Source organism: Neomonachus schauinslandi, chromosome 3, assembly GCF_002201575.2.
Source record: "Neomonachus schauinslandi chromosome 3, ASM220157v2, whole genome shotgun sequence".
In the NCBI taxonomy this organism is placed as follows: domain Eukaryota; kingdom Metazoa; phylum Chordata; class Mammalia; order Carnivora; family Phocidae; genus Neomonachus; species Neomonachus schauinslandi.
Window position 1 is genome coordinate 73,278,897 of NC_058405.1, and position 144,179 is coordinate 73,423,075.

A 144,179-nucleotide genomic window follows, 5' to 3' on the forward strand; every position below is an offset into this window, starting at 1 on the left:
ACACTGGGGTATCCTAATAGTGCGTACATTCCCGGCGAGAGAGACATTCATCAAGTAATAAAACCCACTATAGTAACAAAGTGCTCTGGAGAAATAGTATAGGGCTATGTTGTCCAATACTGTAGTCACACGTGGCTGTTGAAATGAGGCTAGTCTTCTTGTTGGTTGGTTTTCTTTAAGATTTTACTGATTGATTGATTTCAGAGAGAGGGAGTGTATACCGCGAGGGAAGGGAGGGGCAGAAGGAGGAGAGGGAGAGGGAAAGCATCTCAAGCAGCCACCTTGCTGAGCATGGAGCCCTACTCGGGGCTGGACTCAGGCTCGACTTGGGGCTCAATCCCATGACTCTGAGACCATGACCTGAGCTGAAACCAGGAGTCGGACACTTAATTGACTGAGCCCCCCAGGTGCCCGCAAATGAGGCTAGTCTGAATTGAGATGTGCTATAAGTGTGAAGTACACACCAGATTCTGAAGATTTAGCATCAGCATAAGGTAAAATATCTCAATTTTTATATTTACATGTTGAAATAAGATGATAAATTCTGGGTATATTGGGTTAAATAGAATATTAACTCATTCACTTGTTTCTTGTTTTGTTTCATGTGGCTACAGGAACATTTAAAATGACCTGTGTGGAGCATACCCTATTTCTGTGAGGTAGCACTGGTGAGGGGAACTAGTCTCTGGGGAGCTCCGTGTCCCTGAAACCTTCCCTGAGGAAGTTGTCTTTGAACAGATACCTGGCTGAGTAGGTGTTACACAGGTAAACTCTCCTCAAAAGAAGAAGTGGGGGGGGTGCGCCTGGGTGGCTCAGTCCATTAAGCATCTGCCTTTGGCTCAGGTCATGATCCCAGGGTCCTGGGATCGAGCCCCACATCGGGCTCCCTGCTCCTCGGGGAGCCTGCTTCTCCTTCTCCCCCTGCCTGCCGCTCCCCCTGCTTGTGTGCTCTCTCTCTGTCAAATAAATAAATAAACTCTTAAAAAAAAGGAAAAGAAAAGAAAAGCAGTCAGGTAGATGGCCTTTTGAAGGAGGGTGAGAAGATGAATGAGGGAGCTGGGAGAGAGAGGCCTGGGATCAGGCCAGGGAGGAAGGCAGGGCCAGATCATATAGGCCTTATTGGCCCTAAATAAGGAACGTGTTCTTCATCACTCATGGGTTATTCCAGACCTTCATTACTGACAAACCCTTTTGTCCAAGCCCCACTTCTATAGTCTGTAAGTAATCTGGTCACTTAATGATGATCTGATTTGATTTCTCAGGTTTCTGTCCCTGCCCTTCCCCGCTTATGTATGTACGTTTCAGATCTGTGGAAGGCTAGCTTTTCCACACAGTGCTCTTGATCCCATCCTTCAGAGTCTCTCTCAGGAGAGGCTTTTGTTAGTTAACTCCCATCTGTGTTTATAATCTCTTTCCCCCTGCTGGCTTTTCTGTACCAGCCTAAATATGCTCCAGTCTTTTTAAACCTTTAAAACAAAGCTCCACTGACCCTACATTCCCCTCTAGTTATTCTTCTTACAGAATAACACAATAGTTTTTTAGTTTAACATTATATTTCATTTAAAGCAATATACTAAAAATGTGTTAACATGTAGTCAACCTAAAAGTAAGGTATTTGACATTTTTTTCTTATTAAGTATTTGGAATCTGGTTATATTTTACACTTAAAGCATATCTCAGTGCAGACACTAAATGTTCAGTGGTTAAAGTAAAGTAAAAAGAATCTTATCAAAATAATAATTTAGGGGCTCCTGGGTGGCTCAGTCGTTAAGCATCTGCCTTGGCTCAGGTCGTGATCCCAGGGTCCTGGGATCAAGCCCCGCATCGGGTTCCCAGCTCCACGGGAAGCCTGCTTCTCCCTCTCCCACTACCCCTGCTTGTGTTCCCTCTCTTGCTTTGTCTCTCTCTGTCAAAATAAATAAATAAAAAATCCTTATAAAAAAATGATAATTTAACAAAAGTATTTTACACTGCTTCAGTTTTTATTATGGTAAAAAATATATAACAAAATTTATCATCCTAACCATTTTTAAGTGTACAGTAGTGTTAAGTGTATTCATATTGTTGTACAGCAGATGTCCAGAACTTTTTCATCTTACAAAACTAAGACTATACCCACTAAATAAAGCTCCCTGTTTCCTCTTTCCCTTAGGGCCTGGTTTCTATGTATTTGATTACTTCAGATACCTCATGTAAGTAGAATCATACAGTGTTTGTCTTTTTCTAACTGGTTTATTTCACTAGTATAATGACCTGAAGGTTCATCCATGTTATTATAGTATGTGGCAGGGTTTCTTCCTTTTTAAGGCTTAATAATATTCCATTGTATGTATATACCACATTTTGCTTATTCGTCCATCTGTTGATGGGCATTTGGGTTGCCTCTACCTCTTGGCTATTACAAATAGTGCTGCAATGAACATGGATGTGCAAATATCTTTTTGACACCTGCTTTCAACTCTTTTGGATTCTAGTTCTTTAAATACCAAAAGTGGGATTGCTGGATCATATGGCCATTCTGTTTTTAATTTATTTAGAACCCTTATACTCTTTTCCATAGAGGCTGCACCATTTTACAATCTCACCAGTGGTATACAAGGATTCCAATTTCTCCACATCCTCACCAACACTTGTTATTCTGTTTTTTGATTGTAGCTTTTGATTATAGCCATCTTAATGGGTATGAAGTGATAACTCATTGTGCTTTTGATTTGCATTTCTCTGATGATTAGTAATATTGAGCATCTTCTCATGTTTGTTGGCCATTTGTAGATCATCTTTGGAGAAATGTCTATTCAAGTCCTGGCCCATTTTTTAATTGGACTATTTGATTTTTGTTGTTGATTAGTAGAAGTTCTTTATGTAGTCTAGTTATTAACCATTTATTGGATACATTATTTGCAGATATTTCGCCTGTTCATTAAGTTGCTTTTTCACTTTGTTAATTGTGTCCTTTGATGTGATATAGGTGATTGTGTGTCCTGTCGTCTATTTTTGTTGCTCATAATTGGGGTGTTGTAGTCAAGAAATCCTTGCCAAAAAAAAAATCCTTGCCAAATCCAGTGTCGTGAAGCTTACCCCCTGTTTTCTTCTAGGAGTTTTATAGTTTCAGTTCTTTAGTCTACCTAAGTCAGTGTTTGAATATGGTGTAAGATAAGGGTCCAAACAAAATTTCTTAGACTTTGCTTATGGAAACAAGAGGAAAAGGGCTGAAATATATGGAATAATTTAATTTGGAGGGACCGTTGACAGTAATTAGGCTAGGACACAGTTCTCAAATGATACTTAGTAATATATTCTAGTGTGAGTTTCTCTGTCCTTTTTGTTTCTTACGGTTGTGAGATACCAATATGGAAACAATCAGTAGTCTAGGGTTAGCTGAAACTAAAACATAAAATGATTGGGAAGAAGCCAAGTTATCAGAGTGCAGGTGATTGCATTTTGTGCCCCTTCATTACAAATATGTAATGCATGTGGTCAGTTGCTGAGCATAACTTTTAAGGCCATTCTGTTAGGGCCATTTAAAAAGATTTCAAAAGTATCCATAGCAATTAGATCTCATATGAAATATTTGTTAGCCTCATTAATTTCTCTAATTTTAGGCTTTGTGCTTTCATTATAGATGAGATACATTAATTGAGACTTCAATAGACTAATTTCAGAGTTTATTAAAAAATTAAAAATAATTTTTCTGGATTTCTGACCTTTTCTTTTTCCTGGTATATTGAGTACATTTGTCAACACATTTGAATGATTTTTCTACCTTTGAAAGGCATATAATAACATTAAGAAAGCTTTCAGGATTTATTCTGTGAGTCTGGATTTTTTTAAATAGATGGCAGCTATTTACAGAAAGGACTAAAAATTTCATTGAATCCATTTTGCAGGATATAGAAGGATGATAAAATCTATTAAACATCAAAATTAACTTTGAACTAATGTATATTGTGTTAATTTTTTTTTATTGTAAAGGGTTTACGTGTTATGAAGCTGTTCAGTATGATTTTTTAGTCTTTCTAAATATGACAGTGTGACTAAATTTTCTTTACTGTAGTTTGGGTTCACCAGAGGCAATAAATCAAAGTTGGTGCTGGAGAAAGCAAAGTAGATTATTAAGTAGTTCTTAAAATGTTTATTCATAGTACAGCATTCCTTATGTCTCCATAACAAATTACTCTTTTGGTTATTTGAAAGGAAAATAGTTCTGTTAATAAAAAACAAAGAGGGGCGCCTGGGTGGCTCAGTCATTGGGCATCTGCCTTCGGCTCAAGTCATGATTCCAGGTCCTGGGATCAGGCTGCATCAGGCTCCCTGCTTGGCGGGAAGCCTGCTTCTCCCTCTCCCACTCCCCCTGCTTGTATTCCCTCTCTCGCTGTGTCTCTCTCTGTCAAATAAATAAATAAAATCTTAAAAAAAAATAAAATAAAAAAGATAAAAAACAAAGAAATTACTCTTGAAGTATACTAGGGTTTATGAAAGGATATCTTTCTGGAAGATAAAGCTTAATGTTCTTAAAAATATTTCGAATTCATTTTTAATATCGCAGTATTTCTTTTTTAAAGAATATTTTTCTATCTGATAACTCTTAGGAAGCAAACAGTAAATCTGTTGGATTTGCCTTGTTGCATACATTATCAAGAACATTGGGGTGTAAGGGTACAGTCGTTTCCTTTTTTCTTCTAACACTGTATTTTTTTTAATTACAGGAATGCTAGGTGTAGAAAATTTAGGAAATCCTAAACTATGCAAAGAAAATAGAAAATGGCTAATAATGCCACCAGTTAAAATTCTTTTTTTTTTTTTTTTTTTTTACAGATTTTATTTATTTATTTGACAGAGACAGAGATAGCGAGAGCAGGAACACAAGCAGGGGGAGTGGGAGAGGGAGAAGCAGGCTTCCTGCCGAGCGGGGAGCCCGATGTGGGGCTCGATCCCAGGACCCTGGGATCATGACCTGAGCCGAAGGCAGACGCTTAACGACTGAGCCACCCAGGCGCCCCAGTTAAAATTCTTTTAAAATCATTTGTTCACATATTTGAATATCTGCTCTGTACTTGTGTACCATTCTACATATTTGGGATATGAAAGTGAATTATAAAAGTTCTTGTTCTCAGAAATTGAGACTAGTCAGGTAATAGTTTTATCACAATTATTATATTTTGATACAGATATGATATTTATTTTATTTTTTCCAAATGTAAAGATTTGTTTTATTTTCTACTGGGGGAAGAAAGAGGATAATAGAACTGTTTTCCAATTTGCTCTCCACTGTATACACACATACCCACACACATACATAAACATACACACACCAAAAATACCCCAACAAAAAAACAAAACAGAAAACTGAGAATCAAATACCAAAACACCCTCAAACTGCACCGATAGGTCATATTTTGACCAAAAGAATAGATCCTGGGAGGAAGTGCAAAATGCAGAATCAAATGACCGAAAAATGCTGAACAAACAGCATTATTAATATACAAAATATTTATATTACTGAACTAGTAACAGTTGATGTTCTCCATGTCTGTAAAAGTTTGGAACCACATAGCTGATTTGTTAAATCTAGTCCATGCCAGCTTCCAAACTCCAGAAAAAATTTTAGTTAGCTTCATTCTTTGATGCCCCATCAAAATTTTCTACGAGATCTGGAACATCATCATCCTCTTCATCAGTGTCTTCTGGTTTTGGTGCTTTGCTATGCAACACTTACCGAGGGAACTGTACAGCTAACTTCCTAAAACTTGTTAAGCTGTCAGCGCCAAGCTGACTTAATATTCCAGGAAGCATTTCTGTGATTGGTTTGGCTTCTGCATAACCAGTAAGTGCAAAGGTGTTAGCAGAAAGGGAAGCTTGGACTTTGTTGAAATGTTGTTGAAATGAATAACTGTCCCATCATCTTTAATCATGTTCACCTCTTCAATACAGCTATATTATTCACAGCCAGTTTTTTAGAGAACTCTGAAGTTTTTTGTCATCAGCTGTAGCTGTTCTATGTACCACCTTCTTCTTTCTGCGAGCTGTACCCTTGTCCCCTATCCGGACCTGAGCCTGAAGTTTGGCTAACTTTTCTTGATTCATGCTGTGGGTAAATCTGAAGCAGGGAAGGTCCTCCAACAACAGCACATGGCAAGAGCAAGATCCAAATATGATATTTAAATAGTAAAACTTAGGCATAGAATCTTGTGGCAAGGCAGTAGTGGAATTATTATTATACATTATAGGTAAAGAGTAGTCTCCAGTGAAAAATAATTTCAGTGTATTTGTGATTGTGCAGGGCCTGAGATAGTTAAGTAATGATTATGTATCCCCCCGACCCCAACGCTGGCTATTTATTGAATGCCTGTTCTGTGCCAGGGTGTTCTAGATGGCAACAATATAGCAGTGAACAAGACAAGTGGGATCCCTGTTCTTAAGGAGTTTACATGTTGTGGGGGCGGGGAGGAGAGAGAAACAATAAACAGGTGAGCAGATTAATGAAAAGGATAATGACATGCCAGGAAGAAAATAAGATGATGCGGTCAGATCTTAATAGTCTGTTATACTGGTGACTAAAGTCTACAGCTGGTCCTCACATTTCCTTTCAGCCATTAGTCTGTCTTCTTCACCAGGAGAACTTTTAATTAATACTGCCAAAGAGAAACAAATAGTGGCATCTCTGGTTCCTGCCCTTTGCCTTATCCTTCCCTGGAGGTTTCTTACTCAGTGAAATTGCTAAACAGCAAAAGTAGGAAGGAATTTAGAGGAGAAGCAAGGCATCTGGCAAGTCATTTCTCAGATAATTTGTCTTTTCATGAAGCTGAGAGTTTGTTGAGTTTGTACCTGTCAGTATCTCAGCAGTACTTACTATTCGTATGTTCTGAGTTAACAAAAACAAACCCTACCAATTATTAGGAGGGAACAAGGGCAAATGATTTTATCAATCCTTACGGAATTCGCAGTTTTATTGTCAAGTTTCTCATATTTCTTCAAAAAACTATGATCTCTGTCATCTTATAAAGAACTCTTGATTTGTAACTTAGCTGATTAAACATCTCTACAATTGATGTGTAAGACTTCTGTGCCCTGCTTTCTTTGGTACATAAGAATTTGGAGTGTGACTCATGACTCATCAGTTGACATTGTGGTACATTTTTAGAAACAAAGAATGCAACGGCAGATTTCCCTTAAGCAGCAGTAGTGGAAGTGAATACAAGAAAACACAAATGTGCCTATCTTTGTGGGTGTTATTACAGTTGTATGTTAACTTGATTCTTGGAAGTGTGTTACAACACGGGACATTTCAATGAGTTTGAATAGAATAGGTATAAACTGTGTACGTGTCTTGCAACAAAATTCTTACTATTTTTATTATGTGGTAACTGCATTTCTCCCATTTTTATGGTATGCACTCACTTTGCAGATAAATACAATTCTTAATATTTAGGCTTGTGTTTTACTTATTTGTGAAACACAGAGATGAGACAATGAAGAAAAAGCACACCACTTGGGCACAACACTTCATTTTTAGTGCTCCATAGTATTGTGCTTTTCGATGACCATGTCTTGTTGGCTTACTTTGCTTTTTAATTTTAGTCATGTATAATCATAGCCAAGCTTGGCTATGTTCTACTTTATTTCCTTTAGTACATGCTCCTGCCATGGTATACTTCCATACGCATATAAGTCAATCTGCACAGGGGCACCTGGCTGGCTCAGTTGGAAGAGCATGCGACTCTTGATCTCGGGTCATGAGTTTGAGCTCTACACTGGGTGTAAAGATCACTTAAAAATAAATAAATGAACTTTAAGAAAAAGTCAATCTGCACAAATAGATATTTTATGAAAAACAAGCCTCACTCCCACTCCTGTGTCCCAGCCACTCAGTTCCTTCAGGGTGGACTACTGTTAGTAGTAGTAGTTAGTAGTAGTATATTCCTCTAGACATATTTTGTGCATAAAAGTTCATGTGTGGATCTATAATGGACAGATGTTTTTAAACACATACTGTTTTGGGGGTGCCTGGGTGACTTAGTTAAGTGTCTGACTCTTGATTTCAGCTCAGGTCTCAATCTCAGGGTCCTGAGTTCAAGCCCCTCGGATTAAAAATAATAATAAATACATACATACTATTCTGTATCTTGATTTAAATTAGCTCAAAATTTGTTTTAATTTATTCTTCTTTTTGAAATTCAGTTTTTGATTTGTTTGCTGATCTCACCTGAATTGTATTACCTTAAAAAAGTGTTTATCTCTTGAAGAACACGTATTACCATGCAGGGGTTTTCTCAGCTGGTTACAATTATAGAAAAAAGGATTATCTGACCTTTTTTTAAAATTATAAATCATGACCCTGTTGTTTATGCTTTTTTAAAGGGGTAGCTAAACAATAAAAATTTAGTCATCTTGATGATAACTTTTTTACTAGGTTCCTTTGATCTAGCAAATACAGTACAACCATGGAAGACTATCTATTTAGTTCATTTTAAATTTTGCTAAAAAGCTTGGTTATTAGGGAATATTGTAGTACAAATTACGCTGAATTAATAATTGTTTTTTTTTTTTTGAATTAATAATTGTTTAACAAATCTTCTTGCTAATCAGAAATGTCTTGGTGCATTTTACAGTGTTGATCAATTCTGCAGGTTGTACCTTTACTGTATTAATGTTTGTAGTGGGCACTCTTAGGATAGCTTTCATTTTGAGAAGTGTTGAGTGCATCCATTTTATTCTAAAAAGGGGAAGGGGAAAGGTGGTCTTTTCCTTGAGTCCAATTAGAATATGATATTGATCTGGAGGGACAAAAAAGTAAATTGTTTTGGGGCACCTGGGTGGCTCAGTCATTAAGTGTCTGCCTTCAGCTCAGGTCATGATCCCAAGGTCCTGGGATCAAGCCCCGCATCGGGCTCCCTGCTCAGCGGGAAGCCTGCTTCTCCCTCTCCCACTCCCCCTGCTTGTGTTCCCTCTCTTGCTGTATCTCTCTCTGTCAAAGAAATAAATAAAATCTTAAAAAAAAAAAAAAAAGTAAATTGTTTTCAGTAGTTTAAGTGTATCACCCTAGAGGCTTTAATTTTTTCACTGTTGAACTGCCTTCCCTTTGGCTGTGAAACATAATGGGCAGAATAGTAGAACTGCCAATATTAATCATTATAATAACTACCATCTGAGTGACTACTCTAGCTGTCACTCTGCTAGGAGCTTTAAATTTTCATTCAGCTGTTAATTGTGACAGTAATCCCATGAGGTCACCACTTTGCATTGAAGGAACTGGAGTTCAGAAAGTTTCAGAGCTAATATATGATTTAGACAAGGTTAAGGGGTTACCTATGATTGGAAATCATACTTATTTGATCTAAAAGCCATTACTCTTTACTAAGTTGTTTCTCTGAAAAGATAAAGTTCTGATAGAGCCCTAATTGTTTTTTCCTTTTTGGTGAAGAGTATTTCATAGATCATTTTTGTTTCAACCATATAGTTGACCAAAGAAGAGGTAGGTTTCAAGTGTAAAAAGGTCATAGGACTATTCTAGGACTCATAATGAGATGATTTTTCAAAAGAAACTAAGTGGGGGACGCCTGGGTGGCTCAGTCGGTTAACCGTCTGCCTTCGGCTCAGGTCATGATCCCAGGGTCCTGGGATCGAGTCCCGCATTGGGCTCCCTGCTCCGCGGGGAGCCTGCTTCTCCCTCTCCCTCTGTCTCTGTCTCTCATGAATAAATAAATAAAATCTTTAAAAAAAAAAATGTTAAAAAAAAGAAACTAAGTGGGATTGTTTTGCTATAATGCAGTTGAATGATTTTACAGAAATTGTGGTTTTAATTCTAAAACCTGAAAGAGAAAAGTTGATTTCTGACTTATAAGTGAGATCATAAAGTATTTGTTTTTGATTTATTTCACTTAGCATAATACTCTCAGGGTCCATCCATGTTGTTGCAAATGGCAAGATTTCATTCTTTTTTTATGGCTGAATAGTATTCCTGTGTGTGTGTGTGTGTGTGTGTGTGTGTGTGTGCGCGCGCGCGCGTGCACGTGCCCACACATTTTCTTTATCCCTTCATCTTTTTTTTTTAAAGATTTTATTTATTTATTTGAGAGAGAGAGAATGAGACGGAGAGAGCACATGAGAGGGGGGAGGGTCAGAGGGAGAAGCAGACTCCCTGCCGAGCAGGGAGCCCGATGCGGGACTCGATCCCGGGACTCCAGGATCATGACCTGAGCCGAAGGCAGTCGCTTAACCAACTGAGCCACCCAGGCGCCCTATCCCTTCATCTTTAAGTGGATACTTAGATTATTTCCATACCTTGGCTATCATAAATAATACTGCAGTGAACATGGGGTGCGTATATAGTTTCAAATTAGTGTTTTTGTTTTCTCCAGATAAATACCCAGAAGTAGGGACCCCTGGGTGGCTCAGTCGTTAAGCGTCTGCCTTCGGCTCAGGTCATGATCCCAGAGTCCTGGGATCGAGCCCCGCATCGGGCTCCCTGCTCAGTGGGAAGCCTGCTTCTCCCTCTCCCACTCCCTCTGCTTGTGTTCCCTCTCTCACTGTCAAATAAATAAATAAAATCTAAAAAAAAAAAAAAAAAAATACCCAGAGGTAGAATTGCTGTATCATATGGTATTTCTATTTTTAATTTTTTGAGGAACCTCCATATTGTTCCACGGTGGCTGCACCAGTATACATTGCCACCAACCGTGCACAAGGGTTCCCTTTTCTCCACATTCTTGCCAGTACTTGCTATTTTTTATCTTTTTGATATTAGCCATTCCAACAGGTGTAAAGTAATATCTCATTGTGTTTTTTATTTGCATTTCCCTGATGATTAGTGATGTTGAGCATCTTTTCATGTGTCTATGGCCATCTATATGTCATCTTTGGAAAAATTTCTATTCAGATATTCTGCCCATTTTTAAATTGGATTGTTTGGTTTTTTTGCTATTGAGTTGTTAGGAGTTCTTTATATAATTTTAGTTATTAACTGCTTATCAGATACATGATTTACAAAGATTTTTTCCCATTCCATAGGTTATGTTTTCATTCTGTTGGTGGTTTCCTTTGCTGTGCAGAAGCTTTTTAGTTTGATATAGTCCCACTTGTTTATTTTTGCTTTTGTTACCATTACTTTTGGTGTCAGATCCAAAAAATCATCACCAAGACAAATGTCAGGGAGCTTACCACCTATGTTTTCTTCTAAGAGTTGTAGAATTTCAGATCTAATGTTCCAGTCTTTAATTCATTTTGAGTTAATTTTTGTGTATGCTGTAAGACAGTGGTTCATCTGCATTCTTTCGCATTTGGCTGTCTTATTAGCCGACAGCACTTACTGAAGAGACTGTCCTTTCCCTGTTGTATATACTTGGCTCATTTGTCGTAAAGTAATTGGCCATATATGCGTGGGTTTATTTCTGGGCCCCCTATTTTGTTCCATTCATCTCATGTCTGTTTTTAAGCTAGTACCATACTGTTTTGATTACTGTAGCCTTGTAATATAGTTTAAAATCAGGAAGTGCGATTCCTCCAGCTTTTTCCTTTCTCAAGATTGCTGTGGCTATTCAGGATTTTTTGTGGTTACAAATTTTAGGATTGTTTGTTCTATTTCTATGAAAAAATGGCATTGGAATTTCAATAGGGATTACATTGAATCTGTATGTCACTTTCGGTGGTATGGCCATTTTAACAATATTCTTCTAATCTATAAGCATTGAATATTTTTTCATTTATTTGTGTGTTTGTTTCATCAGTTTCTTACAGTTTTAGTTGTATCTGGGCTTTCATCTCCTTAGTTTAATTTATTCCTAGGTATTTTATTTTTTCTGATACAATTATAAATGGGATTGTTTTCTTAATGTCTCCTTGATAGTTCATTATTAGTATATAGAAACAAAACAGGTTTTTGTCATTGATTTTATATCCTGTCACTTTATTGATTTTGCTTATTCTAACAGTTTCCTGGTGAAGTCTTTAAGGTTTTATATAAAAAAATATCATGTCATCTGCATTTAGTGACAGTTTCTACTTCTTCACTTCAATTTGGGGGCTTTTTTTTTTTTTTTCCTTGCCTAACTGCTTTTGCCAGGATTTCAATACTGTGTTGGATAAAAGTGGCAAGAATGGGCATCTTTGTTTTGTTTCTGATTTTAGAGGAAAAAGCTTACAGCTTTTCATTGTTGAGTGTGATGTTAGCTGTGGACTTGTCATGTATGGCCTTTATTATGTGAGGTGCATTCTTTCTATATTCCCTTTGTTGAAGGTTTTTATCATAAATGGATACTGAATTTTGTCACGTGCGTTTTCTGAATCTGTTGAGATGATCAGGTGATTTTTACCCTTCATTTTATTTAAATGATCTATCACATTGATTGATTTGTAGAGTTGAGCCATCCTAACATACCTGGAATAAATCCCATTTGAACATGATGTATAATTTTTTTAATGTGTTGTTTAATTTGGTTTGCTGATGTTTTGCTGAGGATTTTTGCATCTATGTTTATTGGGGATATTGTCCTCTAATTTTCTTTTCTTGTGGTGTCCTTGTCTGGTTTTGCTATCAGGGTAATACTGGCCTCATAAAATGAGTTTGGAAGTGTTCCATCCTCTTCTGTTTTTTGGAAGAGTTGAGATTGGTATTAATTTTTCTTCGAATGTTCAGAAGAATGTACCAGTGATACCATCTGGTCCTGGACTTTTGTTTTTTTGGGAGATAGTAATTGCTTCTTTTCCGAGATTGGCACCTAAAAAGTGTATTTACCTTGACTTTTGTAATGAGCTATCAGTAAAAGGACTCTGATTTTATTTTGTTTTATCAAATCTTTTTCATAACGATACTTAGTGAGATGTTTACCTGCATGGTTTGTGTATTTATTCTGTATGGTGTTTTTGGACAAGGAATTGTCCCCCCCCCCCAACCTCCGCATTAAAATTTGATTTAAAAAATGGCAGTTTAGGTGCAAGCATAAGAAATAGGTTACTACAAAAAAGAGTCACATTTTCATAACTTAATGTTCTTCATAGTGACCCTTGGAGTGTTAGGCTTTCTTTTTTTAAAAAGTTTTATTTGTGGAATAATAGAGTTTTTTTTACTTTAATATTATTAAAATACTTAAATGGTAGAACACTAGATAATAGATATTCATAGAAAATCTGGAAAATAGACAAGCAAGAGTAAGAAAAATATGATGTGTAATTCCTTCTACCAGGTATATACCTGTTTGTTCTTGTCCCCATTTATAATTGTTGGATAGTTTTCCTAATCTGCAGTGAAACTTATGGTGAGATTGATGATAATTTTTCACAGTCTCCAAAGACGTCCCCTAATTCGTCCTTACTCACTTGTTTCTTATTCTTTACCCACTGTTTCCTTGAAAGTGCCTCAGCCTATATAGTAAAGGTTTCATTTAAAGTTAGGGAGAGGGGTGCCTGGGTGGCTCAGTTGGTTAAGCGACTGCCTTCGGCTCAGGTCATGATCCTGGAGTCTTGGGATCGAGTCCCGCATCGGGCTCCCTGCTCGGCAGGGAGTCTGCTTCTCCCTCTGACCCTCCTCCCTCTCATGCTCTCAGTCTCTCATTCTCTCTCTCTCAAATAAATAAATAAAATCTTTAAAAAAAATAAATAAATAAAGTTAGGGAGATATTTATCCTTCATTTTCAGCACTATTATATGCATACCTTTGGTAGTCATACGGATGATGACTGTTGAAATAAAAAGCACCAAGAGAGACCAAAGTTGAGAAAACAATTCATTTTGTAGAATGCATTCAGTTTTGGGTGGCCGTATAGAGTAGTCATTAGCTGAAGAGCATTTGCACTGTGTGTGCAGTTGACTTTGCCCCGTGTACGGCTCCCCTGGCCGGGCTTGCTCTCCTTGCCTGTCCGGTAGCATAGCATGCCAAAAGTGGTTAACTCTCTGCTTTTTCTTTTTATATTATGTATTTTTTTAGTAAGGAAAACATTTCAGGAAACGTAAGAGAAACAAATCTGTGCTTTGCAGAGTGGTACTAATAAGATATGTGTGTATTAAAATTGCAATTGGACATCTAGTTTCTGGTGGAAGGATATTTGAGTTGTCATTTTCTTTCACTGAACAAAAGCTTATTTGCCACTGTATGGTGTAGTGACATTAGGCTAGTCAGGAAGCATTTCTTAAAACTTTGTGCCCCATTGCTGGCATTTGTGTAGAAGGAAAATAAAAAAAAAAGCTGTGTAGGCTCTGGCTGCTGCGTGGTATATACGTGCAGGAACAAGTGCATAAAAAGAGAGATCTGGCCATTTCTGAAGCTGGTCACCTGTTCAAGCATGGCTGGTGGATTCCACAAGCCGCTGTTGTTAGTATTTCTTTGTCATCGGCAGATGGATGGCATTTTACTAACTGGGATAATCACATGCTGAGTTCTATAATGGCGCCACTTACATAGGCATATCCTGTGGGAAATGGTCAAAATATATCCAAGTAATGATTTGCTCTTGCTTCTGGGATAGTCATGCTCTTTTTACAAGGTAATTCAGAATATGCAATTGTACCAAGGTGTGTATTTGTTTTTATTTTAAAGGGTTGGCATCAGATGCTATTCTTGTCCCCCTAGAACTTAATTGAAAGACATTACAATTCCAAAATGGAATTATGTTGGGAAAGGTGAAGACATTCTTTTAGTAATAGAAAACAGGAGTTATGTTTTAAAGGAAGACTTGGGCAATATTCTGTTTAACAAACGTGTTTCAATTCATATTATTAATCCTGAATTATGGCTTGTTAGGTGAGCCATGAATTGTTGAAGTTATTAAGTAGTAGGAGATGAACAGAAAGAAAAGTTAGTATTTTGACTCCAGTTTCCTAAGTAAAAGTGCTAATATATGACAGCATAATTGTTTCCTAAGACAACTAAATGGAAGTGTATTTTCTAGTGAGTATTTACCCAAAGAATTCAAAAACACTAATTTGAAAAGATCTATAGACCCCCATGTTTATTGCAGCATTATTTACAATGGCCAAATTAATGGAAGCAGCCCAAGCGTCCATCAATAGGTAAATGGATAAAGAAGATTTTGTGTGTGTGTGTGTGTGTGTGTGTGTGTGATGGAATATTACTCATCCATGAAAAAGAACAAAATCTTGTAATTTGCAACAACATGGATGGATCTAGAGGGTATAATGCTAAGTGAAATATGTCAATCAGAGGAAGACAAATATATAATTTCATTCATGCGGAATTTAAGAAACAAAACAAAAAAAAGAGAAAGTAAAAAATTAACTCTTAAATATAGAGAACAAACTCATGGTTACTAAAGGTAGAGAAATGGGTGAAATAGGTGAAGGGAATTAAGAGTACAGTATCACAATGAGCATTGAGTAATGTATAGAATTGAATCATTATGTTGTACACCTAAAGCTAATATAACACTGTATGTTAACTACTAGAATTAGAATAAAAAATACATTAAAATTAAAATTTATAGAAGAAAGTATACTTTCAATCATGTGACCTCTAGAAAGTAGAAAAACGTTTATATAAAAGTTCTATATAAAATTTATAATATTGTAATTTTTCTTAATATTGTCCTATATTTTATGTACCTCTCAGTTATTCTTGTGCTATAATAGTCTCAAATCATTGCAACTCAAAAGTAAAGTGTTAACTAATCACATACGACACAATGGCTAACACTAAAATGGCTGACAGTATCAAATGTTGGCAAGGATATGGAGCAACCACTCGTATATTCTTGGTGGGAGCCTAAAATGGTATGACTTTGGGAAAGATCTGGCAGTTTGTGTGTGTGTGTGTTTATTTTATTTTTTCTTAATATTTAATTTATTTATTTGAGAGAGTGAGTGGGAGAGAAGGAGAGAGAATCTGAAGCAGACTCCATGCTGAGCACAGAGCCTGACACCGGGGTCCATCCCATTACCAGGAGATCATGCCCTGAGCCAAAATCAAGAGTTGGACGCTCAACCAACTGAGCCACCCAGGCACCCCACTGTGTGTTTAAATAAAACCAAGCATATACCTGTCTTGGGTCCCAAGCCTTCCACTCTCAGGTATTTACCCAAACATATGCTCATAGATTTGTACAAGAATATTCATAGAAGCTTTTATTTATAATCACCGAAAGCTGGAAACAGCCCAGTTGTCCACCAATAAGCAGCATGATAAAGTGGGATACTGCTGAGAGATGAGAAGAAACAGACTGCTAAATATATACCACAACTTGGGTGCTGTGTAAAAGAAGTCTTACACAATAGAGTACATACTCTGTGTTTCCATTTATATGATATTCTAGAAAAAGCAAAACTAATCTATTGTAAAAAAATCAGGGCAGTGGTTGGGAAGGGATATGAAGGAACTTTCTGGGGTGATGATTATGTCCCATATCTTAATAGAGGTTTGTGTTATGTAGATGTATGCAGTTGTCAGAAACTCAGTGAATATATACTTCAAACAATGCACAAATATTAATTTTACCTCAAAAATATCAACAAATATCAAACTTCAGTTAATGATAATCTATGCTGTAATATTTTAGAGAGAAGTGTACTGACTTCTGCATTATACTTTGAAGTACCTGAAAATAAGATGGAGGGAAGGATGGGTAGATATGAGATAAAGCAAATGTATAAAATGTTAATGGTAGACTTGCAAGATATAGGCATTCACTGTAAAAAATGTTAAACTTAGAAAACTTTCATAGTAAATTGTTGGAAAAATATTAATTGATAGTGGAACTATTTATGGCCTGTTTTTTCATGCATGATTTGTTATATAAACTTTATTTCTCTTTGCTTCGGTGATATTTATTCTATATTTTTAATTATACTAAATCATAGCCTTATTTGAGGAGTCAGAGTACAGAGAAGTAATTTTAGCTCATTAATACAATTGTTTTTCTTTGGGCTTGTCGGAGTTTTCCTTTTTTTTTTTTTTTTTTAAAGAGTCGGGGGCGCCTGGGTGGTTCAGTTGGTTAAGATTCCAACTCTTGGTTTTGGGTTGGTCATGATCTCAGGGTTGTAGGATTGAGATCTGCGTCATGGAGCCTCCTCTGGATTCTCTTTCTCCCTTTGCCCCTCCCCACCTCACAAAAAGAAAGAAAAGAAAAAAGTGGGACTGAGTGGCAATGTCTTTAGATAGATTATTATAAGTTGTGTGGTTTCTCTGGGAGTTTATTGCATGTTGTTTATATAATGCCTTTTTGTTTTTTCTTTAACTGATGGGGAAGAGGAAAGGAGTGGTAAAAAGTTTCCCAACTTCAGGTTCATACAGCCTGTGTGTCCAGAGGAAGCGAGTGAGAGAGAGTCCTAAGTCCAGTCACCTGACTTGTTTTTTTGTTTGTTTGTTTTTGTTTTTTTATTTATGCCAGTTTCAGTCAGATTTTCTATCACGTGCAACTGGAAGAATCCTACAGAGACGCTCATTTAGTTTGTATCTATAAGTAGTGTTGCTTAGGGGCTTCTTTACTTAGTGTATGATCTTCCATTTAGGCCTCTATGTCTCTATGTATGTGTATTTTGCTTGTATAATGGTTGTCTGCTGGTTAGATTGGAAGTTCTTTGAGGGAAAAGACTATCTTACTCCTGTTAAATACACTTTCCATTCTCATATAGATATGTAAACCTAGCCTAAATTCTTTCTCTCCTTTATATATCCTGGGTAATTTATCAGTAATTTTTAATTAATGATAGATTTAAAAAATATCTTCTCCTGTGTGCTAGGTGGTGTGTTTGGTACTAAGGCTGTATTGCTGAACAGAGCACGAGCCCAGCACTCACAGAGCTTCCATTCTGGTGGGGGAGACATATTAAATAATCATACAGATAAATAATTGCTGTGATAAGTACTAAGAGGGAAACACAAGGGTGTTTAAGACCAGGTAATAGGGGATCTGTCCTAGTCTTGAGTGCCATATGGAACATTTTTTTTTTTTTAGACATCACATTTTAAAAAACAAGGAGTTATCTAGGAGATGATAGTGAGAAGGAGTATTACAGTATTACATATTACAGGCGGATGGAACATTTACAAAGGCCTTGAGTCAAAACAGGGCATGACGCTTTAAAGGAACAAATAGAGAGTCTGTGGAATAGAGAAGTGAAATCAATGAGGACTGTGGAAGAAGTAAAAGTTGGAGAGTGAAGTCAGAGCAGAATTATGCAGAGTATAATTGGTAGGACTTTATACAGGGTTAGGTGTGGGAGGTAAGGGAGAGGGTAGTATCAAAGGTTACTTCTGAGTTTCTGGCTTATGTGCCTATATGGTGAGTGCTAGTGAGCCCATTCTCCAGTGGAGGACCAAATTTTGGTGGAAATGATCTTGGGTTTGATTTTGAGTCTGTTATGGTGTCTTTGAAACAACCAGGCATGTGTTTTGTTTTATCATTCTATGAAGGATGCCACCTCCTCCCAGATAGTTTTCCTTTTGTGGCTCCTTATCTGGTAGGTATAATATAATGTGGGAGTCTCTTCAGTCCTTATCTGCCTCCTGATAATCATCCTCTCTCTATATCGCTAGCGTCTTAATTCAAGTTCTCTTTTTTCTCTCAGACTACTCTCATGGTTTTTTAACTGGACTCCCTCCATTCTTTCAAACTTCCCCTTAATTCTTGTTTCACGATATATGCAGAATAAGTTTTTGAAATTACAGATCTCATCTCGTCATTGTCCTTAGAACCCTTCAATATTTCCTCTTTGTTTATAGAACAAACATATAAATCCTTAACATTGTCCCTAGCGCCTTGTGAACTGCTCGCACCCCTGCAGTCTTCCCAGCTTTTCCTCATGCTCTCTGAGGACTTTTCAGTTGACCTTCCTCAAATATCAGCTAAAATGTCTCATTCTCAGGGAAGCTTTACTTTGAACTTCCTTGTTAGGCTCTTCTGAAGATATATCATGTATTTTTATTGTTTTATGTATATTTGTGTCGCTGGCTAATTGAGACCTTTGTACTAGATTAAGATCTGTGAGGGCAAGGACTGTCTGTTTATCTCTCCACAGTAACCCTCTCCCCTAGCACAGTGCCTGGCACGCAGCATATAACTAGCAAATGTTTGTTGAATGAATCCTGAACTTTCTAGTGCTTAATTTATGTACCTGTTATATGCCATGTTAGTTAACTGAAGGGAAAAACAAAGTGTTTTGTTTTTTAAAATACATTATGTTTTACTGTTAGGTTTTCTTAATTTGGACTGTTTCCATGGAAACGACAACCAAGCTTGTTGGGGTTACTATAATACTCTGTAGGTGATATTTGCTGCTGCCATTGTTAACCAAGACACAGAAATTTAAATTTTCAGATAGAGGTTTCTTGAGTTTGAGAACCAAAGTATAAAAATTTAATTTGAGGGAGAGTTGTTCAATATTCACTTTTTTCCAGTATTCTTTTGAAGGTCTTCCTTTCCATTAAAATAGTTTGCTGCTGACCTCTAGGTGTTGGTAAGCATGAATGCTGTTCTGTTTTTGCTCGGTAACTTTGTTGTTTGTTTTCATTCTACTGTCTATCACTTACTGATTTTCTTTCCTAATGAATGCTTTGTTAATAAGTGTTCCTAATAAACCTTTACATAGAACATAATTATATTGTCTGTAATATAAGTGAACCTCTCTTATTAGGAATCATAAGTTAGGATCGTTGGGGTGCCTGGGTTGCTCAATCAGTTAAACGTCTGCCTTCGACTCAGGGCCTGATCCCAAGACCCTGGGATCATGACCTGAGCCTGGCTCCCTGCTCAGCAGGGAGTCTGTTTCTCCCTCTCCCTCTGCCCCTCTGCCCACTTGTGTGCGTGCTCTCTGTCTCTCTCAAATAAATAAAATCTTTGGGAAAAAACAAAAAGTTCATGTTGCATTGAGGATGCTAGTAGAGATAGAGGCATTTATATCCAAAACTACTTCTATAACTCAGAGCCACTGACAAGAAAAAACAGGTGGGATTCCAGATCTTGAGACATTGATTTATGAGGTAATAGTAGATGGCCTTGGGTGACAGCATTGTTGCAGTGAAGAAGCATAAAGTTTCCTTTTATACCTTAAAGGCCCAGGAAGAAAGCTGTAAGCAAGGTTAAAACATTTCTTATATACCCTTTTATATATGAAGGTTACATTCAGAACTTTGTAAAAACTTTATGTCCCGTGGCAAATACAAGTGAATGTTTTCCAAGAAGCTTTTAGAGATTGATGGACAGCTCAAAAATTGAGATGCTATACAGTTTTATGTTCATTCAAATTGATTTTGATATTGAATGCAGAAGCAAAAAGTTATTTGGATTTTGTGAATTAAAGAGGGATGTTGATTTTGAAGGCCCCATTTTATCACAGTAAAAATAAAAATGAAAATGCAAAATTGCTAGAAATTCCCTTGAGACTAAAAATATGAGGTCTCTCTAGTATTTTGGCCCTTTTATACAAATAGCAATATCTATTTTCTTCTGGAAGTGAGCCTCTACAATGCTAACTAACAACAGAGGGTAAATAATTTCCCTGCGGGTCTATCATCCATTTATTTATATGAACATATATGAGTTTGTGCATATTTTGGCTTGTGCAACCTCTACATATTTATTTTGTAAGTGTATGTACTTACAAAATTATGGCTCTGGAATCAGACTGCCTGATTTGAATCATGTTCACTCAGTTACTAGCTTTGGCATCTTGGGCAAGTTACTTAATGTTTCTTACTTTCAGCTTCCTCATCTGAAAAATGAGGTTGCTGCTGCTAACGATGTATCAAATTCATGAGGATTAAATCTGTTCATTCCCCATCTCAGTTAATACCATGCCTGACATATAGTGAGCACTTAGTACATATCAGCGATTATAATTATCTCCTCAGTCATTCCTTTTATATTTTAAAATTGCTCTCATGAGTTAATCCCTGTTTAATTTACACCCTTTGTCTCTCCATGGTATCAGTCCTATGGCCGTTGTCTAACAACAAACATCCTAATATTTTGTCCTCTCCCATGGTCTTGTTCTTTTCACTTGTTCTCAGTTGCCTGCGTCTCATTTTTTTTCTGGCTACACTGTGTTTTTCCTTAGCTTACTGGGCATCGATGTTTCAGACAGGGTGGGCCATAGGTGTTGACCATAGCTGTTTTGTGTTTTACTTTTGAACAGTAGCGAGACTTCCTTCCTCTAAGCTCCTCCGACTCCCTGCCCAGTGCTATGCTGGAATGTTTGAGCTGGAAGAAGCTTTGCTGATTGTCTAGCCCAGTGCCTTTGTTCTTCAAAGCAGAAGGTTAGAGCCTGAGACTACAACTCCTGCAGACGATGGGCATTTTTTGTAAATCTTGCAAGGCATTTTATTTCTCCACAGAGGATAAATCACAGTACGATAGTAAATGGGTTATTAAATTTGGGCTTTAGGAAATATCAGGAAATTCTTATATTTATGATTGAGAAACTAATCTTGAATTATAGGGAAAGTAGTTGTATTTTGATGGGAAATATGAGGAAAGTTCACTTATAGCTCTTTTTTCTTTGATATATCTGTGCTGGTTTTGATATGCTGACCCCTTGCCCTCTTGTTTCTCTCTTTATTATTTGAACATCCTACAGTGTTGCTCAAATCCACCCCTCATTTGATTATTCCTACTCATTACATTAGTTCAAGTTCTCACTACCATTCATCTTGACCATTGCAGGAACTTCCTGTTTTGCCTTCTTGCATTATTGCCATACCTCCTAACCTGTACCAAACCTGCTGCCATAGTCCTCTCCCCAACATGCAGACCTATTCACATCATTTCCCTCCAGCAATAATCTATCTAATGATAGAGAGTTTTACTATTGATAATGGAAAAAACAGGAAGGCTGACAGGAAGCCTGATCATTTTTGAGGGGAAAATGCATATTTAGTTAGGGGAGGAAGGTCTGAATCCCTCTGTTAGAGATTCTCATGCCAGCAGGTTAAACTTTACAAAGAGGCATCTATCCATGTCTTATGATAATGGGAGTATGGGAATATCTCCTTGTTAAGTCAGCTCCACTCAGATATCTTTCTTTGGCAGTATCTTAAATTAATTAAATATTTGTTCCTTTAATATTTCATTTTGTCTTCTGTATATAACAAATGTCCTTAAACAAGGTAGTATATAAATTTTCATAAATCGTATACAAACCAGTTTATTGAGATTTATTACCGTAGGTTTTGTTTAAAAAAGAAAAGTCAGGTAAGGGTAGAGAATGTAATATTGAAATAGAGAAAGGGAAGGACATAGATGAGAGAAAAGATTAAGAAAATAAAATTTATGACATAGCATTGATCTGAGGGCTGGCCCCACCTCTAAGTTTAATGTCCCTCCAGCGGGTCCTTTCCATTTTACCATATTTTCTGTTAGAATTTGTTTTTAGAAGTAAAGTTCATCTAGCTAACTAATGAATCTGTAAACTCTGTGAATTGGATACTTCAGTACTCATGTAGATTAAAAGTCGCCCTCACAATTTATAAGTACAAATAATTATATAAGTCATATTTAGTTGAAAATATTTATTTTTGTGTAATGGATTTCTGACCTGCTTTCAGATCATTCTCTAAGCCAAGGATTTCCTTTTATGGGCATTTACCGTGCCTCTATCTGCTTTTCAAATTCCAGTGAAATGAATTAAAATGAAGAGAATGTACATTGAAAACATTTTATCTGCCAAGAGCCACAAATTAAAATGAATTTTTCTTTTGTTATTATTTCCAATTTTGATCAAATTTGTTCTCTTAAAAACTGTTGTTAAATATACAGGTTGAAAATGGAGACGTAAATGTGTTCAATTAATAGAATTGTGTATTAGGTACTCAATTTTATTTGCCTAGTTCCCAGCCTAGCACATCCTGAACATTCAGTAAGTATTCATGGGGTGCAATTTAATATATTAAAGATGAATGTAATTAATGTAATTAAAAATTACATTAAAGGCTACAGTATAATATCTATGGCCGTGAAATTCTAAATCCATTCAGAAGCAATATCCTGAGATAATATTTTGAAAAGATGAATAAATTTCTCAAAAGCCATAAATTTCCTTGTTTTCTGTATGTTGGTAGAATTATTTAACTCAGTAAAATAGGCAGCCACCATTTTAACACCTCTACGTTTGAAAAATTGGCTCTCATGCTTAACTGAAGCTCTCAGTAATTTTATATATGTGTATATTTTATTATTAAGAGTAGTTACACAGGCAAAATTACAGGTATCCCTGCTTTTCAAAAGTTTGTGTTCTGCCACTTTGCTTTTTTAAAGGACCTACAGTAGTACCTGTTTTCACTAATTGAAAGAAATCCAAAGAGGATTTTTGCTTTTACAAAAAACCCAAAAAAACCCAAAAGCAAAAACAGCCTTCAGTGTTTGTTTTGCAGTGAACAGAGGCAGCGCACATCCGGTTGGCCAGAGTGGCCAGAGCGGCCCCACAGCCCTTCCTGGAGAGCTGCGCTCAGCGTCTTGCCATCAAGCCACCACAGCTTTGAACTGTGTCTGTGAGCATCTGTGCTTTGTCTCCGTTTATTTTGTGCATCTGTTGGCAGGATGTGTCCTAAGGTACCAGAAAAGCTTAAGAGAGGTTATTTTTGGGGTCTGGGAATGCTCAAAATTTTTTCCATATAAATTAATGGTGATTGCTTCTTTGTTTTATGTCATTTCAACTTAGCAATAGATTTCATTGGAATGCTCTGCTCTCAGATAGTGGGGGAAACCTGTATTTGAAGAGGATTTGTGGGGAGGGAGCAAATTATGGGTCATTGGATCTCTGGGATGGGCACTAAATGAATGGTCCAAGAATAGTAATAGTAGGGGGTTGCAGTTATACCTGAGATGTAAAGAGGCTGAAAAGTTAGTTGGTCGAGTATAGAGGACTATAGGGGCAGGGAATAACTGGGCTTACTGGTTTTGAGTTGATCAAACACTGTTAGATTATTAAGCTCTTCATTGGGATGGAGAGGGTCAAAATAGGACCCTTTGGTCCTTGGGACTTCTTCACAGGTAGAATTCTACAGGCTAATAAGCCCTTTTCATGCAAAAAGACTAGATACAACTGAATGAACTCTTTCTGTACTTATTTATGTGTGTTAACCTTATAAATAAAAGTCACTTTAACAGCAAAAATGAATTTATTTGGGAATAGCAGTGAATTTTAATTTAGGACATGCAAGCTTTGGCTAAACAATAGGCAAGCCCCACAAAGGAGAGGAATGTTATTTTATGGAGAAGAAGGAGGAAATTGGGAGGGGTTGTTTTGAACAAAAGTCCCTTGGAGAAAAGCAAGAGTTCAGGGTGATGATGGTTTCTCATTGGTTGAGTTGCCAGGGTCAGCTGATTCCTTGTAGGAGATGCAATGTCCATCTTTTCCTGTTGGGGCCTGTAATTGGTGAGTCTTTCCTGTTAAGGATTCTTCTGTTGTAGTCTGTAATTGACGGTTCTTCCTGTAATTGATCGTTGAGTGGTATGGCTCCTACTTCTAGCCTCCCCACTCTGTTTAGTGAACTTTCCCTTCACTAATTTCCACAGGGGTTTGGCCGAATTCTGGGCCTCCACAGTTATTTATCCTGGGAGGCATGGAAGGATAGGTCCTGTTCAGATTCACATGCCTGGCTTCATGGGGGTGGTAGTCCCTGAGTGAGTGCATTTACAGAGATGGGAAGCTTCCTGTAACAGAAGTTGCTGTTTTATTTGATCCCCTTCCTCTGGAATCCTCTTGGTCTAACCAGTCCCATTTAACACCTCCTTGGGATATGTTACCGAAATCTTCCATTTTTAAGAAGGTTTAATCTAGACATTTATATTTAGCATATGAAAAGAAATAATAATGCCAAAGAGATCCTGAAGATCTTTACACTCCACCCATGTCATGCTCCCACCATTGAATTGTAGGAAACCTTCGAACTTGCTAAGAACCTAGGGACCTGTTCTCACATGCCCCATCCCTATGTAGGTCCTCTTTTTCTTTCTTTCCCTTCATTTATCAATTTCACACACTATTTTGTTAATTTGGAGAGTATGTATTGCTTCTTAAACAAACAAATGAACTTGATTTTTATTATACAAGTTGTACATGGCCATTTTAGAAAATTTTGAAAATATAGGTAAGCATAAGAAGAAAGTAATCACCTGTGATCCCCATCCCAGTTAGTACTGCTTTTAATGTTCTGTATGTTATGTTTTAAGTTAAAGGACAAATATATTAAGTCTAATGTAGCCATTTTTTTATTTGACCAGTTTGCCAATGATTTATAATTCACTGATGTAAATTAGAATAATATATGGCTTTAAAATTTTTAAGTCAATATTTTTAAATGATAAACATATTTATTCCCCCCCCCCCAGCCCCTGCCAAAAAAATAAAGGCAATTGCGTGGGCGATGATAGAAGATGATAGTGCTTAAGGGAAAATATTTTTAAAATCAATAATTAACTTACATTAACTCCTTTTCTATCAGAAGTTAATATACTTCTGATAGAACTAAATCTCCTAACTAAATCAGGTGTAAGGGAGCAAATTTTCACTTGTTTGGTGAGCCTCTCCCTCTGAATTTTATATATATGCACATATATCTTATCTGGATTAGTTAAAGGACATTTACATAAATTGAACTAATAACTTCAATTATTAAACACCATCAAAGGGGTATACATATGTATGTGTTACACCTGATTTAGTTTAGGAGCAGAAGTTAATTGCTCCTTTAACTTCGAAATTTGGTATTAGAAGTCTGGGGCATTTGTAAATTATATGGTATAAAGACTGACTCATCTAACTGCCCTTTTCAATTATTAAGCGCACTACAGCTAATATTTGCTGTTTACATTTGAGTAGTTAATAGCATTTCATCTACTTTAAAAATAGTATGCATATCCTTAATGTAATTTTACTAAGCCTGACTATAAGTTGTTTTATGGTGAAATAATATTTTACATATTGTACATTTTACTCCCCCACATACATAATACATACGTCGCAACACAATGCTTTTCATATGTATTACTGTGTATCTACAACCACTGCAGAAATATAGCTAGAAGGACATAGTCATCATTCAGAAGATTAATAAGCATATGGTGCTGAGCTGTTTATACCATATGTTAAGATGTACTTAATAACAAGAAATGTTGTAAATATAAGGTAATTGGTAACTTATAATTGCTTAATTGTTTATGTGAATTCATTTAAATTTAAAGGAAAGTATAATTTTTAAATTTCTGTATTTAAGTAAAAAAACATGGGAATTAAGGATATTTTTCATATTCCCTAAACTAGGTTTCCTACTGGTCAAAACACTTTAGGCATTCTTAAAAGTGAAGAAGCATTTCTAAGGTGTTATGATGAACTCTGAATATATTTAGTACATCGAGAGAAATAATATAAGGCTCCATAATTGTAGAAAAACTGTTGTTCTTCTTAATTATTTTGTATTAGCTTATGCTGAACATCTATCCTAATTTATGGTTTTCTTTTCTGAAAGTGTTAAGATTTATGTATGTGTATGTGGAATAGTTCATAGATTAATTCAGATTCAATCAGATGGCTTCTAGAAACAGGGTAAGTTCTCATATTGGACTACTAAGCAACAGATAGATATTTTAAAGTAAAAAATTTTAAGTCCACTCTCTTAATAAATAAATTTGAAGAAAGAAGCAACAGTAGAAGATGTTGGAGTAGAAAATGACTATGTCAAATAGTAGCATATATGTGTATGTGTGTATATATATTAATTATTTTAAATTTTAAGGTTTTTTTTTCAACAAGACCATTAGATTTTTGTGGAGGTGTTACTTAGGACTAGGATATAGGAACCAATAAGAATTGTGAAATCTCTTGTTTCTTAAATTATCTCTGTCTAGGGACGCCTGGGTGGCTCAGTCGGTTAAGCGGCTGCCTTCGGCCCAGGTCATGATCCCAGGGTCCTGGGATCGAGTCCCACATCGGGCTCCTTGCTCAGCAGGGAACCTGCTTCTCCCTCTCTCTCCCTCTCCTTGTGCTCTGTCAAATAAATAAAATCTTTAAAAATAAAAAAAAAATAAAAAAAATAAAAAAAAATTATCTCTGTCTATAGGTCTCTTAATATTAATGATAGAACCATTGAAATATCTAATGGTAATTATTACCACTTTTCAAAAGCTTCTCATAATATTTATCTTAAATTAGAAGCCCCAACAGGACAAAACAATCGCAAAATTTAAGAACACGTTCAAGAACTGTTAGTCTTTGAGAAATTGAACAAGAATCTACATCCCATATTTAAGAATAGATACTCTACAAAAAATGTTCCAGAAGTAACCCTATTCTACAGTATGATTTGATTTTTTTCATTTCCCCATAATTCCTCTCCCTATATTTTATCTGAAAATGGTAAATCTCATAGTAAATTTTTTTTTAAAGATTTATTTGAGAGAGAGAGTGCATGCGAGTGGGGGGAAGGGAGAGGGAGGGAGAGTCTCAAGCAGACTCCCTGCTAAGCACGGAGCCCCACTCAGAGCTCAGTCTCAGGACCCTGAGATCACAACCTGAGCCAAACCTAAGATTCTAATGCTTAAACCAACTGTGCCACACAGGCGCCCCTCATAGGAAAAATTTATAAGTAAAACCTATAAATTGGTAAAGTGTAAAATGTTACAAAGGTAAGCTGAGGAGATGCATTGTGATGCCATCTTGGTAAACACCATCAAAGGGGTATGCATATGTATGTATTCCAGATAAGATATATGTCCATATATATAAAATTCAGAGGGAGAGGCTCACCAAACAAGTGAAAATTTGCTCCCTTACACCTGATCTGTTTGGCAGTTACATTTCACGTGATACTTTAAGATGACATTTTGGTTTATGAATGACCTACTTACACATTTGGATAAGGTGATTTAGTTCACTGGAACCAACCATTCTTCTGCTTGTTTTTTTTTTCTTTAAAGATTTTATTTATTGATTAGAGAGAACATGAGCAGGAGGGGTAGAGAGAGAACCAACCATTCTTGAGTAAACAAATCCAGTTGAGTTTTTACGTTGGCAAGGCTATAACGCAGCTCTGGTAACTCAACTGTGCTGGGTCACTCTTGAGATCGGCTAGAGTCCTGACCAATCTTAGTACTTTTTACTCCATCGGGTACTCTCATTTAGAGTTCATTTTTAAGGAAGCCACCTTGAATGGTGAAATACCAGACATGAAAAAGACTGGCGAGCACCATAACCATTTGTGTCCAATTTGCTTCATGGAAGCCACACACCTTGTGATTTTTTTTCCAAGCCTCACTAAGCCCAGCTCCTGGCTCCAAGTTCCTAACAAGTTTGGATATGGGAATGCCCAGCCTAGAGCAGATTAGCAGCAACAAACTACGTGTGTGTGTGTGTGTGTGTGTGTGTGTGTGTGTGTATTGTATCTGTGACAGAGAGAGAGAGAGAGAAACATTCTCTGGTTCTAGTTACAGGGTGCTGGGAGTCTAGAAGTGCCATTAGGTGGCAAACATTAAGGGAGGTGACAGAAAAACTAACAAATTGACTCAACTGTAATGCTTTGTGGAAGAATCATGGGTATATATATATATAATAATTAATCTTTAGATAAAAACTTATGGTTAGTATTTTCTATTTAAGATAAGTATGTAACAGGGAAGAAGCCTAGGAAATTGGTGTGAAGAGTAATGGGAGTATAATATTGGGGGTGCAGAGGGACAGTGTAGGGAGAAAAAGAAAGGAGAGACTCTGGAAGATATTATCAGATTAGAAGTCAGACTGCAGATTAGCAGTCCCTGGAAACAGAGTGGTATGAGGTCTATGTTCAGGGAGTGGTTTGAAGCAGCCTCTGTCCAGAACACAGGGTTTGGAGCCTTAGAGGTGGGAATAAGAGTCAGACATATCCTTTTAAGATACTTGGCCTTTCTTCTATTAACAGATTTTTCCCCCCTGGGGGGAAATGATAAAATCATAGTTGTTTGTCATGAGATCACCTTTTGTGATGGGGAGGTGAAACGAGAGACAAGAGGTAATCAAGAAGTAACAGGAACCTGATTTAGAACAGAGGCAGTGGGAATAAAAATTCTAGAGCTAGAATCCAGATTTGGTGAGGCAAGTGAAAGCGGAGGACTCATTTGTTCAATTTCTCTTTCATTCTTGAGATTGTTATTAACCACGTGTTGTGTCAGGCATGCTACAAGATGCTGGGCCTATGAATAATGTAAGACATGCTGCCTGGCTTTTAAGGGATGCCCAGTAGGGAAGACACATCTGAGCAAGTGATTGCGCACTACAGCAGTGAAGGGCGTAATGAAATAATAATAAAATGGTGGCTCAAGGGACAGAATGAGTGATTTTGTTTGGGTGGATGAGAAATAGCTTTGTAGCCAGAGGGTTCACTTGAGCTGGCCATTAAATGGACAGGGGATCTGCAGACCAACAAGGTAGGAGAGGACATTCCAAGCAGAGGGACTAGCATGCTGTGGTCAGGAAGTTGTAAGTAGTTTGGCATAGCCAAAGGGTGGAATGTGTAGAATTGTGTCAGGAAATGAAACTGGAGGAGCCAGATCTGGAAGGTTTAAGTGCCAGGTTGAAGAATTTGGCTTTCCTTTTGTAGAAGCAATTGGGGGCTGCAGAAGAATGTGAAGAAAATAATATCACTGTTTTGGGGATGCTAGTGTTGTAAAGGGTAGCTAGGAGAGGAGGAGCATGCCTGGAAACCCTTTTGAGTGATGGCTAAAAGAACAGGTGCAACAAATAACTGCAGTCTAATTTGGGAGTAGTAGTGGGATGGATGGAGGGTAGAAGACACACAAGTAACATGTTCTGGAGGGGGAGTCGGTGGGAACTTGTTGACTGGGTGTGGAAAATGAGGAAGAGTGAGAAAGAAACAGGATTCTCTGGTTCTAGTTATAGGGTGCTGTGAGTCTAGAAGTGCCATTAGGAAGTGCTGTACTAGGATCATTTAGAAGGAAATAATGACATGGTTTTTGAACATAAGTGTGAGTCAGATATATGGGAACTGGGACAATTATGTAATACCTATTGGGAGAAAAATAAAGGTAGATCTGTTCTCATATACTGACCAGAACAATGTGATAATCACTTTATTAAAAACTATACAAATAAAGAAAATAGAGGCACATCTTTATCATCTTGTTATGGAAGAGCGGAGTAGTGGAAGAATTTTTCAAGGAACGAATGTATTCAATTACATGAAAATGGACTTTTCTATGTCAGTGGACACACAGACACACAGGATGCCTGGGGAAAAATTAAATTCTGATAAAGAGCTTTGATCCTCAATATATCAAGTTCATGTCAAGAAAAACACTACAATAGAAAAAAAATGGGCCAAGGATATAGCGGTGCTCACAAGAGAAATAAGTATAATAATCATATAGAGTCAAAGAGATGCAAACTAAAGGAAAAATTAGATATTACACTTGTATTTTCAATGGTCAGATTTATAAATATTAAAAAGAATAAAATTAACCAGGATTAGAACAGTTTGGGAGATGTTAGCATGCTTACACATTGCTGGTAGGAGTCAGAATTTTGGAAGTAAAGCAGAAGCTGGAGCTGAGAAGTGACCGTGAGATTTGGCAGTTAGTTCTGGCCACAACAAAACCAGTCTTAGGCTGATGGAGATGGAAGCCCTTTGGGTAAAGAATTGGAGACTGCACTGATGGTCTTACATGTCAGAAATATTGAAACGAAGGTGGGGGAAAGGGTAATAATTGTAGACAAATCTTTTGTTTTCATTTTTAAAGCTGTTAAGACATGAACTTCATGTGGAGGGGAGAGAGATTGAAGAAAGATAGGAAACATGACAGAGGTTGCCAAAAGGTATGGGACACTGAGCCCAGGTCGGGGGTGGGGAATTCGCCTTCAGACAGGGAATGGGGAGATCTCTTGCAAGAAGAAAGGAATTAAGGATGTATATAAATACAATAATAAACTTGAACATGTGGAGGGGAAAAATGTTGTTTTGTTAAAGTGGGGGGGGTTTGCTTTGACCTCTGATAGTCTCAATTCCTCCCAGAATTCAAGATTTCCCCCTTTTCCATATGGCATAATTTCTCCAAAGAATTGTCTGTGCTCAAATTCCTTTCTTTCAGTTCTCTCTTGAACTCTTTCCAGGAAGCTTTTCCTCTCATTCCACCAAAACTCTATATCAAGGTCACTGGTGAATTCCATGTTGCTAAATCCAAAGCTTATTTCTCCGTCTTAATCTTATTTTACTTGCCTGTAGGATTTAACACAGTCAGTTCTTCTCTCCTCCTTGAAGCACTTTTTTTGGTTTCTGCATACAGTACTCTCCTAATTTTCTTCCTACTACAGTGTCCACTCCGCCTCAGCTTGGTCCCGTCTTATCTCATAGACTTTATAATGTTGGACTGTCTCAAGGCTCAGTCCCCTGACCTCTCTTCTGCTTATACTCATCCTCTCTCCTTTGGTGATCTTTTCCTATCTATACACTTTTCCTTTCCACACTGATGCTTCCTAAATTTATATGACCAGCTCAGTCCTCTCCCTTGAACTGGGCTTGTATATTTACCTGCCTGCTCAGGGTCTCTACTTGGAGATCTGATAGTCATTTCAATCTTAAGATGTCCAAACTTGAGCAGAGCCATTTAACCTACTCTCTGATATACTTTTGCATCTCGGTTATGTTAATTCTGTTTTTCTAGTTTAGACCAAAAACCTTGGGATCATCTATGACTTCCCCCCCTCCACCATCAGCCCATGCACACATTTTATTCATCAGCAGATCATATTGGTCTGTCTTCAAAATACATCGAGAATTGAGTCTCCTCTCATGATCTCAGCCATGCCCACCTGGTTCTTTCAACCGTCCTCTCTTGCTTGGACTATTGAAATAGTAGGCTCCTAATTGCTTCTGCTTTTGCCCCCTTCACCGTGTTCTCAGCACAACAGACACGGTGATCCTGTTAAGGTACTTAATCAAAGTAAAAGCCAAAGTTCTATAAGCCCTGCAAGATTTAGTTAGCCCCTGTTACCGCTCTGACTTGTTTTCTTCCCTCTGCTTTGTGCATTTCTTCCACACTGGCCACTTTACTGTTCAGTGAACACACCAGGCACATTCTCTCCTCCGGGCCTTTATACTTACTATTGCACCTGTCTGGAACGAACATTTTTATACCAGGTACCTGTGTGGCTTTCTAGTTACTCCTTTTGGTTTTAAGTGAAGTGTCCCTTGACAGTGAGCTTTTTCTTGATCACCCCACTTAAAAAACTGCCCTTCTCCCAGTACTATCTTCCCTGTTGTACTTTCTTTTTCTTTCCAACTATGTGACGTTTTTAGCTTCACATTAATCCTGTGTGTAAGCAAGAAACCATTGTTATTTTACACATAAGGAAATTGAGATTTATGGACATTTAAGTGCTGTGCACATCACGATGTCACATTGCTAGTGAGTGAGGGAGGGGCAGGGCCAAATTTTGAACCCAGGTCTCAAATTCTACAAACTAACTCCAGGGGCTTCTTCGATGCTTTTCACTCCCTTGGATAATTGAGTTAATGGAGGAATTGTGATCTACAATCATTGAAACTAGAGATTTTTTAAAAGACCTTAAAATTAAGAAATTATCACTTGGAAACAAATGTTTTCTATATGTACTGTGCAAGAAGTTAAAGTTTTCATCCTTTAGAAGAAAACAGATGATTTAATTTATTAAGATGAGAACCCTTGCCTTTGAATGTAATAGAAGCATTTAAATGATAGCCAGCAGGTAAACCTCTGCAATAAAACTGAACCAGTGAAAACTGTAGTTCTCTCTCACCACCAGCCCTGTATCTTTTAGGTATATGCGACACTTAGGAATTTGTGACACTCTCTAAGACATTAGTAATTGCCCCAACTCAGCTGGCTGGTGAGGAGTGCTGTTGGGAAGAAACCACGTGCTGCGGGAGCCTATCTTTCCTGGAATAAAGTTCTTTCCTCAGAGGTCTTTAATTATTGGCAGAGGTTTGTCTGGATACTTAGCTGTCTAGACATGTTTAGCATTCCATATGGTATGTTTCTTTTTCGAAATAGTTTTATATCAATTCTATTGTTAAATTACTCTAAGGTAACATAATATAGTATGATTTTTTAAAAATACAGCTTTAGTATCACTGTCTGAACCTCTGAGACATGGGAAGGTAATGCAATTTGATTTTGGCCTTTATCCTTTTGCATTTAAAAAAGTTTTTCATCATAGCTTAGTGGTTCAAAATTAGAAGATTAAAGGTAGAAGGACATTTCAGTTGGTTATTTCTCTGCTCACCACAATTTAACCTCCATTTTGTAGAATATTTAAATCTTGAAGTTACCAAAAACAACAACAAATGTTGGGACTGACAGGTAAATATGACACATCACTGAGCATTTCATTAAATTTAAAAAGACAGAATCGTAAATTTTAGAACTACATTTAGCTCCGTGTGTGTGTGTGTGTGTGTGTGTGTGTGTGTGTGAGAGAGAGAGAGAGATCAATTAGTATTTAGGCAAAGCTGATAGTTTATACACAGGAAGCCAAGGCACCAGAATATATATGATATACTAGCACGTAGCAGACATTGGATAAACATTTGGTGAATGAAAGAGTTAATTGCATAGTGACCTAGTTACCCAGCTGGCGTAGAGCTTAGAGCCTAAGTTTCATAGCTTCTAGCATTTTTTGCTTAGCTTACTAATTGTCTAGATTATTAAGTAGGGTACATGTTACTACAAGTAGCATCTTAAGAATTTTAAAATGGTTTTTCAAACACCATGAGAAGGGATAGACAAGTAGTTAAGTGTGCTGAATTACAGTTTTATGTAGAAAAATGAGAGAATTATATATGTGGAATTGTTGGAAACTGCTCTTTGGTAGTTTTCTTAGTGACATGCAATAGGAAATAAGTTTTGATTAAAAATAGAAGTTATTTGGGGCGCCTGGGTGGCTCAGCTGGTTAAGCGACTGCCTTCGGCTCAGGTCATGATCCCAGGGTTCTGGGATCGAGCCCCGAGTCGGCCTCCCTGCTTCTCCCTCTCCCGCTTCCCCTGCTTGTGCGCGCTCTCTCTCTGTTAAATAAATAAGTAAAATCTTAAAAAAAAAAAAAAAAAGGAATAGAATTTATTTAAGACTGTCATCTAGCACGCTAAGTATTTCTATACAGCTAAATACCTAGACGTGCTTCTTCCAGTAGGGGAAAGAACTTTATTCCAGGAAAGACAGACTTCTTCAGTACAGGCTCATCTCAACATTTTACCTTTTTCAGTTTTTGTCTTTTTTAAAAGTAGTGTTAGTTATTACTGGTGCTTCTTGTGAAAAAAGGGTATCAGAACCCTTTAGTGCTCTGTACCAGTTTTTCTCAAAGTGTGACTCAGGGTCCCTTATTCTCTTCTCTTGGGTCCACAAGGTCAAAACTGTTTTCCCATTAATGCTAAGACATTATCTGCCTTTCTCACTGTCGTTCTCTCATGAGTGCCCAATGGAGTTTCCAGAAGATACATGTGATCTCACAGCAGATTGAAAACAAGCAGATTTGAGACTCCAGGTTTACAAAGATGTAAAACAATGGCCTCTCTTCTCACTGTATCTTTATTTTGGAAAAAGAAATGTTATTTTTCATAAAAATCCTGGCATGTAATGGGTTTATTGTTTCATTAACAAATGAATATTTAAACAATTAATTCCATTGTCATTTCAGGAATGTTCTCTAAATGGAATAGTGTAGTATGCAGCCTTTTAGGATTGGCTTTTTTCACTCAGCATAATTCTCTGGAGATTCATCCAGGTTGTGTGTAGCAATAATCATTCATTCTTTTTTATTGCTGAGTACTATTCTACAGTACAGATGTACCATGATTTGTTTACCCACTCACCCATTGAAGGTCGTCTGGGTTGTTTCTAGTTTGGGGCCATTGCAAATAAAGCTGTAGGTTTATGCGTGACTTTCACTTCTTTGGAATAAATATCCAGGAGTGCAGTAGCTGAATTGTATGGTAGTTGCATGCCAGTTTTTTAAGGAACTGCCAAACTTGTCCAGAGTGGATAAAGGGATCGTTAGGTGTAAAAGTTTGACATCCATTGCTTTATACAAAGGTACTATCAAAGCTGATGTGTAACATATACAGTAAGAGGGTTTTCTTGTATTGATATCAAGTAAAAAAATAACTTTAAAATTCTCAGACTTCTGAAGACTAAAGGAAGTTACGTCTCATTCTTTGTTATCATAGAGCAAGGTCCAGTATATCGCCTGCTTTGCAGTGCCATAAATTGCAAGGTTTTCTCCTGTATGTTTATATAGTGATATTATACATTTCAGGACTCTGAAACATTTCAGGCTCAAGTATGAGCCTGAGAACAAAAAAAATTTTTAGTGCATAATATGTGCCAAGAATGGGGAATACAAAAGATAAAGAAGATGTTATCTTTACCTTCAAAGAGCTGCGAAGACAGATAAGCAAGTAGGCAAATGTAGTAATTGCTGAAATGAAGGTATGTGTAAAGAGCAGCAAGAGCATAAGGGAAGGGAGATGTACCCAAGAGTAGGAGGGAGGCTGATGGGTTCTACAGAGCAAGTAGAGTTTGAGTAGGAATTTGCCAGGAGGACACTTGAGAGAGTAGCCTGAGACTCTTGATGTTGATGAGTCAAAGGAACCCTAGGGGTTTCCCATCTAACCATACTTTGGTGGGAATCTTTAGCTCATGGCCTTTTTTCTGGGCTGGATCTCCAGGGTTAGGGACCGTGAGGACACCTTCAATCTGAATTAAAAATAACCTGAAGAGGGGCGCCTGGGTGGCACAGTTGGTTAAGCGACTGACTTGATTTTGGCTCAGGTCATGATCTCACGGTGGTGAGATTGAGCCCCTAGTCGGGCTCCACACTCAGCAGGGAGTCTGTATAAGATTCTCTTTCTCCCTCTCCCCCTGCTCTCTTGTGCACTCTCTCTCAAATAAATAAATAAATCTTAAAAAAAAAAAAAAAAACAACCCAAGAGAAATGATCTGAATAATATATAGTTTTGGAATTTGCAAACTAACTCTGAAAAACCATAGCTCTTCCTGAGAGTCTCTATGATGCACCAGGGTATTCTTATCTCATAAACCAGGAAGAGCAAGCCTGTTACTCATAACTAGAGTTAGGTAGAAAACAGTGTTTTCTTACTCCCTTTCTATTGTACTGGCTATTTTTCAAGATATTATTTAAAACGTGTTGAACGGGGCACCTGGGTGGCTCAGATGGTTAAGCATCTGCCTTCGGCTCAGGTCGTATCTCTGGGTCCTGGGATCCAGCCCTGTGGTGGGCTCCCTGCTTAGCGGGGAGTCTGCTTCTCCCTCTGCCTCTGCCTCTCCCCCGATTGTGCATGCTTGCATGCTTGCTTGCTAGCTTGCTCTCTCTTTCTCTCTCTCTCAAGTGAATAAATAAAATCTTTAAAAAAATAATAAAATGTGTTGTAATATTCTCAGCCAATTTAATAACTTCCATATCTACTATTAGTGGAATATTATCTAAACAGACAATGTAGTTTGTAAAGATACACATTATACTCCATTTTACCTTTATATTATGAAAAATATTTAAGACTTGCTTATTTAACTTGTATTTTAATATTTCAGATTTTGCTCATAGAATATCTGAAATCAAAATTATATATAAACATGGGCATATCCTCCTATAAACATAGGTGTACTTCTGGCCGCCTAAATGTAGTAAGAGTGCACAAGTAAATTGTCACCTATGTGGTCATTCAGCATTTACTGAGCTGCTCTTCTGTGAGAGGGTCCAGCTCTTAAGGAGCTCACAGTTTAGTATGAGAAGTAGTATTAGGTGTTGATTTAGACTTGCACACTCAGAAGGAATGAAATCATCTGCCTGGGTTGGGAGTAGAGGGATGGGTTTAGGGGTTAGAAAGACAGGATCAGGCTGCCTTTGGTCCTTACAAAATTCATACAACCAAGGCTTTCATGAAATACCTCTCCTCTTTCTTACAATTACTTAATTGACTATTGAGTAATTTTGAAGCAAGAAAGAACTAGATTTCCTTATCTCTTATCAAGTAATTATAAGTTGTTTGGCTTTGTACAAATCGTAACATCTGTCTGAACTTTTGTTTCTTTATCTTTAATAATGGTAATAATAGCTAATACTTATATAGCACCTATTATGTGCCAGGCACTATTTTATACACTCATTTATTATTTTATACGTTCATTTATTCTTTATATCAAACCTTTGAAATAGGCACTATGATTACCCCCATTTTACATATGAGAAGGAAACAGACGTTTAGTAAGGTTACAAAGCTAGTAAGTGACAGAGCGAAGATTTGAACCCTCACAGACTGGCTCCAGAGTATGTGCTCTTAAGTACTTATGCTATACAGCCTTGCAGTTCTTTAATCGTACTTACATGCACATGCTAGTGATCTACACATGAGAATTTGTCCCTTTAGTTTGTTTCATGGTAACAGAGGTATTTCGGGGGTGGAAGATAATGCAGTTCTTATTTGGTATTTTAAATGGGAAAATGTTATTTTTCCTCATGGAAAGATTTTGTGATAAAATGAAAATAAACTAAAAGTTATTTAGAGATTTAAAAAAGAACTAAAACATAATAGTCTTAAGAGAAATGCTTTCTTAGTCATTATGTGGGAGGCTAGAATTGCAGTATTTTTTTTTTTGACGAAAAGAAAAATTAGAATAAACACTATCACAAAGAAAGAAGAGCAAAGGATATGTGAATTTTCTTGCTAATTGGGTGGGGAATAAGAGTCTGAAGGCATTCTGTATTAAAATACCTAGTCTGTCTGTGTGGGATAAATGCTGTTTCTCTTCTTAATCTCACATACCTTGCACTGATGTTTGAAAAGTTAGGATGCCCAGAGGGTAAAGAACAAGCCTTGTAAGTTACAAAATACAAGAAGCATTTGCTCTCTTAATGTTGGTACTGATAGGAGTTTAGATCACAGGCTGCTGCTGTTGTTATTTTATTAAGTAGTTTTTAAAAACAGTTTATCGAATGTCAGCCATCCCATCTGAATCCTGTCCCACCTGCTCGTAATTCATGGCACTTCTTGTTGACTTTGTTAAAATGTTAATATTGTTTTTCTAATAAAAATTCCAAATAAATAAAATAATACGTATGTGTGATGGAAGGAGAATTTTCTCATTGAAACAGATGTTGGGAGCATTGACATGGTATCCTACCCTCTCTGTTCTTGTGGCAGGGAGACCCAGGTTTGATGATATTGGTACCCTGAGTACGTTGTGCCTCGGATATTTTGACCTGCTGCATACTCCCTGAGTGTGCCAGGTGCTCTGAAGCCCCTGAGATTCCGCACAGGGGCCCTTGTCTGCTTCCGTTTGACCGACACACCCTGTCACAACTCAGCAGTGCATGTTTTTCCCCTTTTGAAAGTATTTCCAGCTATAAAGCCAAACTTGAGTTAGATGCCAGTTCTCCTCATCTTTCTCTGTATTCACATAATAGCCTCCTGCACATGGCTTTCTTGGAGTACATTGAATTTTAATGATAGGTTTTCTTAAGTATCCTCTCCCTACCTCTCCTGTCTCCTTGTTCAATGTTTAGCACATACTAGAGACTATAAATATTTACAGAAGAGCAGATATAGACAGCTGCTGCCTCTGGAGTTGATTTTTAACCCCTGGTGCTTCTGGGGAACTGGAGGGGAGCATTCCTTGCTAGCCTTGCACTAAACTGGAGAGGCTGTTCTGAGAGTCTTATAGTTGGAGAGGAGACAGACATACACGCACACACAAATTGCTGTTTTGAGCAAGCAAGAACAGATCAAAGTGTGGAATAATATGAGGTGGAATTGTTATTTATAACACATCTTACTGATTTAATTGAATTACAGTGGGCTTTTTCCTTTAATGCCTTAAAATAGTATTGCACTTTATGGAGCTTGCACAGATGTTATTTGTATATGCTGTGTAGTTTATCTTTCTATAATCTGTGCTAGATAGAGAATATTTAAATCATACATATTTTGAAATTCACTTTTTCCAAATATAGTACAGGGCGAAGGTCATTTTTTAAATAGACACTGAATTATCCTTGAGACAACATTTCAAAGACACAGTCTTTGGTATAGCAATGTAAATGCATAAAATCAGAAGCAAAGAACCATGACTGGGATGACAGATGCAAATGTATTGCATAATATACCTCAATTTGCATTATTAGCATGCTATGTAGATTAATTGGCTTTAAAAACTACCATTGAGCAGTGAAGTATTGGAGGATTTCAGTCAGTAAAACAGATTGATTCTTTATGTCACACCATATGCAGCATCTTTTGCTTTTAATCACAAGTTCTTTTTTCACCAAGAACTTGGCAATGCAGCCAAGTAGCTTAGCCAGCTAGCAAATTAGTTAGGTTTTTATGACTAATTTATCACCTGGTCTAAATTTTATTTTATCTTTTACCTAAAAAAGAGGTTAACTAGTGATACTATATTGATAACTTTTGGCCCCCCTCAATTGATATTAATTACATTTTTTATTTGTTTTGTTTATCTAGAACAAACCTTGATTTTAGTCAAATACATCAGTGCCCGTTAAAGGAAACCATACCTGAAGTGGAAGTCTAACGTATGAGGATACAGAACCTGCTTTGGTTGATTCAGAATGGGAACCACAAGTGATGAGATGGTGTCTGTGGAGCAGACCTCCTCTTCCTCCTTCAATCCTCTGTGTTTTGAATGTGGCCAGCAGCACTGGACAAGAGAGAACCACTTATACAATTACCAGAATGAAGTAGATGACGACCTGGTCTGCCATATTTGCCTTCAGCCTCTGTTGCAGCCACTAGACACCCCCTGTGGACACACGTTCTGCTGCAAGTGCCTCAGAAACTTCTTACAGGAGAAGGACTTTTGTCCATTGGACCGGAAAAGACTCCACTTTAAGTTGTGTAAGAAGTCTAGTATTCTAGTTCATAAGCTTCTGGACAAATTATTAGTGTTATGTCCATTTTCTTCAGTGTGCCAAGATGTCATGCAACGCTGTGATCTGGAGGCACATCTTAAAAACAGGTAAGCAAAAAATATGAAGGAAAGAGAAATTCTAGGTTTTATAAAAAGGTTGGTCAGACAAAAACTTATAGTACCAAGGCATCAGTAAGTAAATGGACAAATCAAATACAAGAGAGACAATAAATAAGTTGTGTGGAACAGTATTTTACATGATAATTTCTCAAAAACGTAGATACAAAAACTTCAGTGAAGAAGTACCTATTAATTTTTGCTGGTATAATATGAAGCTGTTACATTCATATGGGCAGCAGGGTATAGTGATAGACTTTTTTCCAAGGCAGTTTGGCAGTTTGTTTCAAAAATTGTGAATGTGAATATCCTTTTATGTAGCTTATTATCCTAAGGAAATAATCCAAAAGAAGGAAAAATTATGTATAAAGGTGTGTTCACTGCAGCATTGTGCATAGTTCAATAAATCAGAGTCGATCTAATTAACAGTAGGGAAGGGTTAAAACTACCATAGTACATCAACTCCATGGGATATTATGCAGACAGTACAAATGGTAATTTTGTTGCAATATGGAAATGAGGGTACATGATTTTATTTGCTAGGATCTTATAAAGAATATGTGTTCAAGGACTAGACTGACTAAGAAGTAGGAGTTAGAAACCTTAAAGCATTCAATGGAGAGTTTTGTTCTAACAAAGCTTTTTAAAAGGTCAAGTAATTTATTGAGCTGATTAGTGAGTTTTATAATTTGACTTTGGTGAAAGACTTGAGTTTTAGAATTATTTATACCCTTAGGAAGGGTTAAAATACATCTCTTATGTTTTATGTATGAAGAATCATATAATATGACAGAAATAAATGTGTTGATTTCTAGATTTCAGAGTTCAGCCACTTGTGCAGTAGAAAGCTGGGATTGCTGTGAAAAAATTCACAGTACAATATATGGGGTATCATAGAATTGACGGGGATTATCTAATCTTATCCCCTCACTTTATAAATCAGGAAACTGAATCACAAAGATTTAGAGCTAGTTAATGGTATAGTTAGGCCTAAACTTCTAATATTCTTACTTACCATTCTAGTATACCGCGCTGACTTGACCACAGGTCAAATCGTGTTCCCTACTACTGTGTGGTAGTAAGTTTCCTATAGACATGAGTATATGTGGTCCTTCTGTTCCTAAATATCAGTGTTAGAAAACAAGGATACTCATTAGAAATCGTTAAGGTATATGAGAAAGAACAAGATGTTATTACATCGTCAGAAACAGGAAGATTTATAGAAAAGGTTTAAATCTAAGCTGTGTTGTCTAGTAGGAGGTAAGAAAACGTGTAGGGTAGGTACAGAGACTTGTGAAAGTGCATGTGGCCTTAGGTTTCCATGTGTCCTCAGTCACCAGCAGGTGTAGGATCTAAGCACGACAGCAGAGACCTGGTGCAAATCGACGCCGGACTTGTGAATGTGGTCTTCTGGGTGGGGCCTACTTACTGAGGTTGAGGAATATCTTAGGCTTGCCTTATTTCTCTCAGTTGGACTATTCTTTTTAGGGGATAGTTTTCTTCTGTGACTCTTACGAACATCCTAGCTGAGGCACCAGCTCAGCTAGGAGAGCCTACAGGTGGCCTTTCCAGCATGGCAGCCTCAGGGTATTTAAAGTTTTTACGTGGCATTCAGTGTTCCAGGGAATAAGGCAGAAGCTGCATGGCTTTGTATGAACTAGCCTTGAAGTCACATAGCATCCCTTATGTCACTGTGTTTGAAGCAATCCACTCAGATTCAATGGGAGAGGGAACCTGGGCTTCACTTTGTGATGGGAGGGGGTCAAACATTTGCAGCCATGTTTTAAAACCAACACAGGCTACTGAGTGGTACCATGAGTCACAGAATATGATTATTCTAACTGTGCCATCTCTGCACACAGTCTCACTCATCTGATAGAAATTGATAAGTTTCATTAAAATTCATAGAATTTCAGGGGCACCTGGGTGGCTCAGTCGGTTAAGCATCTGCCTTTGGCTTGGGTTTGTGTTTGGAACATTCTTACCAGCATACTTTTCTTATGTATAATGTAAAAAGCAGATATATATTTGCAAATCATATACCTGATGAGAGTATTCAGAATATAAAAAGAATTTTTACAACTCTAACAAAAAGGCAAGTAATCCACAATTTTAAATGGGCAAAGAATTTGAATAGATATTTCTCCAAAGAAGATTATTTAAATGGCCAATAAGCATGTGAATGAATGCTCCACATCAGTAGTCCATTTTTTTTTTTTAAAGATTTATTTATTTATTTGACAGAGAGAGACACAGCGAGAGAGGGAACACAAGCAGAGGGCGTGGGAGAGGGAGAAGCAGGCTTCCCGCCAATCAGGGAGCCTGATGCGGGGCTCGATCCCAGGACCCTGAGATCATGACCTGAGCCGAAGGCAGACGCTTAACGACTGAGCCACCCAGGCGCCCCTTCAGTAGTCCATTTTTATAATGGATTGTTTGTTTTTGTAAGTTGTAAGCATCCTGTATATATTTTGGATACTAGAGCTTTATTAAATATATGATTTGCAAATATTTTCTCTTGTTCTGTTGATTGTCCTTTCATTTTCCTGTGCCCTTTGAAGGACAGACGGGTTTAATCTTATGAAGTCCAGTTTCTCTGTGTTTTCTTTGTTTGCTTATGCTTTTGGTGTCATGGCCAAGAAATCACTGCCTAATCCAAGGTCACAAAGACTTACACCTGTTTTCTTCTAAGACTTTTATAGTCTTTGATCCATTTTTAATTAATTGTGATTAGAGAACATGCTGTGTGTAATTCAGTCCTTTAAATTTAATTGAGGCTTTTTTTATGACCTAGCACATGGTCTACCCTTGGAAAATGCTCCATGTATACTGAAGAAGAATGTGTTTTCTGCTATTGTTGGGTGGACTATTCTACAGATGTCCATTGGGTCTGGTTGATTTGTAGTGTTATTAAAGTCTCTCTTTTCCTGTTCTTGTCGGTTTGTTCAATTCATTATTGTAAGTGTGGTATTGAAGTCCTAAACTATTGTTGAATTGTCTATTTCTCCTTTAATTCTGTCATTTTTTCCTTCATGGACTTTGAGGTTCTGTTGTTAGTTATGTTTATAATTGTTAACAGCTTCTTGATAGATCGAACCTTTCATCACTGTAAAATTGGAGTATTTATTTGTATTTGGTGTAATTACTGATCAGGCAGGATTTATGTCTGCCATTTTGCTATTCTGTCATTTTTTTTGTTTCTCTGTTTTTCTGTTACTTCTTTTGTGTTAATGTGTATTTTCTAGTATTCCCTTTTAATTCCTTTGTCATTTCTGTTCATATATATATATTTTTTAATTGTTTTCTTAGTGATTGCCCTGGGGATTATAATTAACATCTTAATTTATAACAGTCTAGTTCAGATTAATACAAACAATTTCACTAGAGTATAAAAACTCAGCTCATAGATAGCTCTGTTCCTTCCCCATTTTTTGTGCTGTTATTGTTGTACAAATTACATCTTTATGCATCATTTGCCCATCAAAACAATTATAATTATTTCTTTGTGCAGTTGTCTTTTAAATCAGGACAAAAAAGTAGTTATGAACCAAAAACTACTTTTATGCTTTTATGTTTATGTAGTTACCCTTATCAGTGCTCTTCAGTTTTTCGTGTGGGTATGAGGTACTAAGTTCCTTCCATAGCAGCCTGAAAGACTTCCTTTCGTGTTTTTTTGTAGGGCAGGTCTGATAGCAACAAAGTCTTCATCTGGGACTGTCTTCATTTCTCCTGTTTTTGAAGGATGGTTTTTCTAGACATAGGCTTCTTGGTGGACAGTGTTTGTTTTAGCACTTTGTGTTATCTATAGCCTCCTAGCATCCATGGTTTCTGGAGAGAAATCAGTTGTCAGTCTTTTTGAGGATCAGATGTATGTGATACGAGGTACTTTTCTCTTGCTGCTTTCAAGATTCATCAAATTCAGCAAGATTTTGGTCATTATGTCTTCAAATATTGTTTCTGCCCTCTTCTCTCTGACTTTTTGTGGGACTCCAATTCTGCATACTACTAGTAATACTCTTGATAGTATCTCAGAGGTCCTGAGGTTCTGTCCTTTTTTTTTTTTTTTCATTGTTTTTCTTTCTATTCCTCAGACTGGGTAATCTCAATTGACCTATCTTCAAATTCATGGATTCTTTCTTCTGCCTGTTCAAATCTGCTGTGAATTCATTTTATTTATTATACTTTTAAACTCAAGAATTTCTATTTGGTTCTTTACTATAACTTATATTTTTTTGTTGACATTTTTATTTAGTGAGACATCACTCTTATGTTTTCCTTTACTTCTTTAGGAAAGATTTTGTCTGTTCTTTGAACATATTTGTAATGCCTGATTTAAGGCATTGTCTGCTAAGGCCAATGTCTAGGCTTCCACAGGGATGGTTTCTGCTATTTTTTTCCTATATATGGGCCATAGTTCCTTGTTTCTTTGCATGTTACTTAATTTTGTATTAAACGCTAGACATTTTTAATAAGCTCTCTGGGCATACTGTTCCTACTGAGATTCCACCATGTTCTTTGAATAAATGCACTCCAGATTGCTACAGAACTTTGACTAATTTCCAGAGCTCAGAAATAGTTGGTTCCAGTGAATTTTGCCAGAGTTCTCATTGCTTTATGGAGGAGAGGATTTTCAGACATTCTTTTTTGTGCATTTTTATTTAAATTCTAGTTAGTTAACATACAGTATAATTTTAGTGTCAGGTGTACAATATAGTGATTCAGCACTTCAGTACAGCACCCTGTGCTTATCACAAGTGCCCTCTTTAATACCCATCACCTATTTATTTTTTATTTTTTTATTTAAATTCTAGTTAATTAGCCTATAGTGTAATAATGGTTTCAGGAGTACGATTTAGTGATTCATCACTTACATAAAGCATCCAGTGCTCAACACAACAAGTGCCTTCCTTAATCCCCATCACCCATTTAACCCATCCCCCCTGCTCACCTCTCTCCATCAACCCTCAGTTTGTTCTCTATTGTTAACGTCTCCTATGGTTTGCCTCCTTCTCTTTTTTTCCCTTCCCCTATATTCATCTGTTTTGTTCTTAAAGTCCACATGAGTGAAATCATACAGTATTTATCTTTCTCTGACTGACTTATTTCGCTTAGCATAATACACTCTAGCTCCACTCTACCATTTTCACTGATTGATTGATTTTTGAATATTTTAATTCGTAACAATTTTTATCATTTTTCTTGATTTTAAGATGCTCATGTTCTTTGAGTTTCATTAAGTACCTGGGCATTGTGCTGGTACTTACTGTAAATCTTTTTTTTTTTAATTCTGCTGCCACCACCACCACCACCCACACCACCACCAATACTAATGATACAGTGTGTTCTGTTACACTGCATGTTTCCTAGCATCATTGTTATATCAGGAAATGATGCTACTATATCTTTTTCTTTCTTTCTTTTAATTGGATGCTACTATATCTTAAATCAAGTTAGTTCAATGTAATTTTCTTCCTAAAGAGAGCCACGATAGTGGGAATAGAGGTATAAAACCTTCAGCAGGAAAGGAAAGGAAAGGTTGGCTCTGCTTGCTGTAAGAGCCTTTTGGTTTTATTTAAGACAGTTAAAAGACACACCAGCATATAGAGATACCTCCATAGGGCAGTATGGCCCTCAGCCCATGGCAGGTCACAGTGTCCTTTGTGAGGGGCAGCCCACTGTCTCAGAGCTCCCCTTCCACCTGCATTGTGTCAGCACATGCTTACTCTGATCTAATTAGATGTTGCATGCATTTCTTTTCTATTTTTATTCCTTTCTTTCCCCCAAAGCTTTCATTTAATCATATAACAGACATGGATACAATGGTATCAAGGAAAAGAGTGTATCAAAACCTTTTCGCTTTTATTAAAGGTTTTGACAATGAGAGCTTTATAAAATGTCATTACATTCTATTTGTTATACAGTAAACCTTCACTTCTAAGTAGGAGACACATGCCATTTAGAGCAACCATTTTAATGTGTAAAATAATTCTGAATTCTTTCTATAAAAACGTGTGGCTAAAATATGAAACACCTTTGCAACAAAATTGGCAATGTAACTTAAGTAAGATTTCAGAAGTGTCCCCTGGAAAAAAATGGGAATGTTTCCTTTTTCCTAGATAAACTCTAAACAGTTCAAGTTAAGGTACCATAAATTAGACCAAGCTAGAAAGGAACTTCATGTTACTAGAAAAGAACATCATGTAATGTGGACTTCTTCCATGTCAAACTGACAACCACTTAATGACAATGACTTACCAATCATAAGAAAAATAGAATATGTTCTTCAGAAGGAAATGATATTACAGTATAATTCTTGTAAACAAGTCTCTTATCAAAGTATTGAATAGCTTCAGAGAACATTATCACAGAACGGGCAGAGATCATTTATATGACGTTAAAGGATTCCTTTATTTTAGATACCCTCCGTAAACAGAAACACACATCAAGTATAAACACTTGTAAAACTGATTCTCTCTCTTTTTTTTTTTTTTTTAAAGATTTTATTTATTTTTTAGAGAGCGAGCGAGAGAGAAACAGCATGAGAGGGGAGAGGGTCAGAGGGAGAAGCAGGCAGCACTGAGCCGGGAGCCCAATGTGGGACTCGATCCCAGGACCCTGGGATCATGACCTGAGCCGAAGGCAGACGCTTAACCATCTGAGCCACCCAGGCGCCCTGTAAAACTGATTCTCTTAATGAAACATTTCTTTACTACCACACTCAGCTCCTGGCTGCCTTTGAATGCAGAGGTTTAACTCCTGCTAATCTGTACAAGCCAAGGTGGGGACTGATCTGGAGCCTTAGCAGGCACTCCTGCACCTGGGCTCCTGCTGTTGTTGCTACTTCTGCACACCACCGGTGGGACCCACCTGGGTTTTCTGCTTCCTGCTGACAGACTATTTGTGATGGTTTCCTACGGGCCTTCAACGTACTACTCTTGGACTTAGCTTTCTTTTTTTTTTTTTCAACTGGGGATTTTATCTTCACTTCTTCTTAATTTCTTTAACTTTACTCTTTCTCATAGGGAAATCTACATCATGTCTTCACTCTCACTAAAATCAGAATCGCCCTCAGACTCTTCACCGGTTGCAGAGTCTAGTTCAGAGTCATTCGCCCTGCCCCCGCCACTGTGGGTCTTCCTCTATCGAACCCTGGCATGCACTGCTGCTTTTCTTTTCCGGGAACACCGTGAAAATCCCCTTCCTCTGGAATCTCACCCAGATCTAAATAATCACTGGTTACACAGCAGTTGGAGATATGGGGAGACGTCTTCATTGTTCTGTTCACTGTTGCCCATTTTCCTTTGCTTTTATCTTGAGCTTCCTCCACATGCATGGTGACTGTTGGAGTTGCTTCACTGATAGATCCAGTATGACTCCACGTCTCTCTGGCAGAGCTTTTCATCCAAAGCCATCCTTCTCTAGGGGTTTTCTCTGGCAATGGAATGTCTTCTTTCTGGAGACTCTTCGGTGTTAGGTTTTGGTGTTTCTAGTTCTTAACTCCTCTGGTGTTGTTCTGGGCTTCTTATTTCAAGGTGCAGTTGCAGAAACAAAATCGTCACTGCTGTCAGAGTCCTCAAACTACGAGTAATTGACTGGTTTGTTATGGTTCGCGGGCCGCAGTGTGGCCCCCTTCAAGACTGGTAACGTGCAGCTTTCACGGTCTTGTTGGCAGCAGTGCGGTTTCATTCCCACCCACAACCAGACACCGGAGCTCTGCGCCCCCTGCCACCAGTCCTCCAGTGATTACCAGCCATCCTGGTTCTATTCATTGTTAATATTTTCTATACTAGTCTCCTGCTACATTGACCTACCTGCTTGAATAAGCCAAGTTAACCCCTGATGCCAGTTGCGGTTTGTGGTGTTTTTATTACATGCTCCATTTAAAAGGATGCGTCAGTTTTGTTGTTTGTGATTTTTGTTTGCTTTTTAATTTTCACTCAGGACTTTCTCATTCTCATACTCTCTGATTGTGCTTCTGGACACCACTTTGTGGAACAAATTCACTTTGGCCTAGAAAAAGAACTCCATAAGAATGAATTTAGCAAAGGGGTGCCTGGGTGGCTCAGTCAATTAAGTTTCCAACTCTTGGTTTCGGCTCAGATCATGATCTCAGGGTCCTGGGATCAAACCCCGCATCAGGCTCCACGCTCAGCACAGAAGTCTGCTAAAGTTTCTCTCTCCCCTCTCTCTGCCCCTTCCCTGCTCTCTCTGCCTCTCCCCTGCTCTCTCTCTCTCTCAAATAAATAAATAATCTTTAAGAAAACAAAGAATGAATTTAGCATGATGTAGTGGAAAGAGCAGATGTCTTTGGTATCAGATCTGAGTTTGTTTGGATTTTGACTCTGCAACTTAACAGCTGTGTGATGTTGCCTTATTAGTCAAGTGTCAAGTTTCCCATCTGTCAAATAGGGATAACAGAGTGGTTGTGAGGATTCAATGAAATATGGTAGATAGAGGTCTTTCCACAGTGGCTGGCACAGATTAGACACTCAAAAAATGATTCTTCCTTTCTCTTTCACTTCCAAGTGTTTACAGACTGGAGGAACGATGGCTTTGAGCTCTCTGTGGCTCCAGGCCTGCTCTGATTTACTCATTCCCTAACAGTCTTTTAAAAAATAGTTCTTTTGAGGTATATTTCACCTACCGTAAAATTCACCTATTTTTAAGATGTGCAAGTCAGTGGCTTTTAGTATATTCACTGAAGCATGCAGCCATCATCACCGAATTTTTAGAACATTTTCAAAGAGAAAGCCCATACCCATTAGCAGCCATTCCCTAGATGCCCAGGTTTTGAATCATCTGTCCCAATCCTCGTTTTCCCTCAAAGCCCGGTAAGTTTTAGTGCGCAGTTTTTATAGAAGGCATACACTGTGTGAACAGAAATGCTTGTACTGTAGTCTGGGCTTCTGCGCTCATCCCCGAAAGTGTTCTCTCTAAGGTTACCATGACCTTTTAACCGCCAAATCAGAGAAATGCTCTTTGTTCCTTACCTTATTGGCCTCTTCTGTGGCATTTACACTACTGGCCACTTTTTCTTTGTAGACACTTTGTAGACACTCTTTTTGTAGCCTGCCTTTTTTAGTTTGAAGTCTTTCTGTCATGGTCTCCTCCTGGCTAGTTGTTCTGTCTCTGAGCAGCTAGCCCATCTGTTTAAAGGTGGGTGTTGCACAGCTCTCTGTAACCTTCCTCGAGTGCTGGATGAGCACGTTCTTCCATATTTCTACGTGATATCAATTAAATACCTCTATTTAGTCCCTCTTAGCAGTTTGCTGTCCCATTGGGATGGAAGTACACCTGTTTCTTTACCTTTCTCTAACAACTTCAGGTTTCCCTTTTTAAATTTATTCTTGCATAGGATGTTAGCTAGGCTCTTTCCCAGCTGTGCACATTCTGCTTGTGTTTCCTCCCCGCTTCCTGTTCCTAGTCCATTTCCCTATCAAAGACTAGCTGTTACCCATGTGGATACCAGTGTGTGATATGCATTTGGGGAATTGAATCTTTACCTATATTTTTAGTCTCAAATATTTTTTTATGATCCAGTTTTTGTCACCATTTTTTTATTGAATGAAATATTTTAAAAATGCATTTCTCATTAAATCTGCTTACTTGACAAAAATCATTTTTCTCAGAGATACAATTTTCCAAGATACTCGTCAGGTCCTTGCAGGAACATTTCCTGGAGTGCTGCACAACAATGCAGAAGGAAACATCAGTTGTCCCCTTTCTTTCTTTTTTTTTTTTTTTTAAAGATTTTTATTTATTTATTTGACAGAGAGTGAGACAGCGAGAGAGGGAACACAAGCAGGGGGAGTGGGAGAGGGAGAAGCAGGCTTCCCGCAGAGCAGGGAGCCCGATACGGGGCTCAATCCCAGGACCCTGGGATCACGACCCAAGCTGAAGGCAGACGCTTAACGACTGAGCCACCCAGGCGCCCCCAGTTGTCCCCTTTCTTAACAAGGTGATGAGAAAACAAGGAATGAGAAAAAACTGAATAAAGAAATTCTATAATGATCTTTCTGAAGAACTTGAAACCCACAGCTTATCTTAGTTTGTGAGGGGAAATATATTACTTTTACAGTTAAGGGATAGCTTTCAGTTTTCATTGAATTTAATCCTGTACTTAATTTTTAATGAAATTTTAGATTTTTAAAAATATTGTCATTGAATGAAGTCTGCAGCGCTAGATGCAAGACCACCACCCACTGTACGCAACCTCTTGGGCCTTTGCCATGCTTTCCTGCAAGTGGCAGAGCTTAGTGAGAATTGCTACTCACTAATAAATGAATGTGTATCCTTGGCCGTGAGAGCGGAAAGACACAGTGTCACTCAAGGTCAAGTCGGGATGCAAGAGCACGTTGTGGAAGAAGTCTGCTGTTTCCACTCCTGTGGTTAAGCCGTTTCACCTGTGAAAAAAGGGTTATGTAATCAGAATGTCAGAATAATATTTGCAGTGTAGCTTCAACTGTACTGGTATATTTCTAGTACTAGTATATATCTGAATACAGTTTTTTATTGAAGTATTCTTTGAAATACGCACGAAGCCACCGTGCCTTATGCCTTGTTTTAAATTAGCTCTGCAGTGTGGTAGGAACTTCGTTTGAGCAGAGGTTAAAATCAGAATTACGTACTACTTGTGGATTACCTCTTGGTGAGTTTTGCATCGAAGCCATGGCTATTCTGTTGTTGTAGCACAAGCTGTTAGTCATTTTTCCTTTCAAATCATCTGGGAACCACCTGATGGTCTCTTTCTAGATGTCCTGGAGCTTCTCATCGGAGACTTGCCCTAGAGAGGAGGAAAACTAGTAAAACTCAGACAGAGATTGAGAATGAAAACGGAACTACTATAATAGATCTACCAGGTAGTTTATCACCTGAAACGGACTGTTCAGGGACAGGCACGGAGCCTGCTGAGCGCAATGTGACGTCGGCGTCTCTTCCTGCGTGGACTGAGGAGCCTGGCCTGGACAATCCCGCCTTTGAGGAGAACGCAGCCACTGACAGTATGTGCTCTTCACCTTGCTTTGGCTTTCATCTCTGTTTGCAAATCAGACATTTCCTTTCTTCCCACTACTCCCTATTACTTTACCAACATGCGTTTTTTTTTCCTCTGCAGAAAATAATTTTATTGAGATAGGCTTCACATACTGCATATTCACCCTTTAAGTGTACAGTTCTAACAGTTTCCAGTTTAGAAACAGAAGGTGAATCTTACCCCGAGGCTGGTTATCCTTCCCCCTGCCCCTCTTCCGTTGTAGTCCACGAATTCACTGGCCATTAATAGGGTGCTTCTTGTTTGTTTTGAAGCCTGTTGCTTCTTGACTAAGAAATCCACAACATCGAGAACAACAAAAGTAATACCTCAGCCTAGGTGCTTATTCTGTCAGGCACTGTGCCAAGCACTTGACATATATTAACTGATTAAATGCTTGTACCAGTACTGGATTCTTTTAACGGTGAGGAAACTGAGTCTTGAGAAATCAATGGTCATAGTCCGAGAGCCAGGAAATGGCTGCATGGGTGTCTGACTCCAAGGCCATGCTTCTGACTAATATATTACTGTCCTTGGTAGCAGCCACTGATCTGTCTGCACGACCCACCAGCAAATAGGCAGAGAGTCTGTAGTCATAGATCTTGGGCATATCTTGATAGTTGGCCCTACGTCTTACTTTTAAATATGATTTTCTCTTATGAACATTCGAAATTTTGCTACAAATCCAAGTTTTCCCGGCCACGGCTATAACACTTTTTCCATCTCCTAATGCTCAGATCAAGACCCTCCTCTTCTTAGAGCTTAATGTGGTTACTTTGTCAACCACTATGGTGATTGTATACCACAGAGTTCGTCTTTTTTTTTTTTTTTTTTTTAATGTACTGCCTTGCATTTACAGTTGTTTCATGGGTCAAACTTTCTCTGATCAATTAGAACAAGATGACATTGTCCGTATTTTTCTTTATCAGATCACTGTGTCATCCCTAGTGATCTGATACATAGTGGTTATTTGTTGATTATTTACCGATCACCTTTAGAAGAGGAAGTGTTTTGGTAATCTTAACCTATAGATGTTTTTTGTCATTCTGTTTTTCTTATCCAGTGGTATTGCTTTGTTATTAATCATCTATTAACATAAGTTGATAACTAATGATAGATGATAACTTACTTACCTGAAGATCATCAAAATATAAAACGTTTTTCTTTCCATCTATTTTTCTCTCTCTCATTTTTAACTTGGCAGCTATGCAACAGCCAGTTAGTTTACCGGAAGGCGAAATTACCACGATTGAAATTCACCGGTCTAATCCTTATATTCAGTTAGGAATTAGCATTGTGGGCGGCAATGAAACGCCACTGATTAACATTGTTATCCAGGAAGTCTATCGGGATGGGGTAATCGCCAGAGACGGAAGACTCCTTGCTGGAGACCAGATTCTTCAGGTATCAATTTTAATTTTGTTAACTTGCATCTTTTTTGCTCTTATTCATAAATTTAAAACTTAGGAAATTGTGGTACTGCAGAACCTGAATTATATAAAGGTAAGTTTTACTGTTTTTTATATGCAAAACAGATCAGAATTTATCTGTAATTTCTCCTCTACTTCCCCAAGCACATGGAATGTATTTTTTTTCTCCCTATCTTAAATTTGATCCCACGTGTAGCTCAGTGCTTGGCTCTTTGGGCCAGCTGGATTCTTCCTGGCTTGGTTGGCTATTTCAGGGCCACCTTCACTGCTAAATTCTCTTGTCCCCTTGGCTGTATCCCTAGTCCAGTGTACCATCCGTTAGCTTCATTGTCTAACTTATCCTTCTCTCCACTGATTACTGTAATCTAGAAAAGACAGATCATGCAGCACAAGTTACTTAAAACTTATACCATTGAACTTAAGGTAGAATTTAGAAATCATGGCCACCTCTTGTTGGCTGTGGCTCTCAAATTTGCTCTCCTCCACAAACAACCTGACTCTGCACTAACCCTTGATGCTACCCTCTCCCTCTTCTCTTTAAGGAGAAAAAGCTACTCCAACAAAAGAACTAGCTTAGGACAAGATGCTGTTATATTAGAGGGCATGTTGACACTGAGGGAGTGGGGATGGCCAGAATTTTCCTATATAGGACGAGAGTTTATGTGAAAATTGGCCTGCATATATGACCCAGATAAGTGTGATACTTGAAGTTCAAAAAAAAAATGGATATTTAGGAGAGAAGAAATAGTCATGAATGAGAAAAGGGGTCTTCTAGGAACCCAAGCTCAAGGACTTCTTGCCTCTTTCACCGTTCAGTCCTTCCCCACGGTCTGTTGGTATTCACCCCTTCCGTTTTCCCAGCCACCTCTCTGGTCTGCGCCCTCACTGCTTCACGTCTAACCCAGTAGAATCAACACCCCTGCCTCCCCGCTCTCTGCTCTGAAATCCGGCGCGACCATTGCCAGATTAATACATCTGTGACTCTGCTTTCCTTGGGAAGATTTGACCAGAGGATCAAGTCTAGACTGATTGATCTAATAGGGTCATCTGTGGTCTGTCACCTCAACCTTAACCCTTGCTTTTTCTTTCAGCCATAGCCATTTGTGTATTGCTGAAACGTCATAGGCATGGTGCTCAGAGCTGAGAATATAATTAAGCGCAGAAAGCAGCCCCTGCACTCATGGAATTTATAATCTAGCAGAGAAACCAGACCTAGCAATCTCCTTGCTTCCCTCCAGACAGCTTATTCCCACGTTCCAGCCTGTCCCCACTGTGCTGCAGCTTCGCCACCTTCATCCTGAAAGCCCCGCCCTGCCATTTTCACCTGTTCAGACCTCTCCTCACTTTAGGTGCCCACAACATTCTTTGCTTTTCCCTTCACCACTTCACACATCATCAGTCACAGAGAAGTATTCAAATGCACTTTCTATGGTGATTGCTGCCACCTTAATGGTACATATTATGGTACAGACCTCCCACTGTGCTGTGCCTGGAGTAAGTGCCCAGGAAGTACTTGCTGAATCAATAAAAGAGTGGATTTGGATATAATATCCTATCGGGAATAGCTGTCTCCTTCATCAAAACAAAACTTAGAACCTCTAGGATTTTTAGCTCTTCAAAAGAAATGTCCAGATGGGGAAAAAAGACAGACTAAGTTCCCAGAGCAGCAAGGATTGACCTTTCCTTTCGGGGCTCCTGGCTTTGCATTCCCATCTGTATTCTGCCTCTTGCAGTATATTATTTCTGCTTCAACACTCCCCTCCTTCATTGCACTTAGTCTGGCTGACACAGACCGAACTTCCAGTGTTTTGTTCTTTACTAAATCCTAAGAGGAAATAGGAGAATACAGGAAGCCTAACTAATCCAGCTTATATAAAATCCATTTTCTGATCCAAGCATAGCTAGCTATTTACGGCATTACTGTATTTGATGTCATTTTATTATATTAGTACTCTGAGGTTGGCACAGCTCTCTGGACACCTTACCCTGTATTTTGACACCCTGGTGGCCAAGACCAAAAGAACCAGATTGCCCTTTCTGCAGCTTACGTAGTGTTCTTTTTTTCTCCACTTCTGGCCTTTCTGGCTATAATTTGAGTATACATTTATTTTTCTGTGTTTTGGTCTTTGCTACCAGCAGTGTGCCGGCATTGGATATTAACATTTTTACACATTTCTCATTCTTTTTCTGAATTTTAAAGGTAAAAATAAATGCTTTGTTCTTATTTGCATCTCTTTGAGTATAATTGAGGTCAGTTTTTGGGTTTTGTTTGCTAATATATTTCGTCTGTTGGCTTTTTTACCAGTCTGCTCTGGAGAATTGTTTAATAACATAACTGAATCCATATACCTCAAATAAAAATCTAATTATCTGAAATTATTGGCTGTAATTTGGGGAATTAGCTCAAAGCTATAAATCTGTAGTAATTCCAGTGCATTATTATTGTTTATGGAGGCATACATATTAATAACTCTAATAATGGCAATCTAAAATCAAGTTTAATGATTTCAAATTGATAAGAAAACTATGAGCACATAACCTGATTAGTGAATTCACAAAGGGTCTCTCCTGTTGTGGGCCTGACTTCTCATTGGCCTTTGGCTGGTATGCTGGAGCCAATAAGTAAAGCCACACCACTTGTCCAAATATGAAGTATTTATGGTCATTCAAAAGGAAACACTTGGAAAGAAAGCTACTTGGTGTTTTTTTACTGCCGGGTTATCTTCCACTTCGTATAAGCTGCATAAATAATACTGTGAGCCAATTTGAAAATACCTTAGAGTCATTAAAATGGTTTAATTACAGACCAAAGAGCTAGCTAGCCTGTGCTTTTAGTTTAGCAAACTAAATGCAGTACCAGTGTGTAGCTTTGGTTTTCCCACCTGATACACACACACACACACACACACACACACACACACGTTATTCTATTAAATAACTTCTTTGAAAAGGAGAACCATATACCCTCAGGGCCTTTTGCTGTGCAGCATTTTGAGCAGTTTGAAGAGAAATACTCTAAGAGATTACATCAATATCACTATTAAATATAATATAAATTTTAGAACATTATTAAGAGTAGGTATTTTCAAACAAACTGAGGGTTCTAGAGGGGAGGGGGGATGGGTTAGCCCGGTGATGGGTATTAAAGAGGGCATGTACTGAATGGAGCACTGAGTGTTATACGCAAACAATGAATCATGGAACACTACATCAAAAACTAACGATGTAATGTATGGTAATTAACATAACATAATACTTGAAAAAAAAAAGAGTAGGTATTTTCAGTGTGATCTGAGTTGTCAGCGATTTATTCCCTTTTGGTTTTGAAGGAAAAGAATTGCAGTCGTGTCTTGACTGCATTGGTACAAAATATATTTAGCTAAAGATTTGGTAGAGTTTACTATGTTGGTGCTGTTTTTACAAAATCTAGCAACGGTATTTTATTTGGTCTCTGCTTTCTCTGAGTTTCACTGGCAACCACACATTTGTGAAGGGAAAATCTTCTAATTGTAGGATATTCCACAACCCACATCACAAAGATGATATGAAGCTACATACTTGCACATGGCTATTGCTGGATTTCGGCCAGATGTTTGTAAAGTCATTTGATAGATGAGAATTTAAGATAGAAAAATAAAAACCTAGAGATAAGTGGCTTTTTAGCTGAATAACCAGAAATGATGAGTTTTGACTAACAGATCCATGTCAGGCTGGTTTTTTAGGAGCCACCCTGAAGTTCTGTTCTTGACCCTGTGTTATTCAACTTTTTAATCAAGGATTTGGATGGCGACCAAATGCACAGATGTTGCAAACTTGGGAGAATAGCAAGTCTGTGTGTGATATCTATGATATTTGATGCCTGAATTTTAAAAGATGTCAACAGGCCCAAATCAACAAAATTCAAGTTAGTAGTCCTCAAAACTGTCAACCCTAGATGAACAGGAAGGGGGAAGGCCTTCCTTAACATAGATTCATGTGAAAAAGATTGAAGGATTTGGGTGACCACAAACACCTAACCCAGAGCCTGCCACATAACCAATGCTCAGAGAATGTTGATTTCCCCCTCACTGTTGTTTCAGACAGATGAAGAGAGGAATTCTAATTGTGATAAATACTAAGAATTGTGCCAACCCCTTCCTCTGACTAGGTGAATAATGGAAGCTGGGTGTATTTTCTTAGTGATGTTACATGTCCAAGGTCAGTCACTGTACTCATTTCAGGGCCATAAGGTTTAGTAAATAAATGTTCTGTGAGTACTGAGTTACGTTTATTGTATTAGATATTACACTTGAGTGCTGAACACTTAAGAGTGAAACTGTAATTACCTGCTTTTCTTTGAAGTAAAGAATCACTGATCTGAGATCAGGTTGTGTATCTGGAATGTCCTTAAAATAAAACTCAGTGTATTTTTTCCAGCTTAAGTGTTTTTCATTTGGAAAAGCCACTTCAATCCAATAGAACTTCAGTTTCTGTTCTACTAGAACTAGTATTTTATTAGCCCTTGCCATATGCTGTTGCTGTCTCTGCATTCTCCTCCTGGTCCCATGAAGTGGAGAGTAAACCCATCTCACCTCTGAGGGGACACTCAGACATCCGTCCCACTAGCACGTGGCAGAACCAAGGACTCTGATTCAACACTATCACTGAAGCCTGAGATGCTAACTGCCGTTCTCTACTTCATGCTAGTCATTGTGAGTGAAGCTTAGGAACTGTGTATTGTAAAACATCTTTGGAGTGCTTTTCTTTGTAAATAATGACTGTGTGTCATTTTCCAAAGTTAGTTTCTTTTGGAAATGGTATATAAACATTTCTACAAGTTGAGAAAATAAAAGATCGTCACACTTTGGTCATAATTCTTGTCTTCCAGGTCAACAACTGTAACATCAGCAATGTATCTCACAACTATGCCAGAGCCGCCCTCTCCCAGCCCTGCACCACGCTGCACCTTACTGTGCTGCGAGAGAGGCGCTTTGGGAACCGGACGTACAGCCACCCCGATGGGAGCTCTCCACGGGAAGAGGTCTTCCATGTGGTCCTTCACAAACGGGACTCTGGTGAACAGCTTGGCATTAAACTCGTACGAAGGACCGATGAGGCAGGCGTTTTTATTCTTGACCTATTGGAGGGGGGACTGGCTGCACAGGACGGAAGGCTGAGCAGCAATGACCGAGTGCTCGCCATCAATGGACATGACCTGAAGCATGGGACCCCTGAGCTTGCCGCCCAGATCATTCAGGTACACGCCAGATGTTCTTTCCAAATGCTCAGCCTTTATTACCGTATATCGATGTCTGTTTTCATAACATGAGAGTCCCAGGGATATTTTATATTTCATGGGGAAATCAAACATGGCTCCGAAATCCTTCAAAATGCACAATAGTATAACTTCATTACAGGTAGAATCCTTTCTGGAAAACTGTATCCCTATGGACGTTCAGCCTTGCTCTTTACATACAGTGAAGGCTCTACATTTTCACATGGGTTTTTCATTTGCTCCCTGGGCTCCGCCTAGGCCCAGACATAAAAACAGGGGTGTCCACATTTAACAGGTGAGATAAGCGAAGCTTGAAGGAGCTGTGGCTCCAAAGTTCTTACCTCCTGTCGTAACTTTCCCTCTCTGCTTCAGCTCCATACAAGTGGGGGAAAATAATTTTTTATTAAGAATAACTCTTTATAGTGCCTTTTTTATAAAGCATTCAGAGCATTTCAAACACATCGTAACTTGTGTTCTTACAGTATATATACTGTTATTATTGGAAAAAAATTTTTTTTCAATAAGAGCATTAATATAGATAAAGTAGAAAATCATCCAGAGCAGATCTTCCGGTTCTGTAACCTGCCACAGCATTTAACGATATGGGTATCTCCTACGGTGATAAAGTTGAAACAAAGATGTGTGTGGTTTTTTGTTTTGTTTTGTTTTGTTTTTTTAAGTAAACACAAGAAAACACTCTTACATAAAGGAAACCAAGCATTAACATAATCGAGCATCAGGAATTAAAGTAGGTTGATAGTCACTGAGAAATGTGTATAGTAGACAGAATTGAATAACAAGATTTAAGCCACTGTGTAAGAAAACCCAATCTCAATCCCATTTAACTTACTCCTTTTCACAAATTTTTGGTTCATTGTAACCATAAGAACACACACACACACACTTGCGCGCGCGCACGCACACACACCCCCCCACACACACCCAGTAGCCATATTGCATTAGGAGGGAGATTCAGGCATTGGTCTCATGTCACAGACTTGAGGTTTAAAAAAATAGGATACAGATACCTTATAATATATATAATATCAAATATATTGCTCAAGTTTCTTTGTGAAAAAAACTAAATCTTACTGTTTTAGATTCTAAAAGTAACATGTACTGCATGTCTAATGAAGACAAAATACAGAAAATAGAGTTAAAATCACATTCAATCTAAACTTCATAAGAAAGCGACATTAATGTTTTGGAGAACATCGTTACATTTTTCTGTACAGGCCTGCAAATAAATAGGTACATATTTACATAGATACTGACACGTGCACTCATCTTGCACATTCTCAGTTTGCCAACCTTTCTTTACGTCAGCAGTGTTGTGGACTTCTTACCCTGAAAATAGACTCATCATGATAGAGCTGTATAGTAGGCATGTTGTACTAAAACTTATTTAATCATTCCCCTGTTGACCGACTTCAATGTTTTGTTTTCAAGTTTAAGACATTTTGCTAAACTTCCCTCTAGAAAGATCATACCAATATATACTCCCAGCAATAGGGCATGCCACTTTTTTATGAAATACAGGTATTGTCATTTAGGCATCCTGCATTTTTCAAAATCTTGACTTTAACAGAATTCTTTTGTTGTATTTGAAACCCTGAAGTGTTAGATGTGCTGTCTATTTAAAACTAGCCTAAACCGAAATGTAGAACCATCGTTTAAAGCTTATATGTCCACTTCCATCACATGCCCAGAGTTTTGTCTTTCAGGAAATCAAGAAAGATCAGGGATTTGTTTGTTAATGTTAATGGGTTTGCATAAGCAGCGGCCTTCCAACAAAGCTGAATTATTGATTATAGAGTATTTGGTGGTGGTGAGTGTTAACGCAATAAAGCAAACAATTCTGTACATTGAAATGAGATCACCAAGGGGCTCCTCACCCTTCACACTGTGTGATCTAATAATTGGAAGTGTCAGGATCTCAAATATCAGGATTCTAAATGTTCTACTTTGGCATTTACCCGTTAGATCAAGTCCCCAGACTCTGGCCACATGTGAAGTGTTACTCTTTCAGTTATTTTGAAGAATTATCTGAAACTGGTTTAATGAAATGCTTAAATAAGTAAATGATTTTTAATAGGGCCTTAAGATTGGTTATCACTTGGGCCCCTGGGTGGCTCAGTCGGTTAAGCGGCTGCCTTCGGCTCAGGTCACTCCTGGGATCGAGCCCCACATTGGGCTCCTTGCTCAGCGGGGAGCTGCCTTCTCCCTCTCCCTCTGCCCCTCCACCCTGCTCTTTCTCTCCCTCTCTCTCAAATAAATAAATAAAATCTTTTTAAAAAATTGGTTTTCACTCATTTTCCAACTTGAGAACTGAAAAGGGAGTGATTTCTTAACATTATTGACTATAATCATGGGGGAGGGTTCTACTTTCCACCACAGCTTCTTGAAAGCAGGCTGTCAGATTTTACCATAGGAATAATAGTAGACTTGAGAACTTGTAGTCATGACCAAGAATCAGCATCAAATAGATCAGGGCTGTACATTAAAAGCAAAGATAAAATAGCTTTAAAAAATACAATAGATGTGAATCTGTGTTTCAGATATAGATCTATAAATACAGATAATGGACCTTTAAATTCAAGGTGGTAGTCATAACCTCTAAAATAATTTAACATAACATTTATGTGTGTGTGCACGTGTGTGATATATATACGCACACAGTATGCAGTGTATATAAATACTAATCTCCTTTTACAGGACCTTTGTTATCATTCTTTTCAGGACTGTTTAAGCTGATATCCTATTTTTAATTTAAACCTGTAGCAAGCAGAAACAAAGCTGTACATAGTTTCATTGATTATCACTCTCAAAGTAGCCACCCTGGAATTTATTTCAGAAGTCACAAAGGGTTCTAATCCAGTTTTGAATCAGTTCTTCCTTTTATCTTCTTTCCTTTGCTCTCTTTCTCTCAGTGCCAAGGTCAGTCTTGCAGGGGAAAGAAGTACGGAAAGACAGTTACCCTTCAGTTACCCTTTGACTGCTTTGCTTTGGTTATGTCCTTGGTATTTCCAGGGTTAGGGAAGGCCTACCCAAGAGGCCTGTGTGTGGGTGTTTTAACTGCAGAAGTTTTAAAGCTCCTGAAATGAACTCCCTCCTCGCCCACACCCAGCAGGTGCCTGCAGTCACCACTCAGGTGAGGCTCTGGTACAGTGATGAAAGTGCACTGAAAATTACACTCCCTATAATTTTCTAAGTGAGAAGCATTATTAATGACTGGTGGTTATGTATGTGTGTTTTCTCTAGGCTAGTGGAGAGAGGGTGGATTTAACAATTGCTAGACCAGGGAAATCCCAGCCTGGTAACCCTGTCCGAGACGCAGGAGCTCAGAGTAGCAGCCAGCATCATGCACAGCCGCTGTATAACAACAGACCCAGCTCACATAAGGTGAGGCGTTGTGTTTGCATGTTTTCATTCATCTACCCTCAAGGGTCCTTGTTACAAGCTGGACTTGTAACAAGGGCTGTTTTAATGAGGGCTGTTACTCTGTTGGAAAAGGTGCACTCAAGTGTTTGGGAGGTGAAATGTGGATTGGGCTGCCTGGAGAGTCACTGTACAGTCTCAGTTCCTCAGCCAGTAGGGGTGGTTTCTTAATAAGAAGTTCCCTCTGCCAGGTGATGGATGAGAAGTATTTGATCTTCTAGAAGAACTTCTTTGTTTGGTCCTCCTTTAAAGTGGGATTTATCTTGGTTTGCTCATTCAAATGTAACAATTGGTTATGCGATTGAAAAAGCATAACGAAGACAATGATCGACAAGTCCATACTTAGCAGTTGGGCAGGTTGCCCACAACAACAGAATTCTCTATGTGAATATTAAGCATAAATCATACATTCTGATAGGGTACATGCAAAGCATGTAAAGCGTTTCTCTTTATGTTATAGCTTATAGGAATACTACCCTAAATCATTTTAAATTCCCTTATGTTGAGCTTTTTGCTGCATCTTTACTATTTCACTACTTTTATAATATATTCCTAGGTCATTTATCTATGCTAAGAATTTTGATGCTGTCTCACTTCAGATGTAGAAATCAGTAGAAATCAAAAAACAGTGGTACTTTACTGTGTTCTCAGTATTATTTACTTCATTTGATCTTTCATTTGAACTCAACTTCCACTAGGCCAGACATTTTAAAACAATGCTGTTTACCAGCTGTGTGAAAATTGCACATAGGAAACTTCCTATAGTTTTTAAGTAGACCAATAAATAAGTTTTTATTTAGTAAAGCAATTTAATTTTACTTAAGGAGAATGACTTTAGAAGCTCATATTTAGCTTAAAGTGGATTCTTAATGTAAGTACAATTTGAGAGAGTACCTCTGGAATGTCACAGGTGCCCAAGAAAGCATCGCTTAAAGGCACAAGTGTTTTCGGCCCATTGGGTTTATCTGGTTTTCTGAGCTGAAGTATAGACTTGTCACTGGTCTTTGGTTCAGTTAATACTTCTAAGAAATTATAACCACAAACTTGTTCTTATTTTTGAACAGAACATGAAATGTGTGAAGGAAACCTCTAATTTTCCTTTCACAATGATGGCTATGAAAAGCAGTTATTGTTTCGAAAAGGAATTTGAACAGGAGTTGTTCATATAGCTGGTCCTTGCTTTACAAGTTACGTATATATACATATTCCTAAAGAATTATAATGTAAGGCAAAAGTTGATCATTGAATCTTTTATATCAATGAATTCTACAGTAATTTGAAATATGGGTGTCCGAAGACACTATAATTTTAAGACATTTTAAAAACTAATCATTGGGTGCCTGGGTGGCTCAATTGGTTGAGCGACTGCCTTCGGCTCAGGTCATGATCCTGGAGTCCCGGGATCGAGTCCCGCATCGGGCTCCCTGCTCGGCGGGGAGCCTGCTTCTCCCTCTGACCTTCCTCCCTCTCGTGCTCTCTGTCTCTCATTCTCTCTCTCTCAAATAAATAAATAAAATCTTAAAAAAAAAAAAAAAAAAACAACTAATCATTTCAACATTCATATAGAGAACTGTTTATTTCATTTTATTTGTTTAGGGCACATATATTTTTCTTTTTACTAATTCTTATTCTTTAATTTTATGTGGCAGTATTTTAAATAGCAATGCTGAATTCTTATTCTAGGTACTCTACAAACCCTTTTGGTTGGAACAACCACATGAAATGTACTTTTAAGCATTAATTTAACAATTTAATGTTAACATATAGCATTTGTTATGCCAAGTCCTGATTTAGAAAAATAAAGGTCTCCTAGGGAAAACAAACACAGATTCACCAAAAGAGCCTGTTCAGAGGATAATCATTGTTAAAAATTAAAGTGCACGTTAGTCTACTACTAAGCCTCTGCATAACTGCTTGGATAAACATTCATACAGTGTTTAGCCCTTAGAAGTTTCCGTGAAGCATACCAAGTGTAATCTGTGAAGTTTGGCTAAGATGCATACATCTCAGCCATATAGAGGAATAAAACAACCACCTCTAATTGATTAAATACCTGACAGCCAAAACTGTTGAAATAAAGGTACTCACTGCTGAGTTTACCTGGATTGTCTTCATAATAACGTGGGTCTTGCCCAATTTTGAAGGATGCTAACATAGATGTCATAAGGCTAGCATACCACCTTTAGCTGTTTACAGGTTTTCTACGAGGTCAAAATTCTAGGAACTCTAGGCTGTTGACTATAAGTAGTTCCCTTAATAAAATTTTAAGAGTATGGGTTCCAGGACCAGAGAAGAGCAGGTGCACCTGCAGCTCCAGGGCTTGATTAACAGACAGGTACCTGTCCGCTCTGAAGTAGTGTCACTAAAGGAAATGTTATAGTTCTATAAATAGAATTCATCGAGTTCTATTGTTGATATTGTTAATCGTGTTAATAGTTATTATCTACAATATGCTCTCATAGTTGATAAGTGTTAGGAACCTTTTGAGACATTAACTTCCATGTTACATTTAAGGGGTTAGTGCCCTTGTAGTGTGGATGCATATAACCAGTATATACGTAGTGCATCGTGCTGTATGCACGTACAGAAACCATATATGAATACATGTATATGTATATACACATACTATATATGTGTGCGTATATAATTTTTTTAACCCTTGAATCAGTTCAAATCCGAGTGTAGTCACATATAGCTGTGTAGTGTGGGGCAAATCACAAAACAGCCTTTCTAAGGCTGTTCCCTCATCTGTAAAATGGGGCCAACAATAGGATTTACATTCAGGACCATTGTGAAGATTAAAATGAAATAATGCATGTAAAGCCATTCGCTTTACACATATAGTAAATCTTCAATACATGGTAGTTACTATTGCTGTTTTAATGTTGATATTGCATATGTACACCTTGTTTTTTATTGCATTCTAATTAAAAAGAAAGGTGATGTTTTAAATTCTCCTTTTCTTCCAGGAGTGTCTCCATAAGTAGCAACAATAACTGTCAGTAAAAATTGCTTTTTCCTGAGAGCATAGTTTGTTGGGATTTTTTTCTCTTCATTAATGAAAAAATTCAGTTATTTCATATCCTTATAGCTTTCCATGAAGGTTTTGAAGATCAATTTGCACCTGTTTCATGATTGAGCATTCTGATAATCCTCATGAGTAAGAAACAGAAGATAGATCTGTAGCTTTTTTCTGGCAGTTAATGAAATCCTCACTTTACTTTTGTTCTATTCTGTCAACATTTCTTTCAAAGAACGGAGGAGAGAGATGGAAATAAAATTAATTGGCTTGTCTTCAGAATCAGAATGCATTCAGAATAAATTCATTATTTACTTTCGTAGAATTGATCATATCTTGGAGCCCAAGATAATTATACAAATGATGTGCTTATTTTATTTTGCCTTCCATATGTCAACAGTCCTGAGTTTTTTCCGTTCCATAAATAGTCATATGAAAATACAGCAGTCCAAAGTTTGACATTGTGATCCCCAGTGTTTGGTGTCGTGTTTGCACCATGAAGAACTGTGTATTACTTATATAGTAAGTGATTTTAAAAATGACTTTATCATTGCCATGGTACTTTTTCCTTCAGTTTACTTTACTTTACTTCAGCTATGTATTATGTATTATCCAATAAATTTTCCTCTCATGTGTTAGGATCTTACCCAGTGTGTTACATGCCAAGAAAAACACATTACTGTAAAGAAGGAACCACACGAGTCCCTGGGAATGACAGTGGCTGGGGGCAGAGGAAGTAAGAGTGGTGAACTGCCCATCTTTGTGACCAGTGTGCCACCTCATGGCTGCCTTGCTCGTGATGGCCGCATCAAGAGAGGTAAGATAGGGTCGGGACCAGTTTCGCTACATCTTCTCCCTTCATTCAGTTCATGTTTTAAAAAATAACAAGTATCTACAAAATTTTCTGTTAAACATGACTTTTTTTAATCCTTTAAAATGTCCCTTCCATATGTAAGTGTAAACCTTTCTATAAGGTTAGGAAAATGCCTAATGTGAAGGAAAGTTGCTGCAGTTTGATGAGGTCTCCATTATTTTCTAATGTTTACTCAGATCATTGGATTATTTTATGTTGGAAAAGACCCTCTAAAAGATTAACGCTTCTCATATCCTGGCAGACTGGATACTCTGAAGGACTATCTCACTAAAATAACAGATGTTACTTATATGATAAAGTACCTATGTAGGAGGGGTCTCACAGAAGAGGTAGAGTGGAAGACAATCTTAATAAAAAGGCATAGTTTTAGGGATTAACTCACTCATAATTTCACATTCCCTGCCCCCCTTACCCCCCACCAGTACTGTACAATTTGTAGAGATAGGGGTGGTAGTAGTGAAAAGAGTATTCTCCATACGCTTGGTTTGTTCCTATGGGAAAGTGAGTCTTAAAAGCTATTTTTCTAAGAATGAAGTTGGATCCCTACCTCCCATCATATATAAAAATTAACTTAGAGTGGATCCAAGACCTAAAAGTAAGAGCTAAGACTTTTAGAAAAACACAAGCATAAATCCTCATGACCTTGGATTAGGTAATGGATTAGTCGGTGGTTTTCTTAGATATGACATCAAGACACGTGCAACACAAAAAAGAAAATAGATAAACTGGACTTCATCAAAATCACAAATTTTTGTGCTACCGAGGACACCACAAGAAAGCAAAAAGATAGTGAAAGTGAAAAGATAACCCACAGAATGGAAGAATATATTTGCAAATCATTATATCTAACAAAGGACTCCTATCTAGAGTACATAAAGAATTCTTACAATTCGGTAATAAAAAAGACAAATAATCCAGTTTTTAAATGAGCAAAGGATCTGAATAGACATTACTCCAAAGAAGATACACAAACAGCCAAAAATCACATGAAAAGATGCTCAGTGTCATTAGATATTAGGAAAATGCACATCAAAACCACTTCATACACAGTAGGATGAATATAATAAAAAAGACAGTAATATTGTAATATTAGCAAAGATGTGGAGAAATTGAAACTCTCAGACATTGCCAGTGGGAACATAAAATGGTCCAACTGTTTTGGGTAATAGTTTAGCGGTTCCTCAAAAAGTTAAAAACAGGGTCACCACATGACCCAGCAATTCTGTTCCTAGAGAGATGAAAATGTACATCTCACCCAAAAACTTATACATTATTTTTCATAATAGTCAAAAAGTAGAAATCATCCATATGTCCACTACCTGATGGATGGATCAACACAATGTATTATTATGTCCATGCAGTGGATGTTATTTGGCCATAAAAAGGGGTGAAGTATTTAAAAAAAAAAAAAAAAGGAATGAAGTATTAACACAAGCTACTATATGGATAAACCTTGAAAAGATTATGCTAAGTGAAAGAAGCCAGTCACAAAAGACCATGTTTGGTTGCATTTATGTGAAATGTCCAGAATAGGCAAATCTGTAGAGACATAAAGTAGAATAGTTCAAGTTTGCTCAGGGCTGGGGGCGGGGGTTGCGCAGTGAGATGGGAAGTGACTGCTAATGAATACAGGGTTCTTGGGGGGAGGGATCTAAAAATGATGTGTGACGGTTACACAACAATGTGTTTGTACTAGAAACCAAAAATTGTATACTTTAAAATGAGTGGAATGAATTATACCTTCATAAGGCTGCTATTTTTTTTTAAAAAATGTTATTTGCCCAATTGTGGAATTTAGGGTAATTTTATTTGTTTTCCAGGTTTTCTGCAATGAGAATGTTTTGTTTTCATAATCTGAAAAATCAGTGATGAATTGGGAGAGAAGGACTTTCCATAGACTTTCTTGGTACCTACAAAACTAATCTTTTCCTTCCTAACCTTTTATATAATCCTCATTGCCCTTTTTTTATTATATTGCTTGGCAGGGCAACAAACACTTTTTTTTCTTCCTCAAGCAAGAGAAGATGTTCAAATCACAAGTTTCATTTCTTTGTGTAGGCCCAAGGATCTCTTCTCTTTAAGTATTCTGATATGTTCGCACTGAGCAAACTATGTAGGGCTATCTTTATGTATAAAACTGCGTAACTATAAGACAGGATATATTACAAATTCATTTCTAAGAGCAAAGGATCAAATAATTTTTGAGCAGAAAAGAACTATAGAAATCACTGAAGCCCAAAGAAGAGAAATGAACATGCCCAGGTCCTGCACATAGCAAAACTAGGTCTAATGATTTGGACTTCCTGTTGAATCACAGTGCCTCAAGCCACACTTTTTCCTATATATGATGAAATTATCTTAAAGTTTTGAGTTGTTTTGGAATGTTTTCCATGAATTGGATTTTCCCTCGGTATCGTAACAATGACAGAGAAGTGAAAAAATTACAAATAACAGGATGTACAGGGAAGATAATGACTTGGTAGCTCATCTCATTTTTCTTGTTTGTTGTTCATTTGGACAGGTGATATATTGCTGAATATCAATGGCATTGATTTGACCAATTTAAGTCATAGTGAGGCCGTTGCTATGCTGAAAGCCAGTGCCGCATCCCCTGCTGTTGTCCTGAAAGCACTTGAGGTCCAGATTGTTGAGGAGGCATCCCAGGCCACCGAAGAGCAGCCCGGCACCTTCAGTGAGAATGAATATGATGCCACCTGGTCCCCATCATGGGTCATGTGGCTTGGGCTTCCAAGGTACTGACAACATTTTGGTGGTTTCATGGAATAATCGCAGTGACAACCTTTCTCAGTGTGTAACACGGTAAATTCACTCATCCAGGGGGGAAAAAGGCCCTAGTCAGAGATAAAAGTGGCAATGGAGTATCAAGTTACAAAAGAAAATGGTATTTTTTTCTTAGAATATTATATTTTAAAAGGTAAATTTAAGGGGTGCCCAGGTGGATCAGTCAGTTAAGCATCCAGCTCTGGATCTCAGCCCAGGTCTTGATCTCAGGGTCGTGAATTTTTAAAAAAATTTTTTTTTTTTAATTTTTAAAAAATTAAAACATTCTTAAAAAATAAAGGTAAGTTAAGGTAAGTTTAATAATCAGAACTAGGCTAAGAAGACTTATTGTATCTGTTTGTAAAAATGAATAAAGCCGTTCTGTCCATTCCTATTAAGGTTCTCAAGTGGACCAGCCATGTTCAGTCTCTTGCTTTAGAAAAGCTGTCATTTACCACCGTGCATTCTGATACGTGCTTAGACTTCATGTGCACTTTTCGCCAGAAAAACCAGGTCAAAGTGTGGGGCCTTTCCCTACTCCAGAAGCTTTTCCAAAACCTCTTTCTTAATCTTTTTAACTCTCCCTAAAAAGGCAGGATGTAAAACTCGGTTTTTATTGGACATTTAAGCCAAACCATTGGTGTTCAAGAATAGGTGCCCCTCACCACCTTAGTGAAGAGTTCACTGCTTCGGGACTGTCACCTGCCAAGACATTCTGCAATTGGTCATTGTCTGGTCCTGAAAGTGCAACCTCCTGAGGGTTGTATAATTTGGTATTGAGATAGGAAGAATGTGTATTACTGTCTTTGTTTCCAGATCACTTTAGATCCTTAATGTGTAGAGGAATCCTAAAACTGAACTATGATGAAACATTTTGACTCTTGAGCCAAGTATGAAAATGACTGATTTTTTAAAATAAAAATATACAGTAGGAATGCCAGTTTCTGAGCCATCTAGCTTCATTTGGATGTAATTTGTAATGACTAGCAGTTGTATAGTTCTATATGATTTACTAAAGAAAAGTACTTTCACATAAAGAATAGCAGAGAAAGCAAGGATGAATGGAATTCATTTGTCAGTCATCTGACTTTCTGACTTGTGCTCTTGGTTGAAAAAGACTAAAAAGGCCTAAAACTGTAATAGACTTCATGTCTCAGGGACCTGTAGGGATCGATTCAAATGGTTGCTAAGAAACTGCAGACGTGCTACCTAATGGTGAGGTGTCAGCCATCAGAGGGAACTCATTTATCTTGTTAAGTACTCAGCCCAATACATTGACCTGTCACTTGAAACCTAGCGTGTCAGGAAGGCCCCCTCCCACACCAGTGGGTGAGAAGTGGTCTCCCCTGCTGCGCAGTGGCCGCGCACATGCGCATCGCTGCTGGTGGCCAGGCAGACACTGGCGCTGTGCCGTGCTGGGGCTCCTTATCTGGTTCATTACCTCGTATTCCAGGCTAGCTTTGCGGTCAGCACTTTACCTCTTGTCTTCAGAGCATTTTCGGGTGTACCAGGAAGACTAATGAATATTTCAGATGAAAAATACACAGGAGAATAAAATCTATTTTGGGGTCCACCTGTGTCAAAAGAGTATCTGTCAATCAACGGTCACTATTCTGTGGAGTCTTGGGGGTCTTCTGTTGTGTGCAGACCTGTATTCACAACCACATGTCAGAAGGGCCACGTGTCAGAAACCTCCTTTAAGCAGGTTTCACATCACATACCGTAGCAGCTCTGCTCTTTCTGAAAAGGGAGGTTCTTCCTCTGCAGTTGGCTAGGGCTGTACCAGACAAAACAGTTACTTGTTTTGTGTTGTGTTGTTTTGATTGTTTTTTTGCAGAAGATTCAGAATCATGAAAATAACCTATATCGTCTCTAAAATACCAGGCTAATGCCTGGGACCCTGCTCTATGCCAGAAGCCTTTTTAAAAGCCCTTTCTTACTGGTGAGCTAAGAAACTGGACCAGATTAAAAGTTATAACATTTCATATATCGCTTACAGAATTGGCTTTATTAAGAAGTCTTTTTAATAGATTAAAAGCAGGAAACCTTGCCTTAGATGACTAGATCCAATTTCATCTAAAAATGAAAGATACTTCTTTCATATAAAGAGATATTTTTTCTATATCATTTAGGTGGGGTTTTTTTCTATTTTTATTTTTAAGTTTTTATTCATCAAGCTCTAACGTGTCACATCCTCCAACTGACAGTGGCATTTTAACTGAAGCGTCTCAGTGTCCCTGGTTAAAAATAAGAAAGGGAAGGGGGAAAGGAAGAGGTGATTTTCATTAGTGTTTTCTAGATTGAGTTCTCTATTTTGTGAATCGTCTCCCTTAAAATGAGTGCATTTTAAGGGAAGGAGGAAAGAACAACAAATAACTCCTCGCATAGATTAAAAAGAGAGAAAGTTTTCTACCTTTCTTTCATTTGAGTGCTGAGATTAGCCGGACTGGATCCCTTCTGTACCACTGTTTTGTAGATACAAACTCTGTAGATACAGACGGATATCCGAATTGAGGACATTGTTGACAGTGCAGAGGGCAAACGTAGGCACAGAATCATTTTATACGACTTTCTGTGGTGTAACCTGTAACCAGGTGTGTTTAGCTCTGTGTGTGTGTGTGTGTGTTCACTTGGGAAAAGAAGACCGGAAAACGTTGGAGAAATTCCAGTCTACCTAGGACTGAGTCTGTGCTAGAAAATGGGTTGTCAGAGTAATGTATTCAGAAGGAAATAAAGTAGCCCTTTTTTGTTTCCCTGCAGTGATCAGTATGGAGTTACAACAAAGGTGAACAGGGTGTAAAGGCCTCCGCACTAACTAGTTCTGGATCTTTGTGTTCGTTGTAGTGCCCTTCATAGCTGCCATGATATCGTTTTACGAAGAAGCTACTTGGGAAGTTGGGGCTTTAGTATTGTTGGTGGATATGAAGAGAACCACACCAATCAGCCTTTCTTCATTAAAACCATCGTCTTGGGGACTCCTGCTTATTATGATGGAAGATTAAAGTGAGTCTTGTGATAATCAGATAATGTGATTTATGTTTATTGTGATGGACACAGTCTTGACCAGGGGTCAGCTCCAAACCCAGCCTTTGTCCTTCCTCGTAAATAAAGTTTTCCCGGAACATGGCTGCATTCATCTGCTTACACATCCTCCATGGCTGCCTGTGAGCCACAGTGGTGATGTTGAGTCATTGTGACGGAGGCCATGCGGTTCACAAAGGCTGAAATACTTGTTTACTAACTGGCCCTTTACAGAAACAATGTGCCGGCCAGATCTCTACTGAAGCATCACTTTGACTGTCTTGCCACTGATAGTTCTATTTTGCGAATCTAATAACAGGGACCAAACCTGAATCATCTGATTCAACACATTCGATATGACAGCTAGCTCTGAGCAGTCATTCCACACACACCCTTTAGGTCTAGTCCTGTCATTAGATGACTCTGCTCATTTTTCTCCACAGCACTTAGGTCTACCTAACATTATATTTATGCAAGCTCCATGAAGGGGTGTGGGTGGGGGGCTTTGCTGCATTTATTGTTGCATTGCTGGTCACCATAACAGTGCCTTGCGTAAATAATAAGGTCTCAATAAATATTTGATGAATGAATGTGTGAGAGCTGCCAGGCACAGTGCTAAGTGCTTGGGGTTGTATTATTGAATCTTCTTAATAGCCCTGTGAGGTGAGTGTTGTCATTGCTATTCCTGTTTGATACACGAGATAACTAAGTCTCAGAAAGATAAAGAAACTTGCCCACAGTCAAATAGCTGGAAATGGTTGACTGCGGTTCACACCCAGGACTCTCTCTCCAGAGCCTGGGCTATTTACCCCTCTGCTGGGCAGGAAGTCCTCAGCCAACCTCAGGCAGCCTCTTTCCTTTATCAAAGCTCAGGCGCTGGGAGAAGAAAGAGGTGTTAGATCAAGAGATTCTACAAACAGAGAGGAAATGGATTAGTGTTAAGGTCTTAGTGCTTAGTTTTTTGATGGAAGAGCCAATTCTTAAAAAGTAACTGTTGACATATTAGACAGAGGGCCACACAAATAGAGAGTGTATACTGATCACAAAGACAAAGTGCCATCCGAATAGTCTTGTGAAAAGGTGATCAGGGTCAGTATGCTCCTGATCAGTCTTACATTGACAGAGATGGGTGAAAAAAATCAGTATTTTAGGTGGAAAGAGTAGGGGGGAAATGAATTAACCATTCTCTTAGCTGAGTTACTCAACCAATCTGGGTCTCAGTTAATTAGTTTATAATCTGCATTCCACCTACTTCCAAAAAAATTGAAGTAGCTAACAATAAAATAGCATATTGCTATTATAAACTAAAGAGCAAAAATCATAAAGGAGAGAAAGGCCTTCAGATTTATCATCCATTTGTGATAATCCTGTCAGAGGACAGCAAGCATCAGCATCTGAAAGAAGAGGAGGTGTGGGTCTTATTCTCAATGTAATTGAACCCTCAAATGTATGAGTTCTAAGAATGAACAGAGAAAGAACCGTCAAAATAATAAGTAACCCCCTCCAAATGCATTATTTAGTAATTCTTAAAGAGGCAGCACATTTATTCTCCTAATTAAATTTTGCTTAAGCTTACATGAGAATTATTCTGCTTGCCCTCAGAATCACCCAGCAGTTAGAGGAGAGGTGGGCCCAGGGGTGCCCCGTGACTGGCAAGGGAAGGCCAATACAGGCTTAAAAATCGCCCCAGATGTCTTGCAAAGTAGAAAATACACCCTCACCATTGACAGCTGATGGTTAAGTGAAACTGTGAATTTCATGCTAGACAAATCTCCATTAGGATAATTTCTAATCGCATGAAGATAGTTAACAGTCCGTTTCTGTTTGTCTTTGGCCAGATGTGGAGATATGATCGTAGCCGTCAACGGCCTGTCAACGGTGGGCATGAGCCACTCCGCACTAGTTCCCATGTTGAAGGAGCAGAGGAACAAAGTCACTCTGACAGTTACCTGCTGGCCTGGAAGCCTGGTGTAGGATTTGAAATCGGTTGTGAGTCGAACATCTTCCTTTTTTAGGCTTTGGAAAGAAACCCCTTTCGTTGGACTGTGTTTCTGCTTAGGAGCTACAGACACAGCTGATGTTTGCAGGGCCCCAAACCACTGAGATTATCCTTTTGTTCTTAGTAAAACGGCTTTCCTCCAGTTAGCCACGTTTCTTTTAGCTTGGTCTTCCACTAACCCTTGTAAGCTCGTGTTTTCAAAATTCAGACTCTCCGTTGTCAGAATGTGACCTAAAATAATGAAAGAAGTGCGCGCGGGCTGCGGTCCAGCCAGCTGGCTTAGAGGGCTTGGGGCGGGCCTTGGTTTTCCCGGCCGAATCACAGAGTGAGCCGGGTGCCCGAGCGCGGGAGCCGGTGGAGCCCATGGCTGTGGCCCTCGCTGCCCCTGTTGCAGCCAGTGCCACGAATGGATACATCTTCGTTTAGCTGTAGCCCTTTCCCGTTTTCTCCCCATCAGTGCCAACGTTTCAAAACTTCATACTGTTTATAAAGTGATATTTCTGACTGTTTGGTGTCCCCTTTAATTTCTTAGGGAAGTCTGACACTACTAAAGAGCTTTTTAAAAAATAATGTACCATTAATTAGAATACTAGATAATCAAAGGTCACGTTTTCCATTGACAGAGGCATTTGGGAGGTAATTATAGTTTAGTGCTGGAGATGGTAAAAGCCACACTTGCTTGCAGAAGTCCAGAAGCATTAAAGATTCCTTTCCAAAGGAATGTTTTGTTATGCAGGGAAATTTTGAAGCAGATTTTGCTAAAATTCATTTTCTAGAGTCTGTATTGTACTTATCAGCAGTCTTGGCTGGACATGCTTTTTGTGATTTCTGTAGTTAAACTAAAGATAAAACCGTGTTGCTATTCCACACACATTCACCTATATCGCGGCTCAGTGTAGGAGAAGGTGTACTTTTTTTATTTCATTCCGAGAAGAGCCTTCAGTGTTCTAGAAATCCTTATTTCTTCCCCATTATTTCTTGTGAACTTAATTATTTCAAGAAAAAGACTGGAAAGTCCTGGATTTTTATCTAAAATAGTAGGTTTTAGATGTTAATATCTTTCCGTCAGTTCTTGGTCACGAGGCTATTTCTTACTTTTCTAAATGTTTTTGAAAACTACAGCCAGCCCATTTTGTTAGTCCTTCATTCCACTTGATTGTCCCTTGGAAGAACGCATAAAGAAGCGAATAAAATCAAAATTTCTTTACCTTCTTAATATTACACATACTTGAAAAGAGTTTCACTTAGAAACCTAGTTCAGAATCTGAGCTCCTTGACAAGTGCGCTCTGTAATAAATGGTATTGATTATCAGAGAATGTATTTCAAAAACACTACAGTATATTATGAAGCATGACCACTTTGTTTTCAAACTGGCAGTTGTATTGCTGGGGCTTATTGTGTCTGCAGCATGTCACTGATTATTCCTGTTAGTTTTTTAGTGATTTTTTTTTTTTTTTAAACATACCGCTTTTGAATAAATAAGAAATGGCAATAGTAATTGCTACTGATTTGTCCAACCCCTTAGCTACACTGTACGGTCAACATATAACCACGATACAGTGGAATGCCGCATACAGTATATTACTGTTACGTGATGATTGGCTTTTGAAGCAATTTGGTATTGAAATGCTTTGATATTCTAATTGACGTGGAACAAGTTTTTTTTTTCCTGCTCCCCAAATAGAAATTTTATATCCTACTTTGCTATTTTTTTAAACATTTTGTAAGAATGTATCATTTCTTGGGGCGTGGCCATCCATCAACAAATATCCCAATGGCTACTTTGTTGTATATAAAATACTTACATTGAACCTGGGGATATAATGAGTATTTTGAAAGAAGACACTTTTTTCGACTTTATTTTTATCATGGAAATCTCAGACTCAGCTTAAGCTAATTTGGTTTTATTACAAAACATGATAGTTTTTGGTCAGAATGATATTTGGTGATGGAAACTTGTTCATAATTTATTGTTACTGTTGAAATATTTGAATTTTCTCATCTTAACGTAAATAGTTCAAATATTTTGATTTGTTCTGTGCCTTCGGTTTAAATTATTTCAGGATTTTTCAAATGTGTTTAAATAATGGTGTGATAATCATTTAGGATGGAAATAAAAGTCATCCTTTCCATACTAGTGATATTGTCTCTTTTCTGAAGCAACAGATGTTGACTCAGTACGTGATCTTTATGTTTGTTCATGGCCCAGCAGGCTGCCCACACCCTCAGTCCTGCTTCCACACACGCCTGTAGTCGCCCTTCTGTGCGTGGCCAGGGTGTGCCATATTGGGTGGGAGGTGTAGCTTGAACGCTGCCCATCTAGCTTTCTCTGGCCCATACTCCCCGCTTTCGAGAGAATTACCCTCCGTGTGAGGGTGAATCTCCACAGGCCTCTATCTGCCTTTATATGGCTCTGACCTAAGTACCCTCAGAGTTGTAAGTCCCGTCTGACGCCACCTTGCAATTCTGAAGGGCGCTCATGCCCTGGTGCTGTGGCTCCCACAGTCTGCAGACTGAAGGCACCCAACCTCACTTCTGCACCCCGACTCTGTGTTTTCTCACGCGCTTATCTATCTCCACTCTCTCTCACTCTGAACTCTTATCGGCAGCCTTTCTAAACCCTAACTTTAGGGGCGCCTGGGTGGCTCAGTCGTTGCACGCCTGACTTCGACTCAGGTCATGATCCCAGGGTCCAGGGATCGAGCCCCGCATCGGGCTCCCTGCTTGGTGGGAAGCCTGCTTCTCCCTCTCCCACTCCCCCTGCTTGTGTTCCCTCTCTCACTGTCTCTCTCTCTCTCTCTCTGTGTCAAATAAATAAATAAAATCTTAAAAAAACAAAAACAAAAACAAACCCTAACTCTGGTCATTGCTCCGGTCATTTCACTGTTGAGGGATCTTGGCGCTGCAGAAAAGTCCCCTCACCATCTGCCCCCACCCCCATCTCTCACGTAACTTCTCCTCCCCACTCCTTGCCTCATTTAAGAACTGCCACCACGCCTGTGCCTACGCGGGCTGACCTGGCTCAAGTGGCATTACCTCTCTTTGGGAAATCTTCACAAACCTCCTGGGGCTAGCCCTTTTTTTTCCTCTCTTTTAAAAGGTTTTATTAAACTATACTTTTATGGTCATGGATGCGTACTAGGAAGAAGAAAAATTTGCAGGTAGGTGCTTGATTATCACTGTCTCTAGCAGTTTTTAAAATTGGACATTAAATATCAGAGATTCTATATCTTCTGAAGAGCCCGGGTATTCTAGAGGGAGAATGTAGGCCTGGTGTCCTTTCTGTGTCCCAGGATCTCCTCCAGGATGCCACATTACATCTAGTTACGCCTCCTTGGGCTCCCCATGCCAGGGCCATTTTCTCAGACTTCCCTTGCTGAGGAGGACCTTGACAATGTTGAGCGCTGGGCGGGGATGTTGTAGGATGCCCTCTATTGGAATTTGTCTGCTCTTCCCCCCTCATGATTAGACTGGGGTGATGCATTTGCAGGTAAAGTGCCATTCCCCTCATGTACAGCAAGGCTGCCTACCATCAGCATGACCTGTGGCTGTTGGTGTTGACCTTGTCCACCTGGCCTAAGTAGAGTGTGTGTCGGGTGTCTCCACAGTAAAGTTGCTTGCTCTTCCCTCTGCACTGTCGTCTTTGGACAGAAGTCACTCTGCACAGCCCGCACAGGTGTGGAGAATTATATGCTCCACTTATTTTTGAGCTGGTCAGCAGAACGAGAGGGTCTCTGGTGCTGCTTAGGGAGGCCTTGTGGGTGGAAAGAAGGGAATCCGGGGGACTTAGAGGGTTTATTCTCTCAGGATCCTGTGCCCTGTGAGCAGTTTTCAAACAGTGGAGTCCTCACACTCCCAACCAGCTACTTACTGCGCTTTCTCACGAAAAGACAATGTGGTCTGCAGATTCTATTGCTGTAACTTCCAACCTTGGTTTCCATTCTTTTTGTATATTGAAGCAGGCTGTTGCTTTATGATTCCTCAAGTGTTTGAAGCCTTAGTCAGATAAGCGGATGGTTTAAATTTGAAGTTAACAAACCTGAATTTCAGCTGCTAAGGGTACTTCAGCCTGTACATCATGCCGAAAGCACCCATGCGATAATACATCAAGGTCCCATTAATTCAGACTTAACTAATTTGGAATTTGAAAGCTTAAACAGAGTTGCAGTTACCTTGGCACTTTATATAAAGAATGAGTATCTTAAATCAACATTTAAAAAGTGAGAGTGGGATATCTAAGCTGCATCTGAAGTATACAGTTTCCAAGTCGCCTTAAGCACTTGAATACCCAGGCCCGTTCCAGTGATTGGTAGTTCTCTCTCCCATGTAGTCATGTAAACAAGAGTCCACCTAGCACCTACTGTGTGCATGACACCTACGCTCTGGATCACCTCTTTGTAATGCCTGATTTCATCTTTCATAATTCACACCTTCCATTTGTCCCTATTCAGTGATAAAACCGTGTAGGTTACATGGCAGAGTGAACTGCTGCCCAGTCACAGGCCAGGAAGTCAGGAAGCGAGCTCCTCTGAAATCTCTCTTCTCTGCCTGCTGAATGAAAGGTTCCAACTCCTCAGGGTCCTTATTAGAAAGCTCTGGCCATTTTACAGTGTAAATCTCCACTGAACGATGCTAGCAATTAATTTCTACGGCAACACAAAAGCTCTTTAGAAGTAAAGTTGAACATGTAGGCAGGCGCAGGGCCTACCGGCTGTAAATCACCCAAGGTGAGAGGTGCTGAAGTGCAATCACACACGGAGTACACTGGAGCCCCTGAAGACGTAGCACCTCCCCGCACACAGCAGAAGGGCAGGCCTCCAGCCAGAAGGGTGACATGCGGAGGTGCCGAGCGCTCCAAGATTTCCGTTTGAACCCTAACGACTCGCCTGCACGTCATGCTTTGAAGTTGGGCTGTTTTGCAAATTCCTACCAGTACGTTCGCTTTGTTCCTCAAAAGTTTTCAGTTTTAAGGGTGAATCCAACAACAACCCTTCCTTGAATTGCCCAAAAACTGACCACTAGTTGCAGAGAGGTCATGTGGGAAACATCTGTTGCTCAGACTCTGATGTAGGGAAGCCACGGTTGTCCGGTGTCAAGGTCCTGAGGGTGGAGGCAGCTGGAAAAAAAAATAAATAGGGGCGCCTGGGTGGCTCAGTCCATTAAGCGACTGCCTTCGGCTCAGGTCATGATCCCAGGGTCCTAGGATCGAGCCCCGCATCGGGCTCCCTGCTCGGCAGGAAGCCTGCTTCTCTCTCTGCCCCTCACCCTGCTTGTGTTCCCTCTCTCGCTGTGTCTCTCTCTGCCAAATAAATAAATAAAATCTTTAAAAAAAAAAAAAAAGAAAAAGAAATAAATAACAGACATCTTTGCTGAGATTTTATTAGGAAGTCTTCTCTCACCCACAACTCTGCAAGAATGTCTAAGGTCATGGGAGGTGTTGAGTCACATACCCATGACTGCGACCCTCCCACCACCAGCCCTCCCGGGGAAGCGACACCCCAGAGCAGTTTTGCAGATTTGCCCCCTTCCTTCTGTGCCCCTTTTCTTCCTCCATGGTGCAAGCCTCCAGGTCTTGCCTGCCCTCGGGACAGCGTGGGCTCTCTTCCTGCTCCTGGGGTCCCAGCCTGTACTAACAAAGGCGAGCGCTGTGCGGAGAGGGGGGTGCTCACAGCAGCAAAGCTCACCCTGTGGAGAGTTAGTGAATGTGTAAGGAAAACAAGTTCTCGTCTCCTCTCACCTACAAGTCCTTCCAAAGGATGCGATGACCTTGTGTCATGCAAGTCCCCATACCCTCGATAGTCTCCTCCCCCATTGACCCCAAATCATAGAACCTTAGTCAGGAAGTCCTTATCCGTGTTTTTCTGATATAGAAATCACTTCTATAATATGGTCATCAAGCCCCTGCTTGAATGCTTCCATGACAGGGACCTCATGACTCCGTTTGTAATTGTAAATGCTTGCTTTCGGTAATAGTTTGCCCCTGCCTTTCTCCCCAGCTAGAGTGTAGACACTCAGGGGGATAGCTCTTCATGTTATCTTTAATATTTAAATGAATATGAGGCAGGCACAATACACAAAATACTGATACTTTTTTTTCCTTTCGCTCAACAAAGATTTATTTAGCATCTGCTTACATGCCAGGCACCGTGCTAGGGGTTCAGAACCCATCAGTTACCAAGACAAAGTCGCCAGCTATCTCTTAGCTTACATTCTAAAGAGGGGAAGCATAAACAAGAAAATGAAGAAATCATTTACTTTTAGGTGGTGATAATGCTAGGAAGGAGCAAAAGCCAGGTGGACGGAGGCCATGCAGGGGGAGGGAGCTGTGCGAGAGAGGCGGTCAGGGAAAGCATCACACGCGGAATACAGGCTCACTGCTGCCGTTGGATTGTGCACCTGTGGGTTGTTTAGAGACCACCGGATCACGTGGTGGTGATCACTCACCTGGGCCGGCTGTGCCCACGTGATGGGCTCTCGGCACGCTGGCCGGACCTTCACTCCTCCTTTCCTGCCACTCTGCAACAAGAGCACTAATGTATGCTGGGGCGCACGTGATACTAATTTAGGGGGAGGCCACCTGGATGGCCCGGTGGATGGAACCAACCGGGCCGGGGTCTGTGCTTGCCACTTACCAGCCTGAAAGACCTGGAGCAATTCATTTAATCTCAGCTCCTCAGTGTTCTCATCTAGCAAATGAGAAGAATGAGCTTACCTCGCTAGGCAGGTGCAAGTTTGAGAGACTGCGCGTATAAGGTGGTTGACACATAGTGTGAAATAGGCTATAGTTAACGTGTAGACACAGAGACACTGGCTCCGCATCCCCAGGAGTCACCGAGAATCACTAGAAGTGAGTGAGTTGTCTACTTTGGGAGTTTCCTCTGAACTCAAACTTCTGTTTGCACTCAGTATTGTGCGTGTTTTTCCAAACACGGTACACTAACCAGCAGGTTCTGTCATGCACCTTAATCACCTAAGTGACTCACTTTCCCCAAACATGGTGCTAAGCTTTCCCAAGGCCAGGATGCTGCTCATGCTGTTCCACCCCTCCAGGAATGCCTGATCCCAGCCCACTGGGCCCTGCTAGTCCTTGCCAGCCCAGCCCAAATGTCAGCTGCCGCAGAGCTCCCCAGTGCTGCTCGCCCAAGTTCTTACCTCCCCCCTGCCTCTCCCAGCCCGTCTGCCCCGTCTGCCCCCTCGGCCCCTCCCGCGTGCTTGCCTTTCGGTCGCTGCTCCCTGCCCCCCGCTGCAGCCCGCACAGGCTGTGCCCCTCGGCAGCAGCGAGCTCCTTCGCGGTCTGGCTATTCAGCCACCCACACGCCTCATAGCGCCTGACACGTGGTGTTGTGCAACGCTCAACAGTGTGTAAAGGCTGCAGAGAAGCCGATGATGGGAATTGAGGAACACCTCTGGATTGCGCCACTGGTGACTTTTAAGAGAATAGATCCCGCAGCGGGATAGGGCTGCGAAGACCAGAGGCCCAGGGGTAAAGGAGTGGATGCGGAGCAGCTGAGGAGTTTCTGGGCCGTTCTCACAACAAGTTTGGCAGAATGTGCGAGTCTTTGTGGATGAAATGACATGATGTCTGGGACGGGCTTGCAAGCACTCCAGCAAACAAGGAAAAATGGGAGTAAGGGAAAAGAAGAAAGAAGGGAGTAAGAGAATCTTTGAATTTTCCATAATAGAAATAGCACAATAGCAACAAAGCAACAAAAAAGTTTGGAAGGGAGCAAAAATGCCATCATTAGCCAGACCTCTGTAGTTTGAAATCAGTACGGGAAAACACAAGATTGTGATTTCCTTCTTTTTGCTTACCTATTTTGGTGTAATTCCTAGGCAAGTTTGCTGGTTCTCATCTTCTACACGTGTTTCAAGGAGTGCAAGTGACAAATGACTAACACGCCCACGCCATGCATTTATCTCACTACCTCTAACATCGTTTTGCATGCGCTTTGCATTCATCATAAATTTTTCACTTGATTCTCATAATAACCTTACAATGTTGGGTGTAGATATATCCACTTGATAAATGAAGAAAACGGGGGTTAAGGGACTTATTTGCATGTAACTGACAAATGGACAAATACACCGCAGAAACCAGGACCCACACCCGGCTGCCTAGGACCAGTCTCTACCCCAGCACACTCCGTCTGTGCCCTGATGCACAGGCTCGTCCTGAAATTAGGGGAGAGAACTGCTTCCCTCCTCTTTTTGCATCTGCCCTCCCCAGGAGGAGGGCTGTGCCACAGTCAACGTTCATTCAACAAACAATGAAAATGAGTAGGACAGCCCTGTCCCTTGGGAGGCTTGCAGTGTCATCTCAGGAACAGGGTCACTGTCCTCTGCTGGACCTTTGGCGAGACTAGGAGTTAACGTTCTACTGAGTAGGAACTTTGCAAGGTTGCAAACTGTGTTAAGTCTATATTCTGATTTATTCTTATCCTTGACTTTGAAAAAGACGGACATTCTTAGTTTGTAATGCCCAACCAGCTTACTTCAGCCCATCCTCTTGATCTTAGCTGTGTACTTTCATATTTCCATTTTAATTTCTGAACAGGGAACCTCATCGGAGGTGCCCTCTCAATTCCTGCTCCTGGCTCTGACATTATGTATCTTGGTAGAAATTCTCAAGTATACTTCAGGATTCAGACACAGTAGCTTGAGAACTTGACATTGAAATTCAGTAAGAGATTTGGAGAACTCCATCAATACAGCATCTCCACCTGAAGAAAATCCCTTTGGTTTCTGTGATGGAGTTGAAATTATAAGAACTAACATTTATTGAAAGTCGACTCTATGCCAAGCATTATTCACACGCATTTATCTGCTCCCTCCTCACAAGCTTTCGAAGTAAATACTGCAGTCATCCCAGTTCCACGGCCGAGAAAGCTGAGGCAGAGGGAGCCGAGTTCCCAGGGCGGAGCCTTGGTGGATCGATGAGCCCACCGAGCTCTATTCCATCCCACACTGATACTGATAGCCATGCTGGATCCATACCAGGCCAGGGTTCATCTCCTTGGGCTTTCTGTGTGAGCCCCGAGCAGGGATCAGAAATCTGCACTCTGACCCGGCCTTTGCCTTCGTCTTCCTGTCTGTCATCTGCCTCCCTATTTGTCACCTTTCCCTTGTCACCACCCGACATCTGACGTGGCCAGGCAGCAAGGGGAAGACTGAACCAGCAGCAGCCCAGCGGGCCAGACCTGAGTTGCATCAGCCCGTCCCTGGACGGTTCCTTCTGCTGGAAAGAAGGTATGATCTGTCCCAGCTACTTGATGATGAGAACTATATTCAAGGCACGATTATTTTCATGTAAATTCATAGATGGGATTTCCTATTGTCAAGAAGTAAATGTGAAAAAGAGCTTCTTAGAAACATCATGTATCGTTGACAAAAATGCCTGTTCTCAAGGTAGGACCGGCTGGCCACGCTCCTGCAGGTCCGATTACACTGGGGGTCGGGCCTGCAGGAACAAGGAGCAAGGCATTCTCCGTCAAGGCTCAGGGCTGTTCCGCCAGAAGCCGGCCGACACTCTCCTTCGCCCACGTGTGTGTAGGCTCCATGCGGGCAGCATCAGTGCCTTTCTTGGTCAAGGCCTTGCCCGGGTGATTTGTGGATACACGGGGGAAGGACTGACACAGCTCAGTGTAAGTCAAACCCCAAGAAGAAAGCAAACAGGCAAACAAACCCCAAGATCATGAGAGAATCCTCAGCCAGGTTTCCGGCCTACTGCGTTCCTCACCCCCCCCCGCTCCCCCTGCCTCGTCCTGTCTGTCTCTGTTTTGTGTCCATCCCTCATTTCCCTCACTTTGGTCCTTGCTTTCTTTGCTGTTTCTTTTTTGCTTCCCCAGCCTGAAAACGACACTGCTTTGAACCACACCTTCTTTGTATCTTGGATCTCTTTCCCACAGCTCTTTTCTGTTGCATTTTGGCAGGGTTTTCAAGGTGTCTGTGGCTGAATTTCAAAGGTCTGACTGTGTACTTTCCCCCTGGGGGACACGGGAGCCCCTGGTTCCTTCATTTCCATCCTTCTCTCTTCTCTTTCATATCTGATCCCCCACACCAGCCCTGTGGGGCCGCTCAGTTTACCCCCAGTGCTCCTCTTACATTGCCCCCAGCACCCCCACCAGCTCTCAGGCTCCTCAGAAACCCGCCCCCCCTCCCCGCCCCCAGGGAAGGCCCACATTAGCGCTCCACCTGAGCTTTGGTTCTCTTTTTATGTTCTCTTATTTATTTATTTATCTTGTACTGTACCTTCTCACCTGGGTGAAAGTTCTCTGGGCAATTTGAGGCCCAGCGCCAGGGCTTTGCTGTTTCTCAGGGCTCCAAGGTGCCTGCCCCAGAGAATGTACAGATCAGTGCCGAGCCTCAGCGGGAGATGCGTCAGCTGCGGGTGGCTGGAGGTCCAGGTCCCATCAGCAGCCATGGACTCCCTGCCCCTCCCACACCTGCTCCCATCGGCCCCCCTTGTCTTTCTATGATGTGCTGAATGGAGGGGCGGTCACCACAGACTCATCCCTCCTTGCCATGTGCGTTCCACTCGCCTTCATGCCTCTTCCCGGCCCATCTCTGTGTCCAGGACAGCCTTCTCCATTCTAAAATTTCCACGAGCCTCCCCAGCTGAGAGCATTCCTCACAGACCCCAGGCAGGCACCCAAGATTCTTCCCACCAAGAACACAAAGAGCAAAGGAGAGTGGGGGGGGTGGGGGGGGTGGGCAGGAGTGGCCTGCATAGCCCTTCTCCGGGATGGCTGTGCCCTGGGGGATCGGGCAGGCCTGCCCAGAAGCGAAGGGACACAAACCATGCTTGCTCATCAGAGCAGGTTTCTTCAGACTTTTAAGATTGTGTATCCCCTCAGTAAAGAATTAGGAGCACTCACCCCCTCAATACATATACATTAATCTATTATTTATATATACATGACTCAACTAATATAGAGATTCATTATTAAGACAAAATGTGAAAATAGAAGAAAAAGATAAAATAGTGAAATGGTTTGAGTTTATTAAAAGTGTAAAAAATCTTTTCCCTCACTAAAGTATTTATTTTTTGATTTGATTTAATTTTTTTTTAAGTAATCTCTATGCCCAACGTGAGGCTCAAACTCACAACCCCAAGATCAGGAGTCACATGCTCTACCGACTGAGCCGAAGTATTTATTAATAAGTTTTAGTGAAAATAATCTGATTGGATATACATCATTCTTTCTTTTGTAAACCTTAATTTTGTATTTGGTGATACAGTATCTAGAAGAACTGGTTCTAGGGGCACCTGGGTGGCTTAGTCGTTAAGCATCTGCCTTCGGCTCAGGTCATGATCCCGGGGTCCTAGGATGGAGCCCCACATCGGGCTCCCTGCTCGGCGGGAAGCCTGCTTCTCCCGCTCTCACCCCCCCTGCTTGTGTTCCCTCTCTCGCTGTCTCTCTCTCTGTCAAAGAAATAAATAAAATCTTAAAAAAAAAAAAAAAAAAAGAACTGGTTCTAGAATTTCGTCTGTGTTGGTACTCGGCTGTCACACGTCTCTGAGACCGGTTTATCCCCATCCTCACTTCCGCATCCATCCACCAATTATACAGTTTGTTGTTTCAATTCAGCTATGGAAATTTCCATCTCCTCTGATGTCAGTCTATTTTTGCATGTTAATTAGAAGCTCTTGCAATTTTACATTTTGGACAAATGGTTTCAAAACATTGTACGGGAGATTCTCATGTAATTAGAAATTACTGCTCAGGGTCACTCTGTTTCAACCTGAAGTGTGCACGTAGGAGTGTTTTGATAGGTTGCAACTACAAATCTAACCTTTTCGACAACAAAAATGCCATGACAATAAGACATTTCCAAACATCTCATTTTCAAAACGCTATCCCAATAGCATCATTTCCTCTGGGGGAAAATTAAAAAAAAAAAAAGAATTGTGTTTCCACTTACTGCTAAAGCATCTTTTTCTTGAAATGATGGATTTGTTGGCTTTTTAAAATAAACGCTGGTGGCCTGAGCCTGCCAGATGGGCTGAGGCCCTCCCCACTTTCTTTGCCAGGTGGTTGATGAGGGCTCTTCCCGGGAGAAGCAGAAGTCTCGGCGGCCCCTTTGTGTCTACTTGTGTCTTCAGTACTAATATTGTCGTCTGTGGTTTCTTTGCAGTGATTTTTTTGAAGCCACCTATCACTTTTTTCCAGGTTCAGTGTACTTAACATTAAATAATAATATCTTTAGTCCCCTTAACCAGACACACACACACACACCCCGCAATAAGTCACAATGTATTGAAAATGAATAGAGAGGTGAGGGTTCCCCCAACACCCTTCTTTGAGGATCACCTCTTTGTAATGGCTTTTCTCATCTACCACATGACATGTCTTTGACATGCAGAGTGGATGACAGTGCCGGTATTTTAACTATTTGTTAAAGTTTAAGTTTTTTAGTTTTAAGGAAAAAGTGAATAGAACTCTAATATTTTCCCCATCATTCAAAGAGACTGACAAGGGTGGCCCCCCAGGGACTGTGGGGGCAGCAAGGAGCACCGGTGGGGCGTGTGTGTTTGCTTCACCGTGGTTAAACTGTTCCCTCTCACCCAGCCAGCTGTGGTGACAGCGAAGGCTCAGGGTGGGCATCCTAAATCGGACATCTGACCATGTCACGCTCTGGAAACACCGCCAGTTTCTCGTGGCCAACTGAATAGAACCCAGATTCCTCGGTCTGCCTTACGACTTACAGGACCCGCCACCCACTCCCCCACCCGCCTTTGACGCTTTACCCCACCTGCCTGCTCCCCCTGGGACTTGTCCCCGTTCTTCCGTTTGTTCCTGCCGTTCTCTGAAGCCCTGCACCCTGGACGTCTTCTCTGCCAAAGCTGCCTCCTGCGACCTTTCCTGGTCTCCCGTGTCCCTCGTCCCTGCTTCCCCAGCACGCTAACCCTCACTCCATGAAGGTGTCGGTGTGGACTTGAAACAGGGCTGATGTGCCTCCCTCTTGCCCGCACTCCCCGTACCGAGCAGCGGATGTGTCTGTAAAAGGGACTTCAGTTTGGAATGAAAGCGACATCTCTCCTGCACCTGGTCTCCCACAGCCTCCGGGCCACCTGTCGTGGTGCTGATGATGTTTAAGTTGCCTGGTGGGGGCGAGGTGGCTCACAGTCGCTGCTCAGGGTCACTCCCCTTCCCTCTGTTACTGTCCTCCTTTCCGGGGAGGACGAGGCAGGGCTCCATCCTCATGGAATTGCGACCCACGGGATGACAGCCCTGACCAAACACTTGTGACTCCTGAGTAGTCTGGAGGAAGGTAGCAAGTGGAGGAACCGCTTAGCTTTTTCTGCCAAGTGGAGCAGCCGAGCATCAGAACCCCGGGGGGCTCGGGGCATCCTGCATGCGCTCCGGACGAGCCGTGGTTCGCTGTGTCGCCTTCTCACGCCCTCTGGTGGCTGGAGGTTGTGCCCACCCTTACTTGCGCCTCGGTGTTTGTAGCCCCCTGCCCGGTGCAGGTTCTCCGAAGCTACAAACATCTTACGTGTAGAAGGGAGTGGGCAGATCCCCACCCGTGTGGTATGAAGAGCTCGCATAGCTTGAAAAAGCTAGAAAAGCAAGGTGTGCAAACACTGTTGACCTTCCCGTGGGCATTTCTCCATGAAGAGTAACTAAGACGGCAATCCGGCTTCCTCACTGCATGTGAGTTTAGCATCTATGCTATAGGGCTCTTTGAATGTCAGTGTTATTGAGGTTTTCATAATTATGTACCTTCAAAAGATGTTCAATGTAATTCTGATCATACTCCTCTAAAAATGCCTCAGATTAAAAGCTTTTGCTGGCTCTTTAGACCGCGGGCCTGCAATTATAGAAAATGAACTGCATTTTAGCTTTCCATTGAAATTAATAACAACGGTTCCCCAGTTGACTCTGTGAATAGTTAATGGAACAAACAGGATACTTCAGTACAATATGGGTTGGAAAGCCATTTGAGTGAGATTCTGGGTTTCAAATGGGAAAATAATTCATACAATGCAAACCTTTCTCATGCACACCCTGTGCAGGAGGTGTTTCTCTGAAATAAACACTGAACTACTTCGCAAATGATTAACCGTACCTCAGTCTGCATGCAACTCTGATGAAAATGGAATTCAGGTAAATCGTCTAGCACATGCTGTTGAATACTGCGAGAGATCTCCTCGTTTGACAAGGAAGAAACATGTTCGGCCAGATTGCGTGTCCTTTACGGACACTAACCTAGGACGGGAGAGGGAGAAAAGTGGGGTCCAGCCTACTGACCAAGAGCAAAGCAAACCCTGCACAGTGAGTATTATCATTCACATTTTACAGATGTAGAATTAAGTAAAGTAACTTGCCCAGCATACCTCCTCCAGCCAGGCAGCCCCTCCCCGTTGGAGACACCTGGAGGGAGATACAGTCTCAGGATGGGAGTGTCTCCATTCTTCCCCCCATCAGCTGGCACTTCCCACCCCTGCCTGGTCCTGTGGCTGGGAAGGGACTTGAGGGACACTTCAGCTCAGGACCTTTAATTTTGACTCCTTCCCCACCAAATTCAAATTGCCTGCTTCTGGGAGGGGTGGGGTTAGGAGGGAATGGGCATAGATCTCATCTTTAGAAGGTGTAGGCATTGGGAGAAATTTCAAAATTGGGTTAGTCAGGGCACTGGTGGTTAAAGAAAAACTAAGAAGGATAAAGATGAAAAGACTTTAAGTAATGTTAAGAAAGACGCATAAGAGGAGAGCCTGGGTGGCTCAATTGGTTAAGCAACTGCCTTCGGCTCAGGTCATGATCCCAGGGTCCTGGGATCAAGCCCCACATCGGGCTCCCTGCCCGGCGGGGAGCCTGCTTCTCCCTCTCCCGCTCCCTGCTTGTGCTGTCTCTGTCAAATAAATAAATAAAATCTTAAAAAAAAAAGAAAGAAAGAAAGAAAGAAAGATGCATAAGAGAAGACTCTTCTCAGCCTCTCCTCACTCAGGAATTCCTCTGTGGAAGGCACAATTGTGTCTCCTTGTGACATTGCATACGCATCTGTTCACACTCACGCCATATTTCATCCACCCATGAAACACTAGGAAGAGAGCGAGTGGCATAGAAACATTGCACCTAGAACCCTAGTAGAAGATTCTGGAAAAATTAGTGAGAGGCGGTGATGGACATCCCACAGGCTTGGCCGTAGTGGGCATTAGGTTCGGTGCAAACACTTTAGTAAGAACCTCCCCATCCCCAGCCTGTCTGAACTGGGGACGAAATGGCCTCCAAGCACAATCTCCATGGCAAATGTGATTTAAGAAAACAAAAGATTTCTGAGATGTGGAATAAATGTTATTACACTCAGAGCCGTTAAGATGTAGTTGGAAAGTGACATTAACTACTTTTCAATGCTCCAGGGTCAACTGAGAAGAGACTATAACGTCACGAGGCAGAGCTCTGTCTTTGGGGTAACCCCACGTGACTTATGACCTCCAAACGGCACAAAGCTACATGGGGGAACTCATAGGTTAGATGACCGAGTATCGGGACCGGAAAAAGATCCCGATGAGCTGATAGGGAAAGGATAAGCTTTTAAAAGGTAAAGTGCTTCATTTCAGTTCAGATAATTAAAGACGTAAAGAGAAGATGGGGGTGGAGTTGGAAGTTCTAGACAGCCACAAATCCCATATGAATTAACATGTCATTCGCGGCTTGGGCAGTTTTCAGCTATATTAGCCCAGCTGGAGCAGAGCTACAGAAAGGGAGGGAGTGGCCCCCGTGGTCCTTTGTTCTAGGCACATGGCATCTAGTTCTTGTGGGATCTGGACTGTGTCCAGAAGGCAGCTCTGAGAGCCTTGTCATCTGAGGTATGATTGAGGAAACCGTAGATGTTTACCCTGAAATACCCCAGGGCACACACGTGCTGTCTTCATAAATTTGCAAGGCTGCCGTCTGGAAGAGGGAGGACGTAGTCTGCACCTCTCCGGAGGGCTGAGCTGGTGCTGGTCTCGGCAAACACAGGGAGGCCGATCGGCACTCAGGGTGAGGGGAATGCCTCCCAATGCCAGGCGCTTCAGCATGTAGCCCGATCTCTGGAAGGCTTCTTGTGGAGACCAGGTGGATGCAGGGAGGGGCCCTCCACTGGGCGAGAAGCGGGACGAGGTGGCCTCGGAGGACCCTTCCAACTCTGAGGTTCTGGCTGGTGCCACTGGGACCAAGGGGGCATTGTCAGGGACCGAGCCTCATCCTCCATGCTCCTTGGGTAGCATTTGGGGCTTGCAGAGGGGTTTCTGGACGGGAATATTTGAGGGAAGAGTATTGGAGCGCCATTAGCGCTTGAGGTCATATCAACGAGGGTAAAGGCTTCTCCTCCGCCTCCCATTCTTTCTAGAAGGAGGGTAGCACTGACTGAGAAAAGAATGTGCAGAACCAAGTTAGCTGTTGTAGGGCCCTCCTGGCAGTCAGCTCCAAGCACTATTAATGGGGACTGTTTTAGGGACAAGAGAATAGCTCTATTCTACGGAGCATTTCGTTGTACCGATGGTCCCTACAGTGGGGTCCCTCTGCACTTTCTGGGCTGGAGTTGCCTTTATTAGTGGAACTTGGCTAATAGTAAGGGAGCCTTGGGCGGGGAGTGCTGCTCCCCAGTGAGGGATGGCGGGCAGGATAGGAAGGAGCGGGGAGTTGTGGATCACTGAGGCATCCTAGCAGGAGGTGAAGACCAACCACCAGTTTAGAGGTGAGTGACTTCCCAGAGCTGGGCAGAGTCAGGACCAGGATCCTGTCTCCCGATCTCAAGCCCAATGTCGTCCCCACGTCCTCACTGTGCCTGCCACACAGGCTGACAGATAAGAAATGGGGTGGTGAGGCCTAGGGGAAAGGGGATCCCAATAAAGATGATTAAAAAAAAAAAAAGAATAAGGGGAAGGAAGCCAAGTGCATGTCCGTCCTTAGTGGGGAGGCTTCTCCTCCAGCCTGGAGCCCCGATGCTGGCTCCTGCAGGGCTGGGAGCACTGCTGGGCTGTCAGAGGGATAGCCACCACTCTGGTCATTCCCATCGCCGTCCGCTCCCCGCAGGGCTGGTTACCTACCGTCCTTTCCCTGCACTGGGCTTACCCACGGTGTAAGTACTGTTGCTGCTCAGGAGGGAACAGGAGCAGAGCACCAGCTGGGCCGGACATGGGGTGAAGCTGGAAAAAGGGAATCTGGAGCCAGACGTGACCCGTGGCAGCTGTTTCCTGCACTCGGCCTCAGTTTCCTTGCCTGGTCAGGGCACCTGCTTGACAGGTCCCGTGTAAGAATCCCATGAGCCAAACAATGATTGTGAAGAGCTCCATGGCCAAAGGCATAATGGGATTTCCTCCTGGCAGAGGGCCGCCTACTTGGCCTCCTGACAAAAGTCAGCAAGAGACACCCACAAGTGCTCTGGGGATGCCAGGTCATCATGGGGAGTCTGCCTGGCTGTCTCCCCACCGCAGTGGCCCCGCTCCCTGGCCTGGGGCTCTGGGGAGCCAGCTGCCTGTGCTAGCACGTGTGAATAAAGAGTCTCTTGGTACAGCCTGCAAATTAGCCTCTCCTTCTGAGCCAACATGTCTTCTGTTACTTAGCTGAAACAGACACCGGAGAACACGCCTCCGAGCGCAGAGCGTGCTGAGCCACACCTCGGTTTAAAAGCAAATGTTACTTCACAGCCTCGTTCCGAGAGTCACCCCAGTGGCATTCCGCCAAGGGTAATTTATTTCTGACTCACGCATGGAGCTCGACTTGCCCGTGGGGTGCTGGTACCCTGCCCCCGGCGGGGGGTGGGGGGCTGGGGATGCCAGGGGGAGCCCTGATGGGGAGCATCTGCCGATGCCCCTGGTGGAAATAGTCCCTCTGTGGCCAATTGCAGGCCGTCAGCATGGTGTCGCTGAACGCAGAGTGGGCTGTTGGGGGCCGGTAGGACCCAGGTCCAGCCCCACACTGCTTGAGATTCATACTGAGGTCCAGAACGGTTTCTTGAGCAAGGTGCTCTCCAAGGAACCACGCAGCTCTGGCACTCCCACATTCTCTGATTTTTATAGCATCTTAAGCATGGTGATTCAGCTAAGTGGGGCGCAGGAAAACGGTCCCAAGGACCAGAGGGAGCTCTGAGACAATGTGTGTCTTGGTAGTACTTGGGGGCATGAAGGAACAGGTGGTCCATGTGCAGGAACCTCCTTACCCCTTTCACCTTACAGTGGACGTTTTCCAAAACTTTAAAGAGAAGATACTGGAAGAGGACATGCAACGTAGGGCTTCTGAGACCCTGTTCATATTTTGTTTCTTGGCCCGGGGCTGGCTCCATGGCTCGACAGAAAAATGCCAAGCCTCTTTGCTTTTGCCATTGACTGGGGAGTGTGTCCCTCCCCGAAGGCAGGGTCTCAGGCAGTGAGCAAGGAAGGTGCCACCTGCCGGCTCAACCAGGGGAGCCCATCAGCCCTTGGCGTCAATGAAGTTAGGACTTTCAGCCAGACCATCCCCGCCCCCCCCCCATCCAACCTCTTGAATGTATTTTAAATTAGAAAGGGGATTGACAATCGAGCATGACGTTTTTCTAACATTTAAAAAATGTAAACATAACATTGATAAATAAAAATGCCCAGACCATAAATGTATGCTGGACTTCACAAAGACCACACCTGAAGGCAGCGCCACAACAGACCTTTCTCTTGTTTTCGCAGATGCAGAGCTCACGAGTTTGTGCACTTTCCACACACATACGCCCCTTTCCTTCCTGAGCGCACAGATGTCCCAACCAGGCCGGTTTTTCTCCCCGGGACTTGCCGTTGTGGGCGCGCCAGGCCTGACCGGGCTGAGAAGGGAAACTGTAGCTCTGGTTTGGGTTTGACAGAGCGCCGCCGTTGGAACACAAGGTGGCCACGAGTCCTTCCAGATCGACACAGAGCTTCTTCCAGACTGGAAGGCCCCCTGGGATACGGTGACCTTGTGCCAGAACCAGGAAAGGATGGAGCACATGGGGCAGATGAGAGCTCCCCCCTTCCAGAATCCCAGAGACGGAGCTAGTGGACTGGGCCTGGAGAGAAAGCTCATTTCTCCCCAGCGCCGCTGTCACTGCAGGGAGACCCAGCCCACCCACCGAGGACAACCCGCAGTGTGGCCAAATCTTGGTAACTGAGAGCTGATACAAGTCATCGATGTGTCCCAACATCCCACGCCACTTCCCCCTGGAAGCCCCCCCCCCCCTGCCCTCTACACACACTCATTGCTTCCGGCTCTGTAATCTGGATGGAATGCTTACGATATAGGCAGTTAATCCAGCGCACATGGATCAGGCACTGCTGGGGTCCCCATGGTGAGCAAGACTGACACTGGAGCTGACAGGAGTATGGGGCGCCCACAGACACGTGCAGCCACAGGTTACTGGGGTCCAGTGTTCACAGAATGCTTCTTTGAGGAGACTGCATAGGTCAGGAGGACTCATCGGGGTAGAGCAAATGGCAGGAGACAGTGCAGAGAGAGTGTGGAAAAGCCCAGGGAAGGGAGAGCTTGGGCATGTTCCAGGGACAAAGGGACTTCAAAGTAAGAGTCTCGGGGAGAACTGACAGAGTGTGGCTACCCAGCTTTGGGGCTGCAGAGGACTGGGACCAGAGAAGGGACTCCGTTGCCCGAAACTGGGCTGAGCTTTATCCCAGGGCCAACAGAAAGCCCTCGGAGGTAGGTAGGCAAAGGGCATGACATGATCTGCATGTGTTCCAAACATACCATTTTTGGCTTTCTTGGATATGTTCTTCATGCAGCGAGGTCTGCTGCTCCCTGTAAGCTCTTTGTGGGGCTGGCCCAGAGCCCCAGTGGGGCAGCGCTCACCAAACTTGGGAGGTGGAGGTCTGCTGGGGGGCCACTCAGCATTGCACCTGTAATCCACACACAAACTGACTCTAGACAAACTAAGATCAGCAGGCTTTGCTCCATTTTTGGCATAAATTCCAGCTGAGAAGGCATGTGGATGCTTCTATTGTCTCTTGGAAACCTTAAAGGATTCCATTTTCCTCTAAAAAGACTAGAGTTTAAAAAACATGTTCTCATAAATTTTGGAAACATGCCTGCTCTGCCCATTGATTGTTTTTTTTTTTTAACCCATCTTTCTATTTTTGAAGATTCTGTAACATTTAACAGATACAAAATAATACATATAAGATAGAGGCATGATAATAAAATGAACACCACAAACCCACCACTGGGCCTAAGAACAGGAATGTCACCAAGGTCACCAAGAATGTCACCAAGGTCACAAGAACAAGAGTATCCCTCCCTGAATCCGTCCCCTGCCTCATCTTTAATCTTGGGGTAACCAGTCTCCTAAATTTTCTCTGTATCAGCTCCTTGTTTTTTTATTTACAGTTTTGTAACATGAAGTTTAATTTTGAATGATTTGAACTTCATAAAATATCATACTCTATGTTGGCTTTTCTGAGACTTTTTTTGATTCAGCATTTCTTCTAAGATTCATCCTTACTTTGCATGTGGCTGACGGACATCCATTTTCACCATGGTATAATATTCCATCGGGTGATCTCATCATGATTTACTTATCCATTCCCCCAGGATGGACACATTTCAGTTGTCACTAGTTTTTGTCTATTCCAAGCAGTGCTGCTGCGAGCATTCTTCCAGATGCCCCTTGGCACCATGGTGCAAGAGCAAGAGCGACCATAGAGCATGAACCTAGAAAAAAACTTGCTGCCCCTCCAAATTATTTGCTGAGTGGCTGTACCATTTTCCCTCCTAGCAGAGTTCCCTGGAGGGTTGATGGAGATGGGATGGTATTGCGGTGCTCATTTACAGTTACCTGCTTCCTAAGATGGGATTGTCATCTTGCCTTAAGTTTGTCACTTACTTCTCCTCTGATAGATAGTTGTTCGTGACTTTGGCCCATTTTATTGTTGCATGGCATGACTATATCTTACTGAATTTTTATTGTTCTCCAAAATTGTTCCTTTATTGATTACATATATTCTAAAAACCAGTGCTCAACTCATGAATAAACTCTCTATTTTGGGATAATATAGATTTACAAAGTTGCCAAGATAGTATAGAGAATTACCATCTACTCTTCACTCAGTTTTCCCTAATGCTCACATCTTATATTACCAAGGGCATTTGTCACAACAAAGAAACCAACATTGGTATATGTTACTATTAATATAAGCTCAAGACTTTCTGTGGATTCCACCAGTTTTTCCAGCAATGTCTTTTTGCTGTTTCAGGAGCCAGTCCCTGCAGGATACCACCATGCGTTTCATGTAAATTGCCTTAATTCCCTTTATGTTGTCTTTTGGTGAATGGAGTTCTTAATTTTAATGTAGTTGCATTTTTCATTTATAATTAGTACCTTGGGGAACTTGTTTAAGAAGTTCTTCCTTGTGCCTCTGTCATGAGGATGCTCTCCTATATTTAGGTTTTCCCTTTCACATTACAGCCTTTCTTCCACCAGGACTGAACTTTGTGCGTGGTGTCAGATGGAGATCCAGTTTCATTTTTCACCTATAAAAATAGCTGCATAATGAGACCTTATATTGAATATGAAAGTCCTTCTGCTTTTTTCTTCTTCAAGAATTCTTTGTCTCTTCTTGGTTCTTTACCCTTACATAAAATTTTAGATTCAGCTTGCTAAATTCCTTGAATAAGCCTGCTGGGATTTGGATTGCAATTGCATTGAGATTATTCAGAGAGAATTGACATCTTCACAATATTGCATTTACAATGTCATTATCTGCTATCCATGAACTTCATGTTTTCTACATTGATTTTGGTCTTTTAAAATATGTCTCAAGTCTTCCCTTTTGCGACCACTGTTAAAGCACCAGCAGCCAAAATGAAGTTCAATTCCTTTGTGACTTCTGACCGGAATAAGAACCAAAAAGGGCATTTCAATACCAATTTCCACATTTGCAGCAAGAGGATGTCTCCTCTCTGCCCAAAGAGTGGAGGCAGAAGTAGTGTTCAGTCCGTGCCCATCTAAAAGGATGATGACATTCAGGTTTGGCAAGACACCACGAAGGTCAGCAAATTGGTAACATAGTCCGGGTTTACAAGGGCTCCGTCTTCTACACTGAACAGGTGCAGCAGGAGAAGACTAATGGCACGACTTTCCATGTGGCATTCATCCTTGCAAGGTTGTTAACACTAGACCAAAACTGGACAAAAACCCCCCAAAGATCCCTGAACGTAAAGTCAAATCTTGTCAAGAGGAAAAGAGCGAATATAAGGAAGAAACAATTGAGAAGATGCAGGAATAAAGTAATCCTAAACTTTGATTAAAAATCGCTACAATGAGGGGCGCCTGGTGACTCAGTTGGTTAAGTGTCCAACTCTTGGTTTCGGCTCAGGTCATGATTGCGGGGTTGTGAGATAGAGCCCCAAGACCGGCTCCCTGCTCAGAGGGGAGTCTTCTTCCCCTCTCCCTCTTTGTCTGCCCCTCCCCCCCGCTTGCACATACTCTCTCTCTATATACAAAATAAATAAATCTTTAAAAAGTCGCTAAAATGAATAAATAAATGTCTCAATGCCTGTAAAATTTTTCTCTAAAAAGAAAAAATTTATTTTTGTTAATTTATTCCTACATATTTGATGCTTTTGCTGATATTGTAAATAATATACTTTTATATTTTCTAAGTTTATTGCTAATGCATGGAAATCCAATTGGTTTTTTAATTTTTTAAATTGAGAAAATTCACAAATCATAGAAATTGTCCTTTTAAAGTGTACAGTCTAGTGTGTTCACAAAGTTGTGCAACCATCACCACTATTTAATTCCAGAACATTTTCGTCTCCCCAGAAAGAGCCCTTGTATCAATTAACAATCAATCCCCGATTCTCCTTCCCCAGATAACAACTAAGTTACTTTTTATCTCTATAGATTTGCCTATCCTGGACACTTTGTATAAATAGAATCATACAATATGCAATCTCATATGACTGGTTCCTTGCACTTAATATTGTATTTTTAAGATTCACCTCCATTTAGCATGTATTAATACATCATTCCTTTTTACAGCTGAATAATATTCCATTGTATGGATGTCCCATACTTTGTTTATCCATTCATCAGCTGATGGGCATGTAGACGGTTTCCTCTTCGGCTATTATGAAAAATGCTGCTCTGAATCTTCATGTAAAGATTTTGGGGTGGACATGTGTGTTCAATTCTTCTGGATGAATACTTAGGAATGAAATTGTCGGGTCATATGGTAACTCCATGTTTAACTTTTAGAGGAACTGTCAAACTGCTTTTCAAAAGAGCGGCACCATTTTGCATTCCCACAAGCAATATATGAGGGTTCCAGTTTCTCCCATCCTTGCCAACATTTGTTATTGTCTGTCTTTTTTATTATAGCCACTCTAGTGGGAGTGAAGTGCTATCGCTGTAGTTTTGATCCACATTACCCTAACGACTCATGATGTTGAGCACCTTTTCACGTGTTTATTAGCCATTTGTATATCCTTTTCAGAAAAATGTGTATTCATATCCTTTGCCCATTTTTAAATTGGGTTATGTGTCTTTTTATTGTTGAGTTGTGAGAGTCTTTTATATATTCTGGATATAAGTCCCTTATCAGATGTACAATTTGCAAATATCTGTCCTCTATTCTGTGGGTTGTCTTTTTACTTTTTTGATAGTGAAGCACAGTTTTTTATCTGTGATGTAGTTCAATTTACCTGTTTCTTTTCTTTTGTCACCGGCGCTTTTTAATGGTGATAGACCAGACACATCTCCCTTAAAATCAGGAACAAGACAAGGGTGTGTGTTTGATTTACGGGCCTTCTCTCTCACTGAGTCAATCAATCATATTGCTCCATCTCCATTGACCGTAGTGATCGCTTCAGGAAAGGACATGTGACCCAAGACAGGTCCACCAGTGTTCTTCAGTGGGATCCATCCAACTGAACCTGGGACAGAATAATCCATTCTCTCCCCTTTGATTGGAAAAATAAAAAAATTCCCCCAGAAATAACAACCTCAGTTCCCCCCACAGAGTGAAGAAGCCTATTTGCAGGAACAGCAAAATACACTGCCGCTTCTCTCTTCCCTGACCTCCCGAAAATTCAGTTTTCATGTTGGGAAAATTGGAATAATTCCTACCTCATGGGTTGCTACAAATATTAAATAAAATAACAATTACAAAATGTTTTAGCACAAAGACTAACTACTCACTGTCAATTTTGTTATTATTAATGTTATAAATAAGATTATTCCACACTTGTGGCTTGGTGTCCTCTTTTCTCTCACCTGGTATTGTCTCCCCTTCCCCCACAGTGACCCCCCCTCCCCACCCGTGGAGATTGTAGAAGGATTGATTTCCCCCTTAACTTACCAACTTAAGAAAGGAGCAATTATTATCCCCTTTACTGCATATCAGGAGATGTAAAATGTGTACAATTCCACATTTGTCAATGACTTTGAGCACTACAGTTTTGGGGGCATAGCGTATGTTTCATTTGTCCTGATAATTCCCATCTGCTAAGGATGTGTTTCCAGAATGCCAACTCCAGCTTGTATGTTTTTAAAATATTCTTTTTAAAATTGTGATAAAAATATACACAAAATTTACCATCTTGGCCATTTTTAAGTGCAACATTTCCACCGGCAATAAATACATTCACGCAGTTGTGCAACCATCACCACCATCCAGAACTTTTCATCTTACCAAACTGAAACTCTGTCCCCGTTAAACAATACCTCCCTGGGCCCCCCTCCACCCCCAGCCCCTGGCCACCACCATTCTGCTTTTTGTCTCTATGAATCTGACTACTGTAGGTACCTCATGTAAGTGGAATCATATAATATTTCTCTTTGGGTGATTGGCTTATTTCATTTAGTATGATGTCCTCACGGTTCATCCATGTTATAGAACATGTCAGAACTTTGCTGCTTTTTAAGCCTGAATAACGTTCCATTGTATGGATAGACCACACTTTGCTTGTCCATTCATCTGTGGACACTTGGGTTGCTTTCACCTCTTGGGCTATTCTGAGTAAGACTGCTATGAACGTGGGTCCACAAATAACTCTTTGTGACTCTGCTTTCAATTCTTTTGAGCATATACCCAGCGGCTCATATGATTTTTAAGAAAGAAAGAAGCTCTGGAGTTTCCCCACAAGTCCTCGCTAGTATTGTTACCCCATGTTATCACCGGCGAAGACTCTGTGGCTCCGGGAAGATGGTTGCTTGCCCAAGGTGTCCCATACAGGTTGTGAAAGAAGATGTATCTGCAGCATGGCCCATTGGCCCCAACGCCCATGATAAAGATCAAAAAGCTCCTGCAGTTCCTTATAGATAGAGCTCAAAAATGAAATAAAATGTTCACAACAATTATATTAAAAATCCACCTGGACAAATAAATTGGCCAGAGTATTGCATCGAGGGAGAAAAATAAAGCAGCTCAGGAGAACTCACTTCCAGATAATTATAAAATATATTATCAAATGACAATCAATAAGGCTGTATGACATTGGCTTAAGAACAGGAAAAAACAGCCAATAAAATAAAATAAAGCATAGATTCCAGGTATATGCCTAAACTTCATGAAGTCCCAGGATTAACCTGGAATAAGTAAAAAAAATGAGAAAGGGGTGCCTGGGCGGTTCAGTAGGTTGTCTGCCTTCAGCTCAGGTCATGGTCCCAGGGTCCTGGGATCAAGCCCCACATAGGGCTCCCTGCTCTGCGGGGAATCTGCTTCTCCTTCTCCCTCTGCCCCTCCCCACCCCCCATGCTCTATCGCCCTCTCTCTCCTTCTCTCTCTCTCTCTCAAATAAATAAAAATATTTTATTTATTTATTATTATTTTTTAAAGATTCCATTTATTTATTTGCAAGAGAGAGAATGAGAGAGAGAGCACATGAGAGGGGGGAGGGTCAGAGTGAGAAGCAGACTCCCTGCCGAGCAGGGAGCCCGATGTGGGACTCGATCCAGGGACTCCAGGATCATGACCTGAGCCGAAGGCAGTCGCTTAACCAACTGAGCCACCCAGGCGCCCTCAAATAAATAAAAATTTTTTAAAATCTTAAAAAAATAAAAGATTGGAAAGGAAGTAACTTCTAATAAATGTCACTGACGAAACTGAGTGACAATAATACCTAATACATAATGAGTATTAGCTCTGTGCCAGGGGTTATTCTAAGTGCAAGACCTTATTTAACAACTTCATGAGGCATGTCCTATTATCATCCCAATTGCATGGATGACGAAACTGAGTTACCAAGAGCCTGTATAAACTTGTCCAAAGCCACAGAGCAACTTAAGCGGCAGAACCCGGTCAAGCACCCAGTCTCAGGTCCGCCCTCCCAACACCCTGTTACTTCTCCTCTCACATTACAAAGCCAGGGCTTTAAGCTAATTGCTCAAGTAGTTATGCTTTAAAAGCCCTGAAAGGAAAAGAAAAGAAAACTCTAACAAATATGTAAATATCTATCTCAAATGCAGAAGGAATTGACACTAAAAAGAAAAACACTGTGACAAATGGATTTTTAAATATCAATATAAAAACACAATTTTGCTACAAAGAAAAAAATCTGAAATTTGATAAAAGATCGTGAAAAAGCAGTGTTCCATCACCAGAATGGCTGAAATCAGAAGACTGACAATATCAAGTGTAGGTGAGGATAGGGAGTCACTGGAAACTCCCACACATTGTTCAGGGAGAGTGTAAATCCACTCAGCCTCTTGGAAAACTGCGAACTACTAAAGCTACACATGCATGTAGCATATGACCAAGCGCAAAATGAGTGCATAGATCCCTCATAAGATGTGTGCAAGACACAGCATGTTTATTTGCAGTGGCCAAGAATATTTTTAACAGCTTTAATCACAATAACCAAAAACTGGAAACAACCCAAGTGTCCATCAACAGGGGAATGGTTCAATGAACCATGATATATTCATACGATGAGATCCTACTCAGTGAGAGAAAGGAAGGAATCGTTGACATACGCAGCACCATGGATGAATCTCCAGATACTCGGTTGAGTGAAAGGAGTAAAACTCTGAAAAGTAAGTACCTGGTGATTGCATTTATATGACATGTAAGAACAGGCAAAGCAATTGAGGGTTAAAAAAAAAATCTAAGGAGTCACTTTGGGGAGTGGGCATTTGACTGGTAAGACACCCAAAGGAACTTTTTAGGGTACTGGAAATGTTCTGTCTTGCTCTCGATTATGGTTACACAAGTATAAACTTATATTTCACTGAGCTGTGCAATTTATATAAGGCTTATAGCTCTGTAAAAAGTAAAACCAGTAAACCAACAAAAATGTTAAGCTAAATATGAGTGACAGATTTCTTTCATTCATTCAACAAACATTTGTAATGTACCTCTTGTGTGCTGGTTGCTGAGGACACCTCACTGACTGAATAGGACACCATCTAGGAACTCAAATCCTGCAGGGGACATAGATAAGCATATAAATACAGAACCTCATAAAGCACGATGGAGTCGGGAACAGGTGTTATGGTGCACATAGGTTGCACAGGATGCTAACTCTGTTTGGGGAAACTGGGGGAATTTTGGCAGGAGAGAAGAGGTTTAAGCCAGGTCTTAAAAGACAAGTAGAACCATGGGGTGCCTGAGTGGCTCAGTCCCTTGTGCACTCAGCTCTTGGTTTCAGCTCATCTCATGATCTCAGGGTCATGGGATTGAGCTCCAAATAAGGCTCCACCCTTAGCACAGTCTGCTTGGGATTCTTTCCCTCTTCCTCTCCCTCTTCCCCTTTCCCGGCCCCGCATTCTCTCTCAAAGAAATAAATAAAATCTTAAAAAAAAAAAAAAGATGAGTAGTACCACAGTGAGATACAACCTCATACCCATTAGGATGGCACTATCAAAAAACCAGAAAATAGCAAGTATTGGTGAGGATGTGAAAACATGGGAATCCTTGCGCACTATTGGTGGGGATGTAACATGGGGCAGCCCTATGGAAAGCAGTGGGGAGGTTCCTCAAAAAATTAAAAATAGAGATAGAATACGATCCAGCAATTCTACTTCTGGCTATATATCCAAAAGAACTGAAAGCAGGGTCTCAAAGAGGTATTTGTACACCCACATTCATAGCACCATTATTCACAATAACTGAGGCGGAAGCAACGCAAGTGTCCACAGACGAACGGGCAAACGAACGGCGGTCTAGCCATGCAATGCCATATTATTCAGTCTTTAAAAGGAAGGAAATTCCAACACAAGCTTCAACATGAATAAGCCTTGAGGACGTCACGCTTGATGAAATGACAAATACTGTATGATTTCCACCGATATGAGGTACCTGGAGTAGTCAAGTTCGTAGGGACGGAAGGCGGAACGGTGGTCGCCTGGGGCTGTGGGGAGAGGGAAGGCGGGAGGTGTTGTTTAACAGACACAGAGTTTTAGGTTCACAGGGTGAAGAGTTCTGGAGATTGGATACACAACAACGGAAATGTACTTAACACTCTTGAACTGTACACTTAACCGTCTTTAAGATGGTCAACTAGACATTATGTGTAGTTCACTACAATTGAAAAAAAAATTAGAGAATTTCCTGGAAGAAAAGGGCACACCTAAGTTCAGAAACTTGGAAGAGCCTGGTGTTTTCAGGGAATGGTGACATGTTGAGTGTGGTGAGTGCAAAGGACACAAGTGACGGATGGCAGCAGATGACCTCACCTAATGTAGGCAGGGCTAGATTGTGAAGGGCGTGGATGTCACGTAAGCAGTTTGGGTTTGAACTGGTCAGCGCCATAGAGGGCTCCCAGACAAGCACTTCCCCCTGTGAAATCCCCCGCCGCTAACTAAGGTGTCCTCTCCAGCAGACTGTAAGCTCTGTGAGGGCAGACCCCTCACCTGCTCCTTTAGCGCTGTGTCCCCAGAGTGATGTTTGGCATGTGGCAGGCACACACACATAGGTTTGAAGTAACAAATCATGCGTTTTACATTTTAGAACTTTTTTTTGGCGGGGGGCGGGCGGTGAGTGTGGAAAACAGAATGAAGGGTGAAGCTGGAGCAGAGAGACCAGTTGGGAGACTTCGCAGGAGTCCAAGTTTGGGGAATATGGGAAGAATGCAAGAGGGCAATGACAGAGGAAGGAATTACTTCCGAGATAAGGTTGAATGTGTTTGGTGGTGGATTAGATGTGGCGTGTGAGGGAGAGGTGGAAAGTGGGGAGGCTTCAGCAGGTCCGGGCGGTGTCTCGGTGATCCCATGTTTCCTGGGCCAGAAGGAACACTCAGGTCTGGAACTAGAGTGGACCCTCCTTCGGTCCTTCTTGGTACCCGGAGCCAAGCACAGGACCAGACACATGGCAGGTGCTGAATAAATGTTGCGAGGGGAAAGAAAGGAGGAGGCCAGAAAGTGCGAGAAGGGAGAACCTGAGGGCAATGGAAACTGGACACAGACCGGTCATCAGGAGACATGGCACGTGGACAAGGTTGCCCCTGCCCAGCACGCAGCACTGAGGCCACAGGACAAAGTCCTGGCGATACCACATCTTCCAGGGCCGGAGGAGGGGAAAGAGGAGGCAATACAGCTGTAGACAGACATGTAGAGGAGAACCAAGGGGCGTCGGAGGGAGGCTGAGGGAGAAGAGAGCTTTGGGGGAGAGGAGACAATGGTGGGGACCACTGTGTTGCGGATGGGTGGAAGGCAGTGGATCTGGAGGAGGAGGTCGTCAACAACCACAGCAAAAATGGATGCTGCCGAGTACTGGGCATGCTTCAGGTTGAAAGGGACAGAAAGGGAGGCGGTGAGAGCAGAACGACACCGGATTCTGATGAGAAAGCAACAGTCTTGGGAGATAAAGAAGTTAGGGCAGTAGCTGAGGGACCCACAGAATAGAAGGGCTAAATGATTGTCCTTCAGGGAATGCATTTTTAGGATTGGGTAGACAGGCTGTGTTTAAGCTGCCATGCAGGAGCTGGGGAAGAGCCCCGTGGGAGATGGAGAAGAGACAAATGGTTGATGGTGCAGGGAAGGGGAGGGTCAGGGTGGGGGACAGAGGAGTATGTGTGGTGACGGGAGGGCCCAGTGGAGGAGGGGGGAAGGGACAAGGAGAACTGAAGATGGAGGAAACTTGGAATGTGAGCATGTCTCTATCGAACAGAACCTAAGAGGTACTGAATCATTCATGGGAGACTCTGGGCAAAAGGTATCCATAAAGCAAATACTGGGACAGCAGGGGGGCTGTTGGGTCCTCCCAGAAAGCTTCCAGCGGGCGGGGCTCGCTCTCTGAAGCCAGGCCTGGTCCCACACCTGTCCCAGCAGCATCCTGTCAGGAGCGTCTGTCCCTCGGAATATCTCAAGAAGGCAGGGATTTGCACGGGAGATCCTGTCTGAAGGGGATTGGCACAGGGGGGCCAGAATGTTCCTGTTGGGCGTGGCTGAGCAAAGCCTGTGTGCTGGGCAGGCAGACCTGAGTTTGAGTCCTGCCCGCGTCATTAGTCACCAGCTATTGAAGTAGAGCACATTCCTGAGCCCTCTGAAGTCTCCTCCCCTCTAGAACAGGGCCACCATGACCGACTTCAAACGTGTGCAGTGCACGACAAGATGCATATGTGTTTCTCGCATGAAAGCTGCGGGACTTGTCTGCCTTTCCGGGAGGTGCTGATGACCACAGCTGAGCTGTGTACACTCGCATTCACAGTACCCTCGGTGTATCGCCTCTCACGTCGTGCCCAGGGCCCTGGGAGTTGGCTATTATTAACACCATGAATGTTGATAACACGGGCTTGCAGACGTTCAGTCTTGCCCAAGGTTACCTGGTTAATAAGACGCCAAGCTTGGGGCCGGGTGACTTTGCTTTTCCCTCTATATGTAGTGACACTTTTAACAAAACCCTTTTTTGCTTCCAGCAATAGTGTTCAGGATGGAGCTAGAGCCTATCGGATTAAAACAGGCACTCGAATGTGCGGGTTTTACTGCATACACATGTGCTTAGACTCCTTGGGCCCTCCTTCAGCATGCCCCCCACACTGGGAACAATCCTCTCTTCCAGTATGATGTCCTCACGGGACGATCAAAGCTCCTCGAGACAGGAGTCAGTGTCCCTCCTTGCATTCCTATCACTCAGCACAGCCTGGCACGTGGTAGCTGCTCAATACATACTTGCTGAGTGAAGAAATGCATCCTGCCCTTCTTACCAATGGCCCAGAGACTATTCTCTTCTCATAATGCATCTCTAGAAAGCCGTACCTATTCTTCTAACCTTGTCTATCAAGCCGGGGGCCAACTTCCTTTGCAATTTGTCTTCTCTCGTTTCTCATTGGATTCAGTTAAGGTCAGAGTAATTTGTTCATTAATCAGGTATTGTTAAGCAGCCACTAATTGCCAGGTGCTGTGCTGTTTTGGAGATGTGGCCCTTGAAAGGGGCTGGAGCAGTTGTGTAGGTTGTATACTGCACAATCTGAGGATACACCATTCATAGCACAGCCTTTCCCTAAGGGATTGCTGAGTGCTCCAGGCTTGAGGACAGAGGAGCAGATCAGACTTCCACCTGTCCAGGGAAATGTTCAATTCCATCAAATCTAGTGCTTGGAAGACTTACTTAGTTGGGGGAGGGGGCAGGGCTCAAGTCCCTCCTAAATCACCCAACACTGGCTTTTGGGTACCAGGATGCCCCCTGGGTAGATTCTTTCCCCTGAGTTCCCCACCAGGCACTAACTTGCAGCACCAGCCAAATTTTCCCAGATGGATTTCTAACCATTGAAATGGAGGTTTCTAATGGAAATCCTTGTAGCCCTTTACTTAGAGCCTCTCCGGTGGGCACTACTCTAATTATTCAATTGCCTAATTCCATTTATCTTTCATGATCCATTATGCACCACTGACAGGCTGCGTCTTCCTTAGCAGATACATAACCTAGTCTAATGGACTCTGGGTGAAACCAACCACATTGACTAAGGGATTTAGTTGGTACCTAATTCCCCTAAACTATTATTTTATAAATGAACAAGGCAGACAGACACATTTTCTGCTTTAGGATAAATATTTTATGAATTGCCCCTCTGATACATCACATTATTAGTACATTATCCTTCATCCCTCCCCAAGGTTTGAAGGGCCTGGCATACACTCAGGAGTACATTTGGGTGATTTTATTGAACAGGCTGCCTTTAAAATCTGTTTGTATCAGTGGAAAAAAAGAAATACTTTTGTTTCGTGAATAGGAAAAGTTCTTTAAACATTGATTTGCTATTTCAGTGTGAAAGTCACCATTTGAGGACTTTTGGTTTGACAGAAGTGTTCAGGGTGTCATTAAAAAAATTCAGTGCATCTTCTTTCCTTGACAAGCCCAGTGGGACCATCAGCACTGGGAGAAGTTTTGCACAATCCCAAAAGGAGCATCTCCCTTATCTTGAGAATAAAACATCATGACAAAGTCAATTTTTCTTTATGGTTTTCCCTCTTTGATTTTCCCTCTATATGTAGTGACACCTTTAACAAGAGGTGGTTAAGTTCATTTTTTAAAAGATGCAGTTTTTGATCTAAAAGCCCATTTCATATGTGGAATTTAAGAAACAAAACGAACAAGCAAAGGGGAAAAGAAAGAGGGAGAGAGGCAAACCAAGAGACAGACTTTAACTACAGAGAACAAACAGATGGTTACCAGAGGGCAGGTGGGGGGGATGGAGGAAATAGGTGATGGGGATTCAGGAGGGCACTTGTCGTGATGAGCACCGGGTGATGTATGGAAGGGTTGCATCACTATATTGTATGCCCGAAACAAATATTATACCATATGGTTAGCTAACTGGAATTTGAATAAAAACTTTGACAAAAGAGCCTATTTCTCACCATACTTGCTTATGTTTTCACTGCACCCCACATGGGCGTTCTCCCCTGGGGTGGTGGTGCTGGTAGGGTGGGCGAGCCGTGGCACTCAGGCTAAGAACAAGATTCTCTAAGCACTGAGCGTTCACCATCGTTCAGCCCAAGATTATCAAAAGAAAGTGGCTTTGACTTGCTGTGGTCTCTCCCTTGTCCAGGATGAACATTGCACACTTTTTCATTTTTTTAGCCCAAATGTGTACATCGTTGAAATTATAAAAGGCTCTAATCAGCCTCTCCATTACTTGGTAGGCTTCCTATCACATGACGGAAGGGAAGTTGTATTTAGAAAAGGCTGAGAGGCCAAAGCCGCTGACTCTGTGGGCTTTCCCAATCCCTGGGGCAACACGGACAGAGATTGGGACCTGTGAGTAAATAAACTAAAACCTAGCAGTTTTCCTGATGATAAATAGCCTTTATGTTGGTTCCAGATGGTATGGCAACATATCCGCGAGCAGAGATGAAATTAATCGTAACATTTTTTAGGGATTAATTAGAATCGAATAGATAGGGAATGTGGCAAGCTAAGCTTTGATAAAATACCATGTGAGGTTGAAATACGAGTGACATGGACGGGAGGTGGGAGTGTGATTAATGCATTTACACCTTCTTCGAGTCTCCCTTGAGTATGTTTTACCTTTGCCGTAAAATGAAAACATTTAAATTTCTTTAAAATTACATTTGACTTAATTATACCCAGGCCCTGATACCAGCAAGCCCCCCATTTTGTCTGTTTTTCTGTCATAAATAGCGACCAGGCTCATCATTTCATAAAGAGTTGTTTTCTACAGGATGTTCGCTATGTGCAGAATGTTAATAGCTGGCTGAATCTGAATAGGCTCTGTGGCTCCACTTGAAATATAGAAAAATGGCCCAGACATTACAAAAGATAAAAGGGAAAAGGGCAGTAATGAATTTAGAGGAAAATGAACATTAATGGTACTAGCATTACTCATGCCCCACATAACAAATTATTGGAAATCTGTCAAGCACACCAAATTATCTACTCGTCGGCTGCTTCAGGGCCCTCTGCAGCCATCCAAAACCAGCAAAAGCAAGACAATTTAAGCTAATTTTACTATTTATAACAATAGAACAGGCCATTAAGATAAATTAATGTCATTATCAAGTTTCTATGAAAATGACAAATACCACTATTTCGAGCAGCTTAGAGGCTGTTGACTATAATGAAATCCGCTGCACAGGTACTAAAGAGAAACACTCCAAGTAATTATTTTCTAGTAGCCTGTTTGTTTCCTGACCATTCATTTGCTTTCACCACAATTAGTTCTGTACACAATATGGTGTTAACTAAACAGTCAACACTATGCAGCATTAGGACTAATTGAGCCATTAGGGTGCAGTTTCCAGCCTTTTTCTCCCTAAAGAGAGCTGGGAGTAAACAGACCAAAGGCAACAATGACAGGACCATGCTGACATGGATTGTCTTAATTTAAAGGAGCTCGAAACAATAATAAGCCGCACAGGTGAAAAGCTCTGCAGAGAACACCCTCGGACGAGCTGGACAATCACCCACAGGACAGCGCTGGAGCGCATCCCTCCCCGGGGGGAGGCCTTGCGGGGCAAGACTCCTGCGGCTGCATCTTCGGACCACCCAGAGTAGTGCCGTGCAGAGGTGTTAGGACTACCTTGCTGGTCTGAACCTGGGTGTTCTTCTCCCAGTGCTCGGGTCCATGATCTCGGAGTCGTTGAAAGCCACACCATGGAAGGCCCCCATTTGCCCAGTAGGGCTGTACCACTGGTTGCCTCCGGGTTAATGTTTTAGGACCAACCACTCAGAGACTGTCCACGGCGGAGGTCTGCGTTCCCTCAATCAGACAGCAGTGGGAAATCATGGCCCCTGACAAGGCAGTGAGTGATTTATTAAGAAGAAATAGTCATGTAGTCCTGCTCCCGTGAGCTCCTCATGGCGTTGTAAGCTCTGCATCTGGCGGCAGCCCGGCCTGGAGCTGTGTAGGCTCAGTTAATAAAGAGGTGGGGGATTCAGGAGCCCTCTCAGGCGAGCGCTCGGTGCTCCCAGGGCCGTGTGGCCCCCTGTTAGGGGAATGTGAACACACGGTTCTGTGGATCCCACTCAGAAATGGCCTGGTGGCCAGTGCCAGCTGTCCTTCCCCTCTTCCAGCTGGGACAAGGGTGCCGATGCTCAGTGCTGCCGCAGGAAACCCAAAGGCTCTCAGTAGGTATGAGACTCCTGCCCATATGCTGGATCTCCACAGACCCCGGAACACATGAGGAGTTCAGGCAACAATAGAACTACTAAGAAGAGACAAAAAAGAGGTCCAAAAGGGGAACAGGTGCAGCGTACCCAGCAATGCTGGAGGCGTCTCAGAAACCCCTTTACACAAGAGCTTTGATTTGTATCAGCTTCATAACGTCATGTCTGCCAAGGTGGGTAAAATACAGAATCAGCCAGAAGGCAACGTAGACATGAAGCCTTCCAATGGCCAGCTGAGAAGCAGAGACCAAGTAGCAGAGGTGAGAGCCCATCCCTGATATCTGGATTCTCGCACCCATATCCTTCCTGCAGGACCACTTTGTTCCTCCGCACCAGTGAAGGTATCCGCAGGGACTGTGTGCGTGCGTGTGCGTGCGTGTGGTCCTGGCTCCCTCTCCCCGTGAGCATCCCTTGGCCCGTTACATTCATTAACTGCAAACCATAGTCATTGGTAGACTTATTCAGCGTTAGGACTGCAAAATCGGGAATCCTCTAAGAAAAGGCATAACTCCTGCCTAACGGGTCCACTGAGACCCTAAAAGAAAGGCAAGATGGCCCTCAGCATCCCCTTCAAACCCACGTTGCAGTCATCACAGTCCCCCCTCCCTTCTTTCCCCACCCCCAGCCCCCCATCTTCCACCTCAAATGGTCTGCTCTTCCCCCTCTGTGACCACAGCCTATGAGAGAGAGAGAGAATATCTAATTTCCTTATCTTCCACAGCACCTAGAACAGAGCCAGCATTCCATAAATAAACGCTCTTGCAAAGAGCCTCGAGGTGGGTTTTCTGGCTGCGGTGACCTGGGGGGAAGTGCAGCTTAGGAAGAGCCACTTTCTGCGGGATCCCTCTTTGATTCTGGAGTCTGTGTTGCTGTGGCATTTGCTGATGTAGGAGCGAAGGACCCTCAAGGAGGTGGCATGTCCCCATCCTGCCCTTGGGGAGGCCCAGAGACGACAGGCCAGGACCCTCCTCAGCTTACTTCCAAAGTCACCTGGCGGGCTGCTGAGCGGGATGGGGCCATCCAATTTGTAAAATTACAAATACTGCTTTTCAAGTCATGGTTCTTGGGGAAGATAGAAGGTGAAGTAAGTATCTCCACTAACCCAGTGGTGATCATCATAGTGACAAACCTTAACCTCCAAGAGCTCAGAGCTCTCTCAATCATCATATCAACTATTCTCAAAGTGTCCCCAAAGGGTGGGCCACTTCATGACCTCTAGGTGAGGAAGCCGGGTGACCCAAAAGGCAAAAAGTCCAGGGAACGAGCCAGGGGCTGCTTCCTGAGCCGTGTGCCTGCAGAGGAGAGGGTGCGTGGGGCGGTGCAGAGTTGCTGGAGGTGGGTGGCAGAGAGTCCTGGGGTAGCCTGAAGCTTCTCGTCAAGGTCATTGGTGGCAGGGAGAAGGCTCTGAGACACCTGATCTTTTTCCCTCCAACAGGCCAAGAGCCAGGCGCTGGGTTAAGCGCACTGTGCATTGTCTGTTTTAATCGTCCCCACTGCGCTGTGAAGGAAGTTGACTTACATGAGGACACCAAGGGCACACGAGTCAAGAAACATGCCCAAGACCATGTGGCTAGTGGGCGCAGAGGTGGGATTGCAAGCAGGGTCCGTCTGTCCTGCTTGAGAGGCTCTGGGCTCTCCGGGGGGACTTTCCCTCTCTGAGCCTCCTCCACCGCTCATGGGAGTTAGCAGCATCCTGGCTCCAGGACTTCCTTCCCCTTTGACCTTGGACAGCCTCAGCTTCCCCGTCCATAAGGTTGGGCTGATTGTGACCCCATCCGATTTCTGTGAGTATTAAGATAAGCTGGTTCACCTCCCGGACCAGGCGCGGAGGCTCGCTCCAGCCCCGGGCCAGCCCAGCTCTCTGTGACCCCGTGGCTGGTTGATTTCAGGGCTCCTGGTGCTGTCGGAGCCGATTACTGGCTGCGACAACCTCATTCTGCAAACATCACGCCGGCTTTTACAGGTCTTTACAGGAAGGAAATAGGCTAATGCACTGTTTCCCGTGTATGTCAGCACAGCCCAATCTCTCTAATGGGCTCAAATTGCAGTTTTAAAACCTAAACTATGAACTTAAACTCTCCTGCATACATGCACAGGACAGGCATCCTCACTTCTCAGGCTTCCAGTGAAAATCTAGGCAGAGAACAACACTGGGTCTCGTCTCCCTCTGAATAGCTGGACTCACAAGCAGGAGCGAACGCGACCTCGATTGAGCTCGTCCTGCCTAAAGCTGAGCGAGACGGAAAATTTAGGAAAACTTTCTAACTTCAGAACTCTTAAAAGTTCTTCCTGGATCCCGTGCGCAGTCTGTATCCTCCCACAATCTCAGTCTGTATCCTCCCACAATCTCTATCTTGTTGCCACAGGAAACGTAAGACGGAGCCTTAGGGTCAGCCCTAGGGTCACAACCCGCCACAGTTCCATTTGCGGCAGCCCATTGACCTGCAGGACCCTTCTGCCTGAGATCGGCAGACTTTTTGAACTCTGCTTCCGTATTTCTATGATAGACTCCCAGGCCCTCTGTGCTGCTTATATCGCTGTTATTGTTAATCAAATACACGGAATTGCTCTCAACAATCTGAATTTCTGGCCAAGAGCTCTTGGCCAGCCCACAGCGAACGTTTTGCGTGAAGCAAGCACTGTGCACTTGTATGCGCATCATTCCACTGGAGGCCCACGGTAGCCCTACCTGGCAGACAATAAACCCGGCTTCACAGCTGAGGCTGCATTCTTGGTCTCTCGGTCTCTGCAATTCCCCTGGTCTTATCTTTTTTCTCTTCCCTTCTCTTCTTCTCTTCTCTTCTCTTCTCTTCTTTCTCTTCTCTTCTCTTCTCTTCTCTTCTCTTCTCTTCTCTTCTCTTCTTTCTCTTCTTCTCTTCTTTCTCTTCTCTTCCCTTCTCTTCTCCTCTTCCTTTCTTTTCTTTTCCTTTTAAAAAGATTTTATTTATTTATTTATTTATTTAGAGAGAGTGAGTGGGGTGAGGGGCAGAGGGAGAGGGAGAGAGAGAGAATCCCAAACAGACCCTGTGCTGAGTGTGAGCCCGACACAAAGCTCTACCCCACGACCCTGAGATCATGACCAGAGCCAAAACCAAGACACCCAACGGACTGAGCCACCCAGGCACCATTCCCCTGGCACTTTCAAACACTGCCCTCAGAGTGGATCAGTAAATAGTGTCCCTCTCAGTGCTCATGTGGGCCAGTGGGTTTTTCAGAATAGACCATTAAACAATGACACAGCCTCAGCCATGGAAGCCAACTGTTAGCCGTCCTTGCCTTCTCATAGCAGAGAAGAAGGGACATGCCTGGTGTCAGCTGGAGCCTCTGAATGGGGTCCAGCTGGAGTGAGGAGGGGTTGTTATGTCTCTGGCCCTTCACACACTCTTTCTTCTAACCCTTAGCAAGAATTTTCTCAGCACACTCTAAAAAACTGTCCAAGTCTCCATAACCGATATCATGGAAGGGAGTCAGGCAGGCATTTCTGCATTTCTCTTCTCAGCTTGCTTATAAAATGGGACTGTTGGGGGCACCTGGGGGGCTCAGCTGGTTAAGTGTCTGACTCTTGATTTTGTCTCAGGTCGTAATCTCAGGGTCGTGAGATTGAGCCCTGTGTCAGGCTCCACACTCAGCACGGAGTCTGCTGGAGACTCTGCTCCCCACCCTCTAAAAAGATAAATCTTAAAAAAAAGGGGGGGGGGACTGTTTTCCTGCCTTCCAAGAGCCCATGACTTAGGAGGGCATCTCCAGCAGATAACAGCAATTGCATCTGGTAAGGCTGCTGTGTATCCTGACATGACAATGATGGTTTCTTGACTTTGCTAAATCTGCTCCCCTTGTCTAAATTTAGCAGCCTATTTACTCAAAGACTAGAATCCAGCCAAGCCTAGAGCTATGGTGCCAGTGTACTAATTGGCCGGGTCAAAGTGTGCAGACTGAGGGGTTGGCGAGGAAAGAGCAAGCAGGCAGATCCTGGCATCCCCTTGTTTCGAGACTGGTGCCTTCATCTGTAGGCTGAGGGCTGGGTCTGTGCTTCATTCTGCTCCACCTGGCTGGCTTTGAGCATGGACCCTTGCCCTTCCAGGACTCGCCCTTCTTATGTGGGCTGCAAACACTCAATAATCCCACATTCCATTTCTGTTCCTAAAAAAACCCCTGTGATTTTGGGACCGTACAGATTCTGTGATTGTATTAGATTTTTTTGTTGTTGTTTTTAAGATTTTATTCATTTATTTGACAGAGAGAGACGCAGCGAGAGAAGGAACACAAGCAAGGGGAGCGGGAGAGGGAGAAACAGGCTTCCCGTGGAGCAGGGAGCCCGATGCGGGGCTCGATCCCAGGACGCTGGGATCATGACCTGAGCCGAAGGCAGACGCTTAACCGACTGAGCCACCCAGGTGCCCTAGATTTTTGTGCTAGATTCCAAATCTATTTATGAGAACATAATGTCCAATTAACTTAGTTTACTACTCATCATGGGTCGAGGGGGAGGCAATCCCACCTCATGAACATAAGTGTCCCTGGAATGTGGCAGTTTACCTCGCCCTCGGGAGATGCCATCCAAAGGTGGGCAGGGTGGGCTCTGTTTTGAGGCTCCTGCTGTCCCTCAGAGTCACCTCCCAAATATCAACACAGCTTTATGTGGTCCATGATGGTGACAGTCTCCAGTGAGTGTGGGAAATGCCCAGTGAGGGAGGAGTTTGATCCTGTGCAGACAGGTGATCTTGTCATTTATCCCTTTTTCGTGAGCAATGATCCTGGAGCAGTTTCCTGTTTTGATTCTATTTTTTAAAAATTGAGGGAGAGAGAGAGAGAGACATCAAGGGCACACACATGCAAGTTGGGGAAGGGGCGGAGGGAGAGAATCTTCAAGCAGACTCCCTGCTGAGTTTGGAGACTGACTCGGGGATGGATCTCACCACCCCTGAGACCATGACCTGAGCCAAAACCAAGAGGTGGACATTCAACCGCCTGAGTCACCCAGGCGCCCCTAGTGTTTTGACTCTTAAAACGTGAAATCACAGGCCAAGTCATTTCCATTTAACTGGACTTTCCAATTAGTTTGATTCTAGCTAATAGAGAATTTGTTAAGCTGAGATTTTACTGTCAAGATAATGGTTGTGATGAATTTTGACTTCTTACAAGTGTTCAAATTTATTGATCCAGAGCAGTTGAATTTTATCGTGCTTGTGACTTCCCCATAGGAGTGCCCATGAACGTGCCTAGGAAATTCTGAGGAGAGAGCCAGTTCCGAAGGCCTGGAAGCCTGTTTTTAAATTGGAGCCCAGGTTCACATGACCATGAAGTAAGAGGATGAACCCAACCAGAGGGTTAATTACAAGAAGAGAGGAATTCACTTCTCTTAGCTCCCTGTCAGGGCTGGCTGGTGGTTTCCAATGTCATTAACTAACTACTAACTAGCTAATCATTCTTAAAGAAAGATGACTTGGGCGTGTCACATTTCCCGGAAGACTCCTTCGCTGAGACAGTGATGTTGATCTTGCCTGGACTACATTCTGGCCCTTTCTGGTACTCAGACATTGGGAAGATAAAGACATGGTGGGCTGGTCTTGGGAGAGAAAGCCCTCAGGACGGGGGCGTCCAGGAGGGAGGGAGGGAGGTGTCTTCCCACTCAGGACAATAGGAGCAACTAAAAGGACACCATGGAGGTGGGAGAAAGATGGGTTCTCAGCCTGGGAGAGATGAATAATACATTGGAAAGCAAACATGAGCATTATTTCTCTTCTAATCAGGATCATGAAGCATTTTACAAATTAACCACTTTCCTCAGACACTTACCATATTGAGTGGCTCTAGGTAGAGCCATCAGAGCGCACTCTGCCATCTGCATTTAGAAAATTGCCTATACATTTATTAAAGTGAAATTCACCCATTAATTAATGCTGTTCTCCCTGAAGACTCTCATTAGCACATTGAGCTAATTACTGAAACCACAGGCCCAAGGGTTGTTGTTTTTTTTTTTTTTTCCTATTACAGTAAAATTTGCTCCTGCTTTACCTTTATAGGATTTAAAAAGAAAAGATGGCAGAATCAGAATAACCTTTGGACCTGGGAATTGAATAAACTTTCATGCTGGCTGCCTTTCCCTTCTCTGTGGGAGGCATCCGCAGCTGCTATTTCAGCAAGAAATCCTTCCAGAGTAAGAGAGGCCTGAATGTCTAGCCAACACTGTCTTCTAAGAGCCCAGCTGCTGGGTGGGGGTGAGTGAGGGAATAAATTTGGAATGATACACAAGTCAGTGTCTGTCCAATGGGTCCTCTCAGACATTCATTTTCTCTTTTCATCTTCCCCACCATCCTTGTGGCTCCCACGGGTCCTTCCCATCCAGCAGAAAGCAAGGGGGTTGCAGATGACAAAAACAAGGGGGGGTAGGGGACAGATATATTTCTGAGGTCAATTGCAAACATCTTAAGCTGTCCTGGAGGTGAGGCATCAGGGGACCAGCGACCGGGGCCCTGATGTTGACTTTGGGGGAAAGAAGCATGCTGTAAATCCCACCTAGGAACACCTTTAATCTCAGTAGTCCCCTGGTATTTTAGAGAAGTCTGTTACCACACCCTCTTTGGCATGGAAGAATAAGCTAAAATGAGTTCTCGGTTATGGAGAACTTTAAAATACATATTAAGTGAAAAAGGCAGCCCAGAAATCACATTAAGCTTATGACAGCAATTACGTGATGGTATGTCTGCGTTTAGCCAAGGACAGGAGGGAGAACAGGAAAAAGAAGAGTTGTCGACTTGTTCAAGGGGTAACGAGTGGGATGGTTTGTCTCTTCTATACTTTTACAAATAATATTTTGAAGTTTACATTTTCGAGTGAATTGTTTGCTTGCCATATTGGCCCTGCCCACTAAGCCCTCTCGCACCAGGTCCTGGTGGCGATGTTGGGTGGGGTCGGCTGAATAATGGTCCCCCAAGATGTTCATGGCCTAAAACCAGGAACATGCAAAGGTCACCTTACATGGTTCCTGAAACCAGGAACATGCAAAGGTCACCTCACATGGCAAAAGGGACTTTGCAGATGGCACCTCGAGCCGATAATGTGCTCAGACTTTCTCGCCTCACACAGGCTGGCTGACCCCGGGATGGGGTTTGTGGCCTCCACAGCTGTAGATGCAGTGTATTAGTCCCTGAGCTGGAGGGCCAGAGTGAGTCAGTCACCTGGACGGTGCTGAGGGCTTTGACCCTGAGACACTGGGTATTGGGTATCTTGAGTGAGTTCGTGCACTTTATTATCTCCATGCAGAACCTGCTCCAAGCCTCTGTCTCCCCATCTGTAAAGTGGGGATATTTAGGTAATTCATGAGAGTAATACAAGATCGTTTTTACATCAAACCTCAAGCGCACAGCACATGGTAGGCATTCAGTAGGGAATGGGTCCTACCATCTCCTAGAGAGCTTTGCTTCGGTATCCTGAGGGAGAGGCCTCCATCGTTCCCTGCTCGAGGTCTGGCCCAGCCCCAGCGAGCAGAGGTTGGCGATGTTCTTCTGGAAATCTAGAACCATCTGCAGGCCTCACGTGCACGCCACAGAGTTCATGGAGTGGTGGGGGCAGTCTGCACCTGGACCTCTGCCCAGCGACCCAGGTGCCTGCAGTTAGACCACCAGGCTCCCACCCTTCGTGCCAGAATGCAGCAAAGGGCAGCTGACCAGGTCCTTTTCTGGAGAGAAGCCTCAGAGTGAGGAGAAGCAACCTAAAGACCCAACTAAAATGAAGGAGATAGGAGAAAATGCTTTTTTTCTAATTTTGAAAAACTCAAAATATAAAATAAACAGAACAAAGAAAACAATGAACCTCATGTTCCCATCAACCAGCTCTGACAATGAGCAACTTTCTGCTGTTTCACCTCTGTATGCTCACCCTCTCTTCCCTACTCACTGCGGAACATACACATTGGACTGCACATAGCTCGGAAGGACAATTTTGACCAATGATACACCTCGTAACCCACACCTTATCACAAAATAGACCATCTCCCTTCTTGCAGAAAGCTCCCTCCTGTCCCTTTGCGGGTAATCCCCACATCCTCAGAGGTAACCACTGATCTGATTTTTTTCACCTTAAAATGTTTTTGCTTGTCCTAGATCTTCATATAAATGGAATCATGCAGTGGGAGTCTTTGTGTCTGGCTTCTTTCACTCAACAGCATCTGACATTCACCCATGTTGTTCTGTAGATCAGGAATTTGTCTCTTTTATGACTGAGTAGTATTCCACAAGAACACAAATATGTGCTTAAAAAACATCTATTTGGTCTCCCTTTGGATAGACCGCTCTAGAGGACTACAAGAGGGGACAACAAAGACACAGAAGACGGGACCTCTGCTGAGCTCAGGAAGCTTGGTCCACCTGTAAGGAACAAGTCAGCGCTGAAGGGACAAGGTGCTGCTGGTTACCTACCCAGGAGCCTTTCCTCCTTTTTCTTGCCCACAGAACCCCAATTTGTCTGGTCAGTGGGGTCTGCTCGGTCATGGGGGTTGACTTGTGATTGGTCTCTTCCCAATCGCCTCTTCTCTTTGCCATCGTGTTCTCTAAGGTTGGACATGTGGCCAATGAGACATACGGAGAAATACAGCGGGGGCTTCTCTAAAAAAGAGGAGGAGGGAGAGAAAACCCGTGAACCCCATCCTCTTCCTTCATGCTTTGGACATTGTCATGCGAAGTTGATGCTGTGTCCACAAAGAAAAAGCACACCTGACCTACTAAAGATGACAGCAAAGAGTCTGGTCTTTGATGATATTGTTGAGTTGTCAAACCAATCCTTACGCTGCTCACCTCCTGACTTCCTGTTAAATAAACAATACGAATCCTTCTGGCTTAAGCACCACTGAACAAAGACTTCTACTATTTGCAGCCAAATGCAAACACAGGTGAGGCACGCGGAACGCCTCACAGGTGTGTCAGGAAAGAGGCCTCCAGCTATGGTATAGGAACACCTGCTCCCACTGGGCCAGTACAAGGAGGAAGCCCACAGGTGAAATAGAGCAAGGGACTTGAGCACCAAACAGCAAAGAGGACCTACCAGGAGGTGGGCCTGGGCAGAGGGAAGACTTTTAAGGTTTGGAATGGTTTTTAAAATATCCACACTGATCCAAAAATATGGAGCTTTGTGGTTTGGTTTGGAATTATTTTTAAAACAGCCACACTGGTCCAAAAATATGGAGCTTTGTGGTTTGGGACCAGTCCTGGGGTGTCTGTCACTCACCGAGTGCACAAAGAAGTCCTTGTTTCTGGTGAAGAAACAGCTTGAAGTGTCACCTCCCACCTCCTGGTGAGCACCACAGGGAGAGCGTCACGCCATAGCACAAAACATTTTAAGGTGGTTCCACTTATGAAGATATTTACGATCAAAATTAAAATAGGTATTTGATTAAAACCAGTTTTCCCACAGTGGCTGAGGGTTTCCATTTTGCAAGGTTCTTAAAGATATAGCCCCTGGGCCTGTGCACACATCGGGGAAGCTGCTCAGTCTTGCAACCCTCCTCCTTGCCTGGATAACTCACGAGCAGAGCCTTCCAAGCAGTATCTGCAAATGAGCTACACATGTGCCTAAAAAATGGATCCCGCCAGCCCTGGAGGTGGCGGCGGGGGCCCTGGGACAGCTCTGGCCCCTGGTCTGTGTGCTCTGGCCATGAGTAGCTTTGACCAAGTACACTACACAAATGTTACTTTCTATGCATCACACGGCATGAGACATTTGGGAAGCGCGGCCCTGAAGGTTGCGCATGTTAACAAATGCTCAGTCTTTCAACTGCCTTTGCGGCTACAGGTGGTCCCATGACACAGCTCTGGCTGATGAGCCCGAGCGGACATCACCCAGTGCTGACCCTTGCTCTTCCTCCTTCCTCCTGAAGCGCAGCTGTAGATCAGGGGATAGGCAAACTGCGGCCTGTCGGCCAAATTCCACCCGGCACCTGTTTTTGTAAATGGAGTTTCACTGGAACACAGCTATGCCCTTTGGTTTGCATGTCTGCGGCTACTTCTGTGTGACACTAGCTGAGTGGGTCAGCTGTGACAGAAAGCCTCTCTCTGGCCCTTCAGGAGAAGTGTGCTGACCCTTGATGCAGAGGGCCCCTCACGGCTATGAGGATCAAGGCCACACACTAAGGACAACAGAGCAGGGAGAGTCCTTCATAAAACCACCGGACTCACTGGGGACTCCCCACCTCAAGTCTACTTGGTGCGTGACACAAACTTCTCATGGTTAAGTCACTATAGTCAGGTCTTCTCTGACACTGGCTTCTCCAGAAAATCACTACATTGGCTGGGGTTCAAAGGTGCAAATCACAGTGGTGTTGAAAGAGGAAAGAGACTTGTTAAAGGATGTTGGGTAGCTCCAGGGTCTCTGGCAGGGCTGGAACTCCAAGCTCCAAGCCACACAACTAGGAACAAAGCCCAGCAACATTGCAGCTGTTCTTTTGGCAACGACACTTCTGCTGCTTGTTTCCTGATGGACTTCAGGGCTAGGTTCCAGAACCTTCAGCACAGCCACCTCCAAAAGAAACATGCCTCTGCCAGCATGCAGGATGCCGCCTCATCTCACCTCTTAGTCAGCTCGGGTGGCCACACAAAATACCACCACAGATGGGGAGGCTTAAACAACAGAAATTTATTGCTCACAGTTCCGGGGGCTGGATGAGGTCAACATCGGTTCCTGAGGTGTCTCCCCTTGGATGGCAGGTGACCGCCTGCTCACTGTGTCCTCACGTGGCTTCTTATCCAGTCACCAGTCCCTGGTGTCCCTTCCCCTCCTGGTAAGGACACCAGGCCTCTTGGATTAGAGTCCCATCCTTATGACTTTATTTCAACCTTAATTATCTCCCTAAAGGCCTTATCCCCAGACAAGTCATACTGGGGGTTAGGGCTTCAACCTATGAATTTTGGAGGCACACAAGTCAGTCCACAGCACCTTGCTCACTACAGGGTCTGGCCTCACGGGGACTCACCTGATTGGCAGAAACCAGGCCATACACCTGGAGCCTGGTTTCAGGGGATTCCTGGAATGGAGATTTTCTGGCTTCCACTTCAGAAAGGCAAGACCCCATATAGAGAATTATCACAATGTGGAGAGATGGTCAAAGTAGTAAGCCTCCCCAAATGACAAGTGTTTACTCCAGCAGATATGCAGCTCAGTACCAGCCCCCGTCCTGAGCAGTGTTCTAAACCTCTTCACACTGTTTTATAGGTTGTTTTACTAACAAACCTGCCTCCAGATCCTGCCTCTCCTGGAGCCCTTTCGGCCCCCTGGCCCAGGTTGCTGTACCCCATAGGAAGCCATTTACATAGACACGAGCGCAAATACTGCCCCCCAGTGCTGTCACAGGGTGGTCCTGTGTCTGGACCTCGAGCCAAGTCCACCTGGGGTTTTCCCTGTTTCTATCCTGGTTCTGATTCGAAGATGTGTTTATCTTGTTTTTGAGATGGTTATTCAAAAACTTTTTAAAGATGTTTCAAAATGTTTTGAAAGATGTTTTTGTCTATCATTGGTATGTGTTTGGAGCACAGAAAGAAGTAGGGGGTGGCTTCCATGTGAACTAATTTTTCTCCTTGACAGATACTAAAACAGCTATTCGATGGACAACTTTATTTAAGTTAGTCCTTTGTTCAGCATTTATATCAAAGTAATTTTTCAAATTGACATTGATTTTTCTCATAGAATATAAGATTAACTACATCAAAGTGGTACTGATAAAAGAGAATAAAGAGCCCAGAGACAGACCCAAGTATATACAATCAATACAATATCTATTAATAGGTGATAACAACCTGAGCCTCTTTATTGAACATTTTCTATACGCAGATGCTGGGAGACAATTTTCCACGGGTCTCTCACTTTTCTGCATGTCTTGCAGGAGAGGTGCTAACTGTTCTTTGTTCCAGACCATCGTTTTAAGGATGGTCATATAGCAAAGAGCCTCAGAATACAGAGGAGTCCCTTAGAGCAAAGAGCAGGCATGCTCACTGAGCATTATGGAAGCTTTGGATTCCCTAAACTCAGGGTTCCTTTTCTGGAATGCACCCTCTGTGCCCACCCATTCACTGCCAGGGGTTTTGGGGCCAGGGTACTGAGGCAAATATGTGATGCTCCTGCTGCCGCCGTGCCTTGAGTAACAAAGTCCTTTGTCTCTGATACCGGAGTCTCGTGTCTTCGATCAGCATCCTTGGAAGTGTGGCGGCTAACTTGCTAGCTGGAAAGCAGGGTAAAATCTCAGACTCTTCACAGTTCTTGACAAGAGGCTGCTTGTAGGGAATTTTGCATGTATTATATCATTTAATCATTATAATTCAGCTAAATGGGTGCTATTATCTCCATTTTACAGGTGATAAAACCAGTGTTTGGAGAGATTAAGTAACTTGTTCAAGGTCACGCAGGAATTTATGCCTGCACCAGGATTTCAGCTCAGGACTCTGTTTCAGTGTTTTGCAAGTTATTACTTGTTAGTTCAAGTAAAGTTAAATTCTTATCTCACGAGGTAGACTAAAATTCCACATGGAACCCACAGTAAAATACAAACATGAGAAAACATACATACCTGATCTCTAAATGGATAAGAATTTATTTAATGGTGACTGTAACTAACAATATGGTATTATATACTTGAAAGTGAAGAGAGTGGATCTTAAATGTTATTGCCACATAAAATTTAAAATGGTAATTATGCGAGGGGATGGAGGCGTTAACTAACCATATCGTGATTATCATTTCACAAAAATGTTTGTATCAAACCATCACGTTGTACACCTTAAACTTACATATGTTTTATGTCAATAGTATATCAATAAAGCTGGGAAAAAAAACTTATTTCAGCATAAAGTAAGATATTTTAAAAAATGATTTTGAATGCATGCCAAAAATCACAGGTGAAAAGCAAATTTGAAAACTGGGGAAATACTTGAAGTAGGATAAGGAATTACTATCTTTAACATATAAAGAGCTCATAAAAATCAATAAGAAAAATACTAAGTCTTCATTAGAAAAATGAGTAAGTAGGCAAAAAAACCCCACTCTCTATTTTTTATAAAGATTTTATTTATTTGACAGAGAGAGTGAGCACAAGGAGGGGGAGTGTCAGAGAGAGAAGGAGAAGCAGATTCCCCACTGAGCAGGAATCCCGACGTGGGGCTCGATCCCAGGACCCTGGGACCATGACCTGAGCCAAAGGCAGACACTCAACCGACTGAGCCACCCAGGCGTCCCTGTTTTGTTGTTTTAAATAAATGGAATCCATAGCCAAAAATAATCACATAGGAAAAATGTTTGACTTCATCATTAATGAAATGCTGCCCTCAAATACTTTTCTGTAAGTTGGCTATGTTGTTTAAATTAAAATAAACAGTATTGGTGAAGATACAATGAAATGGTTGTTATACACCTGCCGATGAAAACATACATCGCCACAACCTCTCTGAAAGACACTTTGGCAATATTTTCCAAGAGCCTTAAAACTGTTGTTTGACCCTTTGACCTTATTGATAACACTTCAAGAAATTTCTCCTGATGAAACAATCAGAGATGCATTCAAAAATTGATGCATACGCCTAAAAAAATGTTTTCCACAATTTTTTAAATGAAAATACCTTTGTAGTTCTGCCCTGAGACAAAAGGAATGCATACCTTTCTGGTGGGCATGTGTTACTTTTACAATTAACAATCCATTGGAAGTCTTTAAAAGAATCTTAAGAGAAAAAAACAAAACAAAACTATTTTTGCAGAAATAATGCAGGCTTATTGTAAATAATTATTTAAATATAAGAAAGTGTGTAATGTAGCCTTCCCTCCCTTCCCTGGTTGTTGGAAGTTTTTTTTTTTTTTGCATCCTATTTCTAGTCTAACAAACACATATGAATATGTATTTTCATCAATGTCAAGAATTTGAAAATATGTGTAGGTCCCCCAATTTCAAAAAAGATGCAATATTTAGCATACTCTTAATTTTCTACCTTCCTTCCCCAGTATTTCCACTGTGGTCGAAATCATCTAAATGTTGGAGTTTCTGCTAATACTAACTTTTACGTTATGCCTCTTGTATTTTAGGATTACTTTTACAAATCTATGGAACTTAAGCTTGTTACCAGTAATGATTCAGACTCAACTACAGCTTTTATTGTTGTTGTTTTTTTAAGAGAGAGAGCACGTGCAGGGGAGCTGGTGGGGAGAGGGAGAGAGAGGAGAGAATCTTGAGCTGACTCTCGCTGAGTGGGGAGCCTGGGGAGCCGGAGGGAGGCCCCACGTGGGGCTCCATCTCACCACCCGAGATCACGACCTGAGCTGAAATCAAGAGTCAGACCCGTAACCGACCGCACCACCCAGGCGTCCGCATAGCTTCCGTTGTGTATCTCTGTTTCTTCTCTTCATCTTTTCTGAAGTGTTTATTTTGGTGCCTTTTCACTCACCCCCTGGAGGTTCTGTGGTTGCTGTGTTTTGTTTTAACGGAGGAGAGATGGTGGCCTTGGGACCACACCCAGACGGAGGTGAAACTCCAGCTCACAGTTCTTTCTTCTCAGGGGCCCCGGGAATATTGTTCCACTATCTTCCAGCATTTGGTGCCATAGGCAAGACGTCAGTTCTCTTTTATTTGGTTCTCTTCTTAATTGTTCTGGGTTTTTTGTTTTGTTGTTTTTCTATCTTGAAGTTAATAATTTTTCTCTTTGACCTTGGAATTGAGAAATTTCATCAGACAATGTCTAAGTGGGGTTTGTTTTTTTTTCCTACTTGGCACTTGATGACCCTTTCTCTCCACTCGGAAAAAAACATATTATATATTGTCACTGATTCTTTTTCTCCTATTCATTCTATTCTCTCCTCTTGGAATTCCTATTAGTCAGGAATTCATTTTTTCATCCAGTTACTCACTCATCCAGTTACTCTGGATTCTTTTTTTTTTAATCTCTCCTTATGATTTCTATCACTTTTCCTCTAATTCACTGGTTCAATTTTCAAGTGAATTACAAGTCAGTGTACCCATTTGACAGATTTTTTTTTTCTTTTTGAGATGGTGTCCATTCATGTTGGTTTTCACATCCTTTTTTGAATGTCTGTGTACATGAAACCATGCTGTGGTTTTTTCCTTTTTATTGCTCAGTAGTATTCCATTGGGTGAATCTACCACACTGTTTCCATTTCAGTTTTTTAATTTCCAAAATAGGTTTCTGTCTTATTACCTAAGTGCTCGTTTTCAAAACGTCTGCTCTTCCTTCATTGAAGGAACATCTACTTGAATATTCAGAGAATATAATTATAATTAAAATTTTTTTACCTCTTGCTTCCTGAATTAACTCTGTTAGATATGGGGGCAGGCATTCATTTTGATCGCTTGGAATGCTTTCTTTCCTTCAGGGTGCTGATTCTCCACAAATAACCGATGATCTTTTGTTGTTTTTGTCAGTTTCCATAGATCACATACCATGATTAGCAAGTAGTAGCTCCCTCAGCAACTGTGTCTGATTTCCCCACTGGGAGCCCCGCTCCCCAACAACTCATAGCATGTCAGCTGCAGGTGGCAGAGAGAGCTGTTTTTTTTTCTTAATATGCTTAGAGAGTTCCTATCTGCAAGCCTGAAATCCCTCCACTCATCATCAAAATAGTCATTTTCTCTCTATTTTGCAGTGAAGAGGAAACTAACAAAAACGAACTAACATATATTATACTGAGGTTTATGTGTGCCTTTTCCAAACAGATAGATTGCACATATGGTCACGGTAAAGTTCCTGCTCAAAAGTGTCATCAGTCGGCTGCGTAATGCTGCTACGAAGAGCAGCAGGGCTATGGCCATTACGACTGCCCCGACTGCCCACTGGTCATGGCTGGACCTCATCACTAATGATCATTGATGCCCTGCCACAGCTTATAAAAACGCCTCTCCCACTTTGAGGCAATCATTTGGTTGTGAGCAAACACTTTGGTCCACCGCTGAAAGGCTGAAAGGCAGGTGATCAGTGTCTGCGGATCGCCCAAGCTCTCCCCAGCAGACGGCTGGGCCAGTGCGGGTAATGGTGGGCTGTTGTTTAGTACTCTCTGGATCGAAAATAAAGAGGCGGTAAAAACAAAACCATGAAGAGCCTCTCACTAGTCTATGGAGTCCTGAAATTTTCACCCTGTGGCTCACTGGGAATAAAGAAAAAGGCCTTTGGGGCGCCTGGGTGGCTCAGCTGGTTAAGCATCTGCCTCCGGCTCAGGTCGTGATCTTAGGGTTCTGGGATCGAGTCCCATGTCAGGCCTCCCTGCTCAGCGGGGAGCCTGCTTCTTTCTCTCTCTCCCTCTGCCCCTTCCCACCGCTTGTTCTCTCTCTCTCTCAAATAAATAAAATCTTTTAAAAAATTTTTTAAAAAGAATAAAGAAAAAAAAAAGGTGTAGGCCAGAAAAAGGAGTTCTCCCTGATTTGGGAAATAAGACAGTGTGGTAGAGGACCCAGGCCCCCGCTGGAGAAAAGCCCAGGTGGAAAACACACAGCCAGGTGCTTCCCAACCAGCTCACGAGTCCAGCCCCTGTCCTGCTGAAGTCTGGCCTGGATGGGAAGGGTTCTGTATCCCCTTTCCTGACTGGTTCCCCAGGAAGGAGATTCAGGGAAGCTAAGTCCTTGCGGATGTTCTGAGCTGAGCTCTGTCTTTGTGGGACAGCCAAGGCTTCCTGGCCCTGCCTCCAAGTGCACCACCCTCATCAGAAGGCTGCCTCACCTGGCGGTGTGGGGGAGGGGAGCCTGGGAGCAGCCTGACACCTTCGTTCTTCAGGTCCTTTTCCCACCTCACCACTGGCCCATGACCGGCCTAAGCTTGGCCTGGTTGGGGAAATGGTCCAATGGTTTCTTGGGAGAGCTCTGCTTTTCTTTCCCTGTGGGAACCAGAAGGCTGAGTGTGGCTTGACCTTCTCATTGCTCCAGTTCCCTCTAGTTTATAGTTCTGCCTGTCCGTCTCACAGGCTTGCTACGTGTATCAAATGATGCACTGCATGGACACGCATTGCACAGTGCTGGGTACCACAGAGCTCTTACCGTCTTTATTATCGCAGCAGAATTTCTCAACATTTCTATCTTATGTTTTCCTAATATCTACCTGTGTGGTACATTTTCCCCCTATTGTTTACTTTTTTGTGTTGTTACGTATTTTGATAGGGTCTTGAGAGCGAGGGTCTTGAGAGACATAAACACATGACAATTTTCCATCTTTAAACCTCAAGTCAACACTATTTTTTATAGTTTTTTAAATGTGGCAACAACCTAACATCCAGCAGTAGGGCAAGAGTTAGGTCATGGGGTGCTTGGAGAATGAGATTTTAATGTAGAAAGGCGTTATATAGAAAATCACCCTGAAGCAGATCTTAAACTGCAAAAAACCTTGTCAACGCCATGGTCTCCTATAAACATAGGGCAAGGAGGCACCCATTTTCCCAAAGAAAGGAAGACACAAAACATTTTGTTTTTCCAAATGGTTTAGTAAAAGCTGACACATTCCTTGATCTGCAGAGCTATTGGTTGGGGAGGAAGCCAATCGGTTTGCCTGAGAAGCCCAGGGTTCTCTGGATGAGTCAACAATTCAACGGCTGCTCCCCAAAATGTGGAAATAGCAAGGTCTGTAAGGTACAAAAGGGAGGGCTCAAATCTAGTGGCAGGGAAGTGAACAAAACCCTGATATAAAATTATCCGGAGGGAAGAGAGTCATGGCTCATGTTCCAAGTGCACAGCGGGAGCTTAAACAGTGGCAGAGGAATTGGTTTCAGAACAGTAGGTGGCTGATCTTGGAAGTGCCTCAAGACCCACAAGTCTTTTCCAGTGCCTGTGTCTCAGAGAACAATGAATGGGAGTGGGAATGTAAACTTCAAGGGACTGGACCAGGACGTCCTAGGTGGGGATGGTTACTGCCCACAAGCGTGTACAGGACTACCCTCCAACAGTGACACCTTGTGGCAGTCCCTGGGAACTGCAGTGCGGGTGAGCTGGGTCCCCAGTTTTGTTCGCTGGGTGTCTGGAGTCCTTCCTTTTCTTGGAGTGAGGAAAGATCAAGTGTTCTTGAAGAACATGGGTGGGAGGTGGATAGGCAGGGAATATTGAGAGGGATGCAACGGACTTTCTGCTTAAAGGACCTATGGTTCTCCAGAAATTAATTTAAAAAGGAATATAGAAGAGGCATTGCCATATTTTTATTCTGTGTAGAATAAGTCTTATAATCTATATCTGTATTTCTGAACAAGGATTAGATGGACTGCTATAAACCTATTAATATAATGTTTTAAAATACTTAAAGATTAAAAATATTTATGATATGTTAATTTTAAAAAGCAGAATATAAAACTGTACATATGCATGATCACTTTTATTACACTTATCTATCAAAACTAGGATCATAGGAGGAACTGAAAGTAAATGTAAACAAGAGGTTAATTAGAGATTATGTCTCAGTTGTAGTGATATGGCTGGTTTTATGTTCTCCTACTCAACATACTCCCGCTCGTGACACTGGCCTCCTTTTCATCCAAGACTTCAGGGCCAAAGCACCCCAACGATCCCGTTATCTGCACAGTTTGCAGTGGGGGTGGGAGGAGGCATCCTTCTTCCTTCTTTCCTTTACTTCCCACCTTGGCACTCAAGATAGGATCTTCTGTCTACATTTTTACCACTCAGGGAGGTATTACAAAGGGATGCTTCACCCCCTTCTCACTCCCTCCTAAGGGAGAAGCAATAATCTGATCGTCAATAGTAAGGGTAAGGTCGCTGTTACTCCAAAGCAAGACCAGGCCCCAGACTTCTCTCCTGTCCCTTGGATCTGTTTGCCCTCAGGGAAGTGTTCTTTCTGTCTTGGTTTCCTGCTCCCCCCACACCCTCCTGAGCAGGGGCCTGCCCTCCCAGCTCCTGCACCTGTTGCTAAGCAGGGATGGGCAGTTTGGGACTTTAGGACGTGGAGAAAAAAGCCCTCATTTTGTCCAGGACAAGTTTGCAAGCCAGCTTTGTTGTTCTACAGCTCATCCTCTGACGTTCTGGCCCTGTAGCCATTCTCAGCTGGGTGGAACTTAGAAGCCAGGGCCAGGAGTAACAGGAATCCTGCGACCACGGTGCCGTCATTTACAAAACATCTAGGAGGTCCTTTTAAACTAACTCAGTGTTTCCATCTTTGCAGTTTGGTAGGTAGACTAAGAAATATTTACCTGGCATGACTCCCGTACATCCTGCTAATAGGTGAGAAAGTGGGGGTGGTTTCAGCCCCAGCGACACCGAGGGGAGCAGGCTGCTCTCCTCAGTGTCGCTGGGGCTGAAACGCACCAGCATCAGGTTCAGCTGCTTCCAGCCGGGGGGTGGCTCAGGAGGTACTGGTAGGAGACTAGAGAAAGAAAAGGAGAAGCCAGGACTCTCCTCCCCTGCCCTCCGTGCTCCTCTAGAGCCCTGGGTCCACCAGAAAGGAGTTCCTGCAGAGTCACCACTTTGTCCCTGCAACCTAGAGGTGATGGTGACTTCCTGCTAGTGCTAATCAGAGTCCCCTGTTGGCTCCTCAGCGGGGAAACCAGTCTCGTATATTTCTTTCCCTCTGTTTGCAATACTAGATGTTTCCATTGTCCTAGTTGGACCTTGCCTGATAATAAAGTTAAGTTGTCACCTTAAAGCCCGAGAGTGGAGGCATTCCACGGTCCCAGAGTTCTCAGTCAGACCCAGGATGTGGCAGAGGGCTGTGGGTGAGAGACCCAGAAAATCATCAGAAAGCTGTGACATTTCTTCCCTGTCACCACGGCCTCCCCCCTACCCTCAGATACTGGTGTCCCGTTCTATTTCTCCGAGGCCTTGCTCTGAGCTGCCTGTTCATTGATTCCTCTGAAAATGTCGCCTGATAATTAAGAATTAACCAGTTTCCAGGGTACTTTTACAGAGGAAATAAAATGTTTTTTCCCCCTGATTAGTAATATAGTCTCCTATAGACCTTTGGAAAGAATGTAAAAAGGAAACTAAAAACCAATTATAATTCTGACTCTTCAGAGCTAACTTCTTTTAATACTATGGTGATAATGTGCAGTCTTTTTTCTTCAACTGCACGTGTGCACAAGTGTGCGTGCGTATTCGTAGCTGAGATTATATATAGCTTGTATATGGTTCTGTACCCTCGCTTTTACCCCTTCAGAAACAAAGGCTCTTCAAAGCCAGAGAATCCCTACCTCCCACCCCAACACGTGAAATTCACTCAATATAACAAACACCGATTGAGTGCTCGCCCACGTCTCCCTACTAAGTGCTGGGATCGTGTTAATACAACGAAAGAATGGGCTTGGAGACAGGCTGACAGGAGCCACATACAGAATCCAAAAGAATGGTCCGTGTGTGCATGCAAATCAAGTGACAAACTGAAACCAGCATTTGGAGGAAGTGGGAAGCTGCCGAATAAGGTCTGGGGGTGCCCCCCCCATCTGCCTCGTTCTTAGCTGGCAGAGAAATAAACCATGCTCTCCCAGAAGAAGCAGGGGTGGAAAATGTGCCTCCAGCCTCCCCTACACAGAATAAATCCTCCATCTGGAGGAGAGGCATCTTCAGTAATAAGTGTCTTTTGCAATAAGCACATCGTCTGTACAATTTAGCTTTGGGTTCTACCTAGTGTCCGGCCCATCTCCTGCAGAGTGAGCATAGCATTGTGTAGAGTGAGCTACAGATAGAATTCAGAACTCCCTTGGGATTGCCTGGCTTCTTAATCCAGGAATAGTTAATCTCAGCTTTATTTTGTTTGTTTGTTTGTTTATTGGAAAAATAAAGCCTCTTACATGTGGATATTGTATACAGTAACATACAGCGGCCAGAGGAGACGTGAATAAAAATCCCACCTCCTTCACAAAGATGCAGGGATTTCCCTCCCCCGTTGGGAGATTTTCTTGCCTGGGAAATGTTTCAGAGAAAGGCCAGGATGATGACCCAGGAGATATTATGTTAATGAAAAGCAGGATAAATGCTCAAAATGATTTGCATAGAAGGAACCTGACCCAGCTGATATTTGAAGAGGAAGTCCCAGAGGAGATGCCCCACATAATGGGCCTTCCTTTGTCAGCCCTGAATCGGGGAAAAGTGTCTGAATCCAGAAAAACAACTTCACAGCCTGTCCCCTCCAGCCGATGCTCGCAAGGCTCCAGACCAGCGTTTGCAATCAGAGCAGTCATGCTGCGGTGGTCTGTGTGTTTGTACTAATGTTTGCCCTGGTAATGCCTGGTGACACCTCGAGGGCACTGCTCCCCGTGGAGCCCGGGGAAGCCCTGGGCTCTGGCACAGCCTGCCGAGGACAGAGAAAGGTGTCGCCAACGGCTGGTTATTTCACGGTCACGTGGAGCCTTCCTCGTGGTGGGAGTAGTTCAACGGCAAGTTACCAACCTCCAGGGAGGATTTCCAGCCGCCCTCCCATCCTCTACTTCCCTACTCCCATCCCTGCTGACAACAGCATCTAGGGCTAAGAATAGGGTCCGGCCATGGAATTGCCGATGGAGACCAGGCAGGGGGTTCAGGACTCGCAAAGAGGTTCTCTGGACCTCATAAGGTGCCCGGAGCCTTGGAACCTTCCCACCACCCTCTCTTTGCGGGAAACACCACCTTTCATGGGAGCCATGATAATTTGGGATGCTTATAGAAGCAAACGCGTCCTGACCCTTGGTAAGAGAAAAGATGGGCAGTGCCGCTGCTGAGCGCCTGCTGTGTGCTGGGCAGGTTACTGGAGCATGGTTCCCTTGATTCTCCCCAAACACCTGCCACCTTGATGCAGGAGCCTGCTGCAGGTGTGGAAACGAAAACTGGGGAAAGCTCAAGGTCGTCCAAGCTGTGGTTCAGGTCTGCCTCAGCCCACTTCCCTCAGCGCACCTTCCCACAGTCATTCCTTCGTGATGTTGACATCTGTCGAGCACCTACTGCCTGTCAGGCTTTCCCCGAAGCGCTAGGAATACAGAGGTAGTCAGTCTAGCAGCGGAAACCAGTCCCACGCGCAGAGCCAGATGTACGGCACCCGGTGTGCGCAGTGCCGGGACAAAACCTGAAGGTGCCCGGAGAGAGGAGAGCTGCCCTCCTGATTTGGAAGGGACCCCGGAGGCAGCGAGGAGGCAGACACTGCGGGGAGAATGACCCAGGGGATGAGGGTGGGAACAGCCCCCCAGCTGAGACCCAGCCTGCACCCGGAGGAATGTGAGCTCAGCGGTGGGCCCCAGGGGTGATGTCCCAGGGATGCAGCAGGGTGGTGAGACAACTCTGGAAAGGTTGCACAGCATTGTCAGCTCGTTAAAGGCTTGGGGGCTTATCTCACCTGCAGGAATATAATCAGATGAGCGTTAAAAAAAATATTCTGACACAACCCAAATGTCCACTGATGGATGTGGATAAATATCCATTTAATGGATAAACAAAATATGATATACCCATACAATGGAACTTTTTTTCAGCTTTACCAAGGAAGGCAAATCTGCCACATGCTACGTGGGGGAACCTTGAGGACACGATGCTAAGTGAAATAAGCCCCTCACAAATGGACAAATACTCATATGAGGTAAATTCATAGAGACAGAAAGGAGAATGGGGGTTGCCGGGCTGGGGAGGAAAGGGGATGGGGAGTTGGTGTTTACTGGGGACAGAGTTTCAGTGTGGGAAGATGAAAAAGCTCTGGAGATGGATGGTGGCCGTGGTCACAAGACTGTGTGAATGTGTCTATGCCCTTAACGTGGTGAAAATGGTAAGTTTTAGGTTACATATATTTTCTCTCTCTCTCTCTCTCTCTCTCTCTCTCTCTCTCTCACACACACACACAAGACCATGCCAGTTGCCACCTCCTTAATCCCTCTACATGGAAACATCTCCACCTAAAACTCACCAGGGGAATGTCTGGCTGGTGTTTGTCTTGATGAGGACGGTGGTGGGTTCCTGTGGAGATCCACCAGGGGGCTGCCTGTGGCGTGAAGCCCCCAGCCACGTGGACTTTGAGTCATAGACCTTTGAGGGTGAAGGCAGGACTGTGGCTCCCATCCCCAGTGAGTCACTTGGAGCAAGTCCTTTCTAGGGTTTTGAAGCTCTGGCTATGTAAATGTAAACATGACCAAATGAGGCTGGTTGTGGGCAGGACCCAGCACGTGGTGGGCGTGGGGGAGATTTGGCTCCCCCACACTTCACCAGGCCTTCCTGGGTCTCAGGAGGAAGATGCCCTCAGGGCAACATCTCTTCCTGCCCCCCCCCCCTTACTTTAGCCGATCAAGTTATGGGGTGTGTCCTGATGCTCACCCTCTCCCCAGACATTTTCACTGAGGAGCATCCAAGGCTGGCCTCCTGGCAGTGAGGAAGTTACATAACAGGGTTAAACACATCTATGAGGCCTGTTCTTATAGAAGAATAATGTTCTGACTCAGAAACAAGCACGCTCCTAGGTCTTGCTAATTCCTTTCTGAACTGCGCCCTTCCCCATTCAGACAAAACCACAAGGCTCTCTTTGTTTCAGGAATGGATGAACCAGCAGAAAAGCACAGACTTAAGGAGTCTTTGCCTGCCTTTCCATTTCAGAAACCAAAGCATTTGTATATCCAGGGCCAAGGTCATGAAGAATGCAGGCCTTAATCACCAGATTTAGCTGAAAAGTGAGCAATCAGAAGCAGTTTCCAGGGCTCCCGTGGGGGGCTAATAATTGATTTGGCTGAAGAGACAGAGGAGTCTGAGGGCTTGAGTCCCTCACCAACTGGTTCTGGGACCACGGGTAGGTCAAGTCATTGGGGGCCTCAGTTTCTCATCTGTGTCCAGGGCTCCTGCACCACCCACCCTAAGCCACTCCACTGTCAGGGTCATCCATAGACCCTGACATTGGAAAACCCTCAACTGAATCATTTCTCCCAGCTGTGACATCTTAAGTCTGTCTCCAAAAGGACTTCCTCCACGTGCCAGGCCAATTTGTGTCTCCACATGGATGCTGACGTTGCCAGGAGAGGGTGTGGGATAGTGGGAAAGACCTGGCCGGGGAATTGGACAGAGGTGGGTTCAGAATTCTGAGCCAATCGCTTTTAGCTCTGTGTCATCTGAGCCCCAGTCCCTCACCTGGAAAATGGAGACAAAAGACTATGTCTGAGGCCATCGTAAGGATGAGAAACAGCATGAGCACCCAGCACAGTGCTGACACCGACCCACGGCAGCCTTAGAACGTAATGGCTAAAAGCTCAGCCTACGGGGTCAAACAGACTTGGATTTAAACCCATTTCCATCACTTCTGGCTGGAGATCATGGGCAAGCACTACATAAGAATCATATTCATTATTGACGATTGTTGGGGGAGGGATTTTAGCAATACGTAGAGGTTAAGAGGGGCTTCTTGTTTTCAAGTGGGTTTTGAGGACTATAGTCCTAAATCACAATGCACTACAGAGCTCAGAGTTGCAAAAATAGGGCACAGGAAACTTAATCTAAAGGAGCAGAAATCGCCAGTAGTAGTGATTTTACATAGATAATCCGTAGATCGAAAGCTCCTTCCACCCGGTAATCTTAGTGTCTTCTCTTGTGAAAAGATTCTTTCAGCTTCTGGGTTCTACGCCCATAAAGCCAGGCTCCAGGGTAAGCCCAAGAGCAGCCACTTCAGAAGGAGTGGATTGTTTCCAATAAACAAGGCAGGGTTCACCCCTGGGGCTTCCCCCACCCGAGGTGTGGCCGTCCCCCGGGGGCTGGGGTTCCTACAGGGACACCTATCTGGTCATCAGCCCCACAGAGACAGCCGATCCTGGAAGGTCAGGTGACCACTGTGGAAGGATGTTGCTGCAGCCCATGCCCAGAGGGCTGTGCTTTGCTCCCCAGGAGATCAGGAGGGCGCACCTGGCCCCTCTTCCCAGATGAGTCCCCAGCAGACTTTCTTACACTCTAATGCAGATTCTGATTCTGCTGATCTGGGGGACAGCCTGAGGGGTGTGCCAATGCCGCTGGACCCAGAGCCCTCCCCCGGGGAGACCAGTTCTTCCTTGAGAATCCCAGATGAGTCTGGGCAATCCAGACAGAGCAGAGGACCCCGGAGTGACCTCTACCATCTTGCAGAGACCATGATGAGAGGCAGCTGGTTTGGCCCCATTCCTGTCCTTGCTGATGTTACAATCACACAATCACACAATCGAATTAAAGGGGACATAAACCATTGAAATAGGATGCAGAAAAGGCAATAAAAACCAAATTGCAAATCTCAGTAAGAGTGAGTCACTAAAAATAAAGACTGTTGAAATCAATGTCGGGGGGTAACTATAAAAACCAAGGTGGGGGGATCTAGATGATTCTACATTCCTATTGCTCCCCAGATGTCTTTAATTCCCGACAACACAGTGTGGAGTGGGTGTGACTTGCACAAGACTACATGGCATTTGAGGCAGTGGACTCACACTCAGAAGGCTTTAGACTCCACATAAAAAGGCTGGAAAAGAAATGTATCTGTGTATTTTTGAAGTAAAAATAAATACTGTCCTTGAAATATGTACTTTTGTTTAATCACTGTTTCCAACTGAATTGCACGGAAGGGTTCCCTTGTATCACTTCAAAAAGCAAGTTAATATTCCCATGTATCATAATTTAGTACATCGTTGGGTTTTGCCGTCACTAATGCTCCATTATATCATTCGTAAATTTTTTTAATCATGCAACAATAAACACTTTTTAGGCATACGGTTTTTTGCTTATTGAACAATGTTTTTATGATAATATTCGAGGAATAGGATATCTGCTTCAAAATGCCTTTCTAGATTTTGGTTAAGGATTACCTTTCTGCTTTCCAAAAGAGTAATTATTTCCCCTTCCTTAATATAAGTCTAACCCCCATAACTTCGTGGATTAAAATGACCAGCATTTCGTTATTTCCTGTGGTTCTGACGGTTGACCAGGGCTCAGTTGGACAGTTCTTCTGTTAGTCTCCTTTGGGGTCTCTCCTTCAGCCACCTAGTCAGTGAGCACCTGAGCATGTCCAGAGAATTTGGTGTGAAATCTCCAGGCTCCTGGCAAATAAACTGCTGAGATAGGCATGGGTTTTCAGAAGGCCAAGAATTCAAAAGTGTGAGAAGGAAAGAATGCTTTTAAGATCAGACATTTCAATCTACACCTTCTCCCTCACCCCCTGCCCCAGTTGTGCGTGAGGGATGAGGGATAAAGCATCACAGCACAAGTCGGAGCGTGGGCCCAAACCCCAAGACATGGGTGGATTTCAAGGGCACTGAAGTCCTTATTTAATTTATGCCAAGAACCTTGCTTTAGCTAGAAATGAGGATTCCATCTTCCCCCTAAAGCAGTGGGAGTAGAAAGCTTATGTGAAAGCTTTTGTTCTGAATTTGTTCTGATCCCCACACTGGGGTGTGCAGTTAATAATTACTACTTTCTTTTTTAAACACCACTTTGGCAAAGCTGGAGTGTCACCAATATAGGAGGCAAACGTTGACACGGAGACCAAAATGTATAAATAGCCCCTCTGAAAGCACAACAAAGGCTGGGCTGTGACCTCCGGGGAGGAATCAATATTTCAAATGAGCCTCGGTGCTTCTGGAAACATAATTCTGTCTTCTCAGCCAGGCCCCATCCCCACCCTCCGCTTCACTGCTCCCCCAACATTCCACACTTCCCCTTCCCCAGCGCCCTCCCACTTCCCACCTCCGAACAAAAGAGCAGGACTGGGAGAAGCTCAAATATAATTGCAGAAGGTTTCCAGCAGCACGCCACGGCATGGCTCTCAGATGACAACTTCTGGAAGGAATGTGGGACTTCACAGAGGGCTCTGGCATCCGCCCTACATTTAGGAAGTCAGCAGTGGCTTAAGAATGCCATGGGAAGAGTTTCCATGATTAACCCATCAAAAAATCATCCTCCCCCCCATGCTGACCTGCAATTCTCCCTGTGTGTAGAAGTGTAGAGAGAAGGTGGAAACAAGTTATGGGTGGGAAGACAGCAGGAAGATGGGGAGAGGATCCGTGGCCCTTGTGGCGAGGCCACGTCATGGACCACCACACGTGGCTGCACCCCCTCCCAGCCCCAGCCACGGCCACCTGGGCTGCCGTCCTGCTGAAGGCTTTCTTCTTGGGCGGACCCAATGTGGATGGTTCTGTCCTACTGGTTCCAACATCACCGGCTTGTGGAAACCCCGAAACCTGCCCATCCCCCAGCACTTTGTGTAGTATTTTATCATAAAACCATAACAGCAATAAAGTTGTTGTATCTAATATATATGCGACGTTCCAGCTACGTATCAAAATTATTTATCCCCATTTGGCAGAGGAGTACAAACAACTCTGTGCCCAACGTAACAGCTGACAAATGGCGAGACCAGGGTTTAAGCCCAGTTTCACCTACCAGCAAAACCTAGGCTCTTTTTCACTTTGCCGGGTGGCCTCTGTTCGGGAAATATGCCCATCCATGAGAATTGCTCAGGGTTGCCCTGGCTAAGAAAGCCGTACTCGTACCCTATGTTTTGAGTTTGTCCGTGTTCCCAGGGGACAGCAGCAAGGTCGGTGTCGCACAGAGCCCACTGTCAAAACTGAGCTCTCTTGAAGCAATAGTCTAGAAAGAATGTTGTTTACCTCGTTTTCCTGACTCTGTGCCCTAGATTCTGACAGCAGTCACCAGAGTCCGGTCATCAGTTTTAGGTATGGACTCTTACCAGTCCTCAGCAGGGGTCCCTAGCTCTCGCCCTTTACAGGATAATGAAGGATTGGTGAGCATGATTGAGTTTGTGCTATGGACTGAGGAGTTCTACCCATTACTGTGTGGTCTGCTCAACTGTAAGTGTATAGAGCAAACTCCGGTGATGAGCGCTTCGCCATTCTCTTGTATTTCTTTTCCCAGGAGGGTTTAGTGGAAACAGCCCCTATTTGGGGCCCCTGCTGGGCCCTTGAGGGGGCACTGAACAGAATCTTGAAGAATGAGAAGGAGTTCATTAAGAAAAATATACTCTCTTTAAGGATAGTAATTGTGTCTTATTTATCTTCCCAACATAGGGACTGGCCCTTTCTAGAGATATTCTGGAAGTATTGAATGAATGAAAGAATGAACAAATGAGCAAATGAATGAATGGATGAATGAATGAAAAACTCTGCATTGGTGCTTCTCAGACTTTAGTACACATCAGAATCACGTGGAGAACTTGTTTCGTCAAAACGAGGTTGTTGGTCCCCAGGCCCACAGTTTCTGAATCAGTAGATCTTTGAAGGGGCCCCTGAAATCCCATTTCTCACAAGCCTCCAGATGCTGCGGCTGGTCCACAGACCCTACTCTGAGTAGCACTGGTTTACATAGTATCTCCTCTCAAGTTTATGCCCAGAAGTCAGAAAATACTCAGAGAGAAGTATTTCAAGGGAACCTGGATCAGGAGATGAATAATATCTGACATTTGTATATTGCTTGATAGTTTCAAAAATATTTTAATATGTCTTATTGGATCCCTGCAAGTCTGTGACACCATTATCCCACTTTACAGGGGAAGAAGCAGGGGTCCAGAGAATCAAAATTAATTGCTCTAGGAACCACAGCCAGTAAAATAAGGAGTTAGGAAATATATCCAGATCCCCTGAGTCTCACTATGAAGCTCCATCCTCCCCACTGAACACAGAGAATTTTTAGCATAAAGTAAATAGTAATATAAAGATTACCTCATGATTTTCAGTATGGCCTTCCTAGCAGTGTTTTTGAGAAGGAAAGGAAGTTCTGGGATCATAAATCACTTTAAGCAAGACCTAGTCACATATTCAGTTTAACGGCAATAATAAATTACTATTAAATTATTATTACATAAATCACATACTGCAATATTATTATTTTAGCTATCACTTCGGGTACAGTAGCTAGGAGCATGAACTCTGGAGACAGACCTCCTACATTCTAATCCCAGCTTTGCCATCCATTGCTGTGTGACCTTGAACAAGTTACCTGACCTCTCTTGCCTCAGTTTCCTTATCTATGAAAGGTATATTAGAAGAATAGCAGTACTTAATCATGGGATTTTTTATGAGAACTAAATGAGTCAATATATGTCGAGTGCCTGACACACATGGTAAGCTAGATATTCGTGTACGTGTGTGCATGTTATTACGTATTATATCATGATCACTGACACATGCGCTGAAGGCATTTAGCCTTTAGGCTGGGGCCAAGTGGGCGCTGTGGGAAGCCCTAATTCAGGCTAGGACTCCTGGGTGTTGAGGCTCAGTTTTCTGACGCAGAATTCTCTTTCTCCAAAACAAGATAGAATCCCTCCATCCCCAAGGCCAGAGAGGAAGCATTCTTGAAAAGGAATATTAAGGAAGAATTTGCAGAGCATCTCAGACCCAGCCCTTGTCTTGGAGGCAGGAAGAGCTCAAAGGTCCCCCCGGGGGGAAGCGGGTGTGGACCAACCAGAGGAGCAGGATGGGAAACGCCGGGCAGTCCTGCGGGCTGAGGACCCCATCCCTTCACCACCGCCCCTCTCACCTGCCTCGACAGGTGCACTTGGCTGGGTCATCCGGGTTTGTGGCTGTTCCGGTGTCATTTCCAAGGCACCGAGGCTGAAAATTAGGCAGCTGGGGAAAGCAAGCCGGAGTGTCCGGTGCTGCCGCCAAGGGCATGCCTGAGGTCCGAGCCAGGCGTGGCAGGAACCGCAGGTACCCGGCTCTGGGAAGGGACTTCCCCAGGGTTGGTTCAGCCCCCTCTCCGGGTAGTCACTTAGCCCTGGGGACTTTTTCTCGCCGTTAGTGCTCCCCAGCACATCCTTCCCCTTGTCACCTCGGCTGCTGCACGGATTTCTCATTTGCAGCTTTCCTAGCGGTTGTGTGTGCTGCCCCCCTCAGGAAACCCAGGGGTCAGCTGTCGTGGAATTAAGGACAGCATTCACCACCCCACTGGGGTCCTTTCCTCAGGAGCCCGACTTCTGTTCAGTACAGTATCTTCAGGGCATGAAAATGATCCAATAAGTAACATTATTTTGTGACAGAAACCCTTAAACCAGCGAGGCAAGACTTTCACAGAAAGCGTCTAGGGACAGAATGGAAATTCTGGAATCTATAGGACTATGTTCCAGATCCTGCTTCTTTCTCCAGAACACCTTAGACACTCAATTACTTTGAATATGAAGGGTCAGCTCTAACCTGGCCTCCTCTCATGAGAATGTTTTAGACAATCGGTAAAAATAAGAAATCTCTATTCTTTTTTTTTTTTTTTTAAAGATTTTATTTATTTGACAGAGAGAGAGACAGCGAGAGCAGGAACACAAGCAGGGGGAGTGGGAGAGGGAGAAGCAGGCTTCCCGCCGAGCAGGGAGCCCGATGCGGGACTCGATCCCGGGACCCCGGGATCATGACCTGAGCCGAAGGCAGACGCTTGACGACTGAGCCACCCAGGCACCCCAAGAAATCTCTATTCTTATTGGGATAATGGAATAATAAGCTTTACTGTCTGGAATAATGGACTTATAAGCTTTGCTGCTCATACAGGTTAATTTATAAAAGAAAGTCCATTTGCGTATGGCCTGAATTTACAACATATCTGTCACTGAAAGTGTGATTCATATACAATCTAATGCGAAATGTAGCTGTGTTTGCTTTCCTTTTATATAATATTCCATCAGCAGTAACCAAAATGATACTTTAAAGTTATGACAGCTTTTAAACATAAGCTTCATAAAAATTCTGCTATAATTGTATTTTTTAATTACTAAGGCAAAGTATAAAATCTGAACACCCTCAATCCCATGAGATGCTGACACACTGGGGAAAATACATTTCTACCCATTACCACATAAGTTGAAATAAACACAAACTGTATTTTTGCACAGTAATAATTTTAGAAAATAGAAATGCTGTTCATATTTAAAATCCCAATAAGCATTCACTGAGACAAAATAAATGCAATATTGAGAATAGAACTTTGGTAAAATGACCATCTTATTATATCAGATTTTCCTAAAAGTGTTTTAATCATTATTAAAATAGTTTTTCTCTTTCTTTTCTTTTTCTTTCTTTCTTTCTTTCCTTTCTTCCTACCTTCCTTCCTCCCTCCCTCCCTCCTTCTTTCCTTCCTTCCTCCCTTCCTCCCTCCCTTCTTCCTTTCTTTCTCTCTCTCTCTTTCTTTCTTTCTTTCAGTAGGCTCCATGATCTGTGTGGAGCCCAATGCAGGGCTTGAATTCCCGGCCCTAAGATCAAGACCTGAGCTGATATCAAGAGTCAGATGTTTAACCAACTGAAACACCCAGCCACACCTCTTTGGTTTTTTAAAAATAACTTTATTGATATATAGTATTGATACATACCATAATACTTAGATACCATAAAATCACTCCATTTTAAATGTATAATTCAATGAGTTTTATTCAAAGGACAGAGTTGTGCAACCATCACCACAATCTAATTTTGGATCATTTCCATCACCCTAAAAAAAAAAAAAAAAACCAAGCCCTTTTCCTTTGAATTATTATTCCCCATTCTCACCCCCTGCCCTAAGCAACCATTAATTGATTTTGGTTTCTATATATTTGCTCTTTGAGGATAATTCATGTAAATGGAAAAATGGTAAGTGTTCTTTTGTGTCTGGCTTCTTGCACCAACCGGAATGTTTCTGAGTTCATCCATGTTGTAGCATGGATCAGTACCATGCTTTAGTTGATGGGTATTTGGGTTATTTCCACATTTGGGCTATCGTGAATAACGCTGCTATGAACATTCACATACAAGTCTTTGTGTGGACATGTTTTAATTTCTCTTGATTAGTACCTAACCCATGGAATTTTGGGGTCATATGGTAAGTCTATGTTTAACTTTTAAAGAAACTCCTAAACTGTGTTCCACAGTAGTCGCACCATCAGCGATTTATAAACGGTACCAATTTCTCCATATCCTTGTCAACACTTGGTATTGTTTTCTTTTTAATTCTAGCCATAGCAGTGGGTGAGAAGTGGGATCTCATTGTGGTTTTGATTTGTATTTCTCCTTCAACTTTAAAAACCTTTATATTCGTCCATTGTCAACACTGAAAATTTTTTATGCTGTTTTGTGATAAAAAAAAGTCAAAGACTTTGAAGTCAATGACTCTGTTGCCTTGAAATGGTGGCAACTAAAAATGTATAAAAAGCCATAAGCTACTTGTCATCAAGATTCACTCAATCAGAGAAGCCTGGGACAACGAAGCCATGCTACAGCATGCTCAAGGTATTAGGAAAAATGAATTCAAATGAAAGAAAATGAGGAAGATTACTTTTATAACCCAGTTTTAAATCACATTATGAATAAAAAAATAAAAAGGTGATAGAAAAAGATTGGTTTGGGATCATTAAAATTCAGCCAATACAATCTAATCTACTGCTATTCCCAGAAGGCTTGTCTGTGTCTTTTCTGGGAATGACACGCTTACTTTTCATGAGTCTGTCTTCTGTGTATTACTTTAATAGCTAACATTCATCAAGCACTGCTAAGTGCCAGGAACTGAGCGGGTTTGCGTGTGTATATTTTAAATGTTAACAAGTCCACGTGGAAAATACTTTTTCTATCCCCACTTGACAGACGATGGAACAGCTCTACAGGGTAACTTGACTGAAGGCACACAGTGGCTAAACTAGCGGAGTCTAACTCACTGGCTCCTGGTTTGTGCTCCTGCTACTGAGCGTTATGGGCAACCAGCGCTTGGCCACATGGCTCTCCAGATGTCCTTACACATGTAGAATTAATTCTTTGTTGTCTTGTGTTTCCTTCTCTGGCTTTGTTGCATTAACAGCATGAATGTGTTTCTCAGTCGGGTTTATCCTTTCATCCTTGCCATCAGTTTTGCCTGAAGCTCGTGTGCAAGCCCCTTGGCCACACTGGGTGTCAAGGAAGCGAGGAGGGCCTGGCCTGCCCAGACTTTGGCTAAGATGAAGGTGCCATTATACCAACTCTAACTCAGCCGCTCTCTCCCCCATTCACGAAAGCAGGTGAGCTAGAGGCCAATTATAAAAAGAATAATTTCAAATCCATTCTAATTGGTAAAAAAATAGTATTAAATGAGTGAAATCAGTGCCGATTTCTGTGACTTACGCTATTATTAATAGAAACTTACACATACCAATGTGTCATGACATGAGGGTTGAGTGTGAAAGGGGTATTATGAACATCAAAGGCTATCAATTATAGACTATAAGTGATGTATCATAAATGTGAGGCACACATACTTTTTTCTTCATTATCCCACATTATTCTGTTGCATCCCTCACATTTATGATGCATCCTTCTAGACTATAATAAAATTGCAGTTATAATTACACATGGATCCATTTTATGGTGTCAGGTTTTTTTTACTGTGGGCATTAATACCAAAATCTTTGACCGAGTCAGTCATAACATCCATCAATTATGTACAGAACATTAAAGAAATGGTTAGACTGGATTTTCTACTGTGCTGTGACCTTTCTGCCTTAGAGGTAGCAAGGTCAACCCAATGTTACACATGCGTGATCATTTGATCATCTTTTTGAAAATGATGATGATTATATGGGATGTAGGTTGCAATTATAGAGTCCATAATGTAATAATTAATACAAGGAAATCAAAGACCTCGTTGTTACTCCTTTATGATACAGACTTTCTCTGTGATATTTTTCATAAATTTTTTAGACTCTCTGCGCATCTAATTCAGTAATTGTAAATCACGATAGTAGTAAGCATACTACTTAGCACAAAAGTTTGCTTCAACAAAAGATGCCTACCTCAGCAGAGCTTCCCATAGTGATTGAGAAAGATTCCTCCTAAAATCATAATAAAATACCTAGTGGTCTCTTATTAAATGCTCTCAACTCAAAGCCAGAAAAAAAGGGAAGAGAAGCCTCTACAAGACACAAAGTCTTGCACCAAAGCTCATACATTTTATCCAAGAGAGTCCGCTTTCTCTTATTTCAGAGACCACTAGAAAAGGCTTAGTTGTGCATTTTACAGCCCACAACTGTTCAGCAAATACTTAATGTACACTAAAGGTATGCAGGCCTTAGGCTGGTGTTAGAACTAGCTTGGCAAGGGTGCAGTCCCTGCCTCTCAGGAGCTGGCAATGTAGAGGGTGGGAAATGCCAAGGATTCAGGCCACTATATTGCGAGGCAGAGGAAAAGAAATGCCACGGAATAAGCATACGTAAAATGTCAGGGGCCCGAAGAAGGGAGAAATTCACCCAGTTGGGCTAAGTAAGGGAAGGCTTCATGGAAGAGGGGGCATTTGGGCTAGGGGTGGAAAGATGGCTCTGTTCCAGGCAGAAGGCAGGGCATGAACAGGCACAGAGGCAGAACAGCACAAAATATGGTTAGGGAACAGCAAGGAGTCATTTAGCTGCTCGGTAGTGGTGGGTGAAGAGAAAGTTAAAGCTATAATGATGTCAGATTGCACTGAATAGAAAGTCATTGTGAGAAAATCCACCTAAGAGGTATCTATAGGTAGGAAATGCAGACCAGTGGACTCCATGGAGACTGGAATTAGAAAGTTAGACAGGAAAGCTTCTACCCCATTTTTCACGGAACCCCAAGATCTCCTATTTTTCTGCATGGTTCTTCGCGCAGGTCTGTTTTATTCTCCTGCCTCTCCCTGCAGACAAACTTGGCTGCATGAAGAACCCCACCGTGCATGTGGCATTTGCCTGACTCTTGAAATAAACAACTTTATAAGACTTTTTGTCTGAGTGACGTGTTGCAGGAGTAGGTTCAGCTGCAGTATAAAAGCTTGTTTCTCTCACACAGTCAGTAAATCCAGAAGCACCATGTGCTGGTGTGTAAGGGCCCAGGTTCCTTCTATCCCATTGCTCTGCCATGCACGGTTTCCATTCCATGAGTCCCTCATGCTCCAGGATGCCATCAGAGCTCCAGCCATCACGTCCACCTTTCAGCCAGCAGAAAGCAAGAAGGGGAGAAGAGCACACACTCCTTCTAAGAGAATTTTCTGGAAATTGCACATATCACAGCTGCTTATTTAGTGTGGCCATGTGATATGCCATGTAAGAGTGAAAGAGGATGCTATTTATTGATAATTATTCTGGGATAATAGGCATAAATGAGGACTCCCCAGGACCTACAGGGGATAAGCCACATAGGAGTAGGTATACATATATTCCACTGGCCACACCTATCTGTTGGGGAGGCTGCACATACCATCCTTACTCTGTGCAACTATGTGCCCAGCTAAAACCTGGGAAAGAGCAGGATGAATATCCAGTTAGTATCTCTGACACATTTAACATCCAGCAAATGTCCCAGTCAGAATGGGCAAGTTGTCACAGTTTGTGGACTGGATTTCTGTAGGGCAGGCTTCTCCTCTGGCCCAACCAGCTGTGAACAGGAAGAAGAAACGAGGACAGGACTTTAGTTCTGTAAGGCTCCCCTTTCAGGGGCTGAGGAAGGAGCCTGGGCAGAGCAAGTAAACTGACTAACTTGTCAACTCCAGTAGGTTATAGATGCATTGTAGAGGGCGGTAAATGCTAGAGCGGAATCTCACAACCCAATTCAGCAGGTGGGACAAGGAAAATCGTCACAAAGAAATGGTGCGGGTGGAGCTTTACTAAAACAAGGTTACCCTGGCTGCGGTGTGAGGGCTGATCTGGAATAAGGACAGATGGAGAGTAGAAGTCCCCTAAGCAACCCCTGCATTAGGCCAGGCGAGACTGACTGAACTTGACTTTGAGCAGAACGTTAGAAAGTGGGGAGAACTATAAAGCTAGGTAAGCAATTATAGCAACAAGAAGGGGAAGTTGGCAGTATTATGGTAAGAGAAGAGTAAGAAAACCTATGACAAGTAGAAATTACAGATTCAAAAACCAATGCATTTTGGTACATGTAGTACAGCGGCATTTGATACAAGTACGACTATATTACATAGCACCGTATAATAACCTATAGTCATAATGATGCCCTTGTTCTTAAAAAAAAATTCATTATGCCATGTTTCAGAATGCAATACTTTGTAACACATTATATAAAATACTTTTATCCAAAATGGTAAGGCATTTTGTGTTCATTTGAGAGGTATGTATAGGCATCTGGAAGATTCTCTTAGAAAAAACATCTTATTTCCCAAATAATAATTAAGTGAGTCCTCACTGTACCTGAAGCAAACATGTTGTCAAATGCATATTATCGTATAGCACTTAGATGTGTGGATTACACTCACACTTCTGACTGTCAGATAGAAACCATGGCTCGGGAAACCCAAGTTCAGCATTCTAAAACCTCAACCACGTGAATGTATAAAACTCATTCAAAAAAAGTCAAGCCACTTATTTATCATAGAAATGCACCTGAGGCCTTCATATGATCAGCAAGACACTCAACATCAGTTCTAGGTAAATCATACCTATTGAAAGGTGTGAGTTTCCAATTGAAAGGCTAGAGCTGACATGACTCTCTTTCCAAAGACCAAGAGTTGGGTCCTTGAACAGAAAATATGGATACTAGAATGATCAGAGCATGAA

General features: G+C 42.0%; 1 protein-coding gene and 3 pseudogenes across 1 annotated transcript; 2 read left to right on the plus strand and 2 right to left on the minus strand.

Annotated features, from left to right (window-relative positions):
- Positions 1-5,527: 5,527 nt before the first annotated feature.
- Positions 5,528-6,115, minus strand: LOC110570268 (annotated as a pseudogene).
- A 9,805-nt stretch (positions 6,116-15,920) lies between these two features.
- LNX2 (ligand of numb-protein X 2) lies at positions 15,921-74,937 on the plus strand. The gene is made up of 10 exons (XM_021678250.1): positions 15,921-16,014; positions 39,432-39,945; positions 50,707-50,954; positions 52,188-52,387; positions 57,281-57,649; positions 60,929-61,069; positions 64,764-64,941; positions 67,520-67,751; positions 70,624-70,782; positions 72,639-74,937. The coding sequence occupies exons 2-10, from the start codon at positions 39,539-39,541 to the stop codon at positions 72,772-72,774; spliced, it is 2,070 nt and encodes a 689-aa protein (XP_021533925.1). The 5' UTR covers positions 15,921-16,014; positions 39,432-39,538; the 3' UTR covers positions 72,775-74,937.
- On the minus strand, positions 46,673-47,640 carry LOC110570188 (annotated as a pseudogene).
- A 19,661-nt stretch (positions 74,938-94,598) lies between the features above and the next one.
- LOC110570266 lies at positions 94,599-95,022 on the plus strand (annotated as a pseudogene).
- Positions 95,023-144,179: the final 49,157 nt, after the last annotated feature.

What these genes read in the sequence shown, in the direction of transcription:
- LNX2 (XM_021678250.1), top strand. Translation starts at nt 39,539, where the DNA reads ATGGGAACCACAAGTGATGAGATGGTGTCTGTGGAGCAGACCTCCTCT. An exon ending in TGATGGCCGCATCAAGAGAG is followed by an intron (nt 64,942 to 67,519) that starts GTAAGATAGGGT and finishes TCATTTGGACAG; the next exon opens with GTGATATATTGCTGAATATC. An exon ending in TATTATGATGGAAGATTAAA is followed by an intron (nt 70,783 to 72,638) that starts GTGAGTCTTGTG and finishes GTCTTTGGCCAG; the next exon opens with ATGTGGAGATATGATCGTAG.